The sequence below is a fragment of the Lactuca serriola genome, chromosome 9, assembly GCF_051521515.1.
Source record: "Lactuca serriola cultivar US96UC23 chromosome 9, Lser_US96UC23_V15, whole genome shotgun sequence".
NCBI lineage: Eukaryota > Viridiplantae > Streptophyta > Magnoliopsida > Asterales > Asteraceae > Lactuca > Lactuca serriola.
Genome location: NC_136416.1, coordinates 33289374 through 33415433, shown reverse-complemented (window position 1 = coordinate 33415433; position 126060 = coordinate 33289374). Strand labels below are relative to the sequence as shown.

The following is a 126060-nucleotide window of genomic DNA, read 5'->3' as shown; positions in this document are numbered from 1 at the left end:
AGCGCCCAAGGTAAATGTCTATTTTAGTTGATTTAATTTTTCATTCGTTTTGTTGATACATGGTACGGGTGAGCATCGGTTTTGAACCGAACCGAGAACCGATTTAATGTGAAATTGAGAACCGGAAACCGGAGTTAATATCCTAGAGCTAGTTCGGTTCCACAAGTGTGCTCATTAGGGATGTGTTATGTTCCGAAACTGGCTTGAAACATGCCGAGAACCGAAGAACTTGTAACCGATTTAGTAGGAAACGAAGAACCTAGAACCGGATTGAATATCTCGGTTTCGTTTCAGCTCCAGTTGCAATTTTTTTTTTTCAGCCTGATCAGTCTACTAAGTCAAATGTTCATCCCTACATGGTAGTAACAATCACCCATGTTGTGCTATTTTTTTTGAACGACATAACTTTAATTAAGCTATCAAAAAGCTAGACAAAAACAAAACCGATTACATGGAGGAAATATCAATAATTGGGTCTTGAAGCAAAGAAACTCAATTAAGGTCCATAGTCTCACTCCTACTATTCACCCAAATAAATCTTAAGTGACATCTTTATTTAAAAAAAAAAAAAAAAAGAACTTTTTAGGTCTATCTACACCGCACAAAAGGGAATTTCGAAAAGGCCACAAATGCTACCACATAGTCCAAAAAAATCACCTCCAAGAAATCCTTTTTCATTTTATGCAACCACAAGATAGAAAACCACACTAACCACTCCTAAAAAGAATCCATAGCCGACACATGAATGTCCCACCATCCCCCCAAAAGCACTTAGATGCCACCATCTCCCCATAAGTACATAGATGCCACCAATGACAACTAGTAACATGACAGCTAAATAACAAATGAGCCACAAAATCTAACCCCTATCACAATTTGGACGCATCAAAAGGGGATATCAATCCTTCCAATAGAAAGATTGAGTCTAATAGGGAGCTCGTTCAAAGATAAACGCCAAACCATAAAATTTACATTGATAAGAATAAAGCGACACAACCGACTAGGAACATTAGTGACAACTTTTTTTTTTTTAAATGAAAAATCTAATAGTCTCCTAAACTACTTCTTATTCCATCTCTGGAATAAGAAGGGAAAAACTTAATACTGCTAGGCTAGAAACCCTTTGTGATGGATTTTGATACAAATATAAGTGTGTTTTTCATAAAAACTGGTCAACGGAAGCTAGCGTTAAAAATAACAAGTTTATTTTTGAGTTTATAACAAAACCAAACCATCTAGGACCCATTTATAGATGTTAGAATGATACTAAAACAACTATATAGTGATTTAGAGCGACAATTTTTGAAGCCTTTGAACCCACTTGGTTTTGGGGTGTCGATGAAGATAGAAAAATCAAAGAGTATGATTTTCTCTACAAGTATCCACCATCAAGATTAAAGCACTTGGAATGCTAGTTCCTTCTTGTATTCTTGGGTTTCTTAAGCCTTTTAGTACTTAACTTAAATAAGAACTAAAAGAGACAACTCAAGAAAGCTTTAATCACCAAACTAAAACACCAAACTTCAAATGGAGAGAACTCTTTACTACTTACGGTTTTATGGTGAAGAAATGAAGAATAAAAGAGTAAAAAAAACTAGCCAAAAACTCATGTAAAGGCCCTACTGATACACTTTCATGCAAGACATACATTTAGATTATAATAATATAAAGTATTGGTAACCTTTTAGAAACATGAGGGACAAAGGTGTGAGGTTGACAAACAACCTCCTATGCCTTAGAAAAATTCGGCCATGCTTAAGAAAGAAGACAAAAATTATCTTCTAATTTATTAACCATGGTATGTTAACTCATTAACATAACCATGGTTAACCAAAGTGTCCAAAACTTTGTACATGACTTATTTTATCATACCATATGGTATAATAACTAGTTATATTCTCTTATAATTATTATTTTCACAAAATAAAAATTATTTCCTAATTAAATACTAGAATTGATATTATTTATTAATAATCACATTAATAATAAATATACAAAATGTGTCAACTTGATAAATGTGTGACCCTATAGAATCATGTATAATTATCAATACCACTCAATAATGATTCATGAGCATATAAATTCAAGATTGTGGTCGTTAGTGATAATCAGTGTCTATTTGTAAATACACAATCTCGAAGAACCAATTATGAAATCATTAGAGCTAAGAAATCACCAAACTCACTTATCTGGGTTCGAAGAAAGCACAACCAAAAATAATAAGTTTGTGAGCTCAGATCACCGGATACCTTTAACTCCATCTCTTGGTCTCCGATGAAAAAGACTCAAATCTGTAATGTTGTTGCATCTTGGCTCTAACTATAATATTCTTATCCAACTCAAGGGAAAAAAGTCTAGAAACTACAATTTGATAGCCACATCTCGAATCCACAAGTCCTCTTAAAATGATGTAAGATAATCGTCTCCTACTTTCTTTTTACAAGTGGGAAAAAGGTTAAATCCTTTCACCCTTGATCTCTCCAACGCCTTGCGAATAACAATCCAAATCGAGTTTCTGTCATTTGTAGGTAAAGGAAAAGAAGGTTATGATGGCCATGAGTGGCATTGATCGCCCTAACCAAAAAAGCTTTAGGCGCGACCCGGAAACTCCCAACCCATTTGAAAAGAAGAACATTGTTAAGCGCGTAAATGCTATTGACTCCAAGGCTATTTGGGAAGACATGTCTAATGCTCTTAGGCCATATGGAATGGGCTCACTAGGAGCTCTCGCCAAGGCATGCTAAGCATGCACTACACCACCCCCTTCCATGCATGTGCTAAGGGGGTGCTAAGAAGAACCCGTCACCTACATAGTGAGAGGAGAGAGGAGAGAGAAATGGGATGGTAGATTTTGATTGGCTAATTCTTTTTATCAAAATAAAATCTATTAAACTAACACATCATCATGTCCTACCTTTTACAATATTGTTTTCAGATTCGTTTTTTCTAGATTGCAACAATACACATGGAGTCTGAAAAAACCTTCTTTAAGAGATCCCCTTAAAAGTTGTACATTTCACCCACCATGCTAACGAGTAGGAAGTATAAACATTGGATCGATTGTTAAGATTGCAAATAATATGTTGTAACCACAACATTTTTCTGGTTCCATAAGCCAGTAAATCCTTTTATGTGATGAACAAACACATTATTGTTGGCTTGAAAATGTCGGGTGCTTAGATATATGTATTCTTGAACAAGTGTGTTTGTCCACTAACTTACCGAGTTGAAAAAGCTAGCACATTCATCTCTCGTACCCTTGATCCACCATTTACCATATTTAGCACGACATGCCGCTTCAAGCCTGATTTTCACTGTTTTTATGGTTATAACTAGGCGAATACCCGCGCGTTGCGCAAAATACAACAATATATTTGAAATTTTTACAAATATATGTTTTTTTAAATATATCAATGACATTGTTATTATCTTTTATATAATAAATCTTATAATAAGTTTGTATAAACATTGTTTGTTTTGAATTGTATGATAATGTAGAAAGCTTTAAAATTGTATAATCCTAAGTGTCTTAATGACGTCTACCTGCAGGTTACTTATGAATAAAATTAAATATCATATATGATTTAATGATATTTATAGTTGTTGTTATGATTAATTAATTTTAAAAACTTTATTTGCTTAAGATTTTAATTTCTATCATTGTAATTATGTAAAACATCAAACATTGTTTTTGTTTTTAAAGACAACAATATAATTTGTTATATAATTTTACTTTTAACTATTGTTGTTGTAAGTTATTTAAAATAACGTATTTTCAAAACTGTTAATTATTTTAATTTGGTTTCAGAAATTTAATGTTTCTAAAATTTATTTGATGAATATTTTTAGTTTCTATGATTGTAGTTATTTAAAACAAAAAACATTTTTTTTTGTTTTTAAAGAAAATATTCTAGTTTTTTTTTTTATATAATATTACTTTTAACTATTCTTATTGTAAGTTATTTTTAATCTATTTATTTGAAAATTGTTAATGATTATAAAAAATAGTTTCATGGTTTTTCTTTGTTAATTTAGGATTGCAACTTTGGTTTAACGCTATAATTTATAATCTTTAACTATTTATAAACAGGCTCTCGAATTTTTTCAAGTTTAACTGAAATTTTGATTTAAGTTAATTGTTTAATATTATACTAAAATAGATAATTTAGCTATTTTGCATCAACTCATAAATTATACAAATGTTGTGACTTTAAAATGATAATTGCTCACATACGACAAAATATTTAAACAAATAAGTTAACTATAATATGTTAAAAAGCTAAAGTCATAAATTTATAAATAGAAATATAATATGAGATTTTAATATTGTAGTTTAGTCAATCGTTTGAATGACTTCTACCCGCAAGTTACACATGAATAAAATTAAATATAATATACGGTTTAATGTTATTTATAGTTGTTGTTATTGTTAATTAAATTTTTTAAATTTATTTGCTTAATGTTTTAATTTCTATCATTATAATTTTTTAAAACATCAAACATTGTTTTATTTTTTTATTTTAAAGGTAACAATATAATCATTTAGATAGAGTTATTTTTAACTATTATTATTGTAAGTTATTTTAAGCTACTTATTTGAAAACTTTTAACGATTATAAAAATATCTTTAGGAAATATTTTAGTTAAATTAAGATTACAATTTAGTTTTTGCATTTATCACTACAATTTATCACTTTAACTATTTACAAAATATTCTTTGGGTTTTTAAGTGGAACTGAAATTTATATTTAACTTGATACTGTAATGTTATATTTAAATTAATAATTTAAATATTTTGTCAAAACTGTTCAAAAGTTGTACCTTTAAACTGATAATAGTTTACATACAACAACATATTTAATCTAATAAATTAAGTATAATATATTAAAAGTTAAAGACATAACTTTATAAGTAGAAGTTAAGATATTATTTTAAAATTGAAATTTAGTTTATTTATGATTACACTTTAGGTTTGATATTTATTTAACTTTATTAACCAACTTAAAATCATTATTGGAAAGACATTACAGTTTATCACTTTTAATTATTTACAAAATATTTTTTGAGTTGTTTAAGTTAAACTAAAATTTATATTGAAGTTGACCCTGTAATGTTATATTTAAATTAATAATTTAAGTGTCTTATACAAATTGTTTCAAAATTGTATATTTAAAATGATAATGGTTTACATCCAATACTATATTAAAACTAATAAATTAAGTATAATATGTTAAAAGTTAAAAAAAAAACATAACTTTATAAGTAGAAGTAAAGATATTATTTTAATATTGAAATTTAGTTTATATATAATTACACTTTAGGTTTGATATTTATTTAATCTTATTAACCAACTTATAATTATTATTATAAAGAAATTGAAAAGTCATGGAAGTTTCAAATGAATATGGTGAAAGAAAAAATACATAAGAGTTTCAAATAAATATGGTAAAAAAAATGTTTTCTTTATAATATAGTATGATATGAAACCCCTCTTCAGCACATGACATTCTCAATGCTAACTTCATGTCTCTTTTGGGGCTTAACACTTGAAACTCTTTGATATGTGTTGTAGGCTTGTAGGGTACATGACAGATTAATGGGGGTATATTTGTAACTGATTTTGGTCAATGGTATCGGAGGAGGCATTTCTCAAAAAGAAGTTATATAGAAAAATGGTGCTTTAAACAACTTTCTCTAGTGAATTCAAGCAATGCTCATCTTTTTTTTCCTTAAAACATCCACCACAGCACAACTTCCAACAGCTTGCATTCGAATAACCAAAATTTAAAAGGCAAATTACTTAATATACCAAATGCCATTGAAAAAATAACACCAAACAATTCAACAAAATTACTCAAAACAATAAATGTCATTAGTCATTTCTTTGTGGCGTTGTAAGGTTCAAGCGGTGCCAACTAGGTTGTGTGGGCATTTGACATGTGCAATTGGCATAGTATGTGTTGGGTGATTTGAGCCTTAAAGTGCACAAGTCAAATGAAAATAAAAATAAGAACATAATAATATATATAGAAAGGGTCAAAGCCACTAGAGAAGAAGACAAGTGGAAAGGTCCAAGTCAAATGAAGACGAAAGGAAGATGCTTTCAATTCGATCGTCTGCCACCGCCACGCTATAAATCCTCTGATTCATCCCTTGTTTCAAAGCAACTCAAACACCACAAATAAAACTCTCTCTCTTTCTATTTTGCATGCTTTTGGCGCTATCAGAACCGATCAGATCTCGCGCTCACCAGTTTTAGAATCTATTCCAGGTGAGTCAGTCGTGAGTATCGTCGGACCTGTGATAGTTATGATTATGGGGAAATACGTGGAGATGTTGGATTTAGGGGTGAGAATGGTGGCTAGATTTCACTCTCACTGTCCTCAAACTGCTCGTCTGTACTATCACCCTCCTTCTAACAGTGCCGACAGCAGCTCTAGATCGAACGCGCCACCGGCACTCGAAGAATCCGGCAATTGCATGCAGTTTCAGCCGAACATGAGCTTCAATACTAGAGAGATTATTTTTTCTTCGGCGATGTAATTTGGAAAAACTTTCAAACAACTGTTAATTTAGGTAGGGGAAATGAGATGAAAGTTATTCTGTTTAGGTAACCATGTTTTTAACTTTTTATTGTTATGTGTAATAAAAAGATTTCTGCATGACATAATTATGAAATGATATTTTAACTTGTTATTAAAACTTCATCATCTTATAATATATATTTAGATTGTTATAGGATACTTTATTCATTGTGTAAATTGATAAAAACTTAAAATATTTATGATGGATATATCTTCTAGGATAACCTGGTAAAGATCGTAAAACATGCTTAGTAATATACATTCAAGTCATTCATCCCATATAACTTTTTGTTAGACATAAAAATAGAATTGCCAATCAACTTTGTAGGTACATATAATTTATTTATTTATTTTTCTTTGTTTTGATTAAGTTAATACACATGAATGAATGATATACAAATAAAGAGAACATTTCAATGAATATAATCTAGGACTTGGCATCTCCAATACCATTTTAAATCTCATTTTTACATTATTTTGTTGTAATTTCATTCTCAATTCACACTTTATTACTTACATAATTTTGTGTTAGAAAGAGGGTAGAGTTTATCGTGGAGATCTGGATACTCCTTGGATCGTGTAAACACTTTTCGAATTGATATTTCTACCTTATGTCTGGGTTACAAGAAATGTAGCCTAGGTTAATCACAAGGGGACACTTACGAATCTAGGCATAGAAAACATAAGTCAAACTGTTAAAGAATTCTGAGTTCGTATGAAGAAAAATGAGAGCTAAAAGGTGATATTTTCTCCTTAAAAGGAGAGACGTTTAATTATATAGAAAATGATATGTAGGGTTTCATTGTAGAGTTAATGTTAAACCACTTGGATAACAAGGTCTCTAACAAAAAAAATTATGGATTCTATCCCAAACATATACTAACACATACTAACACTTCCGTTACAAAAAGTACTAATAAAACACAAAATTAACACATAAAATATAATATTTATATAAAATGTCGTATAAATATAGTTTATTAGTTAAAAAATGTTGTTTTTAATAATGTAACAAATGATTCGAGTTAATAATATATAGATAATTTGTTTGGTAATGATTTTGCAATAGTAAATTTTATAAAGTTATTTAAAAAACGATATAAGAAAATATAAAAAAAACTAATAAGTGGAACATGTTTTTGTTGATCGGGATAATGTCATAAAAAATCTTAAGTTTGGCAGAAAATATCGGTTTTACCCTTCGGCAGATTTTTGGATCGTTTATACCGCAAACTTGTCATTTTTTTGTCGGTTTTGCCCTTGTTACCTGCAATAGTAGGTTTCCAGGTTACTATGAATTATTTTTTACGAAAAAACCCTTACGTTTACAAATATTTTGCAAAAAAACCCTTAAGATTATAAACATATAAAATATAAATATATATTCAAAATTTTATAATACTAAATAGATTTTCTACTGAAACATATTTTTAGCTTTATGTACGGTAAATTTTATATTTGTTTGATATAAAGTTTTTATATTTAAATTCTAAAAAAGTTACCTAGTTTTATGAAAATTTAAATATATTTATTAATTAATACTTAAACTTTTCAAAGCAACATTAAAAAACGTTTGTTAGCTAATAATAATATAACATTAGTTACATTCAATTAATTTTTTTAAAAGAAAAATAAAAATATTTTATATGTTTAAAATGTTTGTATTTCAGAAATAATAAACTATCATATTTTTTATTAAAACAAATATATTTATATAATAAATTAGACAAATATATTTATATTTTATATGTTTAAAATGTTTATATTTATTTTTTATGTTTAAAATGTTTATGATATTTTTATAAAAAAAATATGATAATATTATTATGTATTTAAAAAAATAAAAAATATGATATGTTAGTATTTATGAAATACAAACCTTTTAAACATATAAAATATTTTTATTTACCTTTTAAAATTGAATGTACTTGATACCATATTATTAATATTAACTATTTTAGCATAATTAATTATTAACTAACAAATGTTTTTTAATTTTGTTTTGTAAAGTTTAAGTATTAATTAAGAAATATATTCAAATTTTGTTAAAACTAGGTAAATTTTTTAAAATTTAAATATAAAAAGTTTATATCAAACAAATATAAAAGTTACCGTATGTAAAGCTAAAAATATGTTTCAGTAGAAAACTATTTAGTTTTATCAAATTTTGAATATATATTTATATTTTATATGTTTATAATCTTAAGGGTTTTTATGCAAAATATTTGTAAACTTAAGGGTTTTTTCACAAAAAAATAATGAATAATAACCTGGAAACCTGCTATTGCAGGTAACAAGGGCAAAACCAACAAAAAAAAATGACAAATTTGCGGTATAAACGAACCAAAAATCTGCCGAAGGGTAAAACCGATATTTTCTACCAAACTTAAGGCTTTTTATGACATTATCCCTTGTTGATCTATATAACTTTAAAAGGAATGTACTAAAAATATAATTTTTTATAAAAAAAGAATGTACTAAAAATATATATATTTATTTGGTCATTTAACTCGTTTTAAATTTTAAAAGTCACTTAACTTTTAAATTTTTGCTAAAATGGTCACTATGACCGTCAATAACAGGTTACCATTTTTTTTTTGACAATCTAAGGTCATTGAACTTTCTTTTTTTGCTATTTTAGGTCACTAAATTTTTGAAATTGTGTTGATTCAATTTTATATTTTTTTTTATCCACAATTCATTTTTATAGCTTAATTTTTTTTACTTTTGTTTTTCATGTTATATTTAATAATTTGTTTTATATCTTCAATTTTATTGCATTTTTGCACTTTTTTACAATCTTTTTTTTGCAACTTAACTTTTTCTATTTTACTTTCATGGTTTTTTTTTTCAAAATTCATTTTTTCCCTTTTTTTTCATAATTTTTTTAAAGCTTCGTATATTTATTTTGTCAATTAAGTTTCAACACTGAACTATATAATTATTAACCCAAATAATAATTTTATAATTATTTGTTTTTCATGCATCCACTAAAGTTGCATAATTAGCAACTTTCTTATATTTGCATAATTAGCAACTTTCTTATATGAAAGTTTACCTGTTATAAGAGTAGTAACACCATACATATGTTTTTCAAACAAAAAACCTGATTTTTTCCTGTTTCTGATATTGGTTTTTCTCTAATTCTAAATTATCTGTTTTGTTTGATTATGGCATTATGGATCAAAAATATGATTCTTTTCGGTTAATTAGTATCCAACTTGATAACAATAACTATGGACATTGTAAGTTATGTAATTATAATTCTTTTAATGTGAGAAATATATATATAAGATATTGTTACTTTTGTAATAGGTAAACTGTCAGAAGTCAGATTAAAAAGTTGTTAACTATGCAACATTATTAGATGAGTGACAAACTCATAGATCTAGGATTTCCAAATTGGTTAATAATTTTATAGTTCAATTAATTTATATCTAATTGTTGAAGCAAATATTCAAAGTTCTAAAAACATTTTATTGAAAAACATATAAAAAATAAAGCTGTAAAATGGATTTTGAAAAAAAAAACATGAAAACTAAGTAAAAAGTTAAGTTGAAAAATAGATTGTGAAAAAACACGAAAAGTGTACTAAAAATGAAGTTATAAATACAAATTATGAAAAAACAAACATATAAAAAAGAAACAAATGAAATTATAAAAATGAATTTTTGAAATATATATATATATATATATATATATATATATGTGTGTGTGTGTGTGTGTATGTGTGTGTGTGTGACCGAATGAGCACAATTTCAAAAGTTTAGTGACTAATTATAGTTTAATGACCTAAAATAGCCAAAAAAGAAAGTTGAATGACCTAAGATAGTAGTAACCTATTATTACCGGTCATAGTGACCATTTTAGCAAAGATTTAAAAGTTACGTGACATTTTAAAACTTAAAACAAGTTAAGTGACCAAATAAGCACAAAGTCAAAAGTTAAGTGACTAAATACGAACTAAACCCTATATATATATATATATATATATATACACTATAATAAATGAAGGGTTTTTTGTCACATGTCACATTCTCATTCAAATTCCAAATATCATTTTGTAGTTATTTTGAATTAGTTTCTTTTCCACATGTCATTTTATAAGTTTTTCTATTTTAATAAATTTCACAAAATACTTTAATATAATAATTACAATAAATTTAGTAATAAATGAATATCAATTTCATTAATAGACTTAAATTTTTATTTCAAAATTCTCAAATTAAGGCTTATTAGTTTATTTTGTTTATTTATTTAAATTTAAAATAAAAATCAATTTTAATAATTTATTATTTTTCTTATTTTCTTATAAATCCAAAATTCTTAAATATTTATACATTCATATTTATTTATTTTTTAATTAACTCACGTAATATATGAATTTTACTCCTATTATATATATATATATATATATATATATATATATATATATATATATATATATATATATATATATATATATATAACAGTTAAATTTATTTTTATAAACATCTGACCATTAGACTCATATATGTAAAGATATTTTAAATAATTAAATCTATAATTCTTAGAAGTCGTTAAACCTATAATATAATGGAATATGACTTATCAAGGTAATTAACTTTTCGGTATGTTCAAATCTGGGTAACTATCTTTTTTTTTGTACATATGTATGTAACAAACTTTTTGGAAGTGTTTACATATGACCATTATGACTTGCTATAGCAGGTTAAATCCTAGATGTGAACGCTTTCAACAAGTTTGTTACCTAGATGTGTACAAAAAAAATAGTTACCCAAATATGAACAAAACGAAAAGTAAACATTAAATTACATGAATGGTGCCTGTGGTTTGGGGGAATTTGTGGTTTTGGTCGCTAACTTATTTTTTTTTAACTTAAATGGTCTCTACTGTTTATTTTTGTTGTGCGTTTGGTCCCCGTCTTACCTAAAAATACTATTATCCCTTATTAATTTATTTTTTTAATTAATTTTCTTATCTATGTATTTATTTTTTACATATTTAAAAAAATTAATAGACCACACATATTTGTATCTCCTCGAATGATCCCTACTATTTAGTTTTTAATTAATTTAATTTTTTAACTCGAATGGTCTCTACTATTTAATTTTGTTACGAACTTGGTCTTTGTCTTACCTAAAAAGACTATCGTGCCCTTATTAATTTTTTTAATTAAATTTCTTGTTTATGTACTTATGCTTTATATGTTTAAGAAAAATTAGTAGACCCCAGATATATGTATCTCCTCACCATCCCATCTTTCATCCTTCTCAACTTCTATTTATTTTTCATCTTTTGTGATACCGACGTTTTCATCATCACTTCTTTTTTCGGTCCTACAACTCCGTCGAATCAACACCACAACCCACTAAAGATGAAGAGACAGTAGGTTATGGTGTTGGTTCGCCAGAGTTGAAGTACCAAAAAAAAAGGACGGTGAAGACGTCGATGTTACTAAAGATGGAAAAGAAATAAAAGATGGGGAGGATCAGAGATGAGATGGTGAATGGTAAGACTCAAATTAAATTTCTCAAATGTGGTTTCAGGTTTACGGTGATGAGATACATATATGTGGAGTATATTAATTTTTTTTATAAAAAATAAATACATAAATAAGAAAATTAATTAAAAAAATTAATAAGAGAAAATAGTATTTTTAGATAAGACAGAGACCAAACGCGTAACAAAAATATACAGTAGGGTTCATCCGAGTTAAAAAAAATAAATTAATTAAAAATAAACAGTAGGGATCATCCGAAGAGATACAAATATGTGTGGTCTATTAATTTTTTTTAAATATGTAAAAAATAAATACATAGATAAGAAAGTTAATTAAAAAAATAAATTAATAAGGGCACAATAGTATTTTTAGGTAAGACGAGGACCAAACGCGCAATAAAAAAAACAGTACGGACCATTTAAGTTAAAAAAATAAGTTAGCGACCAAAACCACAGAGACCATTCATGTAATTTAATTTTTAATTTTCGTTTTGTTTATATTTGGGTAACTACTTTTTTTTGTACACATCTAGGTAACAAACTTTTTGAAAGTGTTCACATATAGCAGGTTAAATCCTAGATGTGAACGCTTTCAACAAGTTTGTTACCTAGATATGTACAAAAAAAAAGATAATTATCCAGATATGAACATACCGAAAAGTTAATTACCTTGATAAGGCATGTTCCCTAATATAATAGATATATGCTTTGGTACTTAACATAATCATTGTTATCATTTTTTTGATTCATTTTGCAAATGAAAGTTGTATTTAATGATGAATGATATCATGCTTGAATTGACTAGCACCATTTTATATTGTCATTGACTTTTTTAAAGTTAACTTGTAAATGCCATCTTTGCTTTGACTTTTATATATAAGCATCACCAACTAAAAAGTATATATATATATATATATATATATATATATATATATATATATATATATATATATATATATATATATATATATATATATATATATAGGTTCAGGTTTATTTGAGATCATTCTAATTTTGTGAGACCATGAGACCAAATCTAAAAATAATTTTAAAATGCAAAATAAATGGAAAAATCCATTAAATATTATTTTCGGAACTTGAATTAACTTAAAAAAACGAAAAAAAATAAAAAAAAAATCCGTTTTTTTTGAAAAATACATGAAATATTATAATAGAATATTACACTGACATATTATAAAAAATAATTTTAAAATCCAGAATAAATGGAAAAATCTAAAAAAAAAATTTAATATTATTTTCGGAACTTGAATTAAGTAAAAAAAAATTAAAAAAAAATTCCATTTTTTTTTAAAATACGTGAAATATTCTAATAGAATATTACACTCACATACTTTAAAAAATAATTTTAAAATGCAAAATAAATGGAAAAATCCAAAAATTCTTTTTTTAAATATTATTTTCGGAACTTGAATTAACTAAAAAAAATTTAAAAAAAAAATAAAAAAATAAAAAAATGCGTCTCACGGTCTCACAATATTAGGCCGTCTCACATGAACCTAACCCTATATATATATATATATATATATATATATATATATATATATATATACTATCACGATTTTATATTTTCATTGACTTTTTTAAAGTTGACTTGTAAATGCCATCTTTGTTTTGACTTTTATATATATATATATATATATATATATATATATATATATATATATATATATATATATATATATATATGACAATAATTGTTGATGCACCCTTAGTATTATAAGCAATGTTTGTTTATCTCATTTTATTTTATAATATACCATCATTTTTAAGTATGCAATTTTTCTTTTTGTTAAAGATGGGTATTTTTTTGTACCATCATGACATTTTGTGTAACTGAAATTTTTATGATCTATACAAATCTAATGGTGTGGAATGTGGAGTAAATATTTATATACATTTTCTATATTTTTCACTTTTTCAATTTAAATCTAAACTTTCAATATTTTTCAAGAAAAACTCTTACGAGTTGAATACCCTTTTTTTCTTTTTGGCAAAGTTAGTTGGTTTCCGGTAGCTCACGTTGAATTTTTTTCCAAACAGGACTCAACCTTTGTTTTCACAAAAATCTAATATTTTTTATTTTTTGATACTAACCTAGATGTTGTTCCTTAATGATTTGAAGATGAGTTTATATTGATTATGATATTTCTCCATACTTAGATGGTAAAATTTTATTTCATATAATTACATGTTAAAAGATGTTAAGTTAATCATCTACGTATTGCATCTTATGCATAAGGTTCATGGGTAAGATGACCTTGTCTGGTATAGGCACTTTACAAGTTTTTATTTTCTTTTTTTATTTACTTTTTAGGTTCATGAGGTTCATCACAAACACATTTTTTATATTCATGGGTGTTTTTCATCCCTCGTATAACCTTATATGTACAATTGTTCGTTTATGTGGTTCAAATATATTACGAGGTTTGGAGGTTTATCGAAGGCATTGATGTTTCTAGATAAGTTTTTGCTAGCAACGTGATACATGAGGGATGAAGTAGACTCATCACAACAATAAGATCCAGTTTGCGTATATGGATACCTTGGACAATGCATGTTGTAATATGAGTATTATGAGTTATTACATGATGGACTTGTTTCATCCCTGTAACATCCCAAGATTTGTCATTTATAGTCCCTGGGGATGGAAGGGTGAAGCCATGAAAAGTCTAAGGGCTAAATTGCAATTTTGGGATCAGGAGGAGTACGCTGCGCGTACATAAGGGTGCACTGAGCCTACTAGGCGCGCCCTAGTACGCTAGTGTACACTTGTGTACATTGGGCGTACTCATGACAGAAGAAAACCCTAATATTTAGGGTTTGGGGGCTATATAAGCAACATTATGAGCACAAAACCCTCCCTTACCTCAGCCTCCACTGCTTAGAGTCGTTTTCCCCAAACCCTAGCCATTTCCTTGAGTGTTTGAGCTTACTGAGTGTTTCTTGAGTGTTTTAAGAAGAAGGTGTTGCATTAAGGAGTTGGAGAAGAAGATCAAGCATGTATATCTGAAGTTGGTATGTGCCCTAGAAGCTCCAGAAGGTAAAAAGTTTCAAAGTTTATGCATATATGTATAGATCTTGGCATTTTTGCTTTAAAGAACCATTTCTTGTCCCAAAAAATCCCAAGATGGTGCATGATGTGATTAGGATGAAATGAACTGCCCTTCTAGACTCTTGAAGGGGTTTTGAGTGATAAAAATGAGGTCCCAATGGCTTAAGATGTCCCATGCATGGAATAGGAAGGTGTTAACGGATTAAGACCAAGTATTAAGAGCTTTGTAGACGTCCAAAATGATAAAGTTCATGACTTTATGGGTCCTAGGCACATTTGGTCACTGGATCTGAAGTTTGGGCTTAAGTATTTAAGCCATTAAGCACTTATTCAGATTTTGGCAAACCACTATGTACGCCCAGCGTATCGGGTCAACCACCCCGATGGTGGTCAACATCAGGACGAGTACCCCCTGCGTACATCCTCTGTTAGGCCTTTCGCATTTGCGCTTTGGGTTTTGGGCTGTTTGTCGACTAATTGGATTTGGGCCTTTGCTGGACTTTATGAATATAATGTTTTGGTCCAGGTTTTGATAATGGATGTTAGAATGAGGCCCAATTAGGGAGTTGGGCCGAATTTGGTAAATTGGGCCAATAATAGGCCTTACATATGTGGACTTGTAGACCATGGATTTGGTATTAGGCCTTGGCCCAAACTAGAGAAAAGGCAAATTGGACTATATGGATCCCTTAGTCAAGATTGGTAGCCCATAGGTTGACTTAGCATTTGTTATTTTGGATAGTTCGGGATTCTTGTCGGGACGGTGATTCGGGAAACTGATTCTTCAGTTCTGATCTGACATTGCAAGGTGAGTTATCGTCACTGTACTCAAGGGTCTAAGGCACCAAGGTCGACCCTTTGATTTGTTATTTGGGATTGATATTGTTGTGATATGTTAGCTCGGTATCATGGTAGATAGGATGGTTATATGTTAGTATGATATGTTAGATCAGTATCCTGGTAGATCAAATGTGGTTATGCTTAGTGATCTATAGTTTGGTTTGACTGTTTGTATGCTGGTAGGAGATTACCTGTTATATGTGCACATGATTGATTGGTAGTTGAGGGTATTCTATCCCGAGGATGATAGGACCCTAGTATGTTGTCTTTATAGAGTGTTATATGATTATCTGATATAGGTGCACATGTTTGATTGGTTATGGAGGCATTCCAACCCGATGATTGTGGGCCGAGAGTATTCCATCCCGAGGATGATTGGACTCGTTGTATGTGGTCATTCCAACCCGATGGTTGAGGGCCTGGGGTATTCTAACCCGATGGTTGATTGGACTCATAGTATGTTGGCATTCCAACCTGATTGTTGAGGGGCCTGGGGTATTCCATCCCGATGGATTATTGGACCCATAGTATCTGTTATATATGTATTGTGTGTGGGAATTCCAACCTGATGGTTGTGGGCCGAGAGTATTCCATCACGAGGATGATTAGACTCATAGTATGTGGGCATTCCAACCCGATGGTTGAGGGCATGGGGTATTCCATCCCGATGGATGATTGGACCCATAGTATGTTGTTTGTTATTGTATATGTATTGTTGTGTGTATAGGTATTTTGGGGGTAACTCACTAAGCCTTCGAGCTTACGTTTATCGATTATTGTTTCAAGTACAGCGGATGACCGCAAGAAGGCGAAGGCGTGACCATACACTTCCTCGATTTATGATTTTGATTTCTGGGAACTCTAATGCTTAAACTATTTTGAAAACACTTTGTAATAATTAATGGTATTTTGGATTTAAAAAGTTTTAAATTGGCTTGATTTTTATGGATGTTACAATCCTTCATGACCTCACATATCTATGGGCATGTTTCACCCCTCATTATCTGCATGTCCATGCACATCTTTCATCCATCATGTACCACTTCATTAACGGAAACTTATCTAGAATTATAAACTCCCTCGATAAGCCTCTAAACCTCATAAAGTGTCTTGACCATACAAACAAGCTCATAAACATACATGGAACATGGGGATGAAACATGCTTATAAACTTTCATATCCTTGGGTATGTTTCATCATTTCCATATGCTATATGTAGGCATGTTTCATCATGCCCATATGCTTACATGCATAAGATATTAGTGATGAACCTAAAAAACCTTGTAATGTGTCTAAACCACATAAAGTCCTCTCATCCACGAACCCTACGCATAAGATGCAATACATAATTAAATTATTAACTTAACATATTTCACAAATATAAACTCATCAATAAATCATCGTAGTACCATGAGATCATCATCAAAGCATCATAATCACCATAAATTCATCATGGTCATATCATCTTAAAATAACAATTAGGTTTAAATCAAAAAAGTTCCATGACATGGCAGTTATTAGGTAGATGAACCACCGAAGAATAAGTTAGAGAGTTGCAAGCAACAATTAAAATGAAAAGCTCAAACACTTGAGTACAAAGATACCAAAACAAAAAGACAACCTAAGATGATTCAACATAAGAATTCATACACTTGAGTAAAAAGATACCAAAACAAAAGACAACCTAAAGCACATGGTTTTCTAATAAGTACAAGATTAACATTCAGAAACAACCAAAAGTGTATCGACAATAAGTGAGTGGTGGGGTTACTCAATCTTAATGGAAAACATGAAACATTAGTATGCAACCAATCAACATGGGGTTTACTTGACTACTACATCTGGAATTTTCAAGCTTTTTGGCTTATTAAAAATGGCGCAAACAGTTGGACGAAACATAGTTGCACAATTGTTGTTCCCCAACCTTGTTATGTAATTTATCCCCTTAGGGTTTGCTAGTTGGTGTCTTAACAGGGTTCATCAATGAAAAGTCATACCACCCTAGTAAGCTATCATCTGCATGTAGCAAATTGATGCGGTATCTAACCTTTTTTATTAAATGTTTTGGATGGGATGGATCAACAAAGTTCTTCTTGGAGTTTTCCATACCAACTTTTTTTTCTTAGAATAGTATCAAAATTCATAGGTGGCAACCACCTTAGGGCATGGAGGAATGACAACCTTGTTGCCGATAGATCATATTCTCTGGTTGCATGGTCTGTCACTAATCTTGCTTTCATGTAACCTTTTTGGTTTCACATCAAGTAAATTAATGATAATATGTGGTGATTGAACGGGGTCATCGAGAGTTGAAATGCATGTTTGCATGCAATGAGATAAACGTAAGAAGGCAAAGAGTGTGGAGGTTGAAGATAGTGGAAGCATTCATTATAATCTTGGCATTCACGATTGTATGTAATGTTGGTGCATGATGGTTTATACAACAGCAGGTATATGATTAACACTATGGAGTTAGAGGCATCATGCGGAAGAATGTGGCATCAACGGGAGCAAAATTTGATTGTCGTTTATATATATATATATATATATATATATATATATATATATATATATATATATATATATATGTGTGTGTGTGTGTGTGTAAATGGTAGATATATATTAGTTTCATAACTGTCATGCAATAATATAAGATGCAAGGCTAAACAATGATGAAGTATGAGATATAGTTTTATTCTTATGAAAACTTTACAAAATCGCTATATTTTGGATAACTATCACAAAAATAATTAAATTTTAGATTTTTTTTAAATTATATTACCTAGAATATTATGTCACCAAATAGTATCATATCAATAAAATCAACATGTCAGCATGACACACCGGCTGCCAACCTGACCAGTTAAATGGTTACGATTGTAACAATTTAATAAAATAAACTGTCCAATTTTAGACAAAAAAAACACAATCAAAATTCAATTTTTATGAAAACTTGGTGATTTTTATGAAAAAAAAAGTTTGTTTTTTAAATCCTTTTCATATGCTTAGTGATAAAATAAGCCCATGAACATATAAAATGGATGAGTGATGAACATCAAAAACCCCCATAATGTTTTTGAACCATACAAATTCGTCTCAGCCGTAAACATTGTGCATGAGATGAAACACATAAACGACTAACTTAAATTTAACAAATATAAATTCATCAAAAGATCATAATGATCATAAACTTATCATCCCATCATAAAATTTTTAGTTATTTTACTGTAATTTATCTTAATTTATTTAGTTATTAGTTAAATACTTTCTATAATATTAATCTTTTAAGAACTTTTTATATTAATCAATGACCATCTTTTGAAAACAAATAATCACATATTTTATGCAAAAACTTACTAGAAACACTTAAATAATAAGAAACAAAAATTTACCAGTTGAAAATAAAAGGAGAGAAAGGTCGTTTCTGACTTTCTGTGAAGTCCGATGACTAACTCCTAACGCGTTCTTTGGGATCCAAAATAAGTCAAAGGAGAAGGGGAAAGAAGAGGGAAACGGTCCATCATCAACAACACCCTTTAAATTAAATCATTCACTTTTCAAACCAAACCACACACCACATCCTTTCACCTTTCAAAATTCTATCTGGACTCATCTTTCCGGCGCTCTCAGCTCCGATCACATATCATCGTCACCAGTGTTTGATTCAGTTTCAGTTGTGTTTGTGAAAGAATTGCTTTTGTTAATTATAATGGGGAAATACATTGAGATATTGGATTTAGGGGTGAGAATGGCGGCTAGATTTCATTCTCACTGTCCCCAAACGGCCCGGTTGTACTACCATCCTCCTTCAAACTCCTTAGAGAACAGCTGTAGATCTCACGCGCCACCAGCACTAGAAGAATCCGGCAAAATTAGACGGTTTCAGGCGAGCATGAGTTTCAATACGAGAGAGATAATTTTTTCTTCGGCGATGTAAATTGGAGGAACTCGTAAACATTCATTGATTCATTTTTGTAGTATTAGTAGTTCAATAAATATATTGATCTGAATTTGTTTCTCGTACGTAAACGCTGTTTCATATGCGTATGATTATGAATCGTGCAGTTATTGAAATAGGGAACTTGAATTGGTTGAATATCCTGAAACTGGTTTCTTTCTTAAGCCATAAAAACCAAATTTTTATTTGTTAGAAAAGAATTAGACGACCATCAAACCGAATCAAACAACAAAGTTGCGGGTAATTTGGATTTGTTAAAATTAATCGGAAATTGTCTCCCTCTCCAACCACCCTCCACCTTCCTCCATCACCTAAAACGGGTGAATTAAATAAAATATAGACTAAATGTCTAAATTACATCTTTAGTCCATAAGAATAATGTAATCTTGCAAGGATGGTCCCTAATCAAAACTAAAATAGCGTTGTCCACCCTTCACCCAAAAGCGTCAAGGTGGAACCCCGAACCCTTAAAGACCCATCATCCTGGTCTTAGGGGGTGTTTGACTTAGCTTTTCACAGCCAAAAGTTCTTTTTGTAAAAGAAAAAAAACAAAAAGATGTTTGGCAAATAAGTAACTTTTGGAATTTTAATACAAGGAAAAGCAACTTTTTGGAAAAGTTAGAAAATCCTGACTTTTTGTAACTTTTTGGAAAAGAACTTTTGAGCTTTTAAAAGCTAAGCCAAACACGCCCTTAATTTTCACAATTTCATGAATTCTTATTAAATATTAGTTTATAAAATATAAACCGTTAAAACCATGGTTACATAATTAATTATTTTTTATAGTAAAAACTTAAAACTATTAATCATTTATTTTAAATAAATTATTAATTAAGAGATTTTTTTAGTTAAATAAAATTATAATCATTGATTTAAATAAATATTTGATATTATAATCTGTATTAATATTTATTATAATATTATTAATGTAATATAAATAGAGTGAAAAATGTAAAATTTAAAATTTAAAATGGAGAACCAAATAACATTAAATTAATTAAAAGGTCTAATAAAATGACATATGATAAAAAAAAACTTATTTTTTTATTAGAATATGAAGTCTCTCTCTCTCTCTCTCTCTCTCTCTCTCTCTCTCTCTCTCTCTCTCTCTCTCTCTCTCTCTCTCTCTCTCTCTCTCTCTCTCTCTCTCTCTCTCTCTCTCTCTCCATGCACATATATATCTCACAAACTTAAGTAGCATTGTAGTCTACCCTGCGTTGCGGTTTATGGTTGTGTAGGAATTATATTCTTCATTTAAAAGATAACTTTATTGCCTATGTAAGGATTTAGATGATGCAAAGAGCCATGTATCATTTTTTTTTCATTGAAAAAAAGACTAATGGATCACTTTTTTCTTTGCAAAAAAATGGAGATAAGGAGGTGGTGGATTCTAGAGAGAGAGAGAGAAAGAGACTCTAAATTTGTTACAAAATAAGTATTAATGGGTTAAATGGTTGTAACGCCCTCACACGAGGAGGTCTTTAAGGTAAAAGAGACAAATCATATACACGTGTTGTGCACACGACGAGACATGTCGTATTTTGCTTTACCAATATGAAAACGACCCAATTATAAAATAAAAATGACTAACACGAAAAATAAAAATAAAAATAAAAATAATACGTTTATTTAATCATAATTAATAATACATAGAACAACAAACACATGTTAATATTGTGAATTTTGTGCTGTATTTTAAAAATAAACACGAAATCGATTTTTTTATCGACATGAACGAAAAATCAAAATTTAATTTTGTCCAGGTTTTATTTCGTATCGTGTATTTTTTTGTTATATCGTGACATGGATTGCCACCAATGTTTTAAAACGCGGGTCGACCCGGCCGGTTCTACTCGTTGGACCGTGACCCGGGGTAGAAGGCGGGTCAATTGAGAGCGGTTTTTGTAAAAATACGGACCGGATCGAACCGGTTAGGTTTCCCCTAAACTGCAGTTCGACCACTTATGTTGAACTGGTTAAAACCAGATTGACCCGTTTTAATTGGGCTTGGATAGTTAGATACAAGTAGCAAATGCCAAAAACAACGAGCCATTTGCGGTTTCTTTAATGTTTAAACTTTGTGGACATCAAATTATTGGTTTTATATGTTTATGCATTATGCTGGAAAGTAAAAAGACATAAAAATAGAAAAAGACCATAAATCGGGTTGACTTGTCGGTTCAATCAGTTGAATCGATTGACCCGTGAACCAGTCATCACACCGGGTCAACTAAAAACCCGGGTTTTAAGACATTGACTGCCACCCATATCAGAGAGAGAGAGAGAGAGAGAGAGAGAGGGTTAATAGGGACCAAGAGTGAAACAAATGAATCTTTTGGACTAAAGATGTTACTTTATTCAAACCTCCAGGCCAAACATGTAATTATTTAGTCTCTATATCTAATTGAATGAACAGGAGCTTTTATGAATCTTAGATTTTTCCCACCGTTGTCCATAAGCACATTTAGTATTTATATATAGATTAATAAAATATTTCTCTAGGAAAAATAACTGTTTTTTTATTGGACTTTTTTTTTAATAGTAAAGTTTTTTCTTTCAAACTTTAGCAACAATTGTTTGTGATGTTAACACTTTTGGTCTCTTATTCTTTAATGTTACACTATTTTGTTACAATAATTTCTACAACTTGACAATTTTGGTCCATACTCTAATATTAATTATAGTAAGCCATAATATTGTTTACAACTTGGTAGTTTTGTTCCCTTCTCTAATATTAATTTTTGTCTTTCAACATCTAAGCACCATAGTTCCTATATTTTGTCAACTTTCGTCCATTTTCTACACCTTGACACTTTTGGTCCATTCTCTAATATTAATTACAGTAAGCCATAATATTTTCTACAGCTTGACAGTTTTTGTCCATTTTCTAATATTAATTTTCTTTTGTCAACATCTAACCACCATACTTTCTATAGTTTGTCAACTTTTGTCCCTTATGTATATTCTAAAAAATTGTCTCATAAACAAACACGAACTGTGAAATCTAAAACAACCAAGAAAACAATAAAAAAATTTCCCGACCCCTAGCAACCCGAGGGCACACCCTTTGGTTTGTATAAAATGTTTTTAATATTGACACATTGTTTTCCATAAGCACATTTAGTCTTTGTATAAAATGCTTTTTATATTGGTACATTTAGTCTCTATAATTTTATAATTTATAGAAAATGTCATTTGAGGTTTTATTTTTTACAAAAGCAGTCCTTAAGAAGGAGGGAGCCGTTCCCTCCCAACTCACCGAACCCACTACCACATCATTTTTTCTCTTTTATTTTTTTTATCTTTCCCAACCCATAACACATGGAAATCTTATCTTTTTGAACCCACTCAATTAAAAAAAATATAAAACAATCAAAGGTAAAATCTTAATTAGCAGTTGTCGGCGGTACAACTCCTGCTTTAACGAGTGGATTGATCATTTGATTGGTTTCACTAACCCACTTTATCATCTCTCTCTACTTTCTCTTTCTTATTTTCTCTTGTACCATGCGTTTTAAAACTTGTATCTTAGTTGCTTTGTATTTTTTTTAATTGAGTGAGTTCAATGGGTTCAAAAAGATAGAATTTTCATGTGTTGTGGGCTGGAAGATATGAAGAAAAAAAAGAGACAAAAATTGATGTGACAATGGGTGTTCGGTGGGTTGGGAGGGAACGACTCCCTCCTCCCTTATGTTTAAGATTTTGTATGTTTGCAGGTTTGGATTCTACTCTAGAAAAAAAAAATTACAAAAATGATTCGTGTAATTTACAGAAAAGATCATTGTGCAGCTTTTTTTTACAGAAATGATCAATTTGTTTAAAAAAAAAATACATAAATAGTTCTAACCTAATACTCTCTCCGTCCCAATATTATTATCCACAGACAAAAAACATATAGATTAAGAAAAACATTAATTATCATTAACTTTATATAATAAAATGACAGTTTTGTCCTTACTTTGCATTTAATGTCCAATTAAATGCTTAGTTGTTTAAGTAATAATAAAAGAGTATTTTGATAAAAATGTTATTTATTTTTAAAAGAAAAGATGGACTATAATTTTGGGACGGATAAAGTATAAAATTTGCACCTAACATCCCTAAGAAGATATTGCCATATTTTGCTCTTATACTTTTTGGTTTCACATTTTGGCGCATAAGTTCGGTATATTTGTAGGTTTGTTCCCTATATTTTCATAGTTAGGTAAGTTCGCGACTTAGGCCTTGTTTGTTTGCCTCTTAATTGGAAAATTAAGAGGTAGTCTCTTAATTTTTACGATCTAGACCGTTTGATAGCTTCTGAATTTATACCTCTTAATTTGTTAGTCGCCTCTTAATTTTTCAGATTTGGGGATATGTCTGAATTAAAGAAAAGAACGCGCGTTCCTCTTTTGCCCTGATACTTCATCTTTTCCTTCTTCTCTTTCTTTCACAAACGTCGACACCTCATTCTTACTGCATCTCCAATTGCACAATGACAACCCTCTGATATCCCATCCGCCACCAACTGACTGCTGCCTCTTCCCGCGCTGCCATCGCCATCGATTGAGGCTTGTCAGAAATCCCAAAAGGCGAGCGACAATGCTTCTGCGATTTCGAAAATTCTAGCAACACCGATCTCATCTTCGACTGCTTGATTACTGCCGGATGATTTGATTTCTCCAACTCTCGTTTTGTCTTCCTCACTTGGCTATGATAAACAACCAAACTCGACACACTTTCCTCTGCTGCCTTTGTATGATTTTTCATTCCCTCTCGTTTTTATTTGCATCTTATTCTAGAGTATATAATCCAATGTTCCATTCAATCAATTTTGGAAATACACAGTCAATTTCCTAAGAAAAGTAATGGCTTTCTATTTGCATCTCATTAAAGCTCTTAAGCACACCAACTGTTTGTGAAAAGTCCTGTGAGGTTTTTTAATCAAATCACAAAGTTGTGATCCATATAAACATACATTTCAGATTGGAAAGTCTTGTGAGGTTTTTTATCTGCATCTCATTGAAAATACACAGTCAAATATATGCTTTATAGAATGGTTTTTTAATCAAATTACAAAGTTGTGTTTGATGGGTATTAATGTTTAGATTGTCTATTTTGTAATCATACTCTTGGTTGCAGTTTGATGGGTATTATGTTTCTGAATTGAAGATAAAAAATAATATTGACTGACCTGCTGCAAAAATAAGAATAAAGGGCATAATGGTATTTTCCTTGTTATTATCAAGTGGGACTAGATTATTCTAGATTGCATGAAGCATCGAGACTTTGGATGGCCGGAAGAAAGGAGTTGGTTGATGGTTTAAAGGCTGTGCAAGAAAATTTTTCAGGGGTATTTTGGTCTTCTTTTTGGAATTTTACATAAAAAGGCTTTTTTTTTTAATGTGATCCATGTAAACATACATTTCAGTTAGTTTTTATAACCTATTGTAAGCTTGTTTTTGTAAAGGTGAAGACATGAAATAACAATGTACTTTTATATATTTCTTTACTATAGTATCATACTTTCACCTTTTCGTATTAGAGCATAATATTTTGTATGGTGTTTATATATATATTTTTATAATTATTTAAGGAGTTTGGTTCGGTTATTTTACAAATAGAAACATTGAATTCAACGAAAAATAAGATGGAAGGGTAAAATGGTCATTTTTATAATTCAGCACAACAATTCAGAGGTTCCAACCAAACAACATATTAAAAATTCAGATCTTAAAAATTCAGACCCTCTTAGAAATTCAGACCTCTTAAAAATTCAGATCCTGCCAAACAGCCCCTTACTAGTTTACTTTAAAATATATAATTGTTTTCTTTTATCCAGCTTAAATACGTAATATTACCAAACATTTTATAAAAGCAAAAATCTATTGATATAAATTTTGTAAGATATTGATATGTATTACACGAAGGATAAATTTGTGACGATTGTTGACATCAACTTTCTTAAAAGTTGAAAGGGATTGTCTTACAGAAGAGCAAGTTTTGAGATGTATACGTTTATACAGCAACAAATTTGTAAGACGAAACCATGTTTCCAAAAGGGATTTTAGAAACAGCATAATTTTAAAATATAGAAGTGGTTCCATGATAAAGTTGTAAATATGCGAAAAGTAAAAGTACTTTTGAGGTGAGGTATAGATAAATAAGGAAATATGTCATTATGAAAGTAAAAGAGAATAAATTATAGTGCATATAATTTAATAGTATGTAACAAGCAAGCTCTTTTAATTGTGTTGATTGAAAATAAATAAAAGACCTCAGAGCTTCATATGACCGATACCTCCTTTGAACGACCCGTAAAGAGGCCTCGATCTCCTGAAACTGAAAGCATCTTCAATATTTACAATTTTGCCCTCGCCTGCATCTCCTGTGTCCTCTGTAGCGTGTGTGGTAGAGAACACCTGCACACTTAAAGCCTTCTTTTGTGGTGCACCCGCTTTTATATGTTCATCAAAAAATTGGATCATTTCTGCCTTGCTCAACTGCTTCAATGCCGCCACCTGTCTCATTACATTGCCATTGCCATTGCCAACGATTAAATTCTGTCTGGATAAATAATATTCTAATAGTATTATTCACAAAGGCCAAATTTGTAAAAACCTCGTGGTCTTTCCTATCAAATTTGAGGGTGCCATCTTGGATTTCTCGCCAAAAGTAACTGGATTCTTCTCTCAAGTTCTTGTGCTTCTCAAGCTTCACCTCAATCAGTGCATTAACATTGCTCTGCACCATTATATTAGATATTCAGATCAATAAAAATATTTCATATTTTCATACGAAAATTCCAAATAAGTCTTGTGACCTTGAATTCATCATCTGGCATCTCATAGAGTTTAGTCTCAAACATCTTGAGAAATGCTTGAACCCTTGACTCGATATGTTTAGGGCCCTGTTAAAATCCAAGAAACCAGATTAGTATCAATGCCATGTGATTGTAATAATTTTCTCTCTTGAGGTCTGTGGTTTTTCTTTCCACATATATTTTTGTGTTCTTATTTCTCTATCATCTTTCATTGGGCAACTTGGAAATCTTTAATACCATTTTACCAACATTACTCAAGTCATACATTATACAAATAAATAACACGACAAAGATCCCACCTTTACTGTAGATTGTATGATGAACTGCACTCCACGGATGCCAGAATCGTTCCTAATATATTCAATTTCATAAATATTGATTCTCATTAAAAATCCAAAATGAGACTTGGGCCATCATTTATAAAAATATAAAAAACAAGTGCAAGTGTTTCATATACCTCTGCATAAGCACAGTGATGTAACCAAGTTGCTCAACTGATCTAAGTTGGTGAAAGGCTGGTTGTTTAGCAATAAGAGCAACCAGCTGAAGTTTGATATTCAACTTAAAATCATCCTGATGTACCTGTATATATTATACACAATTAACAATTAGCAATTTCATTCATCATTATGTCTTATTATACTTGAAAAACTATGCTTACCTGAATGTAGTGAAGAAGAGCTGAATTTTCATCACTTGGATTCAGACCCTCTTTACTATAGCAATATGTAACACCCTTTTCTAAGTTGACCACCCTATTTGTCAGATGCTGTGATGGGAATAGAGCTTGAGACAATGGTTTTGTCCCCATAAAAAGTACATCTTCAACATGTTGAATCATTAATTCGGCTTCAATTGATTCAATATTCCCTGGTCGTTCAAATTAAGCACAATGATAAAGCTATATATATATATCTTTAGATAACAAAAGAAGAAAAAACACAACTGCATAGAGTAATAATGGTATAAAAACCTGCTGCATAGCACTCTATGAAGATTCTTGACAAAATTTGAGGATAAAATCTTGAAAGATGTTCAGGTTCAAGAACAGAAAGAACTTCAAGCTCATCAGTCCAAGGCCATGATCGATCTTTTACAAGTAATGAGCAGTGATACATGGCCTGCTGATATGGCTGTTGAAACTTGTAATTTTCATATTCTTTCATGACCAATTCCTACAAAAAGGACATGTAATTACACATACATACATACATACATAAGTAACATGAGATACGACAACAGTGGATAGTCATTAACATAATAAGTAACTATGCCATTTTTTTTACCTTGATCACATAGAACCTGTCTGATTTTACTTCAAAAGTTGTAATTTTCGCTATTACAGTGTCGAGTAAGATCTCTAACTTGTGACTATATCCAGTCAAAGTCACCTGAATTGTTAATAAAAACAAGTTCACAAGTAAAGAGTAAGTGTCAAGAGATAAGATATTAATAGTAATTGTTAACAAGTTTTAAAATTTTAAATTAATTTCAACGTGAGAGGAGTTGGGTGGTAAAAAGAAGGGCAAATATGTAAAGGGTTAGTGTTCTAACACATTAAGCCATGTTTTTTCGCTTAACCCATTAAGCTCATTAAGGTCAAAAGAAACAATCCCTAAACATAATAAAATACTAAAATTATAGTGAGAATTTTTGTACCTGAAAACCATCATCTGTGTGAGAAATGGCATAATACAGACCAGCAACCTGAGCATCGTAAGCTGAAATTTACAAATAACAAGTATTTATTTAGAATGTAATATGTAATACCACAATAGTAAACAAATAAATATATGTGTGTGTGTGAGAGAGAGAGAGAGTTAAAATAATATTAATATATTATATCAGACAAAAGCCATAAAACAGATGCTGTAAACCTATTTATCAAGTGAAATAAACCAAAAAGTAGACTTAAACTTCTTTTGTGAGTAGCACTAACCGTATTCATTCAAGTAATCCATCAATAACCGTGTAGAAATATCAGTAAGAACATTTGCTTCAGGGGAACTGCCAGCAAATGGGCAGTAAAAATCCAACTTAACATATGCTTTTGGAGTAGAAAATGTTGTGTCAGGCTTATACCACAATCTTGAATATTGTGATTTCCTCAATAAAACTGGAATATTCACCTGTTTAGAATTTAAAACACCACAACAGAGTTAAATTGGGGAAGATAATAATAGAGATATGACTTCAAAACTATATCACCAATCACAATTCACACCTTTTCTTTCACATTCTTAATTGACAAATCAGTAGGTATGAACACATTAGGACATGGCAAATGTAGGTCTTCTTCAGGAGCTTTTTTCATCCATTCCTGAAATTTATTTACATGTGTGATATTAGGGTTTAAATAATTTTGATTACAAGGTCAAACACATGTAAAGAAAAGTCAAAAGTAATACCTGAATGGTGGAAGCCGTGATTTTTTCAACAGAAAATGCAGTTCCATACCATGGCTCTGTCAGCTCAGTATGTCCATCAAAGTTTGTTGACTCCCAAAAGATTCTGGAAACAGAAGGGCATAATTGAGAAATCATATAATATAAATTTAGCCAACACTAACAAACTCATTGATAGATGGATGATACGCTACCTGACATTGTTTGGTGTGAGCTCATTTAGTGCAGACTGAATAACTTCAGGGGAAAAAGTGGAAGGTAAAGATGATCCAACTAGCCAATCTTTTGAAGGGTATAACTGCAATGTTGTTCAAAATGATTATTCGAATAAGTAAACAACACAATAACTTCATATATAAGTTTAACTTGCCACAAATCATGACACAAAGGTGCAAAATACCTGCATATTTGATGAAATTTTCACCACATAATCAATCGGAGGAATCTTGTCCTGATAGTGGAAAGTCATCTCACAGATTGCGGAAAGCTATAGGGATCATGTATCAAAATAACATCATTAGAAAATTGAAAAGGCATGAACATGATATGATAATATTTGCGAGCATTTTCAGGTACCTCATCAAAGATCCACTTGCAAACACCAGATTGTTGCAAGAGTGTAATGTATTTGAAAAGGAGCCCAATTATAAGTTCAGCATTTTCTGGTGTTTTCATGAAACATATATTACAAATGATGTCAATATCTATTAAAACACACACACACACAGAGAAGAGTAGAAGAGTAGAAGAGTGGAAACACTGACCATGGCCAGCATCAGTTAATTCAATGACCACTTTAAAGAAAGAGAACTCCATAGTCCAGTCTGATTCACCAGCAGATAAGCTTGTTGCCCAACCCAATTTCTTCAAGACATAGAAGAGGGATCCTTCTCCTTCATGACCAATTAAGTGGCCAAGATACCTACTTGGCCCTTCCATGTAATGATGAATGCCAGGTGTCATTGGCCATGTAATTCTCAGCTTGTGACCACGTTTTACAGGAACAGTTTTCACAATAACCTGATAAATAAATCCAAAATCATACAAATGATACATAAAGCAAAACAAGCTTGCTTTAAGGACTCAGACCTGAAGATGTTCAGGGGTGCATGGTTGACCAGGGAAACTCGGATGGATGCGGTCAATATTCCTTATTTCTTGGAATTTGCTCAGTACCCTGTTTTCAATTTTATCCAAGCTTTCTGGAGTGCAGATAATAATATTAAACACAATGGGTTAATTAAGGCTATAAAAACATGACACATGCATACCTTTTGAATATATAACAAGATTCATGAGGTTGGCTGAGTAATTTTCTTTGTAGAATTTGAGGAGTTCATCTCTTGTATCTACCCCTCTTGCCTTTGGCTTTACCTCAAGTGTATCCCAGTTCCCTATGAGATACAAAGCAATACATCTGTTATTTAGCAGTTTCAGAAACCTAAATTTAATACAGATATTCCATAATAAATGATCTTTTACAGATTAAACAAGAAAGAATGTGAAATGCTAACCTGTACTGAACTTGTGGTATGGATGACCTTCTTCACTAAGATGTTTTTGCAGCTGCAAAGTATAATTAAGGCAAAGAAGGAAGTTAGAGATATTTTTATAATGAATCAACTTAACCACAATCTTTATATGTAAAAATCAACATTACCTGATTTATTCTCCATGCATCAGAGAGTAAATTCTTCTGATTCTCTGCATACAAGAGTGGAAAGAGGTTGTGACTAAAAGATCATCAATAGAAGTACACAATAATTGAACAATCAACTTGTTAAATCAATGCTGACCAGAGTCAACGGCTTTTATTTCCCTTGTAGTTGCATCAGATGACATTAGTGGTTTGATAAAGAACTGTGCAAATCTATACAACAAAAGACACGATACAAAAACAGATTAGTTTGAATTCTGCAAGGACAAAATGGGAATGCGGTGAACAAATTAAAGAATTGTCAAAAACAAGTGAAATGTACCTATCTAAAGCCTCTTCAAAACAGTCAGCATTAACATCAAAGTAGTAATTGGTGTGCTCAGAGGATGTATATGCATTGGTACGACCTCCATGCTATAAGTAGGTAACATATATTTGAGTAAATGTAATTATTGGATCTGATAATAAGCTAGACAAGAACAGATCATTATATGCATCTTTGTGATTCATCTTCTATGAAAGAACATGAGTACCAATGGGAAGAAGGAAAAGTACAATATCAAGTACCTCGGATATGTATGTAGAATAACTATCCTCCAAAGGGTACTTCTCACTTGCATAAAACAGCATGTGTTCTGCAATTCAATTTTAAAAGAATTAAAATGAGCTTTAAAACATCGGACTCATCAATCTTGAGTTATATTCTGACCTCCAAAACTGAGTATATAGATAATTGTATGAAAATTATAGTCAACAAATCAATTACAAATGCAACTATGTGATCATATGGACATGTTGGTTTCTCAGAGATTGCATTTCAAATGAATTAAAATTATTGCTTCAAGAGGGTGATTGATTAGCCTCAAAGAGGCAGGCACCCTAACTCATCCAGACAGAAAGAAAGGAATAAGAAGTGGAAATGATTTATAAGCAAGTTAATTCATGGAGATTCTAAAAGATCTTATTAACATGAGATTTTGATAGAAATTACAGGTTTTCAAGGTGAAATCACCTATTACCATTGAGATTCAAAAATGACTTCAAATAAGTAAACACCAATTTTTCTCAGTTTTAGTATTTCTTATGTATAAATTTTAATGGAATTCCATATTTTCTTGAATATTTCAAAACTTTATCACTTTTGAAGTAATAAATCAATTCATTCGACCTAAACTTACAATGTAAACAGTTAGGACTATGTTCCTCCATTCACAATCCCAATATCATCATGAAGAACCAAAGTTTTTATATTGATTATTTGATTAAGAACATAATATGATGCTAAACGCTTCCAATGTTTGATGAACATGATCATGATGTCGGATATATAACTTCCGTTTCAAGTAAAGCACATAAACACAATCTGCTGCAAAAAGAAAATATCAACAAAATTGATAGTTGATTAGAGATGGAAGAACAGTATGTCGCACCAAGAAAATGAGCAAGGCCTTCGAGACCTTCAGGATCGCTAAACGAACCAACACCAACATTCATCGAGGCTGCACACTGAGAAAACAAATGGATTGTCGATCTCATTATAGTCGGTAGTTATTCATCAACAAAGTAATAAAAAAAACCCTAAAACTGATAAATTTTGGTATGATTGAGTCAACGATAGACCTTATCGGTATCAGGATCACTGATGAGAAGAACTTGAAGAGAGTTGGGAAGGACTATTCTTTTGTAGTCTCTTGTGTCCGTTCGGGGCTTGGTTATCTCCACCACCTCCACGTTTTCCTTTCCGACAGCCATGGTTTCTTGCTGCACCGGTCGTCGTTCCGAGTCTTGTTTTACGGTGGAGATAGCAGCGGCGGAACACGTATAGGGCCCGAAACCAAAACTTGAAAACAACACGTTAAATTTTGTTAAAGAATTTATAAACAACAAAATTAAAGTCATCACTAAATTATATTTTATAGCATATTATTATTTTATTATTTATTATATATAAAAAAACAACAACTAGTATATTTTTAGGTTTTAGACTTTAATCTTTTCTTTTCTTTTTTTTTTTCCTGTATTTTAACAGGTTTGGTTTTATATAAAAAATAAATTATAAAAATATCCATTTAATTTAAAAAATGTTCATATGTATTTTTTTATATTTTATATTTTAGACTTTAAGCATTATTTTATATATTGGCAGACTTGGTCCCTATGAAAAAATTAATTACAAAAAGGTCTATACACCATATTTTTTACAGAAATATACATGTATTTAAATATGGAAAAACTACAACAAAATCTTTATATATTGATTTTATAATCGATTTATTTTTTATATCTTTTTTATTCAATTAAGTCCTAAAAACCGATAATCGTATTTAATTTAACCATTTAACATGGTTAACAGGTCATCTAACTTTCAAAAATTACATATTTGGCCCAGGTTTCAAAACTTATTACAATTTTGATCCAAAATTTACATTTTTTGCCCGAATTTAATTTTTTTTTACAAATTTGGTCCAAAATTTGCCATTTTGACCCAAAATTTAGAATTTTGTTATGAATTCCTCCTAACTTTAGTTTTTTTTACAACTTTTTTTTCTCAAAAATTTGTTTCGAATATGTTTTTTCTTTACAAAATCATATTTATACAAAAAAAAAAACATATTTTCACAAAAAAAAAATCTTATATTTTCTATATAAAAACTTTTTTTTAAAAACTTGTTTGTATACGAATTATCTATTTATAAAAATAGGTATTTATTAAGTACATAGCAAATCCATTTTTATAAAAACAATGTATACAAACACATATTTAAAAAATGTAAACAAACAAATATTTCATACTAACGTGTCTATGTGTGTGTGTGTGTGTATATATATATATATATATATATATATATAATCATCTTTGTGTACATTTTTTTTTATAAAAAACGTGTTTGAATAATTTTGTATATAATACGTGTTTGTATACATTTTATATATAAACATGTTTGAATACAAATGCATTTATTATAAAATACGTGTTTATAAAACATATATATACATATGTGTTTACAAAAGAAATATATATAAACACTTATTTGGGTGCATATAAATATCTTTTTACAAAAGAAATATATAAGTTTACTATAAAATAGGTGTCTGTATATATTTTCTTATAAATATGTGTTTGCATACAAATGTATTTATAATAAAATTGATGTTTGTATACATTTATTTTGTAAAATATATGTTTGTATACATTTTTATTATGAAAAAAGATTTGTATATATTTATGTACTTAATGAATACCTATTTTTATAAATAAGTATTTCGTATACAAAAAAGTTTTTATATAGAAAATATAAGATTTTTTATTTGAAAATATGTTTTCTTTTTGTATAAATATGATTTTATAAAGAAAAGACACATTTGAAACATTATTTTGAGAAAAAAAAGTTGTAAAAAAACTAAAGTTATGATGAATTAATAACAAAATTCTAAAATTTGGGCCAAAATGAGAAACTTTGGACCAAATTTATAATAAAATTTAAAATATGTGTCAAAAGTGTAAATTTTGGACCAGATAAAAGGATTAAGTTGAATACGATTATCGGTTTATGAGACTTAATTGAATAAAAAAAGATATAAAGACTAAATTGATTAAGAGGTTAATATGTAAATACTTTATTGCAGTTTTCCCCTTAAATATTATATTCTTTGGTCCATTACACTAAAAACTTAGAAAAGTTTTCCTAACTAATAAAAAATTTACAGATTATGTCTTGTAAAAGGGATAAAAACAAACTTTTGTCCTGCATCCCACAATGAGGAAGGAGCAATTTCTAGTCATATAATAAAAAACAATTCCAATATGAATATTATTGTTTTTTGTTTTCCTAATTTGGTTACAAAAGTTTAGTTCATACTTTAGCAACAAATCTACTTTCCTGTTTCATACTTTGTCCAATTTTCTTATGTCGACAGATTTTGTCCATATACTTTCGTACACTATATAAAAAAAGCAAATCTTTACGAGTAATATTATTTTATGTTTTCATAATTTGGGCATAAAAGTTTATTATTTCCTAGTTTGGCCACAAATCCACTTTCTTATTTCATACTTTAGCTAAAAACTTTCTTATGTTGGCATATTTGGTCCCTGTATTTTCGTATATTGGCAATCTACACCCCTTAGAATGGCAGATTACACCTTTTACTTTGAAGAATGGCACTTTCCATCCTTTTACTTTGTAAAATGTCATTTTTATCCCCTCAAATTTGAACAACAACAATTTCCACCCCTTAATGTTGACATATTTGCAGGTTTGACCCCTAGACTTTCTTATGTCGGCAACTTTAGTCCCCCTAAAAAAACTGTGCATACAGAACGATAAAATGATGAATAATAGTACTTTTCTTTTATGTGGCTAGAACATAAAAAGCAAACCATCACATACGTTCCCCACGAAGCGAGGGGGGACAATCTCTCTCTCTCTCTCTCTCTCTCTATATATATATATATATATATATATATATATATATATATATATATATATATATAGAGAGAGAGAGAGAGAGAGAGCACTAGGTTCAGATATTTAAAGTAATTATTGTGTTATTGTATTCATAAATGTGGGCCAATCAAAATTAAATAATTAAATAAATAAAAAAGGGTAATTTAGTAATATGATTAATAACTTCCAAAAATAATTTCTATAATCATGGTATTGACTTTTAACCTAATTTATCTAGGTTTATATCAAATTGACTTTTTCTAACCTTAAATTTATCCCCTTCATAAATCGACCTCACACCCTTGATTTTTTTTGAAGTTGATCTTGAAAGAGACAGTCTTTTTTTTCTTGTTTTGCTTTGGTTATGAGTTAAGAAGACAATGTTCAGAGATATTGTCATTCAGGAAATCGTCGGTTGATTTTGATACAAACAGTGTTTTATCAGATTGGACGTCTACATCAACGTCGTCGGCGTGTTCATGGCGGGGGTTGTTTGCTCGAAAGACAGTCGTGTCACCGCCGTCAATCTCACCGGTGGGTATCTCTCCGGTACACTAAACCTCTCTGATATTTATTTCGCCGAAAACTATTTCTACAGGAACCTTTCTTTCTCTTCTTCTTCTTGTTCGCTTCAAACAATTGATTTATCGGCGACTGTAATCGTTGTTTCTGACATGCACTAGCCTTCGTTCTCTAAGCTTATCAAAAACAAACTTTCTGATTCTTCAGTTTTGTCTGTTTCTCTCTCCAACTGTGCAAATATGGTCACGCTTAATTTCTCCGGTAATAAGTTTGCCGGAAACCTTTCGAGCACTCTCGCTTCTTGCAAGTACCTTTCATCTTTAGACCTTTCCAACAACTAGCTTTGAGGTGATATACCTATTGGTTTTATCCTCATAGGACCATTCACTCTTATATTCCTTAAGAACCTGCCTCCAATTTAGTTCCAAATCAACAACCTCTTTCAATTCATAAACATCTCCATATTCATTGCATAATCTCTGTTCTTGTTTCTCAATATATGTTGGCAACTCCAAAAAGAACTCAAATATGATGTTTGGTAATTGATATGAATTTGTTGATGTTGCAGTGATTTAGGTTTTGATGTTGTTGTGATTTTGATAATTTTTTGATGTTGATTAATTTCCGATTCTATGCTATTCTGAATTTCTGATTTCATATTTTTGCTAAATTGTTATTATATTACTATGATTTTATTTTTGATGTGGCGTTCGCTCTTATTTCTTTTCAAATAGATTATGCTTTTCATTTCTGTTATGATTTCTGAAACAAACTAGAAATTAATCTCGCCCCTTTCTGATGTTCTAGAAGCATTAAATCGGTTTGTGTATTTTATACAAATCCAATTCTATCGGAATAGAATCACGAATTCAAATTTTATCGGAATGGAAACACGAATTCTAATTCTGTTGGAATGGAATATGGATATTTTCTTATTGATTATACATGTTCTACAATTTTTGGTTATTGGTTTTGGTGCAGTTAACAAGTCCACATATTTTTCCAAAGGAATATAGTTTTTTATTTATCATTTGCTAATGTGTTATTGGATTTTAAACTACAATTTGATTTGTTTTTACAGAAGTTGATGCTTGAAGAACGAAACACAAAATTAAAAGTGTTTCCCAACAACATTATTCTTTTAGAATGAATTAGTGTATTTGTTAGATTTTGATATTTTTTTCCGATTTGAAAGTTTTTTAGTTTTATTCTTTAACAATAAATGTAATTTTTAATAATTATTACATGTGTTCTATAAGAATTAACGTAATTTTTGTTTTAATTCTTCAATTGTTGGTTCGATAATTTGTTATTTTACAAGGAAATTTTAAAGTCATGATCAAGAAATATGTTCAAGAATATTTTTATTATTTTATTGTTCTAGAATATTTTTATTTTTGAATATACTTAAACATATTCTGTCAGAATGTCTGAATTAAAAACTTTATAATTAGTAAAAATCGGATTTTTAAAATTAATAGAATCTATGATCCCTTAAAATATCCAAATTTCATTTATTAAATCTATATTAATTGACTAAAATACCATTCTAGTTAAATTAGATGGTATTTTTCAATTATATTTAATTCAATAATATGTATTAATCACTTTTTTAAAATAAGTAAAATAATTGGTCCACATTTATGTATACAATAACACAATAATTACTTTGAATAGAATAACGTAAGCTTTTATATATATATATATATATATATATATATATATATATATATATATATATATATATTAGGATACCCGTGGTGCAGAGGCGCGATATAGTTTCTTTCGGCGATTAGTGTTTTTCCATAAGACTATTACACCATAAAAATACAACACCTCGTGATTAGTTTCTTTTTGACAGCCAACAAATAGTTTATTTCACCAAGCGGCAGATAATTTCTATTCAAAGATTAACTTTCTTTGTAGACATATCAGTCACTTAACAAAACAACAACAACAACAAAAAATGATTGTTGTATTTTATATATTAACATGAATGGTTAAATACAAGTCCAAGTTTTTTTCACTTGATCTTTTAATAATTAGCATCATAAGGTATATAAGGTATATGTTGTTGGGGTGATTTGTTTATAATATTTTGGTCCATGTTTCTTATAAACATGTGGTATTCCTAAAAATATGTCTAGCGTATATGGTTATTGTTGTTATGTTTTGCCTTTGTTGGATGTACTAGATTATGACCCGCGTTAAACGCGGATAATGATTAAATAAATATCAATGTTTTAAAAACCGGTTTGAACTGCCCGGTCGAACTGGTTGGATCGGGAATCGGGGAAGGGAGCGGTTCAACTATCACCGGTTTATGTCTATTTTTGAACCGGATCGAACCGGCCGGTTTTTATAAAAATCCGGTTGAACCGGTTCAATTAAACCGGTTGAACCGATTAATTTGAATAAAAACACATGAAATTGAAACCTTTTGCATAATAAACTTTGATAGTTTTTCATATTTATTAAATTTTTTTTGAATAAAAGCACATGGTAAATGTTATGAAGTTTTTTGATGCGTTTATATTCATCTAGGAATTTGTTTTCTTTTTAATACACGTGAATTGATGTAAAACTTATGGTTATGAGTTATTAATATTTAAATTGATCTACAACTTATTTTCATGTGTATTTTAATGTTTGAATTTGTAGACATTAAATTCTTGATTTGTGTATGTATGTATGTGTAGGAAAATACGAAAAATGATGAAAATTGTAGAAACCGGTTTACTCAGCGGTCGAACCGGTTAAACCGGTTGAACCGGAAACCGGTCACCATACCAGTTTAACTAAAAAACCGGTTTTTAAAACATCGATAAATATCATATTAATAGGTGGCTTTGTCTTAGGTTGAATTTTAATAAAAAAAATGTTAGTTAGATTCATTGTTAGAGTTTTTGAACCAAACTTAATAGATAAAAATATTTAATATTTATATTAGAGCAATTTAGTTTTTTAATACAGTAATTTTTGACATAAATAATCTATGTGATCTTCGTTTTATCACAACATAATGCGACTTCTTATTAAAACATGTTGTGTAGTTGCTTTATGAATTAAGTGTGTTCGGCGTACCAACCCTTATGGAGGCTGATATGGCTCTTCTCATATCGGTCATGTAAAACCAAAAATAACAATAAGTTGTTACATGTACCGGCAACATTAAATTTTGCAAAGAAATTCGATAAACATTACAAATAAAGTGAATTGTCATAACCATAAACATCAAATTCATACATTGTAACTTGGTCGATTTCAAAGCATTTTTCCTTATAAAAATTAAAATATGATTTTTTAGGCTACACCCAATCACATATACATATCTTCCGATCATATAAATTATTACAAAAAAATGTTATTAACAAAAATATAATATTAGTTTCATAATTTGCTAAAGGTTAACACTAATAAATAATAATGAACTTTCACAAATCTTACATTTTGGTCGGTACATCCAACTACCAAATGAAATCCGGTTTAGATGTTTGATTCAAGAAGTGCATCCATTTAGAATGCTTACGAGTTTTGATTGTTTCCACTTGGATGTGAACATTAATATTCTTGTAGAGAAATGGAACTTCAAATGAACTCTACATAGCCAAATCAGCAAACATGACAACACAAAAAGAAGCCTAACTTGACATATAACTAAATTTCCAGCAAATTTCAAAATTTTAAGGTTTTGTTGAACAATTTTTTCAACTTATCAGAATTTTATTTTTTTACAGCCTTATATGAGTAATCAAGAATTTAAATCAACTGAAAGAAGTAGTCATTCATTTAAATCCAGTAAAAAAATTACAATATTGTGAAATTGCATATAATTTACATATTTGCTTATTGTCTTGGAGGTACCCGACCACTTGGATATGTACTATTGTTTGATTAATTAGTGCATAAATTACATCATAGAATATGAAATTTAATGATTGTTCAAATTCATTTACACTTGATTTAACAATAGAAAATAGACAAATTTATAATCATGAAAGTATGCTTAATTCAACAAATTTGTTATTAAAATTAATAGAAAACTAAGTTTCTTGAAGAAACATTGATGGACAACATGTTTGACCAAACATTGGTCAAGATGACGTAAAAAAGTTGATCTAAGGGTGGAAAAGGTATAAGTGAAATACAATCAAAAATATTTATTGCTTTAGATGATGAAATAAAGATTCTCTTTTAAACATAGAATCCAATATTCTATTTTGTATATGTAAATGTCATACACTTGGGTTGCGGTGACTTCGTAAGACATGTGGAAGATATGGTGGATAACCTATTGACTCATGTTCAAATCATCTCACTACTCAGCCTCTGTGGCCATAGAGTTTCGCGTGCAGTGGCTCCGTGTCATGAGGCATAACCTCATATTCGCAGCGGGGGATTAGTCGGTGCGTGAAAGCTGGCCCGGAAACCCTCGTTAGGGAAGTTCTCTTTCCAAAAAAATATAAAAATCCTAGTCTTTGCCTCTCTCTAGCATCATTGTAATGGGTTTTATTATTTAAATCTGTAAAATTATGGATATCATTAATATCTAAAAAATAAAAATATTTCAATGGTAAATGTTTACTAATAAATTTTTCAATAAATTCACAAGAAATTTTAAATTATTGTTTTAAAACGGTTAAAAGGTTTATAAAAGTTTATAATTTCATAAAAACTTGTACTTGTTAATATTTATATTGAAGTTGTAATGAATAACATTGTAACAATGTTGACAAATTCACATTCAAACGGAATAATAGAGTAAAAAATGATTAAAATTCTAAATTCATATGAGTTTAAACCCAAAAGGCAAATAGATGAATAATTCAGCATTTCATAAAACCCAAAAGGATTTTGAATGATCAAAATTCTAACCCAAAAAACGAATAATATTAAACAAAGTAATCAAAAAACAAACCCAAAAACCAAATGGTATGTAAACATAATATGAAATCAATTGTACCCAAATCACTCAACTACTCATATAAAATCACGAAAATCATATATTATTTTTCTTTATTTGTAATTAACAGTTTTGGTTTGCATTCTCCATAAGTACGATCTGCGATTTATGTTAATGATCGTTTGGTTGAGGACATTGTCTCCATATTATCAACATCGTAAACACGTTCCAAGTTGTGTTTTAATTATTCATGTCTAGACATTTTTTTAAAGGATGCCCACTTAGTTAGTGGACTTGTTACAATACTTTTATCAAGATTCGAAGCCGGTGTGACGTTATCACCAGTAAATGAAACTGCATCCTATATATAGAAAATAAATTCATATGTCAATCTAAAAGTTAATAATATTTTAAAGTATTTAAAATATTAGATTTAGTTATATTATATTTAAAACCTTTAAATTTAATGTGTCTTGACATCCGAATTTCACCGCTAAAACGTTAAACGAATCAAATTATGACGCCTATAATTGTAGTACATAGACATACGTTAGTTGATCAACTAAAATATAAAAAAATGAGTCTAATAAGTGTAGTGTTTGTAGTATGTTTCGTAAAAAAATGTTACCTGTTCGATGTTAATTTTTTTTTTCCAATTCAAAAGTGATTCTATTATCAACATTGAAGTTTAAGATTGCATAACCATCAACATTGTTCTTCAAATTATAATGAGAAATTTGAATTTTGATCGACAACTTTTTATCCAAAAGTAATTTCAAATCAGACGGATAAATCTTCATATTACCCTCCTAAAAATGGAAAAACTAACGGTTATAAAAATAGACAGACAAAAAGTAAAAATTAGTTTTATGTAAATAAAGTTAATACCGATAACCTCATTAAACTTTTGAAGCAACTCTAGTGTGTTTTTTTTTCCAGAAATTTCTTTGCGTCACGATCAAATAACGTAAGTGACACCACGCTGGTAAAGTCTTGTACTATAATGGTGATTTTGAAACTAAAACCATTGATAGAAACAAATTCAATAATATAAAATTTAAAAATTTAATCGAAGATTATAATAATATGTATAAAAGAGTTATTGAAAACCTTGGAACAACAGATACGTCTTTGTTAATGCAAGTTGAAGTGTAACAATAAAAAAAAACTTACTTATCCTGCTTTTGATCCGTTCCACTAGCTTTGTTCATTTTATATGGGATATACTGGAAGATAAATTATGAATAATATTGATTTTAATTTTGACTCTTAAATATTTTGTTGATTTAATGGGATTTTATTAGATTTTATTGGTTAATTAACTTAATTATTGATATTCTTGTTTAATGAGTTTTTTTTTAAAAAAAATAAAAAATAAAATATAAACGGGTTTGAATTTGGAAATCAAAAGCTATAAATAAGGGAGTTAAATTAGAAACAATATTAATTAGAGAAATTGATATCATGTATATAAATAAAATGATATGTTTCAATTGATAAAATAATTACTGAATTTAAAGATGCTATAATTATTATACATTCTATAATTAAATGTAATTTCATTTTAATTTTATTTAGGGAAGATGATGTTAGCAGTTTGATCTAATGGTGGAAAATATAAGATTAAAACACAATCAATGGCCCTGATTGTTTCATTGGTGAATTAAAGGTTCTTTTTTAATAATATTTAAAGATGAGTTTTTTAAAAAAGAAAAAACTGAACAGGTTTGAATACTGAAGCCAAAAACTATAAATAAGGAAGTTAAATTATGAAAAATATTAATTAGAGTAAATGATGGCATAGATCGTCAAAAGATGGAGATGCTTGCTTCAGTTTGTAGATATTTGTGTGAAGCCAAAACACATGTGTGATAATTGGAGATGCGAGTAAGAGGCAATACACAAATTCTAAGAATACATGAGAAAAAAGGAACCAACTTATGGTGCAACATTCTGTTATGAACACACAAAGCATCAATTGAAGCACAACCATTGACATGAGGACGAAGAGGATTAAGGAATTATGGTTTAAGAGAAAAAAAATAGAGGAGAAAGATGGGGCGGCTATTCATGTTTTTGACAAGATTTATGGAGAAACTGATACTTAATATATAGATAGAATGATATGCTTCAATTGATAACATAATTGTTGATTTTAAAGATTCTATAATTAAATGTAATTGTGCCCGAATTGTGGAACATATTTTAGAAAGTATGATAGATTCTATAATTAAAGATTTTATAATTAAATATAATTGTGATTGAAATCTAATTGCTAAATTTAAAGATTCTATAATTAAATGTTTGATTTCTATTTGGAAAAGATGATGTCAGCAATTTGATCTAAGGGTGGAAATCATATGATTGAAATAGAATCAATGGTCATGATTGCTTTATTGATGAATTAAGGGTTCTCTTTTAATAATATTTAGAGATATGTGTAGAATTTACATCATTTTTTCTTCTAAATGAAAACATCAGTAATATAATTTATTTATTTATTATAAAATATATTTTATTGCTATTAAATGCATTTTTCCCTTTTAGTATCTAGTATCCATTTTTATTTGTTCGTTGACCTGTTGAAATAAGTCGGTGCGATTTTAGTATCAAATAACTAAACATTGGCATTCTCAATGGGCGATTGTTAGTATGTTTCAGTTTTGTTTAAATGGAATTACGTTGATATTTTGGTTTCAAGCAAGGTTGTTAAAATCTCGATTTGATCTTACGATTTAACAATTTTAAGATCTTTACAAGTGAAAAACGATACGGATCACGCTACGACCCCGATCTCACCTCTTTAGTCATATTGTTTAGCCGAGTATCGATAATCCGTCTATTCAACTTGAAGTCAAGCGTCACAAGTTGCAAGAAGTCTTTTAGAACATCACAATTTTATTAATTTCATCTCGAGTTAGAGCAAACTCATAATAATCCTTTTGTGATCCTACATTTTACTTGTATATGATCAAAATAATCTTACTTCAAATTAAGATGATTTATTTTTAATATTTACGGTTTGTAGCAACAAAAATTATGGGTAATGCTTAAGAAGTTAAAGTTGATTACAATATCTTGCGAGCAAATTTGAATATAAGTTCATTTTGGTAGGATCTTACGATCTCAATCCTATCTTACGATTACGATCTTGTTAAACGTAAAACGATTTTAAGTAAGATCTCGATTTTGCTAACATTTTCAATATATATACTTAAATTATGAAAAGCTTTTTGAAGTTAAAAATATATAAAATACGATATTAAAACTTTTTTGGAACTGTAAATGTCTTTTGGCTTTTCAAAGCATCTCAGTTATCATTTTTTTTTTTTTTTTTTTTTTTTTTTTTTTTTTTTTTTGAAACGACAATATATTTAGATATAAATTAAAATCCAATGCATAGCTGGAAATTATACAAAATGAGACAATAATAGAAATAGTTATAAGGTCTAAGTCAAAATTGTAAGGCACTGGTCCAAGGCACCAGACCAAATGAGAAACACATCAGATTGCAAGGTTTTAGAACTAAAGACTGATATCTCTTTATTTCGGTTGTAGCTCCAAATGTCAATAGTAACTTTGTAGCTCAATCCATTTCAATGTTCACTCCACATCTATGTCGATCAGGAGTAGTATATTGATTGATTGATAAAACGATCCACCAAGAGACAATGTGGTGCCACTAAGCTTCTAAGATATTCTGGGGGTAAAATCGTCCAAAAACTTGCAGCGGTCAATTAACTCCTTTTTTTTTATTATCCACCACTTCAGATTTTTCTGAACCATCAGCTTCATCCAAATTGCAGTCAAAATGTAATGTAGAGCTCTCCAAACCAGCCATTTTTAGGACAATGGTAGATTCGTCCATAATACCCTCACCCACAGGAACTTCTGTTTTTTTTTCATTTTACCAGCCTTATTGCCTTTTAGCCAGCATAAATTTCAGCTTATGTCTGTATTCCTACATCTCGTTTTCTATATAATCGACTCTCCTCTTGAAGAGAAACAATGTCCTTTTAGCTCTCGTTTTTTCTTTATACGAACTCAGAATCTTCTAACAATTTGACGTATGTTTTCTGTACCTAGATTCGTAAGTGTCCCATTGAATTTCTTATAACCCGGGAATATGGTAGAAATATCAGTTCAGAAAATGTTTACACGATCTAAGGGGTATCCATATCTCCACTATAACCCTACCCAATTTCTAACATAAAGTATATTTGTTATTATCCTTTTATTTTTTAATTTGGTTTTACTTTGGTTTTGTGTACCTGTCATTCATTACAGATTCACAAAAGTACTTTGAACGTTTGAAATTTTGTAATTCCGATTTTTATAATCTTTGTGTTATTTTAATTTGTCAACCGTTATAACCTAGTTAATTATATATGGTGTAAACATATGGACTATTGCACATGTTCCTATGACCCTAATTTACGATCCTCTTCAAAATAACCACGATTACAAGTATTCATAAGTCATAATGTTTGTTTAATAAAGCGGGTTTTGTTTTGACCTCCTAGGCTCCTACAAAACTATTACATTACAACAACCATAATATTATAACAGTTTGAAATAATAGACTACGATTTTTATTTATTAAAATATTGATAATCATATTGAAAATGAGAAAAGTATATGTTTGAAAATTTCAAGTTTCATGTTAAAAGAAAAGATATAAGATATTAGAATAAAGTTAAAATCTCTCTAATCATAATTTGTGGTTTACTATATAAGCACATGCATGAGGTGCCCCGCTCATCATACGCCGTATTTCTTTCTGCTGTAACGTGACAATGTGACATCTTTAATGCTTACATCTAGTTTCCAAGGAACCCGTTTGTTCAAAACAACTGACTATCACTGAAGGATTTAGTATTTTTAATACACAAATTCTTATATCTGAATTTTACATACATTATTAAATTCCCAAAATTCACGAAATTAGAGAATCCAAATTTTATTTTTTACATAAAATGAAAAGTGATCTATATTTTAATTAAGTCAAAATGGTGGATCTAATCTACATTGAATGCATGCATATGCAAGTTAATGTCGATCTTATTTTCGGATTAACTTCAGTTGCTTGTATCATGCATGTGAATATATATATGTATATGTATAAGCAGTTAAGCACATAAACTTATAAATAGGGTGATAGGGAAGTAGTACTGCACCTGTACTCCATTGTACTTGCTTTCTTTCCTTATCACATAGCTAGATCCGAAAATGTCTTTCTTACCCTCTCTTTACTTTCTCTTCATCTTCTTTTACATTACTTGTACACCTTTCCTTGTTGCTGGTGCCACTGCTGCTCGAACTCCTATTCGTGATGGTATGTTAATTTCGGCGCTAGCTATATATTCTTTCTTCATTTGTATATAAAATTAATGAAATCAAGATCATATAATACATTTTACAAATTTAATCATGTTACAAGCATATTTTTAAAATGCATGCATGCATGTGCTTTGAAACTGTTATATATTTTTCCAGGAATGCTTCCAAATGGCCACTTTGAGCTAGGTCCAAAACCATCGAACCTGAAGAAAACAGTGATAATAGGGAAGTACTCGTTGCCCAAATGGGTAATCAAGGGCATAGTCGAGTTCGTCTCAGGTGGGCCACAACCAGGTGGGTTCTACTTTGCAGTTCCTCGTGGGACCCACGCAGCAAGGCTTGGGAATGAAGCTTCGATATCACAATATATTACAGTCGAGGCAGGTTCAACCTACTCCCTCACATTTTCAGCAACAAGAACTTGTGCTCAAGATGAGAAGCTCGTTATATATGCTGATGGGCACTCAGGCGAGCTTCCAATTCAAACGTTGTATAGTACAGATGGAGGTGACACTTATGCTTATGCTTTTAAGGCTCTTCGCAGCACTGTCAAGGTTACATTTCACAATCCAGGGATCCAAGAGGACCCCACTTGTGGGCCACTCTTAGACGCCATCGCAATAAAAAAAATGACTCCTATCAAGTATTCCGCAGGTATGCGTATTATCATTTTCCAGTCTTTATAATGATGCTATACATAACATATTGTTCATCTTAGTTTTCTTTCCGACCCACGTTTTTTGTTTCTGTAAAGAATTAAGAAGCCGAGAAAATATACAAATCCGTATCACTATAGAGTCTCCAACAAAAATCTATGTCAAAAATATATAAAAACTAGGGTAGCATCCCGTGGAGTTGTGGAAAATTTGTGTGCATATAATAGACAAATGACAATTTAGTAATTTACAATATATAGGTTAGTTTTAATTTACATAATATTGCACTTCTGGTTTATGCAAAATAATACTATGTAGAAAATGAATATAACTCTCATATTTTTACAACTCTACATGCATAAAAACGAGTTTGTAAAACGGAAAATTAAATATTCAAAACATGTTTTAAGATAGTAAAAAAGCTTTAAAAAAATAATTCTGTGAAAGCAAAAGTTGTAAATTAAGATGTAAAAGAAGCTGTAAAAAATAATTTTGTAAAAAAACTAAATTTAAAAAGTTGTAGATAAAAAGGTTTTAGGGGAAAAAATAAAAAATAAAAAAGTTTGAATCCAAAAGTTAAAATTAGACAAAAATAATTAAAAAAAAAAAAAAAGTTGGAAGGGATAAACTTGGGTCGGGATGTAGAGCTGGATGGCGGGTAAACAAGACCGACCCGGATTTTGTGACGCACCTAAAAAGGATGAATACAAAGGGATCAAATAACCAAATGCAATATAGTATATTTTAGTAATTTTGAGTTTTCTCTGAGTATTTAATTACTTTTAAGAGCCTCGCGTAATATTGTATTTTTAGGACAAAAAGTTATTAAACTACATCTGTACGCATTATATTTAATAATTAAAAAAAAAAAAAAAAAAAAAAAAACAGGCAAATTAATATCAAGAACATGACATGTTTCTTGCCACATTCACGTAAACAACAAATAACTTATTAAGTAGTATTATTTAAAATAGTTTTGACATTCAACTCAGACTTATACATAAAATGGTAGCTAGGTTCTTAGAAAAATTATACTGCAATTAACAATCTATATAATATATATTGTTTCATGCAGGTAATTTAGTGAAAAATGGTGATTTTGAAATTGGTCCATATGTCTTCAAGAACTTCTCAACAGGAGTCCTCCTCCTTCCCAAAATACATGACATAGTATCTCCACTCCCTGGGTGGATCATTGAATCGCTAAAACCAGTTAAATACATAGATTCAAAGCACTTCGAAGTACCCTCAGGGCTATCTGGCATTGAGTTGGTTGGAGGCCGAGAAACAGCCATTGCACAAATTATACGAACAGTTCCTAACAAATTCTACAGGTTAACATTCACTGTTGGTGATGCACATAATGGTTGCCATGGTTCTATGATGGTCGAGGCTTTTGCTGCTCGGGAAACCCTAAAACTAAAATATGAGTCTCAAGGAAAGGGTGGGTTCAAAACTGGAGTTCTTAAATTTAAAGCAATTTCGAATAGAACAAGACTCACATTTTATAGTGCTTTTTATCACACAAAGCTTAATGATTATGGCCATTTCTGTGGGCCTGTGTTGGATGATGTTCGAGTTTGGTTTTACTAGGTACGACGTCTATTTCTCCTCAAAGTAAGAACATACAAGAGCAAAACAAAACAAATAATATCAAGACACGAGAATGATCGATAATGGCATGATTCATATATACTGTATGTACTGCATGTCTCTATATATGTTTGAGTTTAGCAACTATCTGAAGATAACATGTTACCTTATATATATAAATTATATCGTTAAATATTGTATCTGTGAAAACACAAAGCATTAAATTTCGTGTATTTTCAATTCCTCAATTTCATTGCAAAATACTATTGCACTTTGTTCACTTTTCGTCAAAATGCTACAAATTTGAAACTGTAACGTTTTTTTAGCATTTTACAAGCACGATGGTTGTTTAATGAAGTGGAATATAAAGTAAATAGAAATCCAGTTCAATCATCTTCGTTCTATTTTTCTATTTACTATGACTCGTTACCTTTTGTTGCCAAGGTGATAAGTCACGCAAAAGATTGACTAATAAAACTGTCCAATATAGTTTGAAGTCGTTTACTTTATTAGGCTGACCGGAGTGAAGGTGGCTCCACGTGTGACTTATTTACGTGGAGTCTCTCTCCACGTGTGAACACCGCCCACAACTTCGATGGGTTGGTGGTGGCATGACTGCCAGAACGGAAGAAGACGCGTAAGCTAATTGGTTGGATTCTAATTGGTTGGATTACTTCTTGACCGTTGTGGCATTAAATTAAAAAAAAAAACTTTTTTTCTTTAATTTAAATTTTCTCTATAAGTTGATCCATTTTTACACAAAATTTTCAAAACAAACACACAAACTCTTTCAAATCAAACACACACATTCAACAAAAAATGAATAACGGTTCTGATGACGAGTTGGTTTTACATACACTATTGTCTGAGACATAAGACATGATTTATGAGAGAGACGAAAGCTCATACCGCGATAAGAAGCATAGAAAATGGATCAATCGGGATCGAGAGGAGGCAAATGAACTTTTGGTACATGATTATTTTGTCCCTAATAGTTTATATGACTTGTCGAAATTTGAAGAACGTTTTCGTATTAGTAGAAATTTATTCTTACGTATAACTAGAGATTTGGAACGTAATTATGAGTTTTTCTAATTACAATGGGATGCTAGAGGTAAACGTGGTTTTATTACAATACAAAAATGTACGACTGCTCTTAGATAATTGGCATATGGCATAACCGCAGACGCTTCAGATGAGTATTTGCAAATGTCTGAGAGGATGGGTCGAGAATGTACATATCTTTTATGTGAGTATGTTATAGAGCTTTACTGTGAAATATACTTGCGACATCCGACTAAAAGTGATGTCGAACAGTTGTATGTTGCGCATCAAGCTAAACATGGTTTTTCAGGGATGCTTGGTACTATTGATTGTACACATTGGGAGTGAGCAAATTGTCTCAATGCGTGGCGTGGTCAATTCACGCGAGGTGATCATGGGGTCCCGACTGTTATATTAGAGGCGGTTGTTTCACAAGACTTATGGTTTTGGCATGCATTCTTTAGTATGGCGGGGTCCAACAATGACCTGAATGTGCTTCATGCGTTTCCGTTATTTAACAATATTTTGCAGCGTAAAGCACCAGACATGTCATACGTTTTGAATGGAAATGAATATAAGTATGGGTATTACCTAGCTGATGGGATATATCCAGAGTATGCTACATTGTCAAACCATATTCATTTCCAGCCGATGAAAAAAAAATTGTTCAAGTTAGCACATGAGTCTGCACGTAAGGATATAGAACGAGCGTTTGGAGTCCTAAAACAAAAGTGACACATAATCAAACATCCAACACGAACATAGGATAGGGCAAAACTGACAGACGGTGTTGAGTGCTTGTGTTATTTTACATAACATGATAATAGAAGAAAAGGACAATGTTATTTGTTCAAATATCGGGAACAATCCATCTGTAATAACAAGTTGGCAGCCCGACAGACTTCTCTAGAGTTTTGGAAATACAAAATCGTGAAACATCACAATCTACGTCATGATTTGACCGAGCACATATGGGGAAGACAACTCCAAGGAGGCATTGACGATGAAGATGAAGAGGATGCCAACGATGACGACGATGCGAATGTAGACGGTGACAACGTAGGGGATGAGGGCGATGAGGATGGTGACAGCGACGAGTAATATTTGTCTATGGTTTTTGTGTTTTATGTTTTTATGTTTTTTAATTAAGTAGTGTAATGTTTTATTTGTTATGTTTTATTTTTATTTTAGTAATTTAGGTTTTGAATTTCTATGTTTTTAATTAATGAAATTTGTTTTTTTTTATTTTTTTATTTTTTTATTTTTGTGTTTTCAAAGAATTTATTTACGTTATAAATTATATTTTTTATTTAATACTGTATAATGTAACAAAAAATAAAAAAATAAAAATATTTGTTTATGTTATAGGTTATGTTTTTTATTTATATAATATTAAAAAAATAAAAATATTTATTTATGTTATAAATGATGTTTTTTTATTTAATATAATGTTAGAAAAAAAAAATATTGTTAGGCCATCTTCAATGGTAGTTTAATGGGGAGTTTATTCTTCTCTTCCTTCTTATCCCACTTTTCCCACCACCGCCTCTTCCATCCAATCAGATGTTACCCCGCCATGGACATCATTCATTATCTTTCTCCTGTGATTAGATCTATTCTCATTCTGAAACTCCCTTTCTTGGATATCAGTCGATAACCCTGCCCTCTTTTCTTCTTGTTTATATTATATCATATGTTTGTGGTTTAAAAAAATAAAATTTGTTTAATATTCATGCATAAAAAATGTTTGTTTATTAAAATAAAATTATTTAATTAAATTAAAAAAAAATGAAGCGTTAGGAATATTACCACTCCTGACCAAATGTTAACCTTAGGTGTTAAATGGAAAAAAAAAATGAGATGACAACCAAAAAGCTGATGTGGCAAAGTGCTAAAAGTGTTACCACTCCTTTTAGCCTTATTGGTAGAACATATCCATGATTCTTCGTATATTCAATAAAATATTTGTTTTAATAATATTATAATGAATTCGAAAGAATTATATGTCTAAAATGGATATAAATGATTAATAATATAGTTTATTAAATTATAATTAAAAATGAAAAATTAAATATCCACCTATGTTTTATTCTTATTTATATTCCTACTCTTATAGAATAATGCGTATGGTATCCATAAATTCTCTCTTTTAATCTATTTTTTTTTATTTTAACATTTTTTTATATAATGTATACAAAAGATAGGAAGATATTTGATTTCTCTTAAAAAAAATATTCATAAAAGACTAAAATATACTATTTTTTTAATATATATATATATATATATATATATATATATATATATATATATATATATATATATATATATATATATATATATATATATATAAACAATAGAAAAAAGGTTAATGCAATTATAACCCAACCAAATATCAACTTTTATTTTAAATGGTTCCTAATGTTAATTTTTTATATTTTAAGGGCATTATGTTTAGTTTTTAGATTTCAAAATGTCCTTTTGTAAATAATGAATGAGTCTTCCGGTGAAAATAGAGTTTCTATAGCCACTTATAGTCCACGATAATACAATGATTATTTATTAACTAAAAGAAATCAAATAATGAACTAGACCTAAGGGGGTGTTTGGGATAGCTTTTTAGATAAAAAAGTCCTTTTTAGAAAAGAACTTTTTGATTCATATCTTTTTCTAAAAGATAATTTTAAAATGTGTTTGTTTAAACTTTTGATGGGGGAAAGGGAAAAAAGGCAAAAGTTTGTTTAAACTTTTTAAAAGCCTCATTTTTCTTCTTCTCAAAAAACTATTTTAAAAGATCTTTTCTAATTATCAAACAACTTTTTAAATTTTTGACTTTTTGAAAAAGCCAAAAGTCTCAAAAATCATTTTAAAAGTAAAACCAAACACCCTCTAAATCTTAGGCCTTCTTCTTTTTCCCACCGGCTCACCTGCTTGTTTTTTTTTTGTTTTTCATATCTGCCTCTCCTCCTAGTTAATCGATCATAACCACCCACTTCCACTATAACAACCATTACTCAAGCGGTTTTTTCTCTGCACGCTCTGCCACAGTTCAATATTCAACATAATAGCGACATCACAAGCAGATATGGTGGTGGAGACTTACGATACTTCAATTTCAAAAAAATTTCCAATTATGAGACAACTACGGGAAGATTCCGGTGAAGTGTGTAAAGAGTAGGGAAGAAGAATCAATTTGGGGATTTTGGTGAAGTCTTTATAAGGGATTTTCTTTAGATTTAAGAGAAGGTAGATGAAATCATCAACATCGTCAAAAATATGATATTTCCGGCCGAATTTTTATTGCCTTTTCCATTTAAGCAAATAGATAAGAGCTTTCCGCGTATGCCGGTGGTGGTGATGTATAGAGAATGTTCTGATTTTCAGATCTATAGGTTTGTTTTCGATTTGGATTTTACTTGCAATTTCAGGTTATGTAATGATTTTTTTTCGATTTAAATTTTGATCAAGATCCCAGAGGACCTAATGAACGATTGGTTATGGAAGTTTTTTAAGCTTCGGCTCTTTCCAAAAAATAACGATTGGTTAAGGTTACTGATTCATATGTTGCTATTACAATTGTGGTTTGGATTTGGTAGTTCTGTGGATTTTGGTAGAATCCGTCCTTCTACCTATTCATGGTGGTTGTGGTGGTTGACGGTGTTGCATGGTGGTTGACGATGATGATTCTAGGTGGTCGTTGATGAATGTTCTTTAGGAACAACTTTAATGTTTCTAATTTTAATATTTACAAGATTACAAAATAATAACCGAAACTTTTAAGATTTTTAAACCCTAATAATAATAATAATAATAATAGAATATTCATCTCAAGGCCACATGTGCAAATATTAATGACTAAAATGTCATGTGGATGCCAATACTTTTTATGACTGGTAATTACAACTCAATGTCTCTTTTTAACATGTAAAAATGGATTTTATACCCCTAAAATACCAAAAAAAAAACATGAAGGACCATATTGTAACATCCAAAGTTTTGGGTATTATTTAATTTTAATTATTTATTCAAGAAAAGGAGGGACTCGACGAGTGGGTGCCACGACTTGTCGAGTAGGTGAGGAAGTTTCCGCGAATCTTCGCGACCAGACTCGACGAATCGGGCATATGACTCGCCGAGTCTGCGTTGGCAATTGGAACCCTAATTCCTGGGTTTTGGAGCCTATTTAAGGGCACTCATGGCCTCCCATTGCGGCTACCTGTCCCTTGAGAGAAACCCTAAGTGAGCTAAATCGTTTGTGAGGAAGGAGAGGCCATATTTGATCTTTCTATCATTGGTATAGCAAAAAGAAGGTGATCAAGATCAAGAGGAGGCTGAAGGAGGTGCTATTTGGAGGAATTCTGAGCTCAGGAGTGTTTATTTGAGGTATAATCTCGATCCATCTTCTGTTTTGGTGATTGTTTATAGAGTTAGGGTTTTCTAGACCCTTTGGTAGATGGTTTTGTTGAGTATATGGTTCCTTTTCGTATTATGGTCTTGGATCTGGATCCATAGAGGTCCAGAGACCTTACTCCTTTGAGCTTTATGAGGATGGTTGGTGAATATGAACTTAAGATGCCATATTAGAGGTCATTTCTTCAAATAGAACCTTGGAGCCTTTGCATGGGCATCAAGCTTCGAACTTTACGTGATTATTGGGACTAGAAAGGATAGATCTATTGAGTAGAGCATCAGATATGACCTCAGGAAGCCATTTGAAGTTGAGCATGGATTGGACTCGCCGAGTCCATGAACAGACTCGACGAGTCGAGTCGAGTTGTCCCGAGACTGTAAGTCTAGAGAGTGACCCGCCGAGTTAAGTGAGTGACTCGGTGAGTCAAAAGAGAATAAGAGGAGTAGATTCACGACTGGACTCGCCGAGTCGTTGAGACAACTCGATGAGTCTGGTCAAGGTTGACCGTTGACTTCGTTGACTTTTAGGGTTTTGGTCAACAATTGTACTTTTGGATCAGGAAGGGGTAAAATGATCTTTTACCCTTCTGTGGGATTGTAGAAAGAGGTGTAGTCTAGCCTTGAGAGTCATTAATGATTAAAATAATTACTTTATGTGATTAGGCGGGGCTAGGTCGTTGTTTCGAGGTTCAGAGATACCGAGTTGTGATTTTTTGAGACATTCCCGAGGTGAGTCTTCTCACTATACTTTACCTTGAGTGGTAGTTATGTGTGACCGGAAGGTCTTATGTGCTTACATTGAGTATTATGTTATCTTGTTGTATGTGACATGCTATGCATTATGTCATTGTGATTTATGCTATGCGGAGTTTATAGACCGAACCAGAGGGTCCAACGATTCATGAGGCCGGAAGGCTCAAGCAGACCGGACCGGAGGGTCCAACGAGCTTAGGACCAGAGGGTCCACATAGTTATGGGACTGGAGGGTCCCACTGAGACACATTGACCAGAGGGTCAATTAGAGTTATAGCCTCGAGTGGCTAATATGTGTTGTATGTGGTATTTTGGGGAACTCACTAAGCTTCGTGCTTACAGTATTTTGTGTTATATGTTTCAGGTTTTTCTCAGGATCACGGGACGACACCGGCTCGATTGTACACACCAGAGGAAGAGTTTGTTTTGAGGATCCTGGTTTATTAATTGATTGAACAAAAGAGTCATGTATTGTAATTAAAACAAAAAAGTAGATTTTTATGAAAAGTATTAAAGAGATAAACTAATTTAAATGAAAAACTTGTTTTGAAAATTTCGGTGTTACACATATAAAACAGAACGTGATAGTTGGTTGAGCTACAATGATATTAACCTTTAGAAAATGTATGTTTGAAGTTTTTTTTTATGTAAAACAATATTGTAATCGGTAGAAAATAGATCATTTTTTTTTTTATTAAAATTTATATCATATTGATAAAGAAATACTCCATTCGTCCCAATATTGTTATCCACAGACAAAAAACACACAGATTAAGAAAAACATTAATTACTACTAACTTTATATAATAAAATGATAGTTTTGTCCTTACTTTGCGTTGAATGTTTCATTAAATGCTTAGTTGGTTAAGTAATAATGAGAGAGTATTTTGGTAAAAATGTTATTTATGTTTAGAAGTGAACTATTATTTTGGGACAAACCAAAAAGGAAAGATGAACTATAATTTTGAGACGGAGGGAGTATAACGTTATGAGTAGGAATTAATTATGATATATTAGAAATTAAGAAAACTAGAGATGATAACTAAGTGTTAAGTGTTAACATAAACAAAGTATGGAAATTGGTTGGGTAGAAAGTTGTGTTGTAAAGTCGGTCTAGGTGACCGATTAATCAGAATCAGGTAGGAGCTGATGTACCTAATTAGAAATCGGCCAAAAAAATGGAATCGGTCAAACTCGGTCAAAATCAGTCGAATTCGGTTAAATTCGGTCAAAATCGGAAAAATTCGCAATCAGTCAAAATCGAAAAAACATGGAAATTTCGATTTTCTTTTTAGAAAAAATTCTATAATTGTTATTAATATTCATCTATTTTGTTATAATTTTTAATAATTTGTTATATATATAATTTTCTTAAAATTAATTTCATATAATTTATCCAATCCAAGTTCTCCCTACCTAAACCAAATACTTGCTAGGCACTAGTTGGCCCGTCTTGGAAAAGCTGAACGAGTTTTGCAACGTTGTTAGAAAGATAAACTATTAACTACACCGAATTTTAGGTTATGTCAAGCACTTACCATTGGAGCCAATAATATGGAATCAAGAGAAGATTGCCTAAGAATAGCCTAATAGGTGCATTATTGCTTATTAACTTATTATATGTATAGAAATTGACATCTAATTACATCTCTTAATCGATTCAATTACTACATAATTATATCTTGAGCTGATAGGTATGGATTCGTTTGAAGAAATTGAGTTTTGTCGAACACTTACTTCTATTATAGATCCAACCATAAACAAATCCCCACACTTAAAAATAAATGTTGTATAAAAATGAAGACTTGCAAGATTCTAAACAAAGCAACAGCAGATACATCCATCCGTAAACTTCAGTTTTCCAAATTAAAAATCGCATTATTACTTGGTATATATGATACGTAAAAGCAGGCTACAGAAAAAGATTCACCATATATGCCATCCTAATTCACAAATAAAAAAAAAAAAACAAAATTTGCTAATAATTTAACATAAATACATACCTGATGACAATCAATCATGCGCATTTTGACAATCATTAATTTAAAATCTTATTTAGTTCGTATATAACATCCACAGAATATGTCACAAGCAGGATTAGTCATTTGGAAACCCAAACCAGTCGAGTTATATCTTCACCCTGTAGATAAATAAACATAATTCATGATAGAAAATAATATAAAACCAAATTCATATGTAAAATGAGTGATTGGGTGAATATGAATGGCCTGGCAAATAAGCTTTAAACAGTTTGCAAGTACGTATTAAAAAAAAAAAAAAAGATAGTACTAACCTAGGAATGTCAAAATTTCCTGAGCTCATTTAGCGGTTTCCTGAAACATGTTTTGGTTGCATGGACATTCAAGAAGAAGTTCCCTTCACTCTCTTGCTCTTCTTTGATTTTTAATGCAGAGGAATTAGCGGAGATGCTACACCCTCTTATCTCAATAATCTCCAGCGTCAAAATCCTCCCTACATCCAGAGGGATACTCTTGAGTTTTAAGCAATGATGAAGCACTAAACGTTGTAGAACTGGGAAGGTATCCCTCCAACATACCCATTCCCTTAGCTCTAACCCCTGCAGTTTCAATACCTTGAGTCGCACAAACTCTGCATCGCTTGCCTCCCACCTTCCTCCGATGCATGCGTTAAATTTTAATTTTAAAATCTCCAGGTGTGGTAGCAAAGAGAAGGTCCACATCTCTTCCCAATCCATGCCGATGTTTGACAAAGTAAGTTTCTTGAGCATTTCAGGGAACATAATAGGATTGCAAGAACGTGTTGGTTCAGGGTAGGTAACCGTGTTTAATAACTTGAGTTCTTTTAGGTTCTGCAAAGAGCTTGTATTTGGAAATTCCAAATCACCTTGGCTTGAAATTAAGGGTCCACAAAACACAAGCTTCCGAAGATTGGGAGTCCTTGAAAATATATTGTGGCAAGAGTGAGGGCTTACTTGGGATAAGGTTTGGAGGCTAATTAGCCTACTGCCACCATCATCATCATTCTTCGTTGCTTGTACTAAACAAGGTTCCTCGATAAGATTTTCCCCTGATTTGATATATAGGTGCCTTAGATTTACCATATTCCATATGGTTTTTGGTACTACAACATTCTTCCTTGAAGATATTATCAGCATTTGTAGGTTGACAAGGTTGGATATTGATGCTTGAGGACTTCCGTCGTGAGCTTGGATGGCCAGGTATCTCAGACTAACAAGCTGAACCACATCAGAAGGAAATAAGGAGATTCGGATAGATTCAACATCTAGAATTCTAAGGGATTTGTATGTTTCACTAAAAACCAATCCACTCTCGTGGAGAACTTTGCCCAACTCAAATGGATAACTCAAACCAGAGTGGATTGTTTTTGCAGGAAGATTTAATCGCATTTCATGTTTTCTGGTGGTGGGTGAAGTTGGATCTTCCAGAACAAGAGCATACCTGTAAACCTCTGAAGAAAAAGTTTCTTCCTCGGCTTTTCTCAAGCACAAGTCCCGCAACAAGTCATGGATGCGGCATGCTTTAATTTGGCCATCAGCCCTTTTTTTGGCAATCATTAGCAGACTTCTCTTGATTAAATCCATCATGAAATCCTTTGCAACATCCTCCAAGATTCTGCTTCCACCTTGATCATGTACGAATCCTTGAGCAATCCAAAGCCAGATCAACTTTGTCACAGGAATCTCATAGTCCTCGGGAAATACACCAACAAACAGAAAACACCATCTTAGGTGAGGAGGCAGATGGTTGTAGCTTAAAGCTAGCGTGCCCATGTATTGGCTTGGATCATGAACCATAAATGAACGCAAACTAAGAGCAACTTCCCTCCACCTATATGACGATTGATTTTTCACAAGACCTGAAGCTATAACAATGGCAAGAGGCAAACCCCCGCATTTTTTTACTATCTCCCTTCCAGTTGGCTCCAAATAAGAAGGGCATATTCCGGATCTAAATACCTTCATCTGAAATATGTCCCAGCTTTCATCTGTTGTACGAAGACGCAAAACATGAGCAGGTCTGGCTGCCCCAACATGTGAACTCACGTCGATGTCACGGCTGGTAAATACAACTCTGCTTCCCACTTTGTCGTCTGGAAAATAAATTTGGAGATCATTCCACGCCATGCAATCCCATACATCATCCAAGACAACCAAATATCTACGACCCTTGAAAAGCCTGTATAGCTTTTCCCCCAGCTGTTCATCGCTCATTTTATACATCTCCTCTGTAAGATCATAAATAAAAGAGCTTAACATGCCAAGTAACAAATCCCTCTTCACATATATTTGAGAAACGCAAGTCCATGCTCGAATGTCAAAGTGATATTCAATAAGGGGATCTCTATACACTTTTCTAGCCAAAGTCGTCTTACCAAGCCCAGCCATTCCTACGACAGATATAACCTGGAATCGTTTTATTGAAACTTGAGTAAGTTGATCAAGTAGTGTTTCTACATCGTCATCGAACCCCACAGCAATTTCCTCTTCTACACTCGATCCAAATCTGATGATACAGAGTTCTTCAATAATCTCTAACATCCCATTCATCCGTCCTGCACATAGATGAAAATCAATTTCTCCAGACAGCACTTCCATTTTATTAACCAGGCCTTCTACTTCCTCATTTTCATACCCTAACATCAACCTTTTCAAGTAATTCACGAGACCATCTAAATATATGCGCGTCTTTCTCTGCCACTGTAGTCTATCCACAAGCAACAATTCATTTATGGCTCTATCATTACTATACAGCAACTTCTTGATGCGAGGTGCAAGAACATGATTAGCCATACTTTTCCTGATACAGAAAATATATATATAGCCTATGACCTTTGTAGTGAAGTGGATTAGCAGCAAAAGTAGTCTAATCTGCAACTTTGTCAAGGTCCAAGATAAAAGCATTCCAAGTTGATTGATCTGACATGTAGTCAATGGCACGTCAACAGTGTTCAAACTACTTATTATAAATACGATATGAATTCCATTATTTTTAATGTTAGAACCAAAGGTTAAGGAACCTAATGATCAATGCATCCATAGTAAAAGCTGAACATATTTTGGACAGTTGTACTATTAGCAGAAACAGTAATGATGGCATTAGCAAAACACAGAACAAAGAGCAGCTACCAAAACAAAGAAACACATAGAGCAGCACAGTTCAGCAGTCATACACAACCAGAGCAGCAGCTAAAACAGAACACAAGGAGAAAGCAGCATGTGATAACGATTTACCTTAGAGAGCCCAGAGCAGAATAAGCGAGATCGAAGATATTTCTGCTAATGAGATCCTAGGGTTTGAAACGGTATTTCAGTCTTTTACCTGGTATAAAGTCAATGGATTGAAAATGTTAAGTCTTGTGTTGTAGCCAGTGATGCACTCATTGATGGAAAATTTAACTCCTATCAAGTCTAAATAAGAGAACCTTTTTTGTAGGATTTAGATTCGGTACTTGGAATTGAAAAGATTTGCAATATATATGTTATACGTTTGGTGGTCCGTAACATTTTTAATGAAATTGAAATTTATTTTTTCAAATTGGGTTTGGTTTGCAAATGCTTTAAATTATATTTATGTTAAATGATTAGATTTTTATTTTTTAAGTTTTACTTGTGTGTTATAAATCTACCTGTTTAATAAAAGAGTAGTTTATTTTGTCACTTGTCACATGTTGAGGCATTTACTGCCACATGTCATTTTTAGGCATTTTCTGTGTTTTCTAAATTTGAATAATATTTAATCAATTAAACGTATATCCTTAATTAATTAAACAAAATTTTCGATCAATCCCATAAAATCAAAATCAGGATTTTATATTCAACTCTTCAATGTACTCAAAATTACACAGCTTCATCTATTAATTTGTTGTTAAACCCTAATCCATTATCTATCTCGATCCACTCCTTTTCTAGGATTCTTAATAATGTAAAGGTTCATTGGTATGTTCATCTTCTTTACTAAATTCAAATCGCAGATTTTCGACTATAGGGGTATTTGTTTTTTGTTTTTATGTTTCAGTTTTGAATTTAAATTTGTCTATACGTGATTTAAGGGTTGTTCAACTTCAATTATGAACCCTAGTTATCAACAAAACAATATATTTTCTATATGTTGTTCTTTTTAGTGTTGTTGAAGGATAACAAAGAAAGGACATGTTGATCAGAGTGCGACCATCCTCCTTATCGTGAGATCAGAGTTGGTCCGAAGTGGCTTCCATGGACAGAGCTAGAAGATGCGGTCGTCTCAGTTACACTATCACTCCCCCACACAAATCTTATCGTATACCGCTTTCTTTCATTTATCTATCATCCTACTTCTGTTCTTTTTATTTCAAAAATTGTCTATACACAATTTGTATAGCCTCTATTTTTTTTTCAGATAGCTTTTAAAAGAAGTAGATCATATATTGAAGATAATGATCAAAACATATAAGGTAAGGTACAGAGCCGACTTCTTTTAATTGTCCTATTCAATTGTTGTTGGTTTTTGTGTTTTCTTTTTCTTATTTTTTTAATTAATTTTGTGATTTCAGTGAAGAAGCAGATAAGGAAAATGGTATCTCTCACTATTTGGGCTTTAGGTCAAAATTACTTAATTTGGGTTAAGGATAATCTTATAAACTCATGACATATGAATTAATAAATTATGATCAACATCTTAAACGAGTACAATGTTGTTCATCAGAAGATGATGGTGCAATCAGGATGTAGTCTATACTATAGAAACTAATTAATATTGTATTTTTGTGAATTAAAAAAACATTATTGTATTTGTAGCAATTGCAGTTGGCTTTTCTGGTAAAACTTTATAGTAATGTTGAGATGAAAAGTAACATGTAGCTTAACATTTGTTATCAAAATGGAGTACTCTGTTGACCACAAATAAAACATAACTCTCGAACAAGATGTAATTTTCATTTACTTGTTGCTATTTCTGGTTTGAGATTACATGATTAGAACTGATCTTAAGTTTAGATGAGCATAATGAGATGTAATATTCATTTTGTTGGATGTTATTTATAGAGTCAAAGATGAAAGTTTATTGTTATTTCTGCGTATTTTCCCAAAGTTTAATGTTTTTTTGTGGGTGTTATTGTGCAATTATATCTCTATATATTTATTTCTTATTGCGATGTGATAGGTATGGACACCGTAGAAAGACAAGCAATAATCTCACAACTCAATGTTTGGATCCAAGCGAAACGTCAACATCTAAAAGAAGGAACAATGGTATGCGATAGGTTGTCATTTTTATATGTTTTGTTGGGTTGAACTATTTTTTTTTTATCTAAAATAAGTATCAAGTGTCCAATGTTTAGACTATATTCTTTTGTTAGAATGTGGCCTTAATCTTTTGATATACGGTAACTTATAGGGACCCTTTATGCAAAAGTGTTTTCTATATAGGGACTATTACTATAATTTATACAAGGACGATTATTTTCTATCATGGTGACTTATACAAACCATTTCTATGAAAAGATTTTCTAAACATGGACTTTTTTGACTTTTAGAGCCCATTTCTGCAAAAAAATGTATTCTTCACAGGGGCTAATGCTATAATTTACACTTGGAATATTACTTTCAGTAAGGCAATTAACACAACAAGGGCCACTTTTGTAAAAAGTTTTTCTGAACAGAACCGTTTCATTTATAAGGACCATTTCTGCAAGGACTATTACTCTAATTTATTCATAGACTTTTACTCTCTTTAATGGTGTCATACATGTACTTTAATTGGTTGAATGGAAGTGGTAGTGAGGTCTGGGCTTCTTGCAAACAACAATGGAGGTTTTGGAGTTTGTATTTGTGTGTGTGATCTGGGTTAATGTGATAAAGGAAACCAGGTCAATTTATTTAATGGTTTTGATAGTTAAGGGTAATATGGTAAATCTATTTTGTATTTTTAAATTAGAATGATTTTGAAATATATAAAATTATTATAAATTGTTAAATATCATTTATAAAATATATCTGGGTAAATATCTCATTGTATCTTAAAAAAATAATTTCACATGTTATTTTGAATCAACTATTATTAAGTTACTTGAAAATCACATAACTCTTTTACTTAATAACTTTTTAAAAATAATTGGTTAATAATTATGATTTTTAACTATGAAAATTCTTTTAATTTTGTAACCGTAGATACTACGGGTTATAGCCTAGTAAGTTATATGAACTAGATCGCATGGGTCAATTTTCTTTTGAAGTACACATTTGGCAGCAAACCAATTGAAAGATATGCACAAAATGGTGTTAGGCCTAGTAATTAGTTGTGAATTGATCAAAATAACTTCGAGGACTAACAATGGCATAAACGTAAACAGAAAAGAGAGGTTTTCTTATATCGTGAAATCGATTCTTAAAAAGAAATAGAAAATCAGTCGTCGCCATGAAGCTTTTCCACTTCCTTCGGGCTTCATCTGCATAGTTATATGAAACAAAGGCAACGCCCCAACAATTCACAGTCATATAAGCAACACAAGAAGACACCAAATCAAGTCAAACTTACTTACACAATGATGAATCTGTTCTAACAAAAGCGAAATTCATATTAGTTTTTCTTAGATTGAAAATTATTATCTATTTGGGTATTACTAAAAAATAGGATGGGAATAGAAGTAAAAAAGAATGGAAATGTAACTTTTGTTTCAATGGCATAAGTGGCTTCAAATATCATACATCATATATATATATATATATATATATATATATATATATATATATATATATATATATATATATATATATGTATGTATGTATGTATGTATAATTGGAAAAAGTGGTTCAATTCATAACAAAATTAAAACGGATTATAGGAAATTAACAATATATTTGGCTTAAATGGAAAAAAGTGTAACTTACATTTCATATTCTACACATTGCTTGTAATCTATGAAAACTCTATATAAGAGTAATAATATAAATCCAACATCCTTATCTAAAATTATTAACACTTTTGTTTATGTGGGATGTTATAACTAAAGCTCATTTTGTTAATGAAGGTCTTTATTTAAATAGTACATAAGAAGTTACCTTAGAATGAGCACCTTAAATTTCAGAAGACTTTGAATTATCAACTGTAGCGTAATAGTTATCCACAATGTTTGCATATACAAAAACTCTACTAAATATGAAAGAAAGTGAAAAAATTTAAGAATAAATAGAAGAATTTGTTAATGGCTACAAAATATAATGACAGTTTAAATCATCAAATTCAAAGGATTTCGTGAATTCCAATGCAAATGCAAATAACTCACTGCTCACTTGTAAATGGAAGCAAGTCACAAGAATAGATAACATTAAACCCTGAAATTATTAAAAAAAAAAATATCGGACACAAATCTTTATTAAAAAACGTCATTATTCTATCAACAACTCATAATAAAACTACGTTGCTATTTGGTAAAACATTGTTACCATTTTTTGAAACTATATACAATATCTTACACTTTAAACATTAATAAAATGGTAATGAATCTTGTAACATCCATAAAATCATGCCAATTTTTAAACTTTTAAGAAAATTTCAAAACCATTAAATCATTACAAACTTGTTTTCAAAATGTATAATATCAGAGTTTTCCCAGAAACATAAACAAAGCATGAGGAGATGTACGATCACGCATTTGCCTTGCCGCGATCCCCTGATGTACCTGAAACAATAAACTGAAATTGTAAGTTCGGATGCTTAGTGAGTTCCCCCAAAATACCAATACACTGCACATAACACATATACAAATAACAACATGTACTGGATCCACAGCCTTACAGACTGGATTACCCCTGGGCCAACAGTGTGAGTTTGGATTGCCTTCCGGGCCCACAGCTCACATCTGGATTGCCACCGAGTCCACAATACGATTCTCCCTCAGATCGTATCTAGAATGCTCCCGGGTTTGTTGGTTACCGTACGGAGCAGTATCACCTCAACCCATCATACATAATATGTCGATATATAACACAACTAATACACATACAAATAATCACAAAATGTTACATGTAGTCCTACAGATCTACCTAACTGGCATAGCAACTAGCATACAACACTAACTCATACTCAACATACTACCAACTGCTAGGATATCATATCCAATGGGCTGACCTTGGTTCCTTAGACCCCTTAATTAGTATAGTGAGGTAACTCACCTCTCAACCGTCGACTCGAAAAGATAAGCTCAAATCCTCGGATCACCGCCACAAACTCCAACACCTATATTCACCATAGAACCATATTCATAAGTTTCCAATTTCCCAAAATGCGCCAGAAGTCAACTAGTCAACCCTTGGTCAAAGTCAAAGTCAACGGTCAAGGTCAACAGTCCATGTTGACCCGACTCGTCAAGTGCAGTTCACTAACTCGTCGAGTCCTTCCAGAACTCGAGTAGTCGTGAAATCCCCCCATTGACTCGTCGAGTTTCCCTGCAACTCGCTGAGTCCATGCATGTCCAAATGTCGGGGAAGCCCTAGCTGACTCGCCGAGTCCAAGTAGAAGTCCTTGCACGACAATCTTCATCAAACTCACCGAGTTGACCATGCAAGTCGCTAAGTCCCTTCAGACCTTTCTTCATTCAGATGCTTTAAAGGCCATTCAAAGGCTCCATATTGCAGATCAAGCCTCCCAAGGCATGTTTATCACGTAAAGTTGCAAACTTTACGTGCATGCAAGGCTCTAAAGACTTAGAACATCAAATCCAAGCTTGAAATGGGGTTTAACTCTTAAGGAAGGGTTTATACTTGCTAAAGCTGGAAACTTTATGGACTTAAAGACCAAGATGAGCTCATATATGGAGTTGCAACTTCAGGTCCTAGCTCATACTCAAGAATGGCTACATAATATGCTATAAAAAGCCCTAATCCTCAATAAAATGAGATCTAAAAGGAAAGAAGGTCAAGGTTTCGACTTGATACCTTCAAATGATGCTAAATTGAGGTAGATTTCAGATCCACACACGTTCCATGCTTCAAGCCACTTGATCTTCAAGCTCCTCTCACTAGAAACCACCTCTCAAAGCTTAAATCACACACAAAATTGGAGCACACACACGAATTAGGGTTTATGGACTCTCAAGGGCTATAAGGGAGGCTGAGGAGGCCAATGATCCTTTAAATAGGGTGCAAAACCCTGAAAATTAGGGTTTCACCATACAGATCCTACTCGTCGAGTCCTATCTTGGACTCGGCGAGTAGGTCACTTAAACACATGGCCAAACCCGCTTCTACTCGACGAGTCAGGGCATCCAACTCATTGAGTAGACCTGACAAACTATGAAAATTAAAGCCATAAAATTAATACCTAAGAGTCGGGGCGTTACAAATCTTTTATGTGACTGCATAATGAAACCAAATTTTGATTGCCAACATTTAAGGCATGGCAAGAATATAGTAACAATTTAATCCATATATTGATTGGTTACAGAGATAACATACCAAAATATAGTGACAGATTAAATCATCACATTCTATAAAAATAATCTATTTAAAAAACAATATCAGGAAAACAAAAGCACCGTAAGAAACAAACGTTTAAAGTATTTTTTTCTGTATATTAGAGTCTGATATGCATCAATCACTTACATGTTGAAGTAGAAAACAGTGGTCTCTAATCTCTTAATCCAGAAGAGGGTGTGACAATGATTTGAAGAGGGTGTGACAATGATTTGAATGATTTCAAGAATATGGCTTCAAATTCTAACAAACTCATATTCAACCTTTTTGCGATAACCCTTATTAGGTTGACATTGCTTTCATTCCCTTTTTATTCCTGTTTTTGTTCGATAAAGTGTGTAAACATAGTTTAAAAAAATTTTAAAAAATATATGTTTTCTTATAATTACTAAAGTTACAATAAATCATAAACTTACCACAATGGAATTCCTTTGTTCTATATTGTTGTGTTCAACTATATCCACCTCAGCCTCAACGTGTGAGTAAACTGCATCCAAGTTACATTAACGTAAATAAAAAAAATCATACCCACAGTCTCTAATTTTTGAGCTAATAAACTTTTTCAACATCATCAAAAAATAGGTGAATCATAGAAGGAGAAATTGGTATATAAAATATTTAAATGAATCTTATTAGAATTCAATTGTAGTACTCTAAACATGATAATCACTTGTTTAAGTTGTATGTGGTTACCCATGAATCCGTTGGTAATAAATAGCTAACGGTTAATAAAAACCAAAAACAAAAAGTTTTACACACAATCTTCACTGTATCACATTTATCAACACCACTCAATTAATAAAAAAATGATAAAAAAAAATAGTTAATTTAAAATGCGTGAAGTCAAATGTTTATAAAAATACATACTTTAAGACCCATCTAACCTTTATGTTTCGACATTATTATAAACTTATCAACCTTTGTATCATCCGGTTCCTGGTACGTATTTAAATTCAAGTAATTTTGTATTTTACTCTGAGACTCGGTGAGTTGGAGGCCCAACTCGTCGAGTAGACTCAACATTATGCGGGGGTTTTAGCGACCTACTCGACGGGTCAGGGGACCGACTCGACGAGTAGAAGCTGTCTGGATGAAACCCTAATATTTAGGGTTTTCACCCTATTTAAACAACGTATCTCGTCCCAAACCAGCCTCCATCGTCCCTCTCACTTCCAGAAGACCTTAACTCAAAACCTTAGCCATTTATTGAGTGTTCTTGAGCTTTGTAGTGCCATTTTTGTGTGTTTGAAGTTTGAGGAAGAGAAGGAATCTTGTGAGATCAAGAGGAAGCAACTAGATCTAGAGGTTTGGGCACATTTCCAGCTCATTTGAGGTTTAAAGCTGAAACCTTGACCATCTAACTCTTAGATCTCTAGTTAGGGCTCATTTTTACCCCTTTCCTAAGCTTTGTAAAGCCATATTCGGGATTGGGTGTGTATCATGGAGTTACACTTCGGATCTGGAACCATTGAGGATTCCCATGGCATAAAGGTGCCAACTTTATGGCCATGGGAAGCCCATGCATCTTATAAACCTCTTTTCTTGGCTTTTTGAGCCAAATACCGCATGCATGGACACCAAGTTTATGACGTTACGTACAATATGGAACTTAGGAGGTCAGATCTATGGTTTAGATGCTTTGAGACCCACTGGAATCGATTGTATAGTTTTGGACAAAGAGGGACTCGGCAAGTCGTTCATGGGACTCGACAAGTTGGGTCGTATTTCCCATAAAATCCTTCTGTTGGTAGACCAGATGCTAAGATAGGAGAACACTCAGTTTTCTAGGCTCATTAGGGACCTGGAAATCATTGAACTTGGCGAGTGGATGAATGGACTAGACAAGTTCAAGGCAATGTCCTAGCCCCATGATGACGGACCCGACGAGTTCAAGGAGAACTCGGTGAGTCATAGACAAGACACCTTCATGTGAATGAAGATGAACTCGACGAGTTCAAGGATGAACTTGGCAAGTCGGTCAAAGAATTTCCCGATGCTTTGGTTGAAGGGGAACTCATCGAGCTCTCGCTAGACTTAGCGAGTAGATTCAGGGGTAGCATTTTGTGGAAGTGGGGACTCGACAAGTTGGGGGACCAACTCGGCGAGTCGAGTCAACCAGATGTTGACTTTGACTAGAGTTTGAACTTGATTTTGACTTGGACTTGAGTTGTCCCTTGTAAGGGGGTTATGAGTATGAGATAGTAATCAAGAAAGGTTGTTGCATAGGGATTGAGGAGTTGAGATGAGTTGATTTCCATATGTAGGACAGTGCAGACACTACACGACATCAATGTGAGTTACCTTCTAGTAGAAGTGGGTCTAAGGCACCAAGGTCGGCCCCCTGGTAGTTGATTATAGTTGAGATGATTATCTTTGTGATAATTGTCTGGTTTTCTACTACCTGATATGCTTATGTGCTAGCATGATATGTTATATGTGATAGTGGTAGTAGGAGGGGAATAGTCCCCAAGTTCAGTTGTTAGCACCGAAGGGTAGGTCGGGAACCCCAGATATGCCTGGCAATATGATTATGATATGATATGTGTGGTAGTAGTAGTAGGGGTGAAATAGTCCCCGGAGTTCGGTTGTTAGGACCGAAGGGTGGGTCAGTACCCCAAAACTGCTTAACATGGGTAAGTCAGCACCCCAGAACTGTTTGACATGGGTAGGTTAGCACCCTAAAATTGATTGACAGGGTAGGTCGGCACGCCAAAATGGTCGGACAGGGTAAGTTGGGCACCCCATAATTGCCCGACAGTATGTATTCTATGTCATTGTATGGTATGTGGTATGATGGGGGTACTCACTAAGCTTCGTGCTTACATTTTTTAGTTTTGTTTCAGGTACCTCTTCGTCGAAGGGGTAGGAGTCGACGCGGTAGCAGCGAATCACATACACACACAGGGTTCCACATTTTGAGATTCATGGGATTGTACTCTGATTTTATTATTGTTTGATGTTATGATCTTGAGACATATGTATTATGGTTTTATGGATTGATATGATATCGACAATGTTTTCAATAAACGGTTTTATAAGTTACTTAATTAAAAACGAAATTTTTGGACTCAAAATTTGGGATGTTACAAACTTATTCTTCTATTTGTAAAGTTTTTAAAACACTTGTAAATGAGCTATGTCTCAGCTTCTATCAATGCTTCTACCCTTCCTGTTTGCTAGTTTTCGCTGCCATATAAACATTAGGAAGAATTAGTTCATCAAGATAAGCAACACAGTTAGACACTGGTGACAACACAAATTACCCAAAAGCTTGAACCACCAGTAATTAAGATAACATTCTAGCTTTTGAGTTTAGAGTTTTAATATTTCCAACCAAAATTTTTTGCAACAACATATTCCTAACCATGATATTTTGTTTTCAATAGTTCATATCAATCTCGTATTCAAAATTTGGTCCTTTTGGTCTTAGAATTCACAATAACATAACCTTTTGCAGCTGGTAAAACATAAGTGACACCATCTCCAAAATCTATTACAACACCAGTTAAGAGGAAATTGGGAAAATAGTCAAAATAGTAAAATTTTAAGTTCCCCGGTACATTATATCTTTTGGGAATTTTATCAAATAGGTGGTGTGCATAGCCAAAATAACACAACAATCAACCTTATAACTGAAGTTGTCGTCATTTTAGGTGGAATCCTCTGATTGAAGGTAAACCCAAAATTATAAACAACACACATTTTGACAAATTAAAACATAGTGTATGAGAATGAAAAAAAAGTATGTACCTTTGTATCAACAAATCGACCAAAAAAACAACTGAGGCTCTAATCAGTAAAACCAAAATAAATGTGTCGTTGTTACCTAGCTGCGTCAGAGTGGAGGCGGCATTGTTGCGCTGGCGGTTAGAAATCGATGATAATTAGCAAAGTTTTTTGAATGACCGAAATTCGTGCCTCTCAACATCCGCAAGAGAGAAAAAGAAGTATGAATGTGTTGTGTATTCCAAGTTTAATCGACACACTCGAGGAATGGAGTAATGTCGGAAACTATGAAGAAGGCATGTATCCTACAATAAGCGGATGATGTTAGAAGAAGAAGACACATATCCTGCATATGTATTCTACAGAAGAAATCGTCAAGCCGAAATCCCAAAACCAGCCATCGATCAAAATCCACTCCGGCTCAAAACCATTGACATTGAAGCAGATAGAATACCGGTACTATCACCAGGAATAAGGATATATTTGTCGATGGGGAAAACGACAGTTTCTATAAGGCGGTTTGGATTTGCAAGAGAGGGAAGCCCCGAAAGGTAGATAGATCAGTCCCATGCATCGGTGGTGACCAAGGAATGAAGCGGTGGAGACAGTAATATCTCGAAGGTGGATACACACACTAATCCGATGGTCATTGGTTAAATTGGAAGTGGGATCAGGTATAATAGAACATGTTGTCAACCATTTAAAAGTAAAAAAAAAAATTTTAAGTAATAAAATAATTTGGACCAACAGGAAGACATTATTGTTCCTAAGGGAACATAAAATTAATCTATATATAAATTTATAAAATAACTAAATTACTTTTAATCTCAAACATCTTAACTATCTATCGTGTATGTGCATCCATGGCTACATGTAAAAACAAACTTGGCTTCAAGTTTGCCATTCATGATTAATTTTTTGCTCTTATTATTTGTATGAATGTCATCGCCTAAAGTATTTTGTAGAATAAAGTGTTTTTGCTTATGCCATGACAAAATAAGTTTTGGGTATGTTTATAAGAAAGTTAGAGTTGTAGATGTCTATCACGGGAATTAATGGTTATTAACTTTATGTATTTACATAGTCACATTTGTAAATGTTTATTATTAATACCACACTTCCTAGATTCTCCATAATCTGTAACTTTGTATGAATGTCATACTCGTTCCAAAGATTGTCCCAAGACTTCCAAGTCACTTCGAAACGCTCCACAAAACCCCTCACAAACATGCATATGTCTAGATATATGCATAATACTACACTTCCAAGATTCTCCTTCTAGGATTCTCCTCTCACCCGCTTCTGTACTGGTAGAACCCATATCAACAGCGTCAGTTGCCTCGTGCATGTAAGCTATACACAATAGATGATCAAATAGACTGTCGAATAAGTGATTCTATCTTAATCTCACAACTAAACAAGGAGCAGGAATAAGGCTAAATCAATCATTTTGCGGTTATCCAATCTTAATCGTATACAACTCTAAGACATACATCTACCATATAACATTATCAATCCAGACTTCAAGAAGCACATAACAAATAATTCCCTAGAGTAAGGCATCACAAAAGTTAGGCAATTCTATCATGAAATTCCTAAGCAGATCTACAACCTACATTTTAGCATGCATAACAATTCATAGCACAAATCCAAGATCATATAAGTATCTTGGAAATTACTTACTTATTGAGCTCCGGACGAATGTACGCATCACATCCTCCATTTGTTATGCAATACTTTTAGAAATTTTTTTTTCTTAAATATAAGCATTCTCTTTCAAAAGTTATTTAGAAAATATCTCGGTCCTTAGTTTGAGTTCAGACACACCATAAGGCACGCCCGAATCCCTCAAACCAAGGCTCAGATACCAACTTGTAACATCCCAAAAATTACAAAGAGACTTTTGAATTTTAATAATATAATAACCAATGAAATCTTTTCTTCAAAAACCATTGAGTAATATTTGATTGATTGAAACCATACGTAATCAGAGCTAAATTGTAATGACCAAAAAATCAAGGGTAAAATTTTCATTTATAATATAGCCAAAACATAAATATCATTTATTCCAAACATTCCAAAACATCGTTGATTAAAAAATTATCAAAGTTCATCCAAAAATCATTCATTGCGGAAAACATGGGTGTGTGCGCTGCGATCAAGTCAGGCCCTTTCTTTCAAAACCGATGATACCTGAAACAATAAACAAAACTATAAGCACGAAGCTTAGTGAGTTCCCCATAGCATACCCCACATAATCCACGTAATCCACATAAACCATATCAATCACATATGCCATATCAATCACATAAGCCATATCAATCACATAAGCATATAAGGATGTCGTGGGCTCCTCCCAGGGTCTTACTCCAGGATGTCATAGGCTCCCCCACATGGTCTTACACTTAAGTGCCATGGGCTACCCCCATGGTCTTTACTTGGAAAGTCATGGGCTCCCCCATGGTCTTTCATGCAAGTATCACAAAGACAACTAGCATATCACACATCACATAAACAACTAGTATACCACATATCACATAAACGACTAGTATACCACATATCACATAAACAATGCATATAAACATATAAGGATGTCGTGGGCTCCTCCCATGGTCTTACTGCAGGTTGTCATGGGCTCCCCCACATGGTCTTACACCTAAGTGTCATGGGCTCCCCCACATGGTCTTACACCTAAGTGCCATGGGATCCCCCACATAGTCTGACATACAAGTGATGTGGGCCCCCTATGGTCTTTACCTGAAAAGCCATGGTCTCCCCCACATGGTATTATATCCAAGTGCCATGGGCACCCCATGGTCTTTCATGCAGACATCACATAAACAAATAGCATAGCACATAGCATATAACCAACTAGCATGCTATATATCACTACATCAACTAGTGTATCACATATCGCAAAATGGACCGACCTTGGTGCCTTAGACCCATTGGTATGGTGAGGAGACTCACCTCTCACTAATAAAGTCCCACAGATAAAACTCTAGCTGTTGGTTGACAGATTCCCGAACTGTCAACATCAAAACAACACCCAATTAATAATTGGGTTCCAATACATAACCATAAGTCCATTCTTGGGGTAAAAAGACTATTTTACCCTAAACCTAAATTGGTCCAAACACACACTCTGAAATCCTAAAAGCCTAATAATCAACCAAGGCCCAACATATGGCCCAATTTTCCAAATTGGGCCCAAACCTCTACATGGGCTTATCTTGAGGCCCAACCATTTATTATAGTCCAAGCAAGTGGTATTCCGATGGTCCAATATCTCATAATCATCAAGGCCCAATTATGGCCCATATGTGGCCCAATTTTCCAAATTGGGCCCAAGCCTCCCCCAATGGGCCTTATCCTAAAGCCCAATAATTTCCTTAGTCTATAAACATGCTCCTAAATGGGCCCACGAAGGCCCACAACAGCTTAGTCCAAGAAATTGCCCAACAAGAACCCAAACCCAATTAGGGTTTTTCACATAAAATGACGATTAGGGTTAAGTGTTCCTACTTAACCCATTAAGGACTTAATCCATTAAGTCCATCACTTTAATAGTACAAACATACAATGTGGTTAGGTGTAAATCAAAGTTCCAAATCCAATGGTCTAAACACGGGACCTGACAAATCTAAAACTCGCATTCCCAAAATAACGGTTTTCTAAACCCTAATTAGGGTTTCCAACCCAATCGCGTTACAATTAGTCAAATGGTTAGATCTTAAGGTCAATTTGTGTTACATAAGTTGGGCACCACCCACTACCACCTATGGTAGTGGTGGTCAACGGTGGTCTGCGGTGGCAGCCACCACCTCGTGGTGGTGGTGGTTGTGTTTATAGGCCAAGACAATACCAAAAGTACTCCAAAAAATAGTCCAAAAACACCTAAATGCACACCGCGCACCGGAAATCGTGGCTAGCGGTGGCAGGATGGTGATAGTGGGTGGCAGCCACCACCTCACGGTGGTGGTAGTGGCCCTTCCTTGGTTTTTCCGGCCAAATATAGCTCCTACAATAACCACAACACCGACAACACATATATACTAGAAGATAGGGGTGTGCAAAAAAACCGCAAAACCTAACCGATCCGGTCAACCCAAAGCCGAAAAAACCGAAGCCTCAACCCCCAACCATGCTTGCAATCATGGTCGGTTACCAAAAATGGCTTATAAAAGCCCTAAATCTCCCAAAAAAAGGGATCTAGCAAATGAACAAGCAAGGTATCGACTTTATACCTTCTGGGAACTGCAAATGGTGCACAAACTTGAACTCCCTTGGTCTTCTCTTGATTCCTCTAGGCTTTTCCTTCTTCTTTGAGTTCAAAATCACCAAAAAGCACCACAAATGCCTTAGCTCTTTACACAAACGGTTAGGGTTTGTTATGGGGGTTTCTGGAAGCAATAGGGACGGAGGGTGGCTGGATGAGATGCTTAAATAGGATGCAAACCCTTAGATTAGGGTTTTGTCCAGTCAAAGTCTACTCATCGAGTCTGGAATCCGACTCGACGAGTCCGTCATTTAAATCCCGTATCAAATCCGCTTCTACTCGACGAGTTTGGCCTTCAACTCGCCGAGTCCTAGGCCAAAAATGCAAAAATACTTAAATAAAATACATACCAGGAACCAGGTGCTACACTACGGCTCCCTCGTAGTCTTACAACACTTACATCCTAGCTGACCATTAGTGAATGCTACGGCTCCCTTAGTCTTACAACACTTTCATCCTAACTAGCCATTAGTGAATGTTACGGCTCCCCCATTGTCTTACAAAAATTTTTCCCTAACACAACCACAACCCAATACCTTACCCCTAATCTATCAATTCGGAACGCATACATAGTTGAGCACACTATCTACCGAACACCCGAACTGAAATCAATTCATGACTAGAGTCCCAACCCTCTTCCCCGGATTCTGCTATCAAGCCCTGAGAAGACGCGATTCACATGCTGTAGAGTTTTACCGAACTCCAAACTCACACAACCCTAAAACCAAATAGCCACTTGGGCCGCCATTTTACTCGATGAGGATGAGAAACCCATCCCGATCTCAAACCTGCACCCGTCCTGAATACCTACATGATTCTCCCCCACTTAGATTCGACTAAGTCTTTGCACTACATGAGATTTGAAGGATTCTCAATCCTTTTTACTCTCTAATAACCAAATTGTTGACAACCTGCTACTTACCCGTGCTAGTGTTCTATTACTAGCCCAAACCCCAAAACACCACACAACTCCTAAAGATCAGGCGAAAACTTCCCGAATCCTAACGTAACTAGTAATTTCAAACGTCTTGAAATGATGCCACACTTATATCTTGGAATCCAAATAACCAACGTCCAGACCAAAGCCTCAGCATTAGACCACTTCCCCTGGCACTTCCAAAAGCCAACCCAAGCATAATGGTTGAGTCACCGATCCTGAACGTAGACCTTCCGCATCACATATCTGAACCAATCTCGACCATAGTGTAACACCCAAAATTTTCAATCCAATTTATAACTTTTCAACAATTTAAAACCAACAGTTATTACTAATTTGTTTTCAAAATAGTCTATATCATATTTTTTTCCCAGAAGCATAAACAAAACATGAGGAGTTGTAGGATCATTCTCTCCTTGCCGCGATCCCCTGGTGCACCTGAAACAATAAACTGAAACTGTAAGTCCGATAGCTTAGTGAGTTCCCCAAAAATACCGATACACTAAACATAATACATATGCAAATAACAGCATATATTGGGTCCACAACTTTACAGACCGGATTACCCCCTTGGCCCACAGTATGAGTCTGGATTGCCTTCCGCGCCCACAACTCACATCTGGATTGCCACCAAGTCCGCAGTACGAGCCTTCCTCAGGTGATATCTGAAATGCTCCCGGGTTTGTTGTTTACCGCACAGAGGAGTATCACCTCAACCCTTCCCACATAATATGTCGACATATAACACAATTAATGCACATACAGATAATCACATTATACTACAGGAAGTCCTACGGATCTACCAAACTGGCATAACAACTAACATGCAATACTAACTCATACTCAACATACTACCAACTGCTAGGAAAATTATATCCAATGGGTCGGCCTTGGTGCCTTAGACCCCTTAGTATAGTGAGGATAACTCACCTCACACTGTCGACTCGAAGATAAACTCAAGCTCTCGGATTGTCGGTACAAACTCCACCACCTATATTCACCATAGAACCATAATTGTAAATTTACAATTTCCCAAAAATGTCCCCAGGAGCCAACTGGTCAACCCTTGGTCAAAGTCAAAGTCAAAGTCAACGGTCAAGGTCAACAGTCCATGTTGACCCAACTCATCGAGTACCTCCACTGACTCGTCGAGTTCTTTGCATAACTCTCCAACTCGTCGAGTTCCTAAGTTTTGCGGTCTTAAACTCCGTGGCCACTCGTCGAGTTTCCCTTGCAACTCGACAAGTTCATACGCGTCCAACGGTTAGGAAAACCCTATCCGACTTACTAAGTCACTCAACTGACTCGTCGGGCCCACGACAATCTTCATCGGACTCGCCGAGTTGACCATGCAACTCACCGAGTCCCTTTAGTCCTTCATCCATACATATGCTTTTAAACCATGCTAAGGTTCAAATTTGCAGATCCAGCTTCCCAAGGCATGATTATCACGTGAAGTTGCAAACTTTATGTGCATGCAAAGCTCTAAGGTCTCAAAATGACAAAACCAAGCTTGTTAAGAAGTGTTACACTTGAGGGGAGGTTCATACTTGTCAAAGCTGATAACTTTATTGTTCTAGACACCAAAGAGAGCTCAGATCTGAAATTGCAACTTCAGATCTTAGCTCCACCACAAGAAAAGCTTCCTAAGAACCCACCCAAAAGTGATCTAGGAAGAAATGAGCCAAGGTAACAGCTTAATACCTTCAAAAGGGTGCCATCTGAAGTAGATCTCTTATTCCCATGAGTTCCTTGCTTCTAATCACTTGTTCCCCAAGCTTTTCTCACCAAAATCCTTCTTCAAAGCTTAAACACACCAATGCATCACACACACATGAATTAGGGTTTTGGAATGACAAGGGGCTGTAAAGGGGAGGCTGGGGAGGCTAATGATCCTTTAAATAGGGTGCAAAACCCTGGAAATTAGGGTTTCATCCTCTAGCTCCTACTCGTCGAGTCCCTACTTCGAATCGGCGAGTAGGTCACTTAAACACGTGGACCAACCTGCTGCTACTCGACGAGTCGGACAACCAACTCGTCGAGTAGACCTTGAAATCAAGAAAAAATTTATATCAAAAGTCAATACCTGAGAATTGGGGTGTTACAATTCTCCCCCACTTGAACTAGACTTCGCCCTCGAAGCCCGCTGCGGTGAACAACGCCGGATAGTGCTCCCGCATCTCTACCTCCAGCTCTCACGTCCACTCGGATCCCCTCCAAGGCTCCCACTGTACCTTCACCAAAGGTATCTCCTTGTTCCGCATAACTTTCATGTTCCTCTCCAGTGTGGCCACAGGGCTCTCCACGTAATTCAGGCGCTTATCAACCTGAATATCATCCAACAACACCACTGCCTCCTGATCCATAATGCACTTTCGCAACTGCGAAACGTGGTAAGTGTTGTGGATCCGACTAAGCTCCTCCGGTAGCTCTAGCCTATATGCCACCTTGCCAAACCTGACAATGATCCTGAACGACCCTTTTTAACGGGAACCCAATTTCCCCCTCTTCCTGAAGTGGATTACACCCTTCCAGGTTGAGACCTTTAGGAGTACCATATCACCCACCTGAAACTCTAACTCAGATCGGCGTCTGTCGGTGTAACTCTTCTGTCAACTCTGAGCGGTCTGCAGTCGCTGCCTAATCTATTGAATCTTCTCGGTAGTCTGCAAGACCACTTCCGTCCGTCCCATCACCCTTTGTCCGACCTCACCCCAACAAACCAGGGTGCGACATATCCGCCCATATAACATCTCAAAAGGCGGGGCGCCAATGCTGGAATGATAGTTGTTGTTGTAGGCAAACTCTACAAGGGGTAGGTGGGAATCCCAACTCCCACCGAAGTCAATGACACACGCCCTCAACATATCCTCGAGGGTCTGAATGGTCCGCTCGCTCTGACTGTCGGTCTGCGGATGGAATGTTATGCTAAAGTGCAACCACACGCCCTCAACATATCCTCGAGGGTCTGAATGGTCCGCTCGCTCTGACTGTCGGTCTGCGGATGGAATGTTATGCTATATTCGCCAGAAACAGGAGGTAAATCTATCATCCCGGTCGAAGACAATGGAGACCGGAACCCCATGGAAAGCCATGATCTCGCGGACGTACATGTTGGCCAACTTCTCGGCCGACGAACTCTCCCGAATTGCTAAGAAATGGGCACTCTTGGTCAATCGATCTACGATGACCCATATAGCATCAAATCCCTTCGCCTTGCTCGGAAACTTGGTAATGAAGTCCGTCGTGATCTATTCCCATTTCCACATGGGAATCTCTAGAGGTTGCAGCATACCAAGCGATTTCTTGCTTCATACATGGCCACCAGTAACTCAAAATCAAGTCTCGGTACATCTTGGTGGCCTCGGGTGAATAGAGAAATGAGACTTATAAGCCTCCTCCATGACTGTCTGTCTGACCCCACTAGACATCGAAACCCATGCCAGACTGCATCGGGTCAATAATCCCCGACTATCCTACATAAACCGGGTGTTCTCACCCTTGATCCTCTCCAACTTCCAGTTCTCCCGTCGCATTCCCTAAACATGAGCATCCCTGATCAAGCTCACAAGTGGAGAATCCACTGCAATCCTCATACATACCGCTGGGGTGGAAGACTCGGTTGACTTGCTGCTCAAAGCATCCGCCACCACATTCGCTTTACCGGGGTGGTAAAGGATCTCGCAATCGTAGTCTTTGACTACATCCAGCCACCTGCGCTGCCTCATGTTCAGGTTCGGCTGATCCATGATGTGTCTCAAGCTCTTGCGATTCGTGTATATGGTACAACGGACCCCATATAGATAATTTCTCCCTATCTTGAGAGCGAACACCACTGCTCCCAGCTTTAAATCATGAGTAGGATATCTCGTCTCATGCGGCTTCAGCTGCCGCGATGCGTAGGCTATCACCCGTCCTCTCTGCATGAGGACAACCCTTAAACCCGTGATAGATGCATCACAGAACACCACAAAATCCTTCACTCCCTCTAGGAGTGTCAAGACTGGAGCCTCGCACAACTGCTGACAGAGGGTCTCAACCGCCCTTTGCTGCTCAGGGCCCCACTGGAAATCCACCCCCCCTTCCTCATCAGACGAGTGAGGGGTACTGCAATCTTAGAGAAATCCCTAATGAATCTCCGGTATTACCCTGCTAATCCCTGAAAGCTCCTGATGTCCGAAGGAGACCTTGGCACCTCCCACTGCATGACTGCCTCGAGTTTGGCCGGGTTGACCAAAATCGCCTCCTGGTTAACGAGATGTCCAAGGAACTGGACCTCTCGCAACCAAAACTCACACTTCGAGAACTTGGCATACAACCGTTCTCATCTCAGAACTCCCAACAACTCCCTGAGGTGCTCCTCGTACTACTCTCGGGTCTTAGAATACACCAAGATATCATTTATGCACACGATGACCGAGCGATCAAGCATCTGTCTACAGACCCGATTCATTAGGTCCATGAATATTGTCGGCACGTTGGTGAGCCCAAATGGCATCACCACGTACTCTTAATGATCATAACGAGTCTGAAACATGGTCTTTTCCACGTCCTCCTCTCTGACCCGGACCTGATGATACCCCGACCTCAAATCAATCTTGGAGAACCAAGATGCACCCTGCAACTGATCGAAGAGATCATCTAACCTCGGGAGTGGATAACGGTTCCTTACCGCCAACTTGTTCAACTCCCTATAATCAATGCACATCCGGTGCGAACTGTCCTTCTTCCTAACGAAAAGGATCGGTGCTCCCCATGGAGAACTGCTAGGTTGAATGAACTGCTTGCCCAGCAGTTCCTTCAGCCAACCGGTACGGCGCCTTGGCGATAGGAGCCACACCCGACTCCAGGTCGATCCGTAACTCAACCTGCCTCTCCGGAGGTATCCCTGACAACTCCTTCGGGAACACGTCAGAAAACTCCCTGACCACTGGAACCTCTGAAACTGAAGTCTGATCCCTGACCCGCATATCCACCACATACGCTAGATAACCCGCACACCCGTACGGAATATACTGTCGAGCCCTGGCAGCTGAACAAAACCCTGATCCCACTCTGGTGCCCTCACCATATACAATCAGTTCTCCCCCACTTGGGGTTCGAACTACCACTCGCTGGCCCTCACAATCTATCATGGCACCAAAACGACTAAGCCAATCCATCCCCACGATCACGCACACCTCCCCTATGGGAATCGGTATCAAATCTATCGGAAAGGACACTCCGAAGATCTCCAACTCGCATCATCGGTAGACCGAAGAAGCAGAAACTCCGTGTTCGTTGGCGATAGAGACTCGCACTGGACACGCTAGCTCACCAACTGGCACACCGAACTCCTTACTAAATGTCTGAGAAACGAAAGACCGACTCGCCCCCGAGTCAAATAGAACCAATGCAGACAAGGAGTTCACTAAAAACATACCTAATCATAGGTACAAGGGATAAGCATAAAACAAATATAATAAATGAGATAAAGGATAGAAACATACCAACAACCACATCCGGTGCTGCCCTGGCCTCCTCTACTGTAAGTTGGAAGGCATGCCCCTGAGTCTTCAGAGGCTCTGCCGTAACTAGCCTCCCATCTACAATCCTCAACATAGCCGGCGTGGCAACCTGTGCCGGCTTAGCGGCAAGCAACGAGCAGTTGGCCTTCAAGTGGCCAACCGTATCGCTCGTCGAAGTACTCGACCATGGAGGTCTTAATAGACCCAAACATCTCTGATAGCTGAGCCCGGAACAAAGTGGCAACCTCATCATGCAGGATCTATCGAATCCCGGCGTCTAACTCATCTGTCCCCACTTGCACCACAGGCTCAGGTGTTGCTGGCCTCTCCTGGCCTCCGTCTACTAATCCTGATCCTGATCCGGATCCAGTCACAAAGCGTCTCGTCACCACCATTCAGAAACATACCAAAAGATATCAGGTTCCCCACATAAATAATTGGGAACCAACTTCCGACTAAACCCTAGGGGTTGTGACTTCCTTGCTACACTTATGGGTCCTGTGCTTTCAGTAGTACGGGCTCATACTACCTTCCACACCTACCCATATTTGTCTCAAGTATCACCACAACACCCTAACATTACACATGCACATGGTGGTTGCTTCACCTCACCCCTAAAGGAAGGCTAACTGTCTCACAACTGACCTACAGGCCTCACACAAACCACCCATCCATGAAACTTCCACCAACCCTGCAACACTGGTGTATGCTAACCATACATAATGCTAAACCCTATAGACTTTCGAATATTTGATCCTACCCTAAGACCTAATCAATAAGAACATAACATAACGCTAAACCCTATAGACTTTCGAATATTTGATCCTACCCTAAGACCTAATCAATAAGAACATAACATAATGCCAAATTAAACATTCTCAAGCTATAAGATCTTAATTATGTACAACCGTGACACATACACAAGTAACTACAGTAATGATGTTAATCGCATATAAGGAGAACCCTAGGCTAGCAGGCATCATGTAATCAGACAATTCTATCATGCAATTCCTGAAGATCCCTAGCCTAGTACTAGCGTGATGTTCTAACATATCACAATATCAAATAATCGTATGGTATTTTGGGGTCTACTTACTGGCTCCGCTCGATCGTACACCCTGCATCCTCCTTTGATTATTTTGAAACACTTTGAAAAAAAATCATGTTTAAATTATTTTCCTTGATTTGAGACTGGAGCCACGCGAGTGTTCCTCCAATTCACTCAAACCTAAGCTCTGATACCAACTTGTAACACCTAAAAATTTCAAGCCAATTTAAAACTTTTCAAAACATTTAAAACCAACAGTTATTACAGATTTCTTTTCAAAGTAGTCTATATCAGAGTTTTTCCCAGAAGCATAAAAAAAACATGAGGAGTTGTACGATCATGCCTTCGCCTTGCCACGATCCCCTGATGACCTTAAACAATAAACTGAAATTGTAAGCCCGATAGCTTAGTGAGTTCCCCCAAAATACCGATACACTACACATAATACATATACAAATAACAGCATATATTGGGTCTACAGCTTTACAGACTGGATTACCCCCTGGGCCTACAGTGTGAGTCTGGATTGCCTTCCGGGCCCACAGCTCACATCCGGATTGCCACCGAGCCCACAGTACGAGTCTTCCTCAGCTCGTATCTGGAATGCTCCCGGGTTTGTTGGTTACCGCATGGAGCAGTATCACCTCAACCCATCCCACATAATATGTCGACATATAACACAACTAATTCACATACAAATAATCACATGATACTACAGGTAGTCCTACAGATCTACCTAACTGGCATAGCAACTAACATGAAATACTAACTTATACTCAACATACTACCAACTGCTAGGAAAATTATATCCAATGGGCCGGCCTTGGTGCCTTAGACCCCTTAGTATAGTGAGGATAATTCACCTCACACTGTCGACTCGAAGATAAACTCAAGCTCTCGGATTGCCGGTACAAACTCCACCACCTATATTCACCATAGAACCATAATTGTAAATTTCCAATTTCCCAAAAATGTACCTAGGAGCCAATTGGTCAACCCTTAATCAAAGTCAAAGTCAACGGTCAAGGTCAACAGTCCATGTTGACCCAACTCGTCAAGTACCTCCACTGACTCGTCGAGTTCTTTGCATAACTCTCCAACTCACCGAGTCACTAGAGTGACTCGTCGAGTTCCTAAGGTTTGCAGCCGTAAACTCCTTGGCTACTCGTCGAGTTTCCCTTGCAACTCGACAAGTTCATACGCGTCCAACTGTTGGGAAAACCCTAGCCGACTCACCGAGTCACTCAACTGACTCGCCGAGCCCACGACAATCTTCATCGAACTCACTGAGTTGACCATGCAACTCGTCGGGTCCTTTCAGTCCTTCATCCATACATATGCTTTTAAGCCATGCTAAGGTTCCAAATTGCAGATCCAGCTTCCCAAGGCATGATTATCATGTAAAGTTGCAAACTTTACGTGCATGCAAAGCTCTAAGGTCTCAAAATGACAAAACTAAGCTTGTAAAGAAGTCTTACACTTGAGGGGAGGTTCATACTTGTTAAAGTTGATAACTTTATGGTTCTAGAGACCAAAGAGAGCTCAGATCTGAAGTTGCAACTTCAGATCTTAGCTCCACCACAAGAAAAGCTTCCTAAGAACCCACCCAAAAGAGATCTAGGAAGAAATGAGCCAAGGTAACAGCTTAATACCTTCAAAATGTGCCAACTGAAGTAGATCTCTGATTCCCATGAGTTCCTTGCTTCTAATCACTTGTTCCCCAAGCTTTTCTCACCAAAATCCTTCTTCAAAGCTTAAACACACCAATGCATCACACACACATGAATTAAGGTTTTGGAATGACAAGGGGCTGTAAAGGGGAGGCTGGGGAGGCCAACGATCCTTTAAATTAGGTGCAAAACCCCGTAAATTAGGGTTTCATCCTCCAGCTCCTACTCGTCGAGTCCCTACTTGGACTCGGCGAGTAGGTCACTTAAACACATGGACCAACCCGCTGCTACTCGACGAGTCGGGCAACCAACTCGCCGAGTAGACCTTGAAATCAAGAAAAATCTTATATCAAAAGTCAATACCTGAGAATCGGGGAGTTACAATTTTTTGAAAACCCTTTCTTTCCTTGCCAACCAAATATTCTAGATAAGACACTAGAACACCATATTTACTATTTAGGATAAATTTCTTCCTAAGAAGGTTCCCCCAAGTAGGTGTATAATAAATGAATTCTATAACATTTGGGAAGCTCCTATTTTGAATACCACACCATTTAAATATCCAATCAATAACAACTTGAGTGTACTTACATGTGATAAGCAGATGATCGATTGTTTCATTCTCTCTGTTGCATAGAGGACATAAGGTGTTGGAAAGGCTAATCCGCTAATACCTTTATACACCAAAACATTAGCTACAGGTAATCTACCCAGTAAGGCTCTCCAAATGAAACAACGTACTTTAAGAGGGATCAACCTTTACCAACAAATTGATTGCCCACTATATAAAATAAATCTTTATTTTATGCAGTGCACTGAATGTCAAAATAAAGAAATTCAACCAAGTGCGGGTAAACGGCGGGGGTAACTATGACTCTCTTAAGGTAGCCAAATGTCTTACCATCTAATCAATTTCTACTAAGAAAAATAACAACCTATCATTCCAAACTACCACCATTCTATCATATGACAACAATATTTGGCATTTTATTATGAGGGTTGATGTCACTATTTAGTCCAACTACTTGTGATATTTATACTTCATAACTAATAAATATTTAGAATTACTAAAGGGCTTCTTATTAGTAAATCATGTAATATTTTTTATTTTATAGTTTAAATCATTTATTATTTTTTTTGGGTAAGGAATGCAAAACCTCCTTTATATGTATATTTTTTTTTTACTATTTATGTTTATGTGTGTGAGTGTATTGGGTTTATGTGTATGAGTGTATCCAATAGGTCTAAAGCTAAGGGGAGTGGTAACACTCTTAGCATTTTGCCACCTCAGATTATGATCTCATTTTTTTCCATTTAACACCTAATCTTAGCATTTGGTAGGGAGGTAACACCCTAACACTTTTTTGTTCTTTGTCTTTTTCAAATTTAATTAAATTACTTTATTTCAATAGACAAACATTTTTTATGTACAAATGTTAAACAAATTTTATGTTTTTTAGACCACAAACAATAAATATAATATAAATCAATGCAAGGGCAAAACAGTAATTTAGTAGAACAAATCAATGGCTGGACTACAAGAGAGTTTCATTGAGTCTCATCTGGAGGGTTGCTCCATCATGATCCTGAGGGGAGCTTAAAGCCCTGTTTCACAATCAAAGGAAAACATCAATGGTGTTGCAAAAATTGAACATCTAACACGTAAATGGTAATTTTTGCCGAATTCAAGTAAGTCAAAATGGGATACAAAACAATGGTGCTTCTAAGGATTCAAAACAAATCTGCTCTACTGTGGTACAAAAACCATGGTTTCAAATAAGTCAAAATGGGGTGCAAAACCATGGTTCCAAACTTTATATTCCCAAATCCCCAAACTGGGAGCAAGCTGACCATGAACATCAACTGATAAATTTTATGCCTTTATGCTACTACAATACCCTTCCTCAAAGAAATGAAAAAACTAGCCTGGACCATAGCATATGTATTGCTTAAAACATACCATAACGTAGCCATTGTTTTACAAACTATCAAGTATCAAACCAACTCGCCATTTCAAAAGCACCATAACAAAAGATAAAGTCATAATTTTTACTCATTTTTTTGTTTTTGATTTTGTCTCTTCATCTTAGTTTTTTTTATCTTGATTTCTTCTACCAAACACAGGTAATGGATAAGATGAAAGGAAAGAAACACAGAAAATTGATGGATAAGTAATCTCTCGGTGAACTCGAGTCATAACTTATAAGTCTTTACAGATTCGATTTCCCCATTTTCAGTTGTTCTGGTATTTTTATTTATTTATTTATTTATTTTTGCAATTTTTCATCTTCATGTCATTCAATTTTAATACTACTACCGTTCGTGTTTTGAACTTATACAGAGCATCCATGGATTAGACAAGATGGAGAAGCATCACACAAGCCAATATAGGATGAAGCAATTCCCAGCCATGAACAAACTCAAGAAAGAGGGGTTTTGAACTCTAGCGTTCTGTGAGTTCTCAATTGGATAAGTTTGTTTGTAATTTCTTCTTTAGATTATCGTTTGTAATTCCTTTTGTGTTCTTCTGAGATAATGTTGAATTTTGTGTATATTTCGCGTATCTAATTTACAATGCTTATTAGTGCGTCGATTGTTATTAGGATTTAGAAGCAATTAAGAAATGCAGATACTGATTTGGTTTTGTGGTTTAACATTGTTCGCATCTTCGATTTTTCTGTTACGAAACAGGATACGCGCTTTCTGATTGCAAAATCGATATGGATATTCTAGGAATTCAACATGATTTTTAACTTTTAGAGTTTTATCATAGAGTTCATAGATTTTTAACGGGGAAGGTAGAATTGTCAAAATTCTCTTTTTTCTTAAATTAACTGTGAACTAATAGGTTCTATTTGATGATAGATACATGATTGTCTTATCTAAAAAAACAGGGTCTATTTTCAAAAATCACTTGGTAGTTATAAAGGTATGTTGATCAACTTTGAAATTTTAGATTCATTTTTTTTTTTTACTTTTCTTGAAATTTCTATAATATATGTAGAATTGAGATGATATTTTCTTGTTAATATAACTGGATACCGAATAAAATGGTATCTAAGACTTACAGATTGTTGGAGAAGCTAAAATTGGTGAGTTTTGTGATGAGATTGCAGTGCTTTCAATTTATTAGGAGTTTTTGAACCATATTTTTTTTTTATTTACATTTCTATTATTTATTTTTCATTATCTAAGTCACAAGAAAACCATTGGTGTTCCTGATTGTTTGAAGAAACTAGAGATGTGTCTTGATGACATTAAATAAAAATAAGGTATTGGTAATTAGCTAACAGAGATCATTCGGAAAATATAATTTGTTTTTATACCTTTTTATTGCAGCGACTATGATTCTCGCCATTGATGATGAAAATGTGCCCAAACGTTTTTATATATGTGATTCAGTCTGTCATTTTTTTGGTAATAATGTATTTAAATCTTCATTCAAGGATCTATAGTATGTACCTTGATTTAACCATTTTCCAGTTCTGACCTTATCCGACTTTTCTTCCAAGTAGTCATCTATAGTTAGCAACTCATATGCATCAGTTTTGAATGAAATGTTATTTGACTTTTTACTTTAAAATTTTATTTATTTTTGTAACTTTAGTTCCCACGGGTTATAACCTAGTTTGGATTATAACATAGCTGTGACGAAGAGACAAACAAAGGCCGATGGTAATGGTGCAACAGATCATCTCCTGTTGCCGATCAAACTATAATGAATTTGTTGATATTGGTTTATGATATTTTCTTAAAAAGTACATATTCAATAAAATATAAGTTCTAATAAAACAAAAAATTAATATTACTCAACTTACTCATTAATTTTTTTTTCTTGAAATCGTTGTTTTTCAACAATATTAGTAGAAAAAAATGGTTTCTTGATAAACCCTAACATTTAAACTAAAATAAAAAAGACTTACCACACGACTACACCTAAACCCTTAATTTCACATTCTCCCTCGTCAACAAATTTCTTCAGCAAATATGATGTCATATATGGATTGCACTGCACAAAACACCAATCAAACTAAATACTACCAAGTTCACAAAAATTGATAAACATACACTTCAAGATAAAAGAGTAATAACAAACAATCATTCTTTCAAAATTCAAAAACTTTATTTTTTACCTTCTTCTTTCGGGATATTCGGTTGATCTACCAAGAGTCGCTCGAGACTTTGTAAATCACCAACACTACAATAAACAATAAAAAAATATATTATAAATATAATTTTTTCTTCAAGTACTACATATACCATTTGTGCAAATGACATAAATACCCTTGTCATTCTCATCTTTGAAAACAAACCTAGAAAGTTTGGACTGTATACCTTGGGTTCAAGGCAAGGCTAGCAAGCGCTGATGTCACGGATGATTTAAGCACATACCTACACCATTTGATTCAAAAAATCACCTCTGTATATTATTTCCAATTATAAAGTAGTAATATGGTAGGCTTAAAAATACTAGTATTTGATAATATTAAATAATTTATTTATGTATAGATTCATACTCTGATTGATACATCTGATGAAGGATCCGAAGCCCTTCTAAGCAATCTGCAATACTTGGTTTTACACCAATTCTGTGATGTAATTGTTTCATTGAAAGCTGAACAGAACCACCTTTCACTTGTTGTTTAGCATCACCAACAGTTTTTGCAAGTGACAAAACAACACCATTTAATTCCTCCCTGAAAAAACATCAAAGATATCAAAATTATTAAGCTAAATATAAATTAACTAGGATTCTTATAGACTTACAGAGTTTTAGTCATTGAAAGCATGATCTTCTGCAGGGATTCCAACTGTTTTGTGAAGATGGTATTTTTAATGTTATCAAGGTTTTTTAGGGAACCATAGTTTTTGGGATTTTCGAGCAACTGATAAGAGGGTAAAAAAGGAAATAAAATCATCAAGAGACTGAATCTATGTATGTGGAAATTGGAATGTGAATAACCTGTAATCTTCCAATGATGGAAGAAGCATTTCTGAACTGTGATACTAATTGAGCATGGAGGTTCTCCCATCTATCCATGTCATCTTTCACCCTCTTGAATTTCTGCTGAAACTTTTTCACTGTTGCCTCCATTGTTAATCAAATCCGAAACACAAATTCTTGCCTATTGTCCAGCAAGAATTACACAATTAGAGTCTCTTGATACTCATGCTACAATTTAATGTGTTGTTAACCTCTAAATTTTGGTAAACATGTCCTAATCTCAACCCCAAGTATCCTCGTAATAACCAGTATGAGCATCAGGAAGAATTAGGGGTTCAGAACTCTGTCAGGCATATACACAAACACATGGTATGGTGTCAACTTTTAAAGAAAGAAACAAGTAGAGATGAGTAGATGAGAATGGAACAGACCTTAATCTTGTTTCGGTGCTTCCTTACCTACTGCATAAACAAAAAAAAATATCAGAACTTTCATTATTCCTTATCGATTTCAACTTTTAAAGAAAGAAACACGTAGAGATGGCTACATGAGAATGGAACGGACATTAATCATGTTTCGTAACTTCAGTGATTCCCTGTTTCAGACCTTAATCAATTAATCCTGCAGCTTTGGTGCTTCTCTGCTTCCTGCTTCACCAAATCGTTGCAATGAGAAATGGAGAATGGATTATTGTCGTACTACGATGAGAATGGATGTGAAGACTGATGAGTTACTCCTTATTTCATATTTTCATTGTAGGGAATGGGCCTTCACAACAAAAATGGAAGGATCGGCCCGGATAAGTTTGGATTATAAGATATACGTTATTAACTTGGTTTTAAAATTTTATTACTTATATATAAAAATTAATATATAATAGAACTATATATAATTACATATAAAAGATGATTTTTTATATATAAAAATCCTACAGTCCGGTCCAGTTTTTATATAGTTTGAAAATTTTGAAACCACAAACCAAAACGTTCACTATGGTTTCGAAAGTTTGAAGCCGCAAGCCAAACCGTAAAGAGAGATACAAACCGTGAAACCAAACTGATGACCGATTTGGCAGGTTTCACAGTTTCAAACTGAACCGAGAACCCCTACTTATGAGCACAAAGCACACCAATGTGGATCATCAAAACCCCAAAAGAACATATTCATCATAAATCAGTACAGTCAGTAGCAACTAAAATTGAATAAAAACATGCTCAGATTAAGCAATGAAACCAATGATCGGAATTTGAGTAGTGTGTCAGCGTAGGTTTATAAAGAACACAAAAATTGGGATATGATGCAGGTAAGGGGTCATGAACTGGGATACCATGCCTCAATCAGAAGTGTTAAAATTAAAAACCAAACTTCGAAATTATACCATTTCTTTTAACAATACAACCCACTTACCTAAATGTTGTAGCAGCTGCAGGTTAGGGCTATGTCGAAGGGAAATGCTCCTTTAGGGAGGAGGGAGTCATTCCATCCCAACCTACTCAACCCATTGCCACATCAGTTTTTCGTTCTTTTTATATTCATTTTTTCCAACCCACAACACACATAAATCCTATCTTTCTCAACCCACTAAATTAAAAAAAAAATACAAAACTAAGATCCAAGTCTTAAAACACATGGTACAAGAGAAAAGTAGATAAGAAAGTAAAGAAAGGAGATGAAACAGGTTAGTGAAACCAATTAAACAACTCACCGTTCCAACCCTCCCAACCCATTGAATATGGAGTGGTATCTTGAAGGTATCAGTGGTAGTTCTATTTCCAATTAAGACTTGTAGCTTAGTTGTTTTGTATTATTTTTTTTAATTGACTGGGTTGAGAAAGATAGGATTTCTGCGTTTTGTGGGTTGGAAAAGATGAACAACAAAAGAACGAAAAACTGATGTGGCGGTGGGTTGAGTGGGTTGGGAGGAAATGGCTCCCTTTCCCTTAGGGATGACGGTGTCGTCTATGGGAAGATGATCGGTTTAGGGCAGTACTGCCAGGATTTGGTACCGTCAGTGAGTGGGATCAGCGGGTTTGAGCAAAATTTGTTTGCAACGGGTTGATGAACCCGTGAACTACTATCGAATGTATGCCTGTAATTGTGTAACACCCGGAATTTGAGGAGCAATTTGGGTGTAAATCACCTTTTTGGATTGGACACAATGTGTCGAGATAAGAAAAGGTGCGAGTCTCATTGAGAGCAACACGACGTGTTGTCTCCTGGAACACGGCGTGTTGGTCGTTGGAAATGAAACCCTAATCTTTTGGGTTTTGCTCCCTATATAAAGAAATGGGGAGGCTTACGTTCACCCTCAGCCCCCATCATCCCTCAAGCCCTGAAAGAAACCCTAATCATCTTTCCCTTTCATACATGAGCTAGTGTGGTGTTTTTGGAGCCAAAGAAGGAAGAAGTTGGAAGAAGGAAGCAAGATCCAGCAAGCAAGCCCCTCATCTTTCAGTTTGGCATTCTTTTGGACCCTTGTAAGTGTCCAAGATCCGATTTTTATCATTCCATGTTGCTAGATCTTAAGTTTTGCCCCTTCTGCTTCTTGTTCTTGAATGTTGGAATGGTTAGATCTCATAAAGTTTGTAACTTTATGAATCCTCAGGTCAAGGTGACCTTTTAGAGTGTTGGATATGGCTTAAAGTTGAGTTTTGATGCCATGCATAGAGATTATTTCATAATCCCCATTGTTGACCTATTATGGGTTCAATACATGCATTGGACATGCATGTCTATAAAGCACCGACCTTTGGAATGGTTTTAGTGCTAAAACCTCTTCTGGAAAGTTTTGGGCATCAACTTTAAGGATTAAGTGCTTATTGGTTAAGTCTTTGCATCTTCAAGCATTGTAGATAAGTTTTGGACCCTTTTGGAGTAATCTCAAAGGATAAAATTGGAGACTTTATCCTTCTTAGTATCATTTTGGTCCAGATCTAAGCTTTGGAGCTTTGGGAATCGAAGGAAGCAGCTTAATGGTTTAAGTTGCTGGAACTCTGGAAAACACGACATGTTTGAAAGTCAACATGGCGTGTTGGTTGGGGTTTTCCTGACTGTTTGGATGCGGTAGGAACACGACGTGTTGGAGTCAACATGGACAGTTGACTTTGACTTTTGACTTTGACCAAGTTGTCCTAAAAGGGTATTTTGGTATATTTGTGATTGCGATGGATATTGATCACTTGGATGGATATGTATTGGTTGGAGCTAAGATTCGGAGTCGGGACCTCATCAACTATGGATCAGATCGAGAAGTGAGTTTTCCTCACTGTACCTTCAGGTCGAAGGCACCAAGGCCGGCCCGTTGGTTTGATAACCTGATATTCGTTGATATGTTGAGTATGGGATAGTTATGCATGCTAGTTTGATATGTTTTCCGGTAGATCCGTAGGACTGCCTGTGACATTGTTTTTATGATTATCAGTATATGTTATTATCTGTAATATGTCGGTGCATTGGGTTGGATTGAGGTTGTACTGCTCCGTGCGGTAGCCAACAAACCCTGGAGCAATCCAAATATGAGAAGAGGGTCGAGCAGGGCATCCTAGACTCATACTGAGGCTCAGTAGCATTCTAGATATGAGCTGAGGACCGGTTGGTATGACAAACTCGTACTGAGGGCTGAACATTTGTATGTTATGGGCGAGGGAGCAAGCCATACATAAATTATGGGCCCTGGGGGCAAACCAAACTTATGTTGTGGGCTTAAGAGCAAGCCAAATATGAGTTGTGGGTCTGATAGGCAAGCCAGACTCATATTGTGGGCTCATGGGTAATCCAACCTTTTCGATGTGGACCCATTGCATGTTGTGATTGTATATGTGTTATTTGTTTTATGTAGGTACTTTGGGGGAACTCACTAAGCTTTGTGCTTACAATTTTGATTTATGGTTTTAGGTACTTTAGTGGACCGTGGCAAGGCGAATGCGGGACCTTACACATCCTCGTGTTTTTGGGACTTATGACTTCTGAGAAACTCTGATAATGAAAGTGTTTTGAAAACTGTGTTGTAAACGATTATGATTTCAAATAATGTTTTAGAAACAATATTTTTTGTAAATACCTCTTTAGTAAATGGGTTATTTTGAAAAGTTAAAATTTGTTGAAAATTTTGGGATGTTACAAATTAGAGCTGCATGTAAAAATTCAAAGCTTGCAATGTGTAGAATGTAGCCGATTGTGATGGTCTTGATGGAGGCGGCGACAGAATCCTCCATGATAAATGAAAATAATTTTGTCACGTATTAATCTCTCATTAATTTGGACACATGTCATTTTTTGGTATTTTTGATTAAATATTTTTTTCATTTGTCATTTTCTTATTTTTTTATGTTTTCTTAATTAACACATCATATTTAAACCTTAATTAATAATTGTCTTAATTGAAAATAACCAATACATTATAATATTAGTAATTATATAAGTATTTAATATGTTTTCTTTTAAATTCAATTTTTAAAATTTAAATTTTAAATTTAAATAAATTTTTGTTTAAACTTTTATATTTAATTTTTGTTTTATCAACCCGTATTAGATACACCTAATGAAAGAATATATGTAGGCGGCCAAAGAAAGATTTAGGTTTAGGTTATCACATTTGTATGGATTATACTTTAAGTGTAAATTCATTTTAGTCCCTCTAGTTTACAAATATTATCAAAACATATTTATGTATTCCTATCTTATTTTTTCAAAGCATATTATAAAGCGTGTACATATTTAAAATATTTTTAATAATTTATGATTGTTTTACAATTCATTAAATAATATTTGTTTTAGTTAAATGTTATTTTTAATATAGTTTTAGAATTTTTTTTGTTTCAAATAAACAAAAGTTTATTTAAAAAAAATATTATGTTTATTTTATTTTATATTTTATAATTAAATTAAATAAAAAATAATAATGTCACAACTGGATTGGAAAAGACAGGGTTTCCATGTATTGTGGATTAAGAAAGATGGGCTGATGTAGCAGTAGTTGAGTGAGTTCAGAAAGATGGACTCCGTCCTTCCTTAGAAGGTCAAAACGGGGTCGATTAGAGTGTTGTATCATGACAAGAATCAATCGAGGAGAGAAGTGAATGTTCATATCTGGGTTTTTTGGGGTTCAAACTTAAAAAAGGGAAAATGATTATATATATATATATATATATATATATATATATATATATATATATATATATAGAGGTTCCGTTGAGATTAAAAATAAAATAGAGATCTTGAGATTCAATCTCAGCCATGTATTTCACATCTGCCGCTCTAACCCTCCGGCGTACCAGCGCAGCAGACCTGGTATAATCATAAATGATTATGCAGCGCCACTCGTTCCTTTCTCCTCCGCCACCATCCCCACCACCGTCACCACCATTACCATCACCTCTGACACCAGTCGACCCCACCACTGTCACCACTGTTACTTATATCACCGCCAGCTCTTCTGTCACCAACTGTCATAATCATTTATGATTACTCAATCTGTGAACAAATATATATGTATAATCATTTATGATTAGGCATATACGTATAAACATATATAATCTTATATGATTATTATGATTATACCTTTATGCCATATAACCTAACCACTTTTTCTTCCAGTAAGAAAAACGACAAAGACCGCTCCTCGTAAATTAGTTTTTTCTACAGAATTCAACTGAAAGGCATAAATAGAGATCACGAAGTTATTTATTTATGTCGAAGATTCACGACAAACTAGATTATTAGTGAGAATTTAATAAACCATCTTTCCCACGAAACAAAAATCAAGTTTTATGGGAAGTCGCTAAAGACTTAATGGTCTTTCGGACTATTCCGAGTGTCAATTTTACGTTTATTTAATTTTTAATCGATAATCACGGTATTTTTAGTTTGAACGTACCAGATACATAATGGACGATATCTATGTTTTAAGATTGGTAAAAAGAATGACATTGACTTAAGATACGATTACATCTCATGAAATGTTTACGCCTCTGAGAAAAAGCATAAGTAGCACCCTTGATGACCAGATGAAGCAATGTCTTTGACAATAAAAAGTCGAATTTAGTTGCTCAATTGAACCATATTCGAAACGGGTCGCGTTCATTAATGGTTATTTTAAACGACATGGAATCACAAGCAGTAGCAGACCTTAGTGGGAGCCCGAGGTAGCCCCTGCTAACTTTGCGCAGTGGAATTTTTTTGAGAATTTTTCGTTATGGTGTATTTTTCCTGTCAAGCTACCCTTGAAGCTACATATGTTATCCCTAACATTTTGTTTTGGGTTTGCCACTGATCACAAGGGTAAAATTTGTCATCGCCACCTCCATCGTCTTTACAATATGAAGTGTAAAAGCTTGGAGGCTAAACAACAATATGAAGTGGAAAAGCGTGGAGGCTAAACAACGCAATTTGGTTCATAGCATTTTTGTAATATCCTAATTATAGGCCTAGAAGTTTTGGCCATTTTAGTGAAAATATATTTTTTTAAAAATAAAATAAAATAAGTAATTAATAATAAAATAATAAAATATAACCATATGATTATATAATATTTGCATTATGGTGGAATTAAGATATTATTTAAGACTATTTAGTAGACAATGGTCAAATTTGACAAATTTAAGAAAGATAAAATTGACTATGTGGTTTAACCGATTAAGTACGAAGGACTAGTCTCGTTATAAAATATGGTGTGGATGGATCAATTGTGGAATATCAATAAGTTATGTGTAAGTTGGAGGGGGGGGGGCAAAGTTAGGGATCATTTGATAGTTACTAACTGAGTTAGAGTAGATCAGGTTAGAAATTCTGATTGAGTTTATTTTATGATGTTTGATTTTTTTTTACTGTGGTGAATGATAAAAATGACCATATTACCCTTGTGATTTTATTCATACACATAACAAGGCATATATTAACAGAATAACAAGCAATGTAATTTTTACAACAATAACATAATTCACAGCAACATCACCAACCAAAAATAAAACATAATCATGGCAAAAGCAAGGTAATATTAACAGAAATTCGGGTCTACACCATTTGAATTTCTTGTATAACAAAATTACATAAAAACACATTGCATCTACAAAAACATAAAAAATAATAAATGATAAAAAAACAAAAAACAAAAAAACAACAGCCAAAACATAAACTCATACATATATCTGCAAAACAGGAACAAGAAGGAAGAAATAGCAAAACAGAAACATAAGAAATAGAAACAACAAAACAGCCAATCGATTTCTCAACAAAACCTCATACATATATACTAGCAAAATTTCAGAATGAAACAAGGAACAAGAAGGAGAAATCAAAAAATCTCGTAGGAAATAGAGAAATCGGGAACAAAAAATCTCGTAAGGAATTCAGAAATCAGGAACAAGAAGGAATGAAGGACGAAATAGGTAGCTGTTGATTCGTTGGAAGTAGGTTGCTCGATTTCTCTATTTTCGTCGGGACTGGAAGTGAAGGCAGGAAGGGAACGGTGATAGTTGTGTTCGATTTCTCTATTTTCTTAGGTGGAGGCATACCAAAATAAGAGCGCAAAATGGGAAGTCTTTCTTTTTGTACCCGGTCCATCAATTAGAAAGCTAGGACCGAATCTAATGAAAAAGTTGGATCGAGTCCACACGCTGGACCGAGTCCCTCACTTTCTAATCCATATCAAACATGTCAAATGGCTATTTTTGGACCCAATCCATATTTGGAACCATTTAGACACTATATCAAACGACCCCTTATAAACCTTGGTGATCAAATTTGAAGGTATGAAACTTAAAATGTCACAAACTCATTTTTCCATCCTATCCTTCACCATTCACGATATGGAGAGTTTAAGGAAAGCTCCATATGGAGATTTCTAGCAAGAAGGGAAGATTTTGGGTTGGAGGTTCAAGAGCAAGTGCATCGTCAAGTATTAGTCATATTGGAGCATTGGAAGGGAATGATTCTCTCTTATGAGCCCTAATTTTTTATCCAAGGTTTCATCATGGGACCAAATATGTTTTTTGTAGATCAAATGTAGTTTGGTGTGGATTTCAATGTTTATTAAGTGTTCTAAAATATCAGGAGATTGCCATTTTCTTAATATATGGTTGAATCTCACCTCTAATGCTGGATTTAGGGTAATTCATACCCTAACTTCATAAACAAGTTATACCATTGCACTTATGACTTGTACCTTGTGATCTAGACATCATTTGATCATAGTTCATAGATTGAATGTAACGTCCCAATAATTCATAGTAAAATTTTCATTTCAAAAACACTTAAACCATACAAATGAGTTGTTCCAAAACCACTAAATGTGACTATATCATTTAAACATCATAGTTAAATCATAAACAATCATTGCAGAATAAAATCTTCAGGGGTGCAGTGCGGTCCAGTCGGATCCTTCCTTTTGAAACCACAAGTACCTGGAAACATTTAACCATAAAATCGTAAGCATAAAGCTTAGTAGGTTTTCCAAAATACCACATAACATACATACAAATTGTCATGGGCTGCCCCCATGGTCTTTTTCCTGGCATGTCATGGGTTACCCTCAGGGTCTTACAACCAAGTGTCATGGGCTACCCCTATGGTCTTTCATGCAATTGACATTGGCTACCCCTATGGTCTTTCATTCAAATGTCACAGGCTACCCCCGGGATCTTCCATGCAAATATAACAAAGACAATTAGCATATAACACAATCCAGTGAGTCGGCATTGGTGCCTTCGACCCACAAGTACTCTTTTAGTTAGAGATGACTTATCACTCTTTTAGTTAGTTTATTGTTTGGTCTCGCTTCTCGATTGATTTACAAAAATAGCATCCAAAGTTGTGAAATCGTGATTTGAAATTGTTTTTAAACACCTTCATCTCTTGTATACTATCTTATAAAATTTATAGTTCTATTAGCTTCATTTTTTCCTATCCATATTGGTTTTTAATATTGTCTTACAAAAAATTAAACTCACTTTAAAAAAATTTGTTTCTGAATTTTCTGAAAAATTCAAAAGGATATGAAGCATTCCAATGGATATACTCATATATCGCAAATGAGATATATGTGGATAATTGTTGAAGTGAAAGTTTGGTATATATTCTTCTTAAATATCAAAATATAATATTTATCCAAATTAAATTTTAAATATCATATTTAGTCTTTATAAACTTAAATATCATATTTGTCAAAAATCCTTTTTTTTTACAATATTTTTAATAGTTTATAATCAAATTTTAATTTTAAATGCTCTACAAACAAGTTAATACCATTAACGTGATATTCGTAGAGTAGAATGGAAGTTATGTTAATTTTCAGACAAACAAATTAATATCATTAAGGTGAATTCAATAATTCATGGTTACATCACAAACCTTTATGTATTATTTAGTGTACTTCATTAAAGCGATCGACTTCACCACGTGACACATGGAACCAGCATTTGGAACCTGTATGAAGCAATTTGGAGTTAAGAATCGAACGTTCTTCAAATTCAAAGAACGAAAAAGAGAGCAATCACAGTAACCAATAACACTCACAGTCTCACATCACACCCAGGTTTTCTTGAACCCAACACCCAAACCCACGCATTTTGCTCCTAACTTTGTGCTTATTGAACATGGTGTGTCCCTCCTTAAGTTTCCAATCTTTAATGTTTCCCTTACATGTATATACATATAGGTTCTGTAATTGTTATCCTATATACTATGCATAAACAAATATGACTTTCTTAATGTCTCTTATCTTTTTTTCCGTTCTCTCCTTAAGCTTGTCATACTCTCAAGCTGCTGCTCATACTCCATTTCTTGATGGTAAAGCTACACGTCCTCTTTATTACGTGTGTTCTGTCCATTAGGGTTTATATATATAGGGTTCTTGCAAGATCGATATCAACTCTTTTTAATCTTTTGATTTGTCTTTATTTAGGGTTGCTTGCAAATGGGAACTTTGAAGAAGGACCAAAAGCATCAGACCTCCAGAAAACAGTGCTCATAGGAAGGTATTCCTTGCCGAAATGGGAAATCTCCGGCGTGGTGGAGTATGTCTCCGGTGGGCCACAGCCGGGTGGGTTCTACTTCGCGATCCCTCGTGGGGCTCATGCAGCAAGGCTTGGGAATGAAGCCTCCATATCGCAAGTTGCTGATTTAAAGGTTGGATCAACATATTCGCTCACATTTTCTGCAACAAGAACTTGTGCTCAAGACGAGGTGCTAAGGGTGTCGGCTTCCGGCCAGTCAAGTGACCTTCCGATTCAAACTTTGTATAGCAGTGACGGAGGAGATACTTATGCTTTTGCTTTCAAGGCTACTTCTGGTAGTGTGAAGATCAGTTTTCATAACACTGGTGTTCAAGAGGACCCTACCTGTGGACCTCTCTTGGATGCCATTGCAATCAAAGAGATGCGTCCTCTAAGATACACAAAAGGTATTATTATCGTCTCTCGATCTCCACTTACATCGGATAATAATTGATCAACTCTTATATATCTTTTTATGGATCTTTTAATTAGTGTTATACTGTTATGTGAGGTAACGTGATTGAAAATAATGCTTCAGGATATTTGGTGAAAAATGGGGGTTTTGAGATCGGACCTCATGTGTTCAAGAACTTCTCAACAGGAGTTCTCCTCCTTCCCAAAATACATGACATCATCTCACCACTCCCCGGGTGGATTGTAGAGTCACTAAAACCAGTGAAGTACATAGACTCAAAACACTTTCGAGTACCCGAGGGTCAAGCTGCCATTGAGTTGACTGGAGGGAGAGAAACTGCTATATCACAAATCATTCGCACGATTCCTAAGAAATTCTACACATTATCATTCACCATTGGAGACGCAAAGAACAGCTGCCATGGATCCATGATGGTGGAAGCGTTTGCAGCAAATGAAACTTTAAAGGTGAAGTTTGAGTCTACGGGAAATGGAGGTTTTAAGTCCTCTAGCTTTAAGTTTCAAGCGATTTCGGCTAGAACAAGACTCACATTCTTTAGTGCTTTTTACCATACCAAGCTTAATGACTATGGTCACTTTTGTGGCCCTCTCTTGGATGATGTTAAGGTTTTGCCTGTTTTTCCGTGAACATGGCAAATACTTGAACAACTAGAGATTGATTCAAAGGATGCTTCTTTTCTAGTTAGATTAGGGTACTGTACTGTAAGCTTTTTTTTTCATGGGCTTAATCAAGTAAGCTGGAGTAATAGGCATAGTTTAGCCCTTTTAAAGTCACTTTTCAACGATTTAGATTGGTTAAACTTTGCTTTGAAATAAACGGAGGTTGTTTTTTCAACCATTTCTTTTTAGAGTTAATTATTAATATTTGACCCTTCAAAAAGCTCTCCAATCATTGGAGATGATCTAAATATACAAAAGTTTAGCACTTATGAAAGTGGATTGAATGTAACATATCATTTGCGTTTGATGAACTAAATGCAAGTACTCTATCCTCAATACAATGTTAAACAAACAAATTAGAGTAAATCAATCCAGCCTGTACAATTATAAGTTTATTATAAGGTCCTTATATATGTATTCTTTGTTATAAGAATGCTAATTTAAATAAGCAAACCATTTATTCGAAAAACGGATAAGACACGACTTTGTTCTTATTAGTTACAGACTTACAGTCTCAATGGTTTACTCTCACCTTTAAGAATAAAGGCCAAAAATGGCATGTACATCAAATGTGTCGAAAAAGAATAACTCACATTGCTGAAATACCTTTTAAGACTAAAATCATCAAGATAAATAATTAATTAATGCCAACTTTAAAACGCCTTTCTTATGTTCTCCTTTCACTAGTTCAGGGTTGCATACGTAGGATAGGACCTTCAATGGCTGAACATGTCATCCTTAATATTGAGATGCTCTTAAGAAGTTATCATATGGACTTGATGTTGGTAGAGGAGAAATCTCATCTGTTACACCTTCATTACCAGATTTACTTGCACCAGAAGCTCCACTCTGTTCATTCAAACCATCGCCAGCTTGCTAAATAAAATATTAAAAAAATATGTAAGCCACATATCAAACCGATATGTATATATGTATGCATGCATATATGTATATATGTATATACCGATTGATTGTTTGTGTCACCATTGTTTTGCCTCTGGTTCATGCTCATCATAGTGGACATTTTTGTTTGCTTCTCACAGTGATTTGTCATTTCCAAGAAAGACATATTAGGTGCATTGCATACTGACAGTCTACCAACTTGTTGTGCAGACTCCATCACCTACACAATATTTAAATAAATAATTATGATCATATAATCATAATCATAATCGTTCTTATAAACTAGAATAACTAAAAAGACTTACTGAGTCTAACAATTGATCGACACTCCAGAGATCCATATCAAAAGCCGTTTCTGAATCTGCTTTAGTGATATCATCATCAAGCGAAAAGAGTGGAGAAACCTACAGAAATCAACAAATCGTATGTTTAAAGAAATAAAAAAAACAAAAAAGCAAAATTATAAATATGCAAGAGGATTTGATTTTACATCATCTTTGAAGCGACCCTTATTTTGTAAGATATCTGCCAACCCATATTCCGTAGGACATACATCATCATCAGGCACGAATTTGTGGAGCAACTCTTCCTTAATGGAAGTTATTTCAGTCTGCACATATAAACTGAGTCAATACAATATATACACTTGCAATCCACAAGTAAATAAAATGACAGGTTTACCCCTGCGACAGTTTCCAAGTGTTTGACAACTGCAGCAGCCAGTGATTCTGCTGACATGTTGTCTGCAAGCTTTAGATCCGAAAGGGATTTCTGTGCAGCCTTATTATCCTCTTTAGAACCAAACTTAATCTGATTCTGATCTGATCCATCTTTAGTGGTCAACTTGCAGTCATCAACCAAACACAAGAACGGATCAACCTGCATGACACCATTAAGGTTATAAGTCTTTTTCTGCACAAGGGTAAAAATGACATTTTAGAGACATATTCTTACCATATTAGAAAGTGCAGCCTTAGCCAGTGGGACAAGTGGGACAACACCAAAAGCTTTAGAAGAGATAATTATCATGGAGATTGACAATGTATAAAGAGATCTTCTACGCGATGTTGGCAGTGATCCTTCTATACCTCCTTCCAAAAGAGACATATTTAGCAACGAAAACGCCAGCTGGAAGCTTCTGATTAGAGCCTCACGGCTGGAATTCTACACAGTTTTTCAAAAACAAAAAAAAAAAAAAATTACAAAAAGGAAAAATATATTTAATGAAACCATTATTAATTAATTAATTACTTACTTTCCCTTTAGAGAATAACAACACCAAGCTGTAGGTGTGAGCAATTGCTTCATAATTTTCAGGTGTGTTTTCAGAGGAGATGGCTTGTGTCCAGATTGAAGATAGAAGTAGGGATATTTGATGACTACTGAGCCGAAGTGTAACTGCTTCCTGTATTATTTTTTTGAACAGAAATATATAAATTAACAGAAAATGCAAAAATGAAAACGACAGTGAGTGAAAGAAAGAATGAAAGTATACAATATCATTGTTTGCAACTGCTGCTGCACCAGCTGAAGAATTTCTCATGCTATACTTTCGGCTGTAAGTTGACTTGATCTTATTCATGACCCCAACATTATTGGCTTTTTGATCTCCTTTATTGGAAGCAAGCTGCTTCTCCTTTTGCATTTTCTGAAAGAGGGCAGCTGAAGAAGAAAACACAGAAACACTTCTGGAAAGCGACCTTGGAACAATTTCAGCTCTTTTTGGATCATCCAAATCCATGGATGGACTTGCATGAGGACAAACAGATGATGGAACAAGAACCACAGAGAAGATACGATGAGCTCCAATTCTAGTTTCATTGTCTTGATGAACCATAGCAGGAAGTAACTGATGAAATAACGCTTCAGGAAAAGCCTGCATATATAAAAAAAAACATAAATCATTCATTTTAGCAATTTGAAGCATGATTTATTTAATATCATTCATATAAATTTATCATCATTGATCCTTGCCTTGTTGTTATATGCCATATTTGGTAAAGAGGCGACAACTTGAGCAGTTCGGTAAACAGCAGCAACTGTGGTTTGTGCTATAACTTTAACACTGGAGATGTTTTCCATCATGTCAGCCATGATATCAAAAATAGGGCTAGCATCACCAACCTGATTCATTAAAATAAAAAGACTCGTGTTTTAGCAATATATTAAGTGAATATTAATGAAGAATGATGATACCTTTGAAGATAACTCAACAAGGCATTCATCAATGGCTTCTGTGAACTGTTTGTTAAAGTTGATGACATCAGTTCCAAGGTTTCCATCGGTTAGTGAATGATGTATGCATTTCTTCAAATGTCTAATGATGTCACTTATAGCACCGACGATTGCAACAGATGCTTTTATCTTTGTTTCACGGGAGAGTGACGTGGCAACTTCTAGAATGTCAAGTTGCATGTTTGGTCGTTTAATGACATTTTTGTGGTCAAGATGTTTGACTAATACCGAAAGCAGAAAATGCGTAATTTCTCCTGAAAATTTCAAATAAAATATTTGTTGCTAGTGAAACAAACAAAAAAGAAAAAAGATCTAAATAGAGGAGTCCATGAATAATTAATACCAGATTCATCGATTATGTTCTGCATGTCATTGAGTACTGGGAATGCGACCCCACTTGAAGCAGGCCAATGATTCTCATTATCAAAACAACGGAATAAAGATTCCAGAATACGCCTCATGGTTGTAGCTTCCTTAGCCAACTTACCCATGTTATGAAGACACACACGTGACCAAAAGCTTGCGCTTTTAGCATCTTCTCTGTATAAAATAAAAAAATGACAAAAGTTATATTAAAATTATTTCTCTATTTCATTGTCAAAAGGGTTATTCTTAAAAAAGTATCATGTGAGATGTAAATCAGGTACTACAATTGTGGTGGAAAGTTGAGAATTTGAGTTTTTGGAGAAGGGGCTTACGTTGACACAGTTACTTCACCCTTATCATTAACGATTGCTCGCCATGATTGAACCTTCACCAAAGCGTCTTTTGGGGTGACACTGCGATCATTTTTAAGCATTTCACGTACCCAAGAGTCCTTTCCTGGAGCTCCATAATTTTCCAAAACTACCGAAACGATCTATGTAATGCAAATCATTAATTAATTAATTAAAAGCTCATTTACTTTGTAAAAAACAAATAGGAAAAAGTATAGGAAGGATGTAAATAAAACCAGGTGTGGTAATTATGCTTACATTGTCAAACTCCGGTGACATATACGAGTATCTACCCATGAACCAAACCTATAATTAAAAACAACACATCAACAAAAGATAACAAAATAATTGATTTGATACCCTTATTATATACTACTATTGTATAGTATAAAGTATAAAGAAAAGGGTAGATACCATTGAAGAAAGGGCTTGCAACCCAGCTGAACGTAGTGGCACCACTCTCTCATCTTCCCCAACTTCTTGAGCTAATTGACAGAGTTTAGGGATAAATTTTTCTAAGGTAAACATGTAAGTCCCATCTTTCTGCAAAACACAAAAAGACTTGATGATTCAGAAGCTAAACATAAAAAAAAAAATGAAAACAAACAAAACAAACAAACCTGACTATTTACGAAGTCAAACAATGTTTGGCATCCGATAATTTGCATGTCATCTTGTCGTGTCTCATCCAGCAGAGTGTGCATGATTGCTAACAAACTATTAGCAAAAAGGGGCCTGATCATAGAAACACAAAAGTATTCGTTTAATTCCAAACTTCTTAAAAAAATGTGGTCATGACATGGTGGAAGAATAAGATCAAATATCACAGGAAATGAACAACTCACATTTGATCCTTGCATGAAATCAATAGCTTCCTGTATATAGCCATGACAATTCTTGCACCTCGAAAGTTCTGATTTCTTATTTCCTTGTAAAACCGTCGCTCAAGGGTATATGTGATCTGGAGGTACAAAAGGACATTATGGGAAATTAACAACATATTGCTTCTACTTCTTATATGATGAAATGTCATTCAGATCTTTCATACATACAAAGCCAAGCAATAAGCAAGTTAATGTTCCTTATTCTTTTTATTGTCCAAAAGAAATGTATCATGTATGGATATATACATGGATTGTGCTTTTGCCACAACTTACATTAAATGATTAGCATTCATTATAAAAGGAATCATTTACATCAAAAAAAAAAGTACCTTTGGGATCCGTAAAGGGTTCCTCACAGCATATTCACAGAGTTTCCCAACCTTACGATCATTTGGTTCTTCCTCCTTTTTTTTTTTTAAATTGAAAACAAAACATGTTACATAAGCATGATTATATAATAACATACACATAGAAATTTTGATAAATTTATAGGAGACTAACCGGATATACAGGGAATGTCTCAGCAATGAGCTTCTTGTACCTCTTCAAAGGCTGCCTAGACCTTGTACGGATTCCAGGGCAGAAGCAGCAAAGATGGCCACATGCTGGCACAACTTGCCTTGATATCACCCCGGAAACAACCGTCATGTTTGATGTTTAGAAAATAACAAAGATTATATAATTAATGTATGCCAATAAGGGAAGGATTCTTGTTCTTGTAGCTTTTATCAGCTTCCTTCCCTTCCAAATCACGATATTCTCGTAAAATGAGAAGGGAAGAAAAGCTATAAAAACTAAAACTTGGGTACTTCTTCAGATGTCCACCAGCCTGTAACAATACAAATCAAAGATCTGAATCAACAAATCGAATTCACATCAGAAACAAGAACAATAAAAAGTGTTCAATTTCAGTCAGGCATTTCATCGAATGGGTGGTATGCATACATATTGGAACGTGGAAAACGAGATTAAATCAAATAGGTGATAGGATCGTATAAAGTAACATGAAAGATCTGTTGTTACCTTCAGTCGACGCCAATACGGAGAAAGGCTAGAAGGCTGGTTAACAACGTTAAAGAATCTCAACAATGTACCAAATTTCCAGTTTCGCTCCACCCTTCCTCTTATGCATCTCCCCCTCAAACCATTCCTCTTTTCTCTCTCTTTCTCTCTCTTCTGATTTTTAGTTTTCACCCAAATTTTTCCATAATTAATATGAACGTATAACATCTCAGCCAGTCGCCAAACCATATTGTAAATAAATTTTAATGATTAACGTAGCATATATCAAAATTGGGGGAGGGAAAGATTCAACTGTATTTTGTATACTCGCTTTTGGCCGTTAGATGTGCTGAACCGTTCCGACTTGCAGTAGAACCGGGCACTTCTGGCTCCACCGGGTTTTTCACATATCCGAACTTTTTGGGATACTTTATCTTTGGCCTTTGGACTTTTAACTCATTTAGATGTTTAATCCCTCTTTAACTTTTTTTCCCGATTTAATCCCCAATGAACAATACGAATGCTTTTAGGTAATCGTTTGAACTTCTAAATTTTTTTATTCGACAAAAGTAATATCTTGATGATTGTAATTTTATGATCTCATAAAGTATAGTGTGTATCATAAAGTACATTATGTTTCTAAAAACTTAAACATCATGGTTCATATCAATTGATTTTATGGTCAATATTGGTGTTGTAAAATAACGATTTGAAACTAAGATCTCACTTACCGACTTTTGGATAGATATACTTTAGTAATGCAAGTAAAATTTCTGTTTTTGTTTAAGTCTAGAACCCAAATAAATTTGACATTAATATATTATCTTTTCAAAGAAAATATATAAATCTAACATCAAATATAAGAAGTGTCTATATGTGCATCTAAAATGATCTATCAATTTGCAATAATCAATTTTGAGTGTTTTGCATGCACTAAATGATTCTAATTCTCATTTTCTGGTTATTTTGGATCAAAATGTTTTAATTTGTAGAAATACAATTCAAAAGAATCTTTGTTAATCAATTTAACAATGATTATTTGATTTAAAACATGCATTATTTGTGTTTTTTAGTACAAACTTAGTAATTTATTATTATGATGGCATTCTCATTAGGATTTGGTGTTAGAATTTAAATAGACAAGATTATATATAAGATGACTAATTAACTATGATCCTGTCAACTTGGATTTACTAGTTTATGATGGCATCAATATACTTATGGTACTTTCATGATTCATCTTAATGAAACATATACCAAAGGCCTTCTAGTCTAATTACAGGTGTTGCTCTCTCTCCTTCAGATTGAGAGATCAAGTTTCGTATGAGACATAGATGGTGTTAGGAGTAATTTAAAAATAGATTAGATTTCTCATTTCAAAAAAAAAAAAAATCTAATGAAACATATAGCTTATTTCCGGTGTGTCAAAAAAAATTGTAACATCATTAAAAACAATTATTTCATCAAACCATGATTATAAAATGCAAATCAAAAGTGAAAGAAATTAGATAGGTAATCCTTTGGATTGTTATTTTCTTATGACATAAAAAATGAATACATATATTTAATTGCAATGACATTAAATGCTTTGGTGTATGTTTTTTGCTGAGAACATCATGTTGATAGCCGAGTCGATTAATAGGTCGGATACTTGAATGACAGAGGTTAGAAGTGAAGGGATCAACATTGTTGAAACAAAGTATCTTTGCTAAAACTTTAGCGGGGAACACAATAATGAAAGTTTAAGCATTTGGTTTCTATTATCCATAAGGGTGGGGTTTGTATAGTTGGATGTTTCACATTACATTAAGACATGTTTGTTAAAGTAGGGGTAGGCCTCGGGAAACTGTGAGAAAAAGATCCCGTCAACTTAAAGGCGAAATTTTACAAGACAGCTATGATGTTTGGTTTGGAATATTTGAGGGAAATGTACAAAATTATACAATAGTAAGATTTTTTTGTACCATGTTACGATATTTTATACTCAAAAGATTCAAGTTTAAAAATATTGTACGATAAATTTTCATATTTAATAATATGTAGTAAAATCAAATGAACCCAGAACAAGCCGTTGAGACACAAATGATTCTATATCTAAAACAAGACAATTCATCTTCACGGTTTCCTTCACAAAAATAATGATATGGAAAAACGAGGAAGAGTAACAAATATGGTTTGCAAATAACAAATTGACAATGGAATAAAAGAAATAACGATCTCTAAGCTTTGGAAGTACCTCTATGTTCTCTTTCAACATGCTCCACAAGTGCAACAGGATCACGAAACCCTTTACTACACTTTGGACACACATCTAATGTCACCTTCATCACCTCTTTCTTCTCATGAACTTTCTGCACATGATCTATCAAATCTCCAACCCTAGAAAACTTCATATTACAAACAGGACACACCTCCATTTGCCCCACCCTGTCACCACCACTGGAACCACCCTCTCCATCTTTCCCACCCTGAAACACTTGCCCAATATCATTACTCCATTTCACTATTCCAGCTCCAGCAGAAGCCTTAACAGATGAAGCCGCCTTCAAGAAACCATTAGCCCATTTCGATCCAGATCCGGATCCGGATCCATGGGTCGCCTGTTTTGATGGTGGGTTTTGCTTTTTGCGATCCGGGTTCCCGTATCCCCAAAATGGGAAAGTGGGTTCGGGTTTTTTAGGGCCAGGGCAAGTGTGGTCGGGTCCGAACCGGTGTTTTAGGCAGTGGTCAATGGTGCAGTCGCGACATTTGATTGTGTTTGAGAATGTGAGGATTTCTTTACAGCCACGAACTGGACATTTCTTTTTCTTGGTGGCTTTTTTGTAATTTGATGGATCACAATCTGTGTTCACGTGTGATTCCCATGTGATGTTTGGATCTTGATTTGGGACTAAATGAACTCCCTTTGCACAGAGTGGACAGATGACAACTGTTATGTCGTTTTTATTAGCATTTGGGCATTCATGTGTACTGTAACTCCGGTGTTCTAGACAAAAAACCTGCAAATTTATCACAAATAAGATGATGATGATGATGGGTGTTCTATCCACCATGGAAGTAAAAAGTGCTCACAAATAGTCAAATACTAATTCATGAAGATGAAGTTATGACAAACAATTATGGAATACAAGAGTTGAGTAGTATTTGCCTTGGATTAAAAGAAAGAAAAAAATGCTGCTATTTTCAAGTGGATAGAAATCATGGCATGCAAGCAGCAAGCTTGTGTATCATTCTTTCTATGGCGCCTTCATGGCTTCTTGCCGATAATCAGTTTCCTGATTCATGTCAATGACATGAGGTTTTAGTACACATATGAATAGACCCTTTCCCCCTTTCTATAACCTAAAAAAAACCCTAAGAAGACATATACGTATTTAAACCCTAAAATTGAAACAAACAAGTTAAACAATCTGCCATCAAGGTCATGTAGAGTGCTAATTAAGCTCGCAATGATCAATTTCAACAATTATATCAAAAAAACTAACCATGCATCAAGCATCACAGGAACATAATAGCATCCACCAGTGAAACTCCACGAATTTAACGAAAATTTCAAACATTATAGCAAAGATTTATGAGGAAAAACAGCAAAAAGAAAGAGGGCTTGGAATAGGACCTTGTTGCAGCAATCGCAGGTGAAAGGAAGGAAATCTATGAGCTTACAATCATTAACAGAGCACTGTTCTCCCAGATTTGGAATTGCCGGCGTCCCCATTACTTTAAGCAAAAAAAAAATGCTTTTTTTCTTATATATGATGAATGAAAAGTATGGAAGTATGGATGTACATGAATGCGTATGTTGATTTGTAGGATTTGATGAAGCTTTCAGACTCCGCGTTCAAAGTCTTCTTCTCTGCGCGGAATCGAACAGTCCAGATGGGAGAGAAGACGGCGGAGCCCCCTTTCACAGAAACACGTAAAGACACGTCAACTGCATCCTCTCGGTCGTATCAATGTTTACTCCATTTGTTTATTTTTGAGCGACAAAATTGCAAATTTGGTACTAATGGTTAACAACAAGGTCCAAAAAATTTTAAACTTGTGCTCTAAAATCAAATTTTTTTTTGTGATTATGGTCTCTAAAAAAGTTGAAAGGTTAATTTTGTCTAGTTGTAAAACTCATGTATTATATGAGTTAATTTTAAAAAAGTTAAATATAAAAGTTTAAATATTTAAGAACTTTGAATTTATAAGAAAAAAAAATTATGAGTTATTATATAAGAAATGTTTTTTATCTTTTAAATTTACACAGATAAGTTAAATAAATAAACAAAAAAAAAAACTAATGAACTTTAATTTTAAGAATTTTGAAATTAAAATGTAAGTTTAATTAATGTCATTGATATCCATTTATTACTATATTTGTTGCAATTATTATATTAAAATGTTATGTATAATTTAATAAAATAGAAAAACTCATAAAATGACATGTGGAAAAAATTTCAAAATAACCATAAAATGACATTTGACAAATTGAATGAGAATGTGACAAGTGACAAAAAAAACTTTCATTTATTAGAAAGGATATTTAATTTAGTATTTCTATTAATTTTAAATAAGAAAAAAGTAGGCTTTAATAAGAAGCGTGTATTAGCACAACCTACACATGAAAGTACTCAAACTCAAACCTCAATTACCCAAGATGACGAAATGGACGATGAAGAGATGTATATGAAGTTGTTGGAGGATAATCTAAAAAGTTTCGAATCGATTTGATTCATAACACAAGTATTGTTCATTGTCTCCTTCCACCAACCCCATCAAAACCAGAGATTCCATGTTGATTTTCAATCTCTCTTTCCTGTGGAACTCCTTGTATCTCCGATGATAATGAAACAGAAACACGAGGATGGCTTGTTGCAGTAGTCACTTCCTCTAATGGTGAAACAAAGGTTATGGTTTTGATTCAAAGTAGGAAAATCGATTTCCATATGGTTTTGTTAAGAAGAGAGCACCAGTGGTATTGGGATCAAGTTTCAAGGGTCTAGGTTTGATCATATATGTAACTTTCCAATGAGGCTTCATTGCATCTTTTCTCGTGAATGTTCAACAAATCCTTGAAGGTGGTCTTTAAATGAAGTTCTTCCAACGGGTTATATGCGGTGATATAAGGTTTTTCTGTTCAGTAGAATATTGTTTCCAATAAATGAGGATATTGGTTACTAATTCATGTGTAGAAAGTGATAGGTATTGCATCGAGAGGGATATATATATATATATATATATATATATATATGTGTGTGTGTGTGTGTGTGTGTGTGTGTGTGTGTGTGTGTGTGTGTGTGTGCGCGCCCAAATGAGGTTATTTATTTTGTTTTTTTATTTAATAGTTTATTTAAAATTAATTATAAAAAGAAATTAAAAGGGTATAAAATAACTTTTAGGTGGGTGATGGACTATTTGTTAAAAGTTTTGGAACAACAGGGACATCTATGAGGTTTTTTTAACTTAGAGATTATATCTTAAATTTCAAAAAACCATAAGGACCCTTTATGATGTTTTGTCTTTAAAATATGATACAAGATTTTGTCTTTAAAATATCATATAGATTTGGTCCTTCCAAAATTTAAATGCATTTGAAATTACTATTTTGTCACTCTATATTTTTTTCCATATTTTTTATTTACTTAAATATTTTTAAAAATTAAAAAAATAAAATAAAATAACTAATAACCTATCTCATTCAACCCTTTCTCTTTAAATATCCAACTCTTTATTCCCTCTTTTTCTTCTCTTCTCTGCTAGAGCACCACCGTTAGCCACATGTCACCGGATTTGCCTCTGTCCAGATCTACCATCGTCCACCCCCGTGCAAATCAACTGTCGTCCACTTCCATTCATCTCCGTCCAGATCCCCCACTGCCTACCTCCATACATATTTATCAGGATCCACCGTCGTCCACCTGCCCCGTCAATCAGATTTACAAAAACCGTCGTCCACCTCCTCTAATGAGTTGATCTTCACCTTCGTCGAACTTTCTTTCTTTCTCTGACGAACTAGATAAGGTGAAAACACGTGTGATTGTGATGCTAGGGTTTGCCTCTAATAGATGTTGGTGGTGGGTTAGCCCTTCGATCTAGCAACTCAAACAAAAAGGGGAGATGGAGGTTCAAATCGGCACGTGTTTCTTTGTTACCATTCCAGCGGTGGTACAAGAGAACTACTTGTACATTCATCACACTAATACTTAAAACTATACAACATTATGGCGATGATGATGGATGTTGTATTTCCTCAAATACCAAATACAACACGTAGTATAGGCATGTTCAATGTTTAGATGATTCTATAAGAAAAAACATATTTAGTAAGGTTAATTATGTCTTGATCATTCAAAGATAATAATAATTCACAAATAGGCGCAAAGCAATAGAAATATTAGATGTACGCAAAGGTAGAGACTAGAGAGGTTCTTTCTATAGAAGACCTCCATTAGAAATAGAATATTGTGTCATACATGAAAAAATAAAAAAAAACATAATCAGTTTTTTTAACTAATGTGAACAACAATACTAATATAAATAAATGACATAAACAACTTAATAACACAAAATGCAAGCATCTGAATGCTAAGTGGTCCAATGACATGTAAATGGAACAATTCAAAGATCACCTCTAAATAGCCAAGCATTCAACGCATTTGATACATCATCATTTGACATGTTTGATAGAACCATACAACCTCAGGCTTCAATACGTTTGATACAACATCTAAACGATCTCTAAACGAATCAAAAGTCTTTGAAGGATTACAGAGTCTTACATTTTCTTAACCATTAAAAATGGTATTATAAAACAGCCCCCAACTAAAAATCATTTAAAAAAAATCATCCACGTACATTTTATATTGCAAACAACAAAATACTTACATTTGCAATGTATTTTTTTGAGAATAAGATACTAAAGGAATAACACAACCACCAAAACGAAATACTTTGTGTAACACCAATCCATTTTGAGAACAAATTATTCAAGGTAGTAGTTTGTGCAATGGCTTTAAAATCTGAATCAAATAAGATGATGAACATTCTTAAGGCTCTAATTGTCAAATAGGGTAGAATTTGCAACAAGGATCTGAAGAGGAAGTAAAATTGGCAAGTTTATTATAAGGTATATGAGATTTTAGGGTGAATGGGAGAAAACAAAATTTGAATATCATCCATGCATTAGGGAGCCATTACTCATTACTAGTTTTAACCTATTTTTTCAGGGTGCATATCAAGTAAGAAACATGATGAGAAAACATCCATACGGCATTATCAAAGATTGTACTTGTATTCCAAAAACAGAACAGAGTAATTATCAAAAATCAAAAAGAAATAACATAAAATTCAACCGGTAATCTGTGACAAAACATCCTAGATAAAAACATAACATACTCTCCAAAATTCTCAAAGATTGTCAAGCAGGAATTTCAGCAACATCTTCAACATAAGTTATTGCCTTTGTGGTTGGCTTTGCAAGAAGATCTGTGTACTCTTGGAATGGTGATCTTGAAAACCTTGTCTCCCTCCAGAAATCAGGAGTCAAAAACCCATAAGTTTTCAGCAAACAGTCAAAAGTAGCCTGCAAAAAAAATCAAAACTTGATTTTAAATGCCTTTATATCAACAAAATTCCAACCCTTAAAATACATATATGACACGTACAGGAACATAAAAAGCATAAAGTTTCAACACCATAAACACATGAGCAATTTAATAAATAATAGATGCAAGTATTTGGAACAAAAAGTAGAAAAAAAAAAGACAACTAAAGCAACAACAAAATAGTGAAAATTCAAACTAATTCACGTAGTTCATATCAAATGCAGCAAAAAGAACAATGTATAGATAAAAAACAATTGTGATATATTCAACATTAATTTAATTATAATACCCAGATAAATCTAGCCAAAAAACACAAACTTTTTCTGAACTGATAGAATTACCCTCAATATAAGAACTCATGGACTAAAAGATTAAAAATTTAATACATCCTGCAAATAAGAATTAGGAGTGTGATTTTGGCAAATGTATAGCGAGTTTGAATGTTTAATTACTTCATACTTGACACTAGCAAAAAAAAAACTATCGACTTACATTGAAACTGGAAAAATATAAGCAATAATTTCATATGCAAAGTAGTATAGATAAACCAGAATTGATGAGTAACTACTGAATAAGAGCAGATAACGTGAACATGCAAATTATAATCAGCTCAAGTAATATGCAAAAAGAATAGTAATTGACCTTAACAAAGTTTCCAAGGGTTTTTGTGGATCCACGAGACATCGTAAACACGTCATCGATCCCAGCCATCTGAAGAACCTTCTTTGGAACTCTGGCAGCCACAATACCAGCACCACGAGGAGCAGGAACCAACCTAACAGTAACTGAACCACACTTTCCAGTAACCTTACATGGCACTGTATGGGGCTTTCCAATCTTATTACCCCAGTATCCCCTCCTCACTGGAATCACAGACAGCTTAGCCAATATGATTGCGCCTCTAATGGCAGTAGCCACTTCCTTTGAGCACTTGACTCCGAGTCCTACGTGGCCATTTCCATCTCCAACAACAACAAAAGCCTTAAACCTGGTTCTTTGTCCAGCACGGGTCTGTTTCTGGACAGGCATGATCTTCATCACCTCATCTTTAAGTGACGGCAGGATTTGATCAATGATCTGGTGCTCCTTGATGGGGAGGGAATGGAGGTAGACTTCTTCAAGCTTGGTGATCTTACCATCCTTCACAAGACGCCCCAGCTTGGTTACTGGCACCCACTTCTCTTCTTCTGTGTCGCGGCGAGGTCCACGGCGACGACCTCTACCACGGTCACCACCACGGCCTCCGCGGCCACCGAAACCACGTCCAAATCCTCCACGTTCTCCGCCTCCAAATCCACCACGTTCTCCGCCTCTTTCTGCCATGGTTGCTGTTTGCGTATGAGAAATAAGAGAGATTTAGAGATACGAAACCCTAGAGCTGAAGATGGAGAAATATATATGTGGCGCCGAAAATGCTAGGGTTTGTCAGATGGACTATGAGACTGGGTTGGGCTTATATTCGGAAGTCCATCAAAATACTTTGTTGACTGTTTCGGCTGTTATGTCGTGAATAAATTTAAATTTTCATTTGCTACTCTTAACCAACATGGACATGAATATTTATAAGTTTTGGGTTAAATAGAGTTATAACCAGATAAAATAAATGTATTTTATCTAGCAACATTGACATGAATATTTACTGGCCTAGCAACATTGACATAAATGTATAAGTTTTGGGTTAAATAAAGAAGTAGGTATTTTGCCAGTTTGCCTTGCAATATAATGTGTCTATCTTTTCATGAGATTTTTATGAGATTGACACTTTAAGTCTTATCTAAGATATGTGTGGAATGAAAAGTAGTTTAACAATAGTTTAAAATGTGTGTTGCCATTCTAAAGCAAAATTTAATTTTTACAACTACCAAAGTATGTAACTACAAACGAGGACAATATATACATGTGTGGTTATTTTGTGTAATTGACCCAAATACAAATCATATGCGGTTACTTGCTAAATATTTTGGTATAAATTTATATAATTAGTACATTTTCTTGCTATGTGACCATTATAGTGTGTTTATGCATTTTATGAAAAATATTTTTGGAAATTTCTTCATTTGAAAATAAAAATGTTGGTTGGAATTTTTTTTTAACCATCATATTTGTGTATAACAATTGGGGTGGGTTGGATTGCGTGTTTCATGGACATTTGAAAGATTAATTTCATAGATTTTAAATGATATAACATCATGTTTTGACTTGATGGTATTGATGAAGGAAATTTTTGGTTGCATAAGCACAAATAGACTTTACAAACCTATTAGATGGGAACCATGTTGATAGTTATACGATTCTCTAAATAATGAAGGATTAGATATTGGTTCCTAACCATGTTGGTCAGAATTTAATTTGATTTATTAAATCAATGACAATGGGTTAAGTTGTAGCTTATACCCAAATTAGACTTAGACCATTTACACCCTAGTATGGGGGTGTGCATTTGAGTCACTCTAGTTGGCAATATGGGCTTGAAGAGCCAAAACTTGTTATCCTTCGACTATCGAAATCGAGGAACGGGTAAGTCAAATTACGCACCATCAAACCCAACGTATTTCCCCCTTGTCTAGGTTCGAAGAGACCCAAAGTCTTTGCTCAAGCCACTTGAACGAACTCTTTAGTTGGAATGGGCAAGTCAAATTACACACCACCGGACCCTAACTAAATTGGACTAAATCATAATCCAACCCACTTTCATACCCCTACTTGGGTTACAGGTAAACGTTACAGGGCCCGATATTTACACCCTAGTATGGAAGAGACTTTGTTTGGGAGTAAGTAACTTCGATTATGATTTTGAAGCAGGTGTATTTCATTTGATTTGGTTTTATATTAGTTATCACAAAAGTTTCTAAAATTGCATGCCTTGCATTTATCAATGGTTTGAAGTGTTTGTGGGAGTTATGATTGAGAATGGGATTGTTGTTATTATCCAATTCCAATCCAAAGACTAACAGCATGTTTACACAATTACTATTTTGACATATATTCACATTGGGGATTTGAGCATGGATTGAAGAACTAGTGAAACATCCCAAAAATTTCGTTTTTAAAACATTATTAAAACCATCAACCATCATAAGTAAAATCATAATCATGTATCATAAAACATCATAGTATATGTCTCAAAACAAAATCTCATATCAAATCATCAGAGTGAACTCCCAGGTTGTGACTGTGGTGTGTATCATGCGATCAACCCGATCCATTCCCTTTACTAGTGGAAGTACCTATAACCAAAACTGAAAATTGTAAGCACAAAGCTTAGTGAGCTCCCCCAAACTACCACATACCACACACATATAACATGTAACTAGGAGATATGGGCCCCACCCGCACTCATGGAGATACGGGCCCCGCCCACACTAATAACTAGGAGATACGGGCCCCGCCTACGCTCTGCTATTTTTAAGATACGGGCCCCACCCACACTCAACTATTCGAGATACAGGCCCCGCCCACACTCAGTTTGTAACGCCCCAAAAATACCGGATAAAAATTTCATTTTTAAATTAGGTTAATACGTAAAAACATCATTACAAATCATTCATAATATTACTCCGTGTCTGAAAACCGGTAATATCATAATAATATTTCAGAGTACATCCCAGAAAATCCATAGTGCGGAAAAACAAGAGTGTGTGTGTGATATGCTGCTACCGCGCCGACTCCTTTCCCTTAGCTGAAGAGGTGCCTGAAACCAAAACTGAAAACTGTAAGCACGAAGCTTAGTGAGTTCCCCCACTGTACCACGTACCATATGATCACATAACATACAATTATTGTCAGGCATATTTGGGTGCCCGACCTACCCCTTCGGTCCTCTCGACCGGACGTTGCCTAGCATACCTGGGTGCTGGCCTCCCCTTCGGTCCTCTCGACCGGATACTGCCTAGCATATCTGGGTGCTGGCCTCCCCTTCGGTCCTCTCGACCGGATACTGGGGAACTATTTCTCCCCTCTACTACTACCACATAACATGTATCACAATATCGGAATCTATCTAGCATGGCTGGGTATGACTACCCCTTCGGTCCTACCGACCGGATATCTTGGGGACTATCTCCCCCTACTGTCACTAGCACATAGCATCATATCATACTAGCACATAAACATAACACAGGTACCTGTAATCCCTAGATGAATATCACATAGACAATCATCTACATACAACTCCTACTGGTGGGCCGGCATTGTGGCCGTAGACCCACCGCTACTGGAAGGTAACTCACCTCGACGTAGCTGCTGATCTGTGTGGAGATTAACTGTCTGCTGCTGCTCCGGAAATCCTCCAGCTATAATTCCCACAAAATGCTCAATCAACCACTGCTAACTGTCCCTTGGGGTAAAATGACCATTTTACCCCTGACCAAGTCATAAGCCAAGGTCAGAGTCAACTTTCAGTTGACCCGACTCGACGAGTTGGCTCTCCAACTCGCCGAGTCTCTATCCAATCGATTGCCCTGTATCCCGTCCATACTCGTCGAGTTAGGCGTTGACTCGACGAGTTCTCCTTCTAAACTGATGTCCAAGTCCTTCATCATACTCGCCGAGTTGTATGAACAACTCGCCGATTTCATCTTCATCCGATGAACACTTTATGTTGTGACTCGCCGAGTTGTATGAACAACTCGTCGAGTCTGTTCTTGATCTAAAAAGATTGTCTTGAACTCGCCGAGTAAGGGCATTGACTCGCTGAGTTCCTTCATGGATGAGTTCGGCTTCCAACTCACCGAGTCCACTCAGGACTCACTACTCTACTCGACACAACGAAAAGGGGACAAACTCGGAGACTCGCGACTCGACTCGCCGAGTCAGATGAACGACTCGCCGAGTCGTTACCATGCAATTACTATATGGTCGATTTTGCTTGAATCCAGCTCATGCCATACATAGATCCGTGATCCTGGGGTTTGATTAACACGTAAAGTTTCCAACTTTACGTGTAAATAGACAACCATGAGGGTTTTAGGGTCCAAAATGCACCAAAAGGGTAGATCTAGGGCTTTCATGCAATATGGTTCCAAAAAGACAGTATATCTGAGCACCTGGAGCTCAACCATGCCTAGATCTAAAGGTTAATCAGCTTATTACGAACCCTCAAACATACACAAGCTTGGAAATGGTTCAAGAAGGACTTTAATGGAGCTATAAGGGACAATAAGCATGAAGACAAGGGGGAAATCGAGTCATACCTTAGGGAACACATTGAGATAGCTCCAAGATGCTTGACCTCCTCTTCTTCTTCTTCTTGATCTACTCTCCTTCCCACTCCAAAACTTCAAGAGAACACACCAAATGCTTCAAACTCACAAAGAAACAAAGCTTGAACGAGGTATAGGGCTCTGAGGGTGAATGGGGGCGAGCTTAGGGCGGAATGAGGGTTTAAATAGGGTGCAAACCCCTGAAACTTAGGGTTTCATCCAACAACGGTGATTCGCCGAGTCCAGAATACGGACTCGCCGAGTCGCCAACTTAAAACGTGTCCCGGGTCCCGTCTCTACTCGGCGAGTCGGGCCTATAACTCGCCGATGACAGGGCTAAAAATGCAAACACTTATACAAATTTCCACATACCAGGAATCAGGTGCTACACAGTTACTGTAAGATACGGGCCCCGCCCACACTCAGTTACTGTGAGATACAGGCCCCGCCCACACTCAGTTACTGTGAGATACAGGCCCCACCCACACTCAACTACTATACTGACATACAAGTATCACAAAGAAACAAGTATACTAAGTCTATCATTCAATCATGAATCATATCGCAAACATACTACTAGTAGATACGAGCCCCGCCCACACTCAACTAACTAAGAGGTACGGGCCCCACCCACACTCAACTAATAATAAACACATACTGCAGGCCAACCTTGGTGCCTTAGACTCGTTCTTACTGAAGGGACACTCACCTCGCGTGTCTGACTGCTGAAACCCTGAGTGAGAAATATGTGGCTACTGCTCCAGTGGCTCTCCGTCAATAATTCCCACGATGACACTTAGTCAAAAGTTGATAAATATTCTTAGGGTAAAATGACCATTTTACCCCTGGCTAAAGTCAACATCATGGTCAAAGTCAACTTCCCAGTTGACCGGACTCGTCGAGTTGGCCCGTCAACTCATCGAGTCCTAATCTTCTCAACCACCCCCAACCCGACTCTACTCGTCGAGTTTAGCAAGAACTTGACGAGTTCACCTTCAATCATAACATCGAGACAATCTTGATTTCACTCGCCGAGTTCTTCCTGAACTTGTCGAGTTTATCTTCATAATAAGAACGTGTCCAGTCTGTGACTCGCCGAGTTATATGAACAACTCGTCGAGTCCGTCTTCATGAGTTGGGAGATGGCCTTGGACTCGTCAAGTACGTTCCTGCACTCGTCGAGTCCCATGGTTTCCAGATCCATGGCTTTGTCCATTTCATTGAGTCCCCTCCCTGGACTCATCCAAATCCCTTCTGTACTAAAATGGGTTCCTTGGACCATAACAGTTTTTGGGAATCAACTCACGACTCGCTGAGCCCATGCATGTCTAAGTCTAATAATTAGATTTCTGGTGGGCAAAACTCATCCAGAAGGTAGATATGGGCTCCCTAAGTAGATATAACATGTAAAGTTATGAACTTTACGTACATGCATGGGGCTTTTATGCTCAAAGGACCAAAAATAGGGTTTATTTCATACATGGGGTTCTCATGGCCATGAAGATGGCACCTTTATGCAATAAGGGCCCTCTAAGGTTCCAGATCTGAATTTATATTAACTTGGGATGACGAATACCCAAAGATCAAGCTTATTGGATCCAAAACTTCATAAAAATGACCACAAGGAGATCTAAGAAACTACAAGTCAAGTATAAAGCTTGATTACCAGGAAGTGGGGAGAAACTGTCGTTGTTCTTGGATCTACAAACTTCTCTTGAAGTCCTCCTTCTTCCTCTTCTTCACACTAGCTTCAAACCACACAAGTTTACTCAAAAACGACACTCAAACATCCACAAGGCTCAAGGTGGCGAGTTAGGGTTTTCTGGACGTTGAGGGAGTGATAAGGAAGGTCATAGGCGCGTTATGTTCTTTAAATAGGGGGACAAACCCTTGAAATTAGGGTTTTCATCATACATCGCCTACTTGTCGAGTTGGTCTTCCGACTCGTCGAGTAGACTACTTAGTTCCCGCCCCGGATTCGATCTTACTCGACGACTTGGGCCTTCAGCTCCTCCATTTTTTGGACTCATTTTGGTGCTTGTGATTGCTTTTGAAGGAAGGAGTCATTGGAAGAGTGTTAACACATTGGATAGCTTAGAGCTTCATTTGAGCAAGTTTGGACCTTTGTAAGTGTCCAAGATCTAATCTTTCTAATGATAAGTTGCTAGATCTAAAGTTTTGTCCCATTTTTTCCATATATAAGTTAGCTAGATTGGTGGGATTCCATAAAGTTGGCAACTTTATGGATCCTTGAGGTCCTATGTTTATCATATGGTTTAGATCTGGAAAGTGATTGTGTTTTGGACCCTTGCATGAGAAGCTTTGGTGATTTTCTGATGGGTTTTAGGTAAAACGAATAAACTAGAAAACAATTCATAAGTTCACATGCAACCTACTTTGGATCTATGTTTTAACTATTGAACATATAACTTTGAATTGCAAACAAGAACCCTAGAGGAGAGAGACTATTTTTCAAAATTGATTAACTAGGGTTTAAGAGTTACATACCTTTCAATTGTTATAGTAAACAATTGATAATCTTCTTGAACTTGATCTTCTTGGAAGCCTAGCACCACAAATGTAATGCCTCTAATGGAATCACACCCAAGAACTAGCAAGAAGGAAACTTGAAGGAGATAGAGGGTAGGGTATGCAAAAGTCGGCCTAGGGTCCCGATTTTAGGAGTTGGGAGGCTCCTTATATAGCTAAGGGATCTAGGGTTTTGGGAAAACCCTAATACTCCTTTGCTTGGGGCCTAAGCTAATCCAAAGGCCTTATCCAAAGCCCCTTTGACGAAATCCTTAGGGTTTCCCCTATAGATTTCGTCCACCTCCTTCCAAGGAGGTTCTGGAGCCTTCCACTCAACTATCTGATAATTGCAAACTAGTCCCTGCACCTTATAATTAATTCTTTTAACCCGAAAATTAATTTTAAGTAATTTCTGGCTAACTATCAATTAAACATTATGATTTCTAATCAATATATTAATCCTTTAATATATTAATAAATCATTTATATTAATTTATTAATCTTATAACAAATCAATATCTCTCCTCTCATAATTCCCTTGTCCGGTTGCTAGGTTTGAGGGCAACCCAAAATGACTATGTTGCTATCAATTCAAATACATACCAATTATAGTTATGGGCTTAGACACCTAACCCAACAGTCTCCCACTTGGATAAGTCTGTAACTATAATTGCTAGTATGACTTCAAAATTTGACCAGCAAATTGTAGCTTCCAAAAGCTGTTGTCGAACTTTGACCCAGTCAGTTACATGTCCTAAGATAAGTGATCACATGACCCTTCGTTCTACTAGATATCCCTAGACATAAGACATGGAATACAATCAATCTCTTTGTCCAGAATCTATGTTTCCCGATTTCTGATTTGTGATGATATAGGACTTCTAATCGAACACATCAATTTAGTCCTGACTGGGCCCAACACAAAAGTCAACACCAAATCATCGATGGGCCCACAGATATCGCTTTTCCCGTTAAGGCAAAAGGAACGAATAAACATTGACTTATATGCTTGTATCTTTTACTCATCAAACCATACATGACAATACGTTTTATAACACCAATTTACTGATGCGTTTTCGTATCACCAATGTATAGCCGACTTGCAAATTACAACTCATATGTCTCTGTTTCAAGATCATAGATATTATCATCTCAGCATTACTCGTGATGAATTCCATGAAGTAATACTCTGAGTGTGAGTTTATCCAATACTCAAATCTCACTCTTTGAGTAGTCATGAACATTACAACAATTCTATTGCTATGTCTATCCTTAGACAATTTGCAATCCAATTCATGACATTCTTAATTCACTACTTACTTCCAAAAGTACGAGCGACTGTGGAGTTTGAACAATCATATTATTCGGGAAGTAAAACATGCAAAATATGAAACACAATAATAAACAATTGACAAAAGGCAGTAAACAAACTCATAAATAATACTTTATTATTTAATCACCAAAAGTCAATTACATTTACTTTGTAACAAGTTTCTGAACTAGACTAATCTAACCACTAAAACTAATATCATCTTTCAACCCTATGCTTCGAGCATGCTAAATATGCTTAGCCCTACTCAGACCCTTTGTGAGGTGGTCTGCTAGGTTATCTTCAGATGATACCCTCTTTACAACAAGATGGCCTTCTTCTACTCTATGCCTGATGAAATGGTACTTTCTATCGATATGTCTGGTTTTACCATGGTCTTTGGGTTCCTTAGTTAAGGCAACCGCTCCCTCATTATTGCAGAACAGTTCCATAGGCTCCTGGATGGTTGGAACAACTCCGAGATCTCCAATGAAGTTCCTCAACCAAGCTGCTTCTTTAGACGCTTCACTCGCTGCTATGTACTCTGATTCACAAGTAGAATCAACCATCGTATCTTGCTTGGAACTTTTCCAAGTAACTACTCCTCTATTCAGTAGAAATACCCAGCCAGACTGAGAATGAAAGTTATCTCTATCAGTTTGAAAGTTGGCATCACTGTAACCATCTACTCTCAAAGTATCATTGCCACCAAGTACAAGGACCCAGTCCTTCGTTCTTTGCAAATACTTGAGTATATTCTTTACTGCTATCCAACGAGCTCTACCTGGGTTTCCCTGATATCGACTGACCATGCTCAAAGCAAAGGCCACATTAGGGCGAGTACATGTCATAACGTACATGATCGATCCGATAGCGGAAGCATAAGGTACACGACTCATGTCAGCTATTTCCTCATCCGTACTAGGGCATTGAGTCTTACTCAATTTTGTGTTGCTCTAGATAGGTAGCTCTCCCTTCTAGGAATTTTCCATACTAAACCTCCTTAGTGCCTTATCCAAGTATGTGCTCTGACTAAGTCCAATTAGTCTCTTCTTTCTATCTCTCAATATCCTAATCCCAAAAATATAAGCAACTTCTCCAAGGTCTTTCATGGCAAAACATTTTACAAGCCAAGACTTAACTTCGTTCAAGGTTGGAATGTCGTTACCAATGAGTAATATGTCATCGACATACAACACCAGAAAAGTTACTATACTCCCACTAGCCTTGATATACACACAAAACTCATCTTCACTTCTAGAGAAACCAAACTCTTTGACTTTCTCATGGAAGCAAAGATTCCAGCTGCGAGATGCTTGTTTCAATCCATAAATGGATTTTTCAAGCTTACACACTCTATTGGGAAACTTTGCATCGACAAAACCCTCTGGCTGATTCATGTAAACATCCTCAGTCAGCTTCTCGTTAAGGAAAGCAGTCTTGACATCCATCTGCCATATTTCATAGTCATGAAAGGCAGCTATGGTGAGCATTATCCTGATAGATTTAATCTTGGATACTGGCGAGAATGTTTCATCATAGTCAACCCATGGGGTTTGTGTGAAACCTTTCGCAACCAGTCTAGCCTTGAATGTGTGTACATTCCCATCTATGTTTGTCTTCTTCTTGAAGATCCATTTACACCCAACTGTCTTACGACCCGGTGCATTATCGACCAAATTCCAAACTTGGTTGTCATACATGGACTTTATCTCGCTGTCCATTGCCTCTTTCCATTTGGAAGCCTCTGGGCTTGCCATTGCTTCCTTATAAGAGACTGGTTCATCTAAATTCACCAGTGTCCTATCATCGATGAATGTGTCACCGTTTGATGTAATATGAAAACCATACAACTCAGGTGGCACACTCACCCTAGTGGATCTTCGAAGAGGTAATGATTTATCAACTAGTTCAACAAGAACTGTTTCCTCTGGTTGAGTGCTAGTGTCATCTAAGGTTCATTCATTTGTTGACTCTTGAATCTCTTCAAGGTTAATGGTACTCCCACTGTCCTCTTTGAATATGAGCTCTCTTTCTAGAGAGACTCCTCTTCGTGCTACAAAAACCACGTTATCACTAGGTCTGTAGAACAAATATTCAAAAGACTGTTTTGGGTAATGAAAACACATTTCTCACTTCTTGCTGCTAGCTTGTCGTGATTCTCTCGTCTTACGAAAGCTTCACAACCCCAGACTTTAATATGTGCTAACGAGGGAACTTTCCTTGTCCACATTTCGTGAGGTGTTTTGGCAACCTTCTTTGTTGGGACAAGATTTAGGATGTGGGCGGCTGTTTCTAGGGCATAGCCCCATAAATGAATTGGAAATGGAGCACGACTCATCATAGAACGAACCATGTCTAACAAGGTTCGATTACGCCTCTCGGCCACACCATTTAACTGTGGTGTCCTAGGAGGAGTCAATTGTGAGACTATCCCACATTCCTTTAGATAGTCGTTGAACTCAATGCTAAGATACTCTTCGCCTCTATCGGATCTAAGTATCTTTATTTTCCTTCCTAATTGATTTTCGACTTCATGTTTAAACTCTTTGAACTTTTCAAAGGTTTCTGACTTATGTTTGATTAAATATACGTAACCATATCTACTATAATCATCAGTGAAAGTCACATAAAATTGATTAGCATCTCTTGTGGTTGATCTGAAGGGTCTACAAACATCTGTATGTATGAGGTCCAAAAAACCTTCACCTCTTTCACAAGACCCTATGAATGGTGATTTGTCATCTTTCCCAAAAGACAAGATTCGCACATATCATCTGATTTTAGGTCAAATGATTCCAACACTCCATCCTTTTGGAGTTGGACTATGCGTTTCTTGTTAATGTGTCCAAGACGACAATGCCACAAGCATGCCTTGTCTACATTATTAGACAAGTCAATATTAAACACACTATTTCCTAAGCTATCAACACAAGTCACTATTTCATACACACCATCACAAGGTAAAACTTCAAACACAAAAACACAATTCTTATAAACAGAAATTGAACCACTAAAATCATTAAAAGAATATTTAAAACCTTGTCTGAACAATGCATGAAATGAAATAATGTTTCTCGTCATCTTAGACGAATAACAACAATTTAATAAATATAATCTGACATGATCAAGTTTATCCTTCCTCGCTCTATCTCCTCACTTTCCTTTAGCCCCTGCAAATTAGAGCAGATGTGAAAACCACATCATGTATCAAGGCCCCATGAACGAGAAGATAATGAGTTATTAGACGAAATAGTGTAAATACCTGCCGAAGATGGTTTCACTTTGCCATCTTTGATATCCTGCAGATATTGTGGGCAGGTTCTCTTCCAATGCCCCTTTTGATTGCAATAAAAGCAAACAACTTCCTTTGGATCAGAAACATGGGGAATGGAAGCATTGGGCTTAGCCTTTGGGCCACCGCTAGATGAACCAACTTGGACCTTTGCTTTCCAGTTTTGCTTAGGAGGACCTTTCCTCTTTTTCCCCTTTCCCTGTCCAATAGCTAGAACAGGAGCACTTGCAGGAGTGGAGGCTATACTTTTACCCTTCATCCCTGCTTCAGTAGTCTGCAACAAGTTATGCAATTGGTCCAGTGTCTGCTCGGTGTTGTTCAAATGGTAAGTTAAGATAAACTTACCATAACAATCAGGCAATGAGTTCAAGACCATGTCAATGGCCAATTCCTCATCAAAATGAATGTTGAGCTTGACCAAACGATCTATGTAGCGTTGCATTCTTTGCACATGAGATACAACCGACTCCCCTTCTTTCATCTTGCAAGCCATGAGTGACTTAACTACTTCAAATTTTTCTTGACGAGCTCGCTTATGGTATTTTTCCATTATGTCCTTGTTCATCTCAAAAGGCCAGTAGTCCTTATAGTACCTTTGTAGTTATGGGGACATGGTTGCGACCATGATACATGCCACTTTGGTAGCATCATCATAGTGCTTCTTGTAGGCAACATACTCTTCGGGAGTGGCTTTGGACTCATCAAGTTCTTTGAGCTCCTTTTCAAGGACATATTCTTTGTCCTCGAATCGAAGCTCCATCTTGATGTTATGCATCCAATCGTTATAGTTAGAGCCATCCATAACGACTTTGGAGCAAATGTTGAGTAAAGAGAAGTTGTGGCTGGAGGATGAAGCAGAAGTGTTTCTAGGAGTAGACATCTGAAAAGAAAGATAGTTTTAGTTAGATTTCAAGACACCTCAATATAATAACCCAAAGATATCATATCAAGGTTAGGATCCAACTATGACGATTTACAACTTAGAAATGGGATGCCGAGATCCAAGTTTAAATCTCATAAAGGTAGGTGAATGACGATTCACCAATTCCACCATTAGACAAAATAAACGAAGTGAAATTCCTAATTCCTTTTGAGATACATTGAGACTATTCAATGGCATGTTTTAATCTCGGATTATGCTCTTCTATTTGTGACTGGGATACCGAGGATCACAAATTAGATGTGAATAACCATGCAAATGTGCTTGGTAACCTCATTGTCCTTATCATTAACTATTGATGTGCCGGTAAACCACACATGCTCAA

The 126060-nt window shown here is 34.2% G+C and overlaps 8 protein-coding genes and 1 pseudogene across 14 annotated transcripts; 3 read left to right on the top strand and 6 right to left on the bottom strand.

The window, feature by feature from the left end:
• Positions 1 to 17872: 17872 nt before the first annotated feature.
• On the top strand, positions 17873 to 20286 carry LOC145075519 (membrane protein PM19L-like; annotated as a pseudogene).
• Positions 20287 to 26092: 5806 nt separating this feature from the next.
• Positions 26093 to 32675, bottom strand: LOC145072258 (Insulinase (Peptidase family M16) family protein). The gene is made up of 25 exons (XM_079018654.1): positions 32442 to 32675; positions 32252 to 32327; positions 31389 to 31456; positions 31144 to 31235; positions 30961 to 31034; positions 30825 to 30868; positions 30679 to 30730; positions 30436 to 30558; positions 30254 to 30366; positions 29929 to 30184; positions 29741 to 29826; positions 29565 to 29651; positions 29359 to 29462; positions 29168 to 29270; positions 28984 to 29079; positions 28699 to 28888; positions 28419 to 28480; positions 28046 to 28150; positions 27733 to 27934; positions 27421 to 27629; positions 27217 to 27341; positions 27059 to 27110; positions 26760 to 26846; positions 26558 to 26680; positions 26093 to 26457 (listed from the first exon to the last, which is right to left on the bottom strand). The coding sequence occupies exons 1-25, from the start codon at positions 32571 to 32573 to the stop codon at positions 26215 to 26217; spliced, it is 2904 nt and encodes a 967-aa protein (XP_078874780.1). The 5' UTR covers positions 32574 to 32675; the 3' UTR covers positions 26093 to 26214.
• A 13173-nt stretch (positions 32676 to 45848) lies between these two features.
• Positions 45849 to 48563, top strand: LOC145077025 (protein TEEBE-like). Its single transcript, XM_079022810.1, has 3 exons — positions 45849 to 46029; positions 46191 to 46688; positions 47766 to 48563. Exons 1-3 carry the CDS (start codon positions 45924 to 45926, stop codon positions 48281 to 48283), a joined length of 1122 nt encoding a protein of 373 aa, XP_078878936.1. The 5' UTR covers positions 45849 to 45923; the 3' UTR covers positions 48284 to 48563.
• Positions 48564 to 56261: 7698 nt separating this feature from the next.
• LOC145073253 (putative late blight resistance protein homolog R1B-16) lies at positions 56262 to 59900 on the bottom strand. 4 transcript variants are annotated; one of them, XM_079019806.1, is made up of 3 exons: positions 59721 to 59900; positions 56781 to 59405; positions 56262 to 56627 (listed from the first exon to the last, which is right to left on the bottom strand). In XM_079019806.1, exon 2 carries the CDS (start codon positions 59388 to 59390, stop codon positions 56790 to 56792), a length of 2601 nt encoding a protein of 866 aa, XP_078875932.1. In that variant the 5' UTR covers positions 59391 to 59405; positions 59721 to 59900; the 3' UTR covers positions 56262 to 56627; positions 56781 to 56789. The 4 variants fall into 4 exon arrangements, with proteins under 4 accessions (XP_078875932.1, XP_078875933.1, XP_078875935.1 ...); XM_079019807.1 differs by having other exon boundaries at positions 56781 to 59286; XM_079019809.1 differs by having other exon boundaries at positions 56781 to 59041; positions 59721 to 59899.
• A 24639-nt stretch (positions 59901 to 84539) lies between these two features.
• On the bottom strand, positions 84540 to 88771 carry LOC145074698 (uncharacterized protein At5g43822-like). 4 transcript variants are annotated; one of them, XR_013692019.1, is made up of 10 exons: positions 88613 to 88770; positions 88480 to 88509; positions 88067 to 88391; positions 87871 to 87989; positions 87621 to 87800; positions 87439 to 87495; positions 87237 to 87301; positions 87027 to 87112; positions 86566 to 86622; positions 84540 to 84708 (listed from the first exon to the last, which is right to left on the bottom strand). XR_013692019.1 is itself a non-coding variant. In XM_079021026.1 (10 exons), the coding sequence occupies exons 4-9, from the start codon at positions 88196 to 88198 to the stop codon at positions 87069 to 87071; spliced, it is 597 nt and encodes a 198-aa protein (XP_078877152.1). In that variant the 5' UTR covers positions 88199 to 88229; positions 88300 to 88391; positions 88480 to 88509; positions 88613 to 88770; the 3' UTR covers positions 84540 to 84708; positions 87027 to 87068. The 4 variants fall into 4 exon arrangements, 3 of the variants coding, with proteins under 3 accessions (XP_078877152.1, XP_078877153.1, XP_078877151.1); XM_079021026.1 differs by lacking the exon at positions 86566 to 86622 and having other exon boundaries at positions 88067 to 88229; positions 88300 to 88391; XM_079021027.1 differs by lacking the exon at positions 86566 to 86622 and having other exon boundaries at positions 88655 to 88771.
• Positions 88772 to 97552: 8781 nt separating this feature from the next.
• Positions 97553 to 99397, top strand: LOC145073700 (protein TEEBE-like). The gene is made up of 3 exons (XM_079020211.1): positions 97553 to 97831; positions 97947 to 98444; positions 98576 to 99397. Exons 1-3 carry the CDS (start codon positions 97741 to 97743, stop codon positions 99097 to 99099), a joined length of 1113 nt encoding a protein of 370 aa, XP_078876337.1. The 5' UTR covers positions 97553 to 97740; the 3' UTR covers positions 99100 to 99397.
• Positions 99398 to 99571: 174 nt separating this feature from the next.
• On the bottom strand, positions 99572 to 105462 carry LOC145073699 (protein SEMI-ROLLED LEAF 2-like). Its single transcript, XM_079020210.1, has 19 exons — positions 104894 to 105462; positions 104372 to 104699; positions 104200 to 104274; positions 103832 to 103947; positions 103607 to 103721; positions 103401 to 103529; positions 103245 to 103292; positions 102969 to 103129; positions 102614 to 102810; positions 102232 to 102524; positions 102010 to 102159; positions 101531 to 101911; positions 101291 to 101440; positions 100990 to 101199; positions 100717 to 100914; positions 100526 to 100645; positions 100341 to 100439; positions 100097 to 100255; positions 99572 to 100008 (listed from the first exon to the last, which is right to left on the bottom strand). Exons 2-19 carry the CDS (start codon positions 104516 to 104518, stop codon positions 99871 to 99873), a joined length of 2886 nt encoding a protein of 961 aa, XP_078876336.1. The 5' UTR covers positions 104519 to 104699; positions 104894 to 105462; the 3' UTR covers positions 99572 to 99870.
• A 1402-nt stretch (positions 105463 to 106864) lies between these two features.
• On the bottom strand, positions 106865 to 108823 carry LOC145073701 (zinc finger (C2H2 type, AN1-like) family protein). Its single transcript, XM_079020212.1, has 2 exons — positions 108489 to 108823; positions 106865 to 107871 (listed from the first exon to the last, which is right to left on the bottom strand). The coding sequence occupies exons 1-2, from the start codon at positions 108585 to 108587 to the stop codon at positions 107092 to 107094; spliced, it is 879 nt and encodes a 292-aa protein (XP_078876338.1). The 5' UTR covers positions 108588 to 108823; the 3' UTR covers positions 106865 to 107091.
• Positions 108824 to 112129: 3306 nt separating this feature from the next.
• On the bottom strand, positions 112130 to 113841 carry LOC145072528 (Ribosomal protein S5 family protein). Its single transcript, XM_079018974.1, has 2 exons — positions 113104 to 113841; positions 112130 to 112439 (listed from the first exon to the last, which is right to left on the bottom strand). Exons 1-2 carry the CDS (start codon positions 113782 to 113784, stop codon positions 112275 to 112277), a joined length of 846 nt encoding a protein of 281 aa, XP_078875100.1. The 5' UTR covers positions 113785 to 113841; the 3' UTR covers positions 112130 to 112274.
• Between the last annotated feature and the right edge of the window lie 12219 nt (positions 113842 to 126060).

Coding starts and splice junctions, on each gene's coding strand:
- LOC145073700 (XM_079020211.1), top strand. CDS start 97,741: ATGACTTTCTTAATGTCTCTTATCTTTTTTTCCGTTCTCTCCTTAAGC. Junction 97,832..97,946: donor TCATACTCCATTTCTTGATG/GTAAAGCTACAC, acceptor GTCTTTATTTAG/GGTTGCTTGCAAATGGGAAC. Junction 98,445..98,575: donor TCCTCTAAGATACACAAAAG/GTATTATTATCG, acceptor ATAATGCTTCAG/GATATTTGGTGAAAAATGGG.
- LOC145073253 (XM_079019806.1), bottom strand. CDS start 59,390: ATGCTTTTATCTTGGACCTTGACAAAGTTGCAGATTAGACTACTTTTG.
- LOC145073701 (XM_079020212.1), bottom strand. CDS start 108,587: ATGGGGACGCCGGCAATTCCAAATCTGGGAGAACAGTGCTCTGTTAAT. Junction 107,872..108,488: donor CCTGCGATTGCTGCAACAAG/GTCCTATTCCAA, acceptor ATAAATTTGCAG/GTTTTTTGTCTAGAACACCG.
- LOC145072528 (XM_079018974.1), bottom strand. CDS start 113,784: ATGGCAGAAAGAGGCGGAGAACGTGGTGGATTTGGAGGCGGAGAACGT. Junction 112,440..113,103: donor CCCTTGGAAACTTTGTTAAG/GTCAATTACTAT, acceptor TTTTTTTTGCAG/GCTACTTTTGACTGTTTGCT.
- LOC145077025 (XM_079022810.1), top strand. CDS start 45,924: ATGTCTTTCTTACCCTCTCTTTACTTTCTCTTCATCTTCTTTTACATT. Junction 46,030..46,190: donor TCGAACTCCTATTCGTGATG/GTATGTTAATTT, acceptor ATATTTTTCCAG/GAATGCTTCCAAATGGCCAC. Junction 46,689..47,765: donor TCCTATCAAGTATTCCGCAG/GTATGCGTATTA, acceptor TGTTTCATGCAG/GTAATTTAGTGAAAAATGGT.
- LOC145072258 (XM_079018654.1), bottom strand. CDS start 32,573: ATGGCTGTCGGAAAGGAAAACGTGGAGGTGGTGGAGATAACCAAGCCC. Junction 29,080..29,167: donor TCACGGCTTCCACCATTCAG/GTATTACTTTTG, acceptor AATAAATTTCAG/GAATGGATGAAAAAAGCTCC. Junction 28,151..28,418: donor ACACAGATGATGGTTTTCAG/GTACAAAAATTC, acceptor TTAACAATTCAG/GTGACTTTGACTGGATATAG.
- LOC145074698 (XM_079021027.1), bottom strand. CDS start 88,198: ATGGAGGCAACAGTGAAAAAGTTTCAGCAGAAATTCAAGAGGGTGAAA. Junction 87,496..87,620: donor CATCAGATGTATCAATCAGA/GTATGAATCTAT, acceptor CAAATGGTGTAG/GTATGTGCTTAAATCATCCG. Junction 87,302..87,438: donor AGCCTTGCCTTGAACCCAAG/GTATACAGTCCA, acceptor TGTTTATTGTAG/TGTTGGTGATTTACAAAGTC.
- LOC145073699 (XM_079020210.1), bottom strand. CDS start 104,518: ATGACGGTTGTTTCCGGGGTGATATCAAGGCAAGTTGTGCCAGCATGT. Junction 102,525..102,613: donor GAACATAATCGATGAATCTG/GTATTAATTATT, acceptor TGAAATTTTCAG/GAGAAATTACGCATTTTCTG. Junction 100,915..100,989: donor AGGCTGCACTTTCTAATATG/GTAAGAATATGT, acceptor GGTGTCATGCAG/GTTGATCCGTTCTTGTGTTT.